We start from the raw sequence: 115,866 nt of genomic DNA on the forward strand, positions 1-115,866 counted from the left end.
ACACCATGCTGCGGCAGCTCCAGCAGCTACAGCCTCACGTTGCAGGAGCACCAGGTGAGGCCACACTGGGGGCAGTGAACCCCAAGAAGACCACTGGACCAGATGAAGTGACCGGCGGGGTCCTCAGGGAATGGGCAGACCAACTGGCCGGGGTCTTCATCAATTTAATCCTCAATTTATCACCATCCCAGTCCTTCATCCTACAGTGCCTGAAGACATCCACAATCATCCTGCTGCCCAAAACGACCACCATCAGCAGCCTCAAAGACTACTGACCAGTTGCTCAGACACTTGTCATAATAAAGAAACTGGTCCGAAGTCAAATTATATCCTTCCTCCAACCTAAACTTGGCCCTCAGCAGTTGTCAAACAGAGATAATAGATGAACTGAAGATGCCGTTGTCACAGAGCTGCAATCCACCCAATCACTCCTGGAATACTAGGGATACAATGCAATTTTGTTCTTTGTTGATTTTAAATCAGCTTTAATGCCACACTTCCAGACAGACTGACAGCAAAGCTATTGAACATTTGTCTTTCTTCCACCTCCTGTGGCTGGATCAGACTTTCTGACCGGGTTCAGAAAGTCAGAGTGGGCCACCATCTTTCAACAGCCCTCTGCTTTAACACCTCCACAGGGTGGTGTACTTAGCCACCTACTATACACTCTGTGCCCTTATGACTGTGTCAACAACCACCCTGACAATGGCTTCATCAAGTTTGCTGAAGATACTAACGTAGTTGGGCTTATCTCTAGTGGTGACGAGACAGTATCCAGGGATGAGGTCAGCAGGCTGGTTAGGTGGTGTGCTGACAAAAACTTGGGCATTAATACTTCAAAACCAGTGAGGCGATTGTTGACTTCAGGAGAAGGAAGTCTGACCCTATCACGATCAATGGGTTTAGGGTTAGTTTTCACTTAGAGTTGGTGATAAATAGATTTTTAATAAAAGTTCCTCCATCAGTGACTCATAAGCTGACAGGACTGAGAAAACATAAATTAATGCAACAAAAACACATAAAAAGGCAAAGAAAAGAACTTATAGTAGTGTTTATCATGGAGAATAACATCTTGTTATAGCTCCACCGTACTATATATGCCTGTCACAGTAGACATGATTTAAGGACAAAAAAGGTTTTTAAATTTCATAACTGAGTTTTTTTTTTTTTTTTTACCTCTCTAGGTGTGCTGCACTAATAAGCCAAAAAATAAACTAATCAAACAATCATCTGATGTGTTCTTAGGAACATTAACCACCAGTTTGTGTCTGTTAATGTTTGTGCGTGCCCACCAGATGTGCATGTAGAAATGTTTTATATCCTGCAGGTATATCAGCCTCATCAGAGCTCTGACAACTCATGACTTCACACCCCAGATGACCTTCACTGTCACCAGGAGCGGTCAGATCAGATCAGATGGAGCTCTCAGCGGTTGTTGTCTGTTTGGGGTCATCTCTATTGACTAGTGCCGATTGAAGCAGCTGTTATCAGCAGCAGCATCAGAACCACCAACCTTTGTTCTGCTCAGGGTGGCTGTAGGGAGTGGTGTGTAACTTCTAAAGGCTCCTGGGTGGACATTTTATACAACAGCGTGTATTGTTTGCAGTATTATAATAGTTGGCGGTGTTAGTTTTGTCATCAGTTGTCGTTTTGTTTTGGTTTTTCTACTTTTAGTATCCAAAATATTTTAGAACATTGGGTTAAGACTGGTATAATTTATTAAATGTTTTTATGTCAGCATGTTATTTTTTATTTTTTATTTTTATTTAAAACTGGCAAAATAACTGCTGATTATATTTTTATTGCCCTAGATTTTCCAATATAGAGGCGTGGATTTTTAAAAGGTAAAAGAAACATTAAATAAATAAATAAAATACAAATAAAAATTCAAAAATGCAAATATCCCATTCTGGGTAATATTTGTGTGCCCTACAATAGCTTGGGTGACGAAACTATGAAAAAATATATTAATTCCGATTTTGCTGGGATATTGATTCATTGACACATTAGTGCAATGTCAGGAATCAGCGAGGAGGACCTCTAAAGCCGCAGCTGTAGCTTCTTTGCATCACCTCCTCATAAATTAATAGGCTTTTATTTTTTCCACCAGGGGCCTCCTAGACCGCTAACAGGGCCAATTACAGGCACGGGCCCAAACACGTGCCAGGAGAGGCTCGCCTCGCTTAGATCGCATCACCAAACATTTGGAGCTGAAGCATGGAGACTTCTGTATTTGTCTATAAATATAAGTAAGCTGGACTCTTTATTGGTTGAATCAATCAGGCTGGAAAATGATCAGTTTCATGCAACGCATCCAGCCCTCCCTTCCTGTTTCTGGGAGGATTGTTGAGCACTGGGAGAAGGATGGGAGTGAGCAGAAGGAGAGGGGAGGTATCTCCCTGTAGGAAGATGCTGTGTAGTAGAAAGGGAAGGGGGCGGAAGAGGGAGGAGTGAGCAGCTCCCCTGTCACCACGTCAGTACCCATCACAGAAGCGCACAGGAGCCTCTTTCTGCTGAAGGATCCGGGTGAGTCCCTGCGCCTATATAATCCCTGTCACCCTAAAATGCGCTGACCTTCTCACTCCCAACGGTAGGTTCATTTAATTCCCTGTTTGACTCTTTCCCCAGACCCCAACCACCTCCGTTTTTATTGCACTGCATCCGTTTATTCTCGCTACTGTGACCATTTCATAGCCAAAAATGCGAGCGTTCATGACAGTCTCTTATTAAAAATGGGCCTGGATCGGTGCTTTGCAACGCCGTGACACTTAAATCGGATAAATGATAATACCTAATAATAAAGGATGCATGATCACATGTACTGCTTATTGGTTGAAATTTGATGAAATAGTGCAGGAGGTGTTTCTGGGTGCATTTTCAAGCCAGATGCGCTCTCTGTTCTGGTTCCTGCAGAGTTTATTTGCGCTAAGAACAAACCCATCTTTCACCCCGGCGCAGAGGAAGATGGCTGGGAGGTTACATTATGTTCTGTTTAGTACCAGAAACAGAGCAAACCGTCAGCCACAGATTAATAAGTCCATGTTTGCTAATTAGCGCTGGTTTTGTCACCGATGCCCTTGCCCTTCCTCGTATCCTCCGCTCAATGCACGGTTTTCAATTCCGCCTCAGGTTCACCTTCCTTTGAGAACAAATATCTATAATGTCCCTGATTATCTGTTGTATTATTTGCTGGGTAAGAGGTTAGTTTTAAATGTGCATCCTTGGAGGTGTCCTGCGTCGTGCGCCGAAATGACCTTGTGGAAACCCAGCGGGGAGGATAAGATGGAGAACGAGTGATGAGCAGGTTTTCGGTTCGCTGTTGCTGGACCCTGTGGTAGTAGTTGGACTTTGCTGGTGAAGGTGTTGTTTATCTTCCGATGATGTGGTGTAGAGGCAGAGTACAGCCTCAGAGCTGCTGGATGATTAATTCATGATCCATCCTCAGCATGTGATGCATTTTACAACTTTGCATGTCTGATGTCTGCTCCCTGTGTGGCAGCCATCACTGCTGCTCCGTCAGCCTCTGGGAGATGATGCTGCAGTATCCAGTCACCATGGAGGATTTGTGATTGAAAATGTTGTTTATTTTGCAGACTGTCTTTTTCATAGAATACCTCTTCTTACTGGAACCAAAACGCTCTTGAAGAACGCCAGTCCAACCTGCGTACATTTTTCCTGTTGTAGGTGCAGTATATGTGTTCATTGTTGTCTTCACTTGATCTTTTGGGTGTTGCTTTAGGTGTTTCCTCTTATGCACTAACAGGATGCTCAATGCATTAACCCTCCAATATGTTTTTAATTGGTATCTTTTGCTGAGGTTTCATTGAAGACTAAAGTGTTGCTGCAAATTTTCTTCAAGCTGAAAAACTGAACCCTAAAGTAGGCTGTAAAATTTCAACTGTCATGCCTTCACACTCTGCTTGACCATTATACATGTGCCTATTTGGATGGACTTTGATTCTCTCTTATTCCCACACACAATCTAGATCTTAAGAAATGTTGCATACAGACTTAAAGCCTGAGATTTAGATCATAATTCATAATCTCTTTGCAGATATTGCAACATTGCAGCCCTGTTCAAAAATGTATTTGCAGAAGAATCTATAAATGAATATGGGTGGACTGAACTTAAAGCACTCTTCTAGTTATACTGAAAACTTAAAGTCCAGCTACACTCACAAAGCTAACCGATTTATACATCAATATGACTGATGAGCAACTTGGGGGTAAACACATGGCAGGGACGAAGGCTTGAAATGAACTTACAACGTTCCAAATGCAAGACAACAACTGTTCCCTTTGAACCACAGTGATCATATACATGTCTGGTTCTCCATTTGCATATCAGCCTCACCCCAACGTCTTCATCACATCAATGAAGAAACAGGGCCTCTCTCATCCCTCTTTAATGCTCCCAATAACAAACTGTAAAGCAGTTCTTGATCTCTTTTTTGACAAAACATGTTAGGATTCTGGGTGTGATGATTGTTGACTTAGTGTTGTTTTTTTTAACCCATTCATGTAGTTTTGTGACTGTAATAAAAAGGAAATCAGAAGACAGGTGTTGATTCAAAGATGCACATAAACTGTTTTATAGAGCCAGCACTGGGCCAATACAGGAACAATTCAGGTCCATTGCCCATACCCTCTGCACCATGGACAGGTTGCCTTGTGTATGCATGGTGCTATCTAAACAAACTGGCCTTGCCTGAATGGAAACATGAAGACTGGAATACTGGCTGGAAATGTGGGAGAAAAGCTGGACATTTGGTTTGTTATATTTAGGGCTGCGCAGTGAAGCTAGTGTTGGCACTGTTGCCCTGCATTACGAAGGTCCAATCCCGTCCTGGGATCTTTCTTGCTTGGAGTTTGCATGTTCTCCTGGTGCATTCGTGGGTTCTCTCCGGGTACTCCAGCTTCCTCCCACAGCTCAGAAACATGACTGTTAGGTTAACTGGTTTATCTAAATTGCTTTTAGGTGTGAGTGTGGCATGCACGGTTGTTTGTCCTGTGTGCCTTTGTGTTACTCTGAGATGGACTCTTGATGACCCTGCAAGGACAAGCATGTACAGGTGATGGATGGATGGATGGATGGATGGATGGATGGATGGATGGATGGATGGATGGATGTTGTATACCTGTGATGATGTGTGGAATAGAACCATTACTGACTTTATTGATCTGTTTGATAGCATGTTGGGCCTGTTTCCAGATAACTCAGACTAACTAGAAGATAGAGGTTCTGGTCCGTTTGGTGGCTCCTACAGCTTGCAGGATAATCTTGAGATCCAGACACTGGAAGTTTATGTTAAATTAGGGAATGGAACCCAAGAATGACACAAACTGCCAGATATACATGACATTTCATGTAGCCATGTGTTCTATGTTGTTTGAATAGTTGTTTTCATGTTCTTATCTAGAGAGAACAGTAAACATTTATGTCTTACCTGATGGAAGTTCAGCTGTGATGTGATCTTTACCTATAAAACAAAGGGGAAATGATATCTACATGCTAACTGGTTGTTCAGGAGGCATAGCAGGAACATACCTCTCTGTCCTACCATTTAAACGTGGAGTTTGCAAAACTCAACTGGAACTTCATCTGGATCTCTGTGCTTTGGACAGATGGGACTGAGATTAAGCTTTTCAGCAACAAGCAAAGTGGGCCTGGTGTAAAACAAAGGATGAACACGCAACTAAGGCCGTCTGTAAAATATGGTGGAGGATATGTGATGCTGTGGGCCAAGTTCTCTTCCAGAACACCTGAGAACCTTGTTAGAGTGGATGGCATCATGAACTGTTTAAAGCGCTCTTAGAAATTGTAACGAGTAATAATCCAAAACAAACGGCCAAAATTCACACAGAACAGGATCAACAGACACAAAATCAACTTTCTTCCATGGCCACCTCATTCCCCAGATATTATTCCTATTTTTTTATGGTGAGGTGAAGAGAAGAGAGCATAGGAGAAGAACCAGAACTCTGAATCATCTAGAGATATTAAGTAAAGAGGAGTGACCCACTGTAAGCTCTAACCTTGTGAAATCTTATAGAAGACTAAGTGCTGCTCTTCTGGTAGAAGGCACAAAAATGTGGGGCCAATAATTATCTGGATTTAAAGATTGGATTTGTCTAAAATTGTCAGTGTGAGGTTATGCTACGGTAATAAAATGATTTATGTTAAGGCTTTTCATCTATCTTTACCAGAACTGGCAGTTTGGAGGGTGCTGTTAATGTCTACTGACCAATAAAGGTTTTGATTCTTTTTTATAATGCTTGCTCATAAAAACAGATAATGGATTTAAACCCAATAGTCTGCAGTCTTAGATTTTAAAATGTGTAAAAAAGGCAGAAATATTAAGATTTTAAATACCATGCAGTTTATTTTTTATGTAAATTTTAACAGGATTTCCTTTCAGTTTGTTTCAAGTAAAATGTTTCTGTCCCATTACCCTAATCTGTCTTTGGAATCCATCAAGGACCTTCTCTAACCTGAATAATACGTAGAATAAAATCAAAATTGGCCAAGACCGAATCCTCAACTGGATATCCGAAGTGGCTTGGAGAGCTACAACCAGTCCACAAACATGCAGAAAGAAAACAAACATTAGTTCACACCATATATTTGGTGAAAGGTTTCTGTTTATTGGGGTGAAGAGAGCAGGTGTATTTTCCTGTTGAATGTTGAATTTCCAAGAGTTGTTTTAATTGATGTGTTTTCATGGTACAGTAGAACTACTACTAATATTTAAACTTGATTATATTTATCACATTATTTGAAGTTACGGTGCTGGATGAAACTCATTCGATTCTGGTTCGGTTTTGATGGAGATAGAGTCTGGCGTACTTCCTTCAGGATTAGAAAAATCCATCACATTCCAGCTTCATTCATGATAACGAATCCTGATTTTTTTCATGGTTTTCCACATTATCATCTCTTATTTCCAAGTAGGCCGTTTGCTTAAAGAAAGCTCTGAATTTCTTTTCTCATCAGGTCTCATCGTCCTGTTCTGTGTCGACTCCTGTTTTCTCAGGTCTTTGTTTCTAAGTAAAATCTTCAGTCTTTAGTTGCATTCGTTTTGTTAACGTGAAAAACCCAGATATGGTTTTAGTGAGTTTTTTTGTGGTTGCACTTGTATCTACATTAAGGTTCTCTCTTGAGTCATGGTTCTGTAGCACTCTGTTCTTACACTATTTAAATTAACTTATAAATGGTCTTATTGAAATATTTTTCTTTGTTCTTTTGCACATTAAAAACAAGTTTTAAGCTCATTTACTGATGAGTTATAACTCGGTGGGTCCTGGCTCATGTCCAGGCCTGAAGCACAGTATTTTCATTGAAAACGAGCAGCTGCGGCAGCAGGAGCAGCTCTGTTTGGTGTTCCTATTTTCTGCCTGCTGCCCTGCTGATTGGGCCGTGCTCCTGTCTGTCCTCAGAGATCAGCCCTGTCACACGTTCCAGCTCGCCTCTCACCGGGTGCTGGGAGCAACAGCGTCGGATACAGTAGCAGAACATCATGAAACAAGCTGTAGTGCCTTGGAGGGCAGCTACGCACCTCAACAGCTCCATCTGGGGATGGTCGAGAGCAGCCATTAGCACAGCTGTGTGAACGTTTAGGTGGCTTTTACGGACTGAACCGCTTCATTTGTGATTCTGGAGACATCTGTTTGGACCTCATGCCAGCCATGTCTCTGCTCTGCCATGTTGATGCTGCAAGAGAATTAATCAATGTCCTTTTCTTCAACTGCAGATGAAAGAGGGTTGAAGCTGCAATTAGCGTTGAGCGCACCATGAATAACTCACTGTGCATCTTATCGCTGCCAGAGGAGCTGTCTTGATACTGTCCTCTGGTATAAAAATGTTCAAGACTGATGTCAGGAGGATGTTTGATACATTACTGGACCACATATTGAAACATGTCCTGTATTTTGGAAGAGAAATACAAATTGTAATAATCCTCTCTTCTCTTAGATGAAAAATGTATCTTTCCCAAACATCTAAACACTTTTTGCCTTCTACATAGCTTAGACGCAAACAGAATCATGAGCAGAGCTCGTACTGGCAATGATCGAATTCACACGACCATGAAAAAAACATTGCACTTATTGTTCTCAGAGAGATGTGCTACAGCAGAGTGTCTGCGGAGTGCATGCTGATATATGCATCATAAATCAGGCTTTCACAGGTTTTATGATCATCTCCTTTTAATCCCTGCAGGAGATTTCTGGGTGTCAAGAAGATTTTAGTCGGTTTATTGAAGCAGCAGAAGCCCACATTTGATTGCTCTGTTTCTTTGGGCTAGACTACAAACAGGGATGTTAAACTCAGTGAGGTTTGTGGAGGCAGATAGGACTGTTATCTCTCCAAGCTATACACAGTGTTCTGCAGTAGAATCCATAAACCTTTAACTTTTCTACATTGTCTTAATTCACAACCACAAACTTCAATACATTTTACTTGGATTTTATCGACACCGGGTAATTGTGAAGTAGAATAAAAAGGATGTTTTTTAAGCAGGTAAAGTTGTTGAGTGTGTTTAACTGAGGTTAGTTTAAAGGTGTAACTCAAGCGACAGAACGAGTATGAAACAACTGCAAACCTACAGAGATGTGGATGTCCACCTAAACTAACAGGCCCGGAAAATCATCCATTAATTAGAGAAGCAGCCAAGAGGCCAATGGTTACTGTAGAGGAGCTTCAGGGATCTGCAGCTCAGGTGGGAGAAACCATTGATAGGACAACTATTAGTCATGCACTCCTCAAATCTGACCTTCATGGCCACAGTCGAAACAAAGTCATAAGAAACCCTGCTATCAGTTTCTAATGTCATGCTTGGAACAACGCAAACATGTGGAAGAAGATGCTCTGCTCAGAGTAAACCAACATGTACCTTACTGGTATGCAAACTGGTGCATGTAGAAGAAGATTAACACAGCACATAATCCCAAACACACTGTGTTTCTCCACTGTGAAACACGGTGTTAGCAGCATCAGGCTGTGGGAATGTTTTTTCGTTAGCAGGGACAGGGACGCTGGTCAGAGTTGATAAGAAGATAGAAAGAGCTAAATAAAGGGTCAATCTTAAAAAAAGGATGTTAGAGGCTGCAAAAGATTTGAGGGTGGGGTGGAGGCTCCCCTTCCAACAGGACAATGACCCTAAGGTGGTTATATCAAACCCTATTAATGGATTTGAATGGCCCAGTCAAAGTCCAGACATAAATCCAATTAAAAACCTTTGGTAGGACTTACTTTTAAGCCATTTTGCAAAGAAAAGGGAACATTTTCTGTCTTTAGAGTGTTAAAAGACATGAAAAGACATATTCTGTGAAATATGTCTTTACAGTGTTCAAGGGCTATAAATCCTTTCCCAAGGCACTGTAGACTCATCACAGATGCCCAAGGAAGATACTTAAGCCCACTCAGAAAAGGTATGACCATCTGCAAGAGGAGGTGTTCTAAAATGTGTAAAACATCTCATTAAATTGCTAAGCAAATTCAGATCATCCCTTCTACCATGTATGGCAGTCCTGTTAACGAAGCACATATCTGCTAACACTTATTTGAATTGTGTATTGTTCATATTGTTTTAAGCAGCCTGTGAAGTCTCATGTAAATGTACACATTAGCCAAATGGCTAACTTTCATTAAAAGTTTCTCTGCCTGATTTAAATTGGTGTAAAAAAGCTTTATTATAGAACTGTATCTGTTTCATTTATGATGTCTTGGTTCTCAGCAGTATGATCAACAAACGAAAGCAATTAGCTTGTGGAGTCATTACTTTGTTAGTGAAAGCTAATAGACCTAAATGAGAAAATTATAAACTGCTTTTTCTGCAGCTGTTATCAGAGGTCCAGCAGAATGTTTAAATTCTTCCCTCAGCTGGCCTCTGTATGACTCTTAGTCAGTCTGTTTAGCAGAGACCAAAGCCAAAATGGATGCAGGGGCCTGACGTCACAGTGCTTGACATGGTGTTGCTAGCCGACTTGTTGCCACTGTGGATAAACAGCAGGAGAGCGGCTATGTGACTCATGTTAGGCTGCAGAGACTCCCAGAGGAGACCTGGGTGCTGAGGTGTAGGTCTGACCTCATTGAGCTGAAAACAACCAATCATCATAGATGCCTTTCTGGTTGCCTGTATGTCTGCAGCTCTGAATTGGATTGAGGACATGCAGGAATGTGATGCAGCTGGAAGAGCTGTCATTCGCTGTGTGACTTTGTGCAGATGTCACAGTGCAGTCGGTGCAGATGAGGGAGCATGAGCGAGGCTGGTTTATTGCAACAGTACATCACTGCTGGGGGGTCGAGTCAGGGCTCACACCTCTGTCCCTGGGGCCAGAAAAGAGCCCATAAATAATAGAAGGAACGGAAGAAATTACTCACACAACATCAGGAGAAGCTTGCTGGGTGCTGAGAGCTGACAGAAAAAATGTTGGATAAGATAGATAAGTTGAAGGGAAAATTAATGAAGGGAGGATGAGGAGGCATAGCCAGTGAATGTAAGAGTGTGTCTGTAACCTTGAATTACTTTATCAGTGGTATTTTTCCAAGCCTTTGTAATTTGAAGTGCTGTGAAAATGTATTTGCACCCTACTGCCAGACCTTAAACAACTTAACAATACCTGTTGGACGACATGAAGTAGGCTAAAAGATCTCCAAATGCAACACATCATGCCCCAATCTAAATTCAAGAACAGATAAGAAACAAAGTGACTGACATCAGTCAGTCTTGACAGAATTACAAAAAACTGCAGTGAGAGACATTATCTACAGATGTAGAAAAGATGTAACTGGTGAACGTTCCCAGGAATGGCCGAACTACCAACATTATTCCAAGAGAGTATCAACGACTCCAGGAGGTCACAAAAGAACTGACAACATCTAAAGCTCTGCAGGCCTCACTTGCATCATCTAAGGTCAGAGTTCATGATTGAACTGTCAGAAAGATGTTGGGATTGGCCTAATCAAAACCTGGACTTAAATCTGATTGAGAAGCAGTGGCATACGCTTAAACAGGCTTTTGTTGCTCTATAACCTGAATTAATTGTGAATAATTCTGAACAGTTCTGCAAAGAAGATTTAGTCAAAACAGTCATTGCCAAATATCACAAATGCTACATGGCAGTTGGTCCTGCCAAGAGTTGCACAGTTATTAGGTTTATAGGGAAAATTATGTTTTCACATGGGGTAGGTTTGAATCGATTTTTTCCCATTTACAACTAAAATTATTTAAAAACTGGATTTGTATTTACTAGGGTTGTCTTTGTCTGATATTGAAAACTGTTTGATGATTTCAAATGGTGGTAAAAAAGCTAAAAAAGAAGAAATCTGTGAGGGGGCAGGCAGACTTTCACAGCACCTTACTGGAATACCTGTTTTTGGTCCAATCGGGTTTCAGGTGAATTTGCTGCTTTAATCCTGCACATTCTGAACCTAAAATGACCAAGATAATAACCTAAAGCTTTAAACCTACTGAGAAAAGCTGTACCCTCCTAAGTATATTCTGCAGGATTTGTTTCAGATATAGAACAGTTTGATAAGCAGCTGCCTGCCTCTCTTTTAAGATCTGATATGAAATTAATATACAGCTGCAAATAATTTCCTTTCATGGACTTTATTGGTGGCATTGGTGTTTGGTTAATGAGTCTGCTGGAGTGGTGGTGGTAGTGTGATTTTCAAACAGAGCAGAAATTTTATGTAACATTTGTGATGCGCTTAAGAGAGCAGAAATGTCTCAGTTACGGAGCTCAGAGAGCGAGCAGGCAGATTGGACTGATGTTCTGGGAGGATTCTCACACATCACTGAGCTGTCAGGGGTAATTAGATACATATATTATCACTGCTCTCATCAAGAGTTAAAATCTTTTATAAAGAAAAAGCCTCAAATTTAAAGACATTTGTAATGAGGTCTTCATCACTGAAGTAACTCCTAATCCAAAGCAGTAGCCTGAGATACAGTCTATTCATTATGAATGTCTGCATTTTTTTCTTTCTAAAGATAGTTTCTGAAACATAACTTTTCAGTTATTTTTACCCAGCAGGATGTGAAGCTGATCAGGACTCTGTCGGGCATCGGATATGTCATATTTAAGAGGAAAAAAAAACAAACATCTCTGCATGTGAGAAATGAATCCTGCACTGCATGACATTACCAGCCATCTGCAGCTCGAAAAGAATCACCACTTCCCCACCTCTCTGTTCGGCTCCCGCACACACATGCTGCTGACGGATGACATGAGAGGCAGGTGTGGACAAACAGAAGGCTGGGATGAAAACTCTCTGAAGCAGGACAACTGAAAAAAGTGACAGTTACAGGAAATCCAAATGTGAATGGAGAGAGTATGTAAATAACCAAGGCACATGGGAATACAACAAGCTAAATGAGCAGGTGGAAGAAAGGGGGAAACAATACATTCAGCCGAGGCTGATAGGACAAAGTGAAAATAAAAATAAAAACAGGAAAAACATTTTTCAAAACAGACCAGGATCTAAGATCTCCCCGTTACTCTAGTGAATACTTGTCTTGTGTTTTCAGAGCTTTCAAAGACACAAAGCAACGCCTTTCTCAGATGCATCTGCTACTGTAGCATATAGAATATTCCAGCTAAACCAGGAAGCACAAATGTTTGTGGACATCTTTTGGCTGATGAGCACAGAAGCCTAATTAATTGTTAATAACATAGATGAATAAGTCAGGGCAAAAAGAGAACACCATACAGGCACAATGATTTCTGATGTATATTCATATTGCAATATTGATATTTTACTGAGGTGTGTCTTGTTATGTTAGCATCCAACACGTATTCTGTTTATTTTTCCAGTTTTGCATTTGTTGTGGATCTATAGGCTGCATGATGGAACAGTTTTTAGCAAGAAAGTCCAGGGTTTTAATCTCTCTATGTGGAGCTTACCTGTTCTCCCGAGAATTTGCGAATTTTCTACGGGTTCCTTTTCCCACCATCCAAAAATGTGGATGTGAGCTTAATTGATGATTGTCTGTCCTCTGTGCTGCTTTGTGATGAACATCCAGTTCAGGTTGTGCCATGCCTCTCGCCAGCTGACCTAAAGGCACCAACTCCAGACTGATGTGTGTTTATGTCCTGAAGAGCATTGCTTGTTTGTATGGTTTACTGGATTAGGTTTATATTTTCTAAAGACATAACGTGTGCTGCAGAAAGTTTTTCTTACAATCTGAAACGTTTTCTTTAGCTACTCTACCAAAACAGGTAACAGCATCAACCCAGGAATTAGCACTTCAAATTATTGTCATTTTGTACGTCAGGCTCAAGGGCTCTCTAGAAGAGAGGAACCCGACTGACACCAGAACTTATGAAGGGAAGCAGTTAAACAAACTGATAATTTACAGTGACTCAACAGAACCCAGATCTCAGTGGAAATAAGTATTTTATGTTCTTCTAGTACCTAAAACTTGGGGTTATTTTATTTATTTAATGAATTCCCTTCTTGCAATTTTAAGGTGGTCTGCTATGCCTTAGTGTAATAACTTATAACACTATAAAACATATTTTGTTGTAGCATCTCAGCTTATTCTGTTGCTCCTCTACATGACAAGCTGAGTGAGGCTACACTCTCCTCATAGCATTCATAAGGAGGTCAATCTGAGATCAACCAAACATGCAGCAGCACATTTTCTTAGAATATTAATGTGTCAAAGCCTTCTTTGAAGAGAAAAACAGCAAAAAAAATGTCTCTTTTTGCATCATTTGTTTACATTGCTTAAATAAATTGAGCTGTGAGTATAATTTATTGAGTGGATATGTAAAGTGTACATAGCAATTTACAACTAATGTTAATGGTGTTGTATTTGTTTGCTCTTTTATTAGTTTCTTCTCCGTCATCCATCTTCTCTGGGTGCCTGTCCATTTCCCCACTAAAAGCTGCCTGCTGCTAAATGGATCGTTTATATCCCTGAAGTAAAACATCCTGCTCCTGTCAGAGTGCCAACACCTAATAAAGAGGAAGAAATCTGTTCTGAGGGACTCAATGTGGGAGATTCAAAAGCAGTCCAGTACAATGTAGCCCTTACTGCTGAAGGAACAAAAAGCGATATGAAACGCAGGTTTTTACTTGTGTTGAATGGGCTGAAAGTTCTGTCTTTGGTTATGACGTCTTTAGAAGCAGATGGGAATCTCCACTGCTTCTTTTATATAGTTTAAGGCATCAGAGTAAATTATTTATAGACACGATGTGATCTCAACTGCAAATTAGTATTACACCGGAGGTTTCTGACTCAGTGCTGTCACAAAATAAAAAAATCTACACAATGATTTTCGTCATATTTTCATCCAGTCAGTGACCTTAAACTCGTGGTCTATATTGTCATATTGTGCTGAAGTTGTGCAGAATGAAAGTGCAAGCAGGAGCGTCGGAGCCGCATGGTGAGTTGAAGTTATTTAAGTTATTTAATAAGAACAAAATGTCTCACTTACGCAGAGACGCTGGGCGCAGAACACGGAGTTACAGGCAGGCAAACCGTGACATGGAGCAGGTAAACCAACAGTGGATCCAGTGGCAAGCAATGGAAACCAGAAGGCTTAAATACAAAGGCAGAGAGGAGAAATCTAATCAGATGCAATGTGGAGCAGCTGAAGGAGTGAGGCTAATTGACACAGAAGAGAGCGAACACAGAGAAGTCCAGGGAAGTAACAGAAATATCGAAACACAAGAATGAACTATGAACCTGATCTACAGTGAACTGAAATAACAGCAACTAGAGAACAAAAACATAGAAGAAATAGATCCATAAAGAAACTTAAACACCTTATTCAGTCTAGATTGTCTTTTACAAACCTTTATTTCCTTACTTCATCTTGAATCATCCTTTTTAGTTTATGAAAGTTATTGGAAAATGACCCAGCAGTAAGAGCTTCCTTTACTGTTCCCTTTAGTGCAACATTCACAACAATTAAATTGAGTTATTGCCACTCAGTCATGCTAACAGGGATAGACAGATAGATGCAGTCTAAATGACTGGGGGTCTGGGTAAGTCTATATGTTTGTTTTTATGTCATTTAGAATACTATTAATTTCATGTAAAAATAGAATTAGGATGTATTCTGTCTTGTGGTAATTCGTACCTAAGTGCTTTGTGTTGTATTGTACCGTATGTATCCTACATGTCTTACCACACTGTCTGGTATGGCATCATACCTACAGGGGGGGGGGTTTGTTTTTTTATGGGATTGAACAGCAGGGATCCATATGGTAAATGAAATGCTGCACCGGAAGGTGTTTGACCAGGTTCAAACCACTAATCTGAAACTAATACGAATAGTATGTTTAGGCCTAACAGTCATTGGCAACTATTCCAGTCACTGCTGTAAGGTTTTTTTTGTGGTGTTGCATTATAATGATACTTAGCAATTTCAACCTTAACTTAATGAAAACTGGAATGTTGGAGCTTTGTTTGCATCCTGTAGCTCATCCATCCACACAGGTCCAGATGCAGTTACATTTAAAACGTCTTACTGCAGGTCACTCAGCTGCTTTATTCACCACACTCTTCTAGATCAGGCAACTATGTTGGAAAAAAGAAAGAACGGGCTACTGTTAACTGCACAGCAATAATGTAGTTATTACCTAGAAAACAAATGTTATACAAACCTCATTCAGTGATTATTGGTTAGTTTTAGCAGGGTTGTGTTGGTTGTAGGTAAAATACACCCCCTTTGTGGTAACTTTCATAAAACCTCACTATCATGTACTCTATGTTGTACCAACACCTTAAAGAAAAAGTTATATCCATTTCCACACATTTACTTACCTGTTAGTCCATTAGATAATATGCAATTTGAGTTTTAAACAGTCAGACACAAGTAATTGTATCTGGTTGACAAAGAATGGGTCGGTATCATGTGTAGATTGTGAAATACCATCTGCTGAGTGAGATCAGGGACTGTGAAGTTTCTCAACTGAATCAACCTCTGCCGGTCAGTTAGCAGCCGGACCGGGTCACCTCTAGCTGAACGGATTGAAATCTACATCAAAAGGAATGTAGTTTCTCAGTACAATCAGCAAAGACACTATGCTCCATTAATTCTTAAAGTTATTTGTCTAAAATTGTTAAAAAAATTACATTTGAATTCAGTTAAACCAAGGAACTTTTTTTAAACCAGTGCTGTAATCAGGTTGTGGATAATAAACTTTGTATGTGACTTAATGAAGTTGCTGACGATTAGCCACGGTGGCTAGTGATATTGTGCACTTCGTTTGGCAAATAAACATCCTGCATGTGTTCAGATCTAAAACAACCCTGTATTTGTTTGATGCATGTGCGTACCGAACCGACAGGGCTATTTTCGGCACAAATATGTGGACCCTTACAACCCCCTCCTTTTAAATAGTACCCTAACTAACATCGTACTGTATCAGACCATATTGTATCAGACTGTATTATACTATCAACTATTGCAAGGTATCATACCAAGTTGTACACATCATACCATTAAAGCTCATACCATCTAATTGTATATTGTATTATACTGAGTTGTACCATATGGTATCTTTTTGGTTCAATCCCGTATTGTACTATGACATGCCATATTGCATCATACTGAATCGTACTCTACAGTTTTATGGTACTATATTGTGTTGTGTGGCACATTTGAATGCAGTGCTGGCCTTTAATGACAGAACTGATAAAAAAAGGCTCGTCTGTCAGCAGCTTATTCATTTCTTGGTTTTGAGAGGCTTAAAGGGCATGTTTTCTGCTGGAACAGTGGAAACTCACAAATGAGCTCTCTAGAAAACAACATCCATTGTTTTCCCACATGTTTATCATGCTGTCTTTTGTTAGCACACTGTTGCATGTGTGTACATGTGTGTAGTTGTGTCCTGAGATCGTGCTTCCCATCTCTTCGGCCTCATCTTTGCTTTGTAGAAGAAAATAAAATTACATAATGAAATCTTTCATCAGCTGCCAGTAACAGCTTTTACTTGGTCCCTCTGCCTCACTACTATTAAATTATCAACTCACACTTCATTAAAGATGTCAGAAGCATTTAGAAAAACCACTCTGGGTGTTATTCATCCCTCCTGAGAAGGCATCTCCACTATTCCAGAGTCCAGTGGTGGTGTGATTTACACTACTGCATTCAGCCCTTTGCATTACACTTGGTGATGTAAGGCTTGGAGCTTGCAGCTGCTAAGCCATGAAAACCCATTTCATAAAGCTATCTAAGCGTTGTATTTGACTACATGAAGTTTGGAGGTGTGTGGCTTTGACTCAGCACCTCAGTGTCCACTGACCTTTCTCTGTGATTTTATGAGGGCTACCACTTCGTCGCTAACTTGCTGCCATTCCCAATACCTTCCACTTTGTTGTAATTCCACTAACTGGACCTATTGCACAGGTGGCATTCTATCATGTCACCTGGAACTCACTGAGCTCCTGAGAGTGACCCATTCTTTCATAAATGTTTGTAGAAACAGTCTTCATGCCTTGATGTTGGATTTATACCCCTGTTGCCGTTGAAGTGATTGGAGCAACTAAATTCAATTATTAGGAAAGGTGACCTTTGGCAATATAGTGTATCTCAAGAGTCTGGCTGTAAATGTCATGACCAAACTTACAAAGGTGGATGAGTTACCTGATTGAACCCTGAAAGAGATGGTAAAAATGCCCACGTCACTAGATAGGGGTGGTCAGGTTACAGCTTTGCTGTAGCTACAAGAAATAGTCAGCCTCAGCATCAGGCTCGTGGGTTTTATACGAGAGGGTACTGAGGCTTGAACCTGGAACATAATGATCAGGTCAGTTCCCATTTATGTATTGTAATATGTTTAATATTATTAGTAATCCTTTAATACAGAGCTCTGTGTACATTTTAGCAGTTTTCTGGTGAGGATAAAAACTTCTCCTCCTTTATAGTTTAGTTTATGTGTGAAGTAAACAACAAACAATTGAGATCAACCACAGGTTGTGTCCTGTAGCAGTGATGCATCTGTTGTAGCTAATATATGTAGCAACATATGGATGGATGGATGGATGGATGGATGGATGGAAGCACAGATGGGCATAAGGCTTGCCAGGGGTACTTTGAGCTCCTCTGTTCTGTTCATCTGATAAATGGCAAACCACTGCCTACTACTTGTGCCCAGAGGTTTTGGTGCCACCATTTTGGGGCCAGAGTTGACCACTGTGGCAATCAATGAGTGGGGCCAGCTTGTCCAGCAGGTTTTGGCCAATGAGGAGAGATTCTGTGTCTAATGGATAGACATAGATGGGGTGCACCAGGGTCATGTCCTGGAACCTGATGTCCACCCACACCCAACTAGTGATGCAATATTGGTCTTGGTTGTAGCTGCTGATGTTTACATCGTAAGCCTCAACATGAACCGGTTTACCGAGGGAGAGGATAGGCTTACTCACATCCTCAAATAGGGTTGACCGCGTCAAGCTAATCTCTGAACTTACATCCAGGAGAGCGCTAGCCTTGACACATCCTCCTCTAATGGTTGGGCAGTATGGGTGACATACCTGTTTGTTGAGACTTAATTTACCTAAAAAAGTTTAAAAGAGGTTTGTGGCATTTCTACTGGAAAGGTCCTAAGGAGTTCTTGGTGCGTCCCCTGGTGGTCGTTTGGACCGGAACCATGCCTGGTCATGTAGATGGGGGTTTAAGTGCTTCTAATGGGCGAGGTGGACTCATTGCTTTTGATAAACACCTGCAGATGGCATCTTCCATTTCTAGGAGCTAATCATGCGCCAGTGAGATGGTACCCAGGTGCATGCTGGGAGATGTATTTTTACCAGTCTCATTCTTTGTGCAGTTCAGTTGTTTGTTCTCAAAGTGAAAGGACAGAAAAATGAAGGGTACACACAGCTGTCTGTTTCAGGGGGTTATATCTTAATGTGACACACACACACACACACACACACACACACACACACACAGAAACACACAGAAACACACACTCAAGCTAAATGACAACCCCAAGTCGTTGTGTAAAACATAAATAAAAAATATTATACAATGATTTGCAAATCTTATTCTATCTATATGCTATTAAATGAAGACAATAAATGCAATGTTCAAACTGATAAACTTTATAGATTTTTAGCAAATATTTTTTTTAACATGTCCTGTCCAGCAGAGTATCTCAGATTTGTTGTCCGAGTGCCAAGAAGAAGCCCAACAGATTTACTTTCACAAGTGGAGCATTACAGCTAACGTTTTAAAGCTTTGCTTGATGTTTATAAAAATAACTTTACTAAAAACTGCTTTGGGATTATTTCAGTTGCATTGGGCACGGAGACGGAAACAAAAAGGAAAAAAAAAAGCAAGCAATAGAGAGAGGTGGGGCTAAAAGGAAAGAGGGGAGAAGGAGAAAAGAATGGAGGAGAGAAAGAAGTGTGAAGAGAATAAAAGATAACAGCAGAAAAATTTATACTAACAACAGCAATGTTACAGAAAACTGCATGGTACTCATTTTGAATTTGATGCCTGCAACTTGTTCCAAAAAAGACAGCAAGACTGCAGAAGTTAAGGAATGCTCAAAAAACACTTGTTTGGATTATTCCACATCCATCCATCCATCCATCCATCCATCCATCCATCCATCCATCCATCAGCATCCATCCATCAGATTGGGTTGCTGAGATATCAAGTCCAGGAGGTACAGACCCGACATCCCTCTTCCTAGCTCATTCATAGGGACCCCAAGGTCTTCCCAGGCTAGAAGGGATATATATCGTTCCTCCGTTATCTTCTGGATCTGCCCTAGGCTCTCCTCCAAGTGGGACCCATTCTCTCTGACATAGTAAAGCAATTCTCTTTGAAACTTCTTTCTGGAGTTGTTTTCAGAGTGCTTACATTGGATTTTGGGATCTTTCTGAAATAGATTCTACTCACACTCCACTGACTGCTGCTAACCTGCCCTCTTTCTTTACTTTTCCACAGGGCTTGGTGTGTCAGTGGTGACCAGCTGCAGTGCAAGGAACAGTCCACTGACCTGCCTGGATCAGTCCACAGAAATCTCCAGCACACACTCATGTGCTGATCTCTCCTGTTCTCTGCAGTATCTCTCCACAATCTTCAAGCATCCAAGATGGACGATGATGGGCGTTACCGAGATGGCCGCTCAGACTTCATCCGCGGTGCCAAAGACATTGCCAAAGTTGCCAAGAAGCAGGTTGGCAAGAAGGTAGGACGCGGCGTGGACAAGATGGCGGATGAGTATGTCAAGCGCTCTTACAAGCGCTTTGAAGAGGAAGATGATGACGATGATAATGCAGGTGTGCCGGGCAACGATGGGGGATATTATCGGAATGACAGCCGAGCCAATGATGATGAAGGCCACAGTGACTCCACTGAAGGGCATGATGAGGATGATGAGATTTATGAGGGTGAATACCAAGGCATTCCGAGGGCCGACTCTGGAAAAACTGGTGGCATGGACGGCATGGCAGTCGCTGAGGCGCAGTTCAGGGACCTGTCGGCCTTTGAGGGTGAGGTGAGGAAGGATCGGGAGGAGCTGGCCCAGCAGTACGAGACCATCCTGCAGGAGTGCGGGCACGGGAAGTTCCAGTGGACCCTCTACTTTGTTCTGGGACTGGCCCTGATGGCGGACGGTGTCGAGATCTTCGTGGTTGGCTTCGTGCTGCCCAGCGCCGAGAAGGACATGTGTCTTTCTGAGCCAAACAAAGGCATGCTGGGTAAGCTGACCAGGTTTTGCTTCCAGTTAGACTAAATTATGCACTTCTAGAAGTATTCCTTGGAGAACACTTATATCTCTCTGATCTATTGAGTCTTCTCTGATCTATTGAGCCATCCTGCTCCTTGCACTTCACAATTATCCCCTTGTTAGCTAAGATTAACTTCTCCTCTCCCAGCGGTTGTTCAGCCTGAGGCTGCAACTATTTAGGACCCAACTGCTCGTTCCTGAGCCAAACAGCCAGCTCGTTCTAAATTGAACTCACATGCACACAGTATTATCAACTTCAGTTCACCTGTTTTATTGTGTGTTTGTTTGAATTCTGGATCTGAAAAGGGAGTGTTGGCTTTGTTATTCCTTTGTGTGTGTTGTTTGTCTTTCCCACACTATGTACAGCATGGCTGGTGCTCTGTTTGCATTGAGTGGAAGCTGAAGACTCCAGGATTGTTTTTCCTACCCTGCGGGTTTATGTTTAATCAGAGTCCAGAACCACATCATCTGTCATTAGCTGCACAGGAGGACCCTGAGAACAGGAACCAGATGTATATCTAGCATGATAATTTTAATTCCATCCATCAGTTTAGAAAATTCAATTATTTATATCATTATATCATTTGATAACTTACTTATTTTACTTACTTTAATTTGATGTAACCCTTCTTGTTTTACATTATTGCCTTATTTAGAATTTTGCATCACTTTGGACTTCAGTATGTCTGTTCAAACTAAATAGAGCAATCTATGTCCTTTGTTAATTTTTTTTACCATTGACTCCCATTCAAAATACATTTTTTGAATACATTACTATTACAATTTGATTTTAATTTTTTAGGCTCGAGCAGGAAGCCTGCAAGGCCCTATTGTAATCGTAATATTACTTTCTTTCTTTCCTATGCCGTTCCGTCTTTGTGGGGCAATTTGGGGATTTCGCCAAGCCCCTAGATGCACACGTGAAATGTTTGTTCTTTAATGTCGTCGTCAGGGGGCGTGGCCAAACATCTTAGCCACGCCCCCAAACAGGAGATAGGCTATGGAGATCTGAAATTCGGCACACTGGTAGAGCTCCTCAAACCAAGAATAAACGTCTCTTGGGGGTATGCCCTAAAACGCACAGGAAGTTGGCCATTTTGGATTAAAGGCTAATTTTTGGCCGTTTTTCACTTTTACTCACCTCGAACTTTAATGAACTCCTCCTAGGAATTTTGAGCTATTGGCTTCATATTTCGTCAATATGCAGTTAAGGCATGGGGGATTAAAAAAAAAAATTTGTCAAAATTGTGAGTTTTTGGCCATGTTTAGGGGTTGTGGCCAGGGCCCAAAAATGGCGTTCATGCCCAAAGTGAAAAAATGCAATAACTTTCCCAAAGAAATGCCAAATCACACCAAAGTTGGCATGAAGGAGGACCTTCGGGTTCCCGACGATTCTATGGGGTTGTATGCTGACATCATCTAAGCCCCGCCCCCTCAGACCAGGAAGTCACTTTTTTACTGGGAAAGGTCACTATCTGGCTGTCTACACTCAATCTGCTTCAAACTGTGTCAGGTGACTGATAACTAGTGGGTGTAACTTCGTTTGAAGCACAGTGACTTTTCATAAAAGGGCGTGGCCGTGGTGGCGCGGCGAAGTTTGACGTCATGCCATGGCAATACGTTTGGCTCTAATTTCCACATAGATCGTCTGATCGGCACCAAATTCAATACAATTGATCAGTGGCGTGCACAGAAATTTTGGGGGGCAGGTGCTCAAGTGGGAAAAAAAGGGCACCTTGTGCGGCACATGGAGCTGTCGGCTGCCTTTGTAGTGTGAGATTTATTACAGGCACAGCATGAACATAATTTATATGTATTACTAAGCACCCACAAAACAAGCTGCGTCCTGTGGAATCTAGGGAAATGACCACGCAGGAAAAAAAACTCAAAACAAGAATGCATTTTACAAAATTCTTAAGATTACTAAGGAAATAAATTAGATTGATTAAAAGTTAGATTACTGACTCATAACCAGCCTTTAACCTGAACTTCCTGAGTCAAATTTCTTTCTTCTTACACACTGAGTACATGTTTCTCTTGACTATATCATTCTGTACTTTTATCACAAAATATCTTCTGCACCAAGTAACCTTATGTTGTAGCAAAGCAGGTTACACTGCCAACTTTACCAGGTAGGTCACACTAAAGGAGTTATCTTCAGAAAGGTGAGTAACCAGTGACCATTCTACAGTGTAAAACAACTATACCCAGAAAATGAGTTATAAAATCTTTATAGTCAAAGTGAAGACTGAGAATGATCATAAGAGGAATCATCTATACTTCTGCATGTAGCCAGTGTGATATGACAGAAATTATTCTAGAGAATTAAAATTAATGAGATTACAAGTCCTGAGAAGTGATGTCTGCTATTTAGAAATTAAAATACTCTGATTACATCATAGTTTTTACACACACAGAAGTAGAAAATAACTTAGCCTACATGCCCCACTTTTACTGAAGTTTATTACAGGTATTTTTAGTAGCCCAGTGTATGAATTGGAATGGTAACCAGCTCATTTGGCCGTAATTGCAATTAAAAAAAAACATGAGTCAAACAGAAGTCAGCAGGGACCATTATAGCAAATGTAATACATACATCTATGAGATAGATTAAATTAGAATAAATAAATAAATTCAAATCTAAGAGTTAAATCGTAGACATTCTCCTGGCGCTTGGTGGTGACCATAGAAGACATAGCGGGTAAAGGTATGCCATTGATTGGCCTTTTCTGTTAAGATAAAATGGAGGCAAGTGAAGTTTTAGCTTTTTCATCTGAAGTTTAGGAAGCAAGTATATTCGTTTTGTTTGTTACCTGGATGGTTAGCAGGGCGGGGTGGTAGTTGTCGCTCAAAATTTCAAAAACATGGGGCACTGGTATTATATGCCTTTAAATTCAGAAATGGTACCTTGGGCCCCACACTATACACTGTAAAAAAAAAAAAAAGATTTCAGGAGGGCACTTTTTTGTCCATTGAATAAGAGGGCAGAGGCTCAAGCACCACCTAGTGTCTATCTGTGCATGTTCCTGCGATTGATCGTGGTCCAGTCCCCAACAGAGATCTGATGAGATATTTGGTGAGCGTGGCCTAATTCGTCCACAGCGCCCTCTAGAAAATAAAAAAAAATCAGCCCCAGACCATGCTTTGACCGAGGATTGTTAAATTTGGTACACATATGTATCTTCTCAGGACCTACAAAAAAGTCTCTTGGAGCATTGGTCCAAACCCAACAGGAAGTCGGCCATTTTGGATTGAAGTTGTCATTTTGACCCTGGTTTTGCTGTTTCTAGCCCACATATCTGAGTGTACTCCTCCTACAGCTTTTAACTTAGAGACTTGAAAATTGCTCAGTTTACTGTTAAGGCATTGAGGATCAAAAGTTATCAAAAGCTTTTTGATACGTGAAAGTATGTGGGCGTGGCCATGCCTCAAAATATGACTTCTCGCCATTAAAGATGAAATTGATATAGCTCCTACAAGGAAAGTCACAGACACATAAAACCTTCTGGGATTGATCTGCCTCTAGGCCTGAACTATATTCACTTGTCAGATGCTGACATCATCGAAGCCCCGCCCCCTGAGAACAGGAAGTGCCGTGTTTTAGATGGTACATTTTTGATGTCCTTCACCTAATCAATGTGAAACTCTCCCAAGTGACAGATAACATGATGGTCTAAGACAGTCTCCAGTACTGACTGGTTTGGCTGGAGAGTGTGGCTATGGTGGCGTGGCAAATTCTGATGTCGCACCACGGCCATACGTTTGCCTCTAAATTACACATGCATGGTCCGATTCACTCCAAAATAAATATGGTTAATCTTTGTCAGCGCCCAAACAGCTCTATTGGATTACATTGGAATTTGGATCAACAGCGCCCCCTAGGACATTTCAAGTGCTCTATCTCCCTCATACATCATCGGATCCACTTCAAATGTAGTATACATCATCAGGGATCAATGCTGAACATGTAGCCACAGTCAATTGATGACATCATTTTAGCCCCGCCCACTAACAAACAAGTGAGTGCATCCTCCATCTGGAAGGTCCGATTTGCTCCAAAGTGAATATTGTTGATCTTTGTCAACCTCCAAACACCTCTATTGGATTACATTGGAATTTGGATCAACAGCGCCCTCTAGGACAGTTCAAGTGTTCTGTCTCCCTCATACATCCTCAGATCCACTTCAAATGTAGTATACATCATTATGGGTCAATGCAGAACATGTTGTCACAGTCAATTGATGACATCATTTTAGCCCTGCCCACTAATAAACAAGTGAATGCAGCTTCCATCTGGAACATTGGATTTTCCCCAAATTTTGAATGCTTCTCGCCACAGCAGACCCCTGCATGACAGAACATCGTATGACATGTCGCTCACAGTGCCATCTAGTGGCGAAGTGCGGAATAGCATGGCTGCCCCGTCGGCGGCGTGCAGGCGGCGATGAAATGCTCCCGCGGTCGCTGCACAGGCCGAGTTGCGCTGAGCTGCGAGGGCCTACAATGCTGCTTGCAGCTTTAATTTATATTGTTTTTATGCTTAGATATTGATGTCTTTAAGATTAGTATATTACATCAGACCAATGAAAAAATAACATGGGCTTAATAAGTCAGTCAGTCAGTCATTTTCTACCGCTTATTCCATAGTGGGTCGCAGGGAAGCTGGTGCCTATCTCCAGCAGTCTATGGGCGAGAGGCAGGGTACACCCTGGACAGGTCGCCAGCCCATCACAAGGCAACACACAAACAACCATGCACACACTCATTCATACACCTAAGGGCAATTTAGAGAGACCAATTAACCTAACAGGCATGTCTTTGGACTGTGGGAGGAAGCCAGAGTACCCAGAGAGAACCCATGCATGCACAGGGAGAACATGCAAATTCCATGCAGAAAGACCACCGGCCGGGAATCAAACCCAGGACCTTCTTGCTGCAAGGCAACAGTGCTACCAACTGCGCCACCGTGCAGCCCTGGGCTTAATAAGGAATATGTTTAATGCATGTTTGATGGTTGTTATTTTCTAAAGATGCTTTTAATCTGACAAACAAGCCTTGTCTGAACCCACATCTAAATGTTGAAACTCATGGTGAAACTCCCTAATCAGGTAAGTAAATCAAAGCACCTACAAAGGTTTCTGGAGCCTCTTTATGGTCTCTCAGACTGGGTCAGCGGGAGACACAATCATGTGGACAGATGTCCAGAAGACAGTCGTTACTAAAGAAGCTATTTTTTCACAGACTGCTGTATTCAAGCAGATTCATAGAGAGTTCAGTGGAAGGAAAATATATGGTAGGAAAACCTTGCACCAGCAACAGGGAGAACCGCATCCTTGAGGGGATTGTCAAGCAAAATCCATTCAAGAATTTTGGGGAGCTTCAAAAGAAGTGGACTGAGGCTGGAAACAGAGAATCAAGAGCCACTACACACAGATGTCTCATATCCTGAACCAGAGATAACATTAGAAGCGTCTTACCTGGGCTGAGGTGAAAAAGAACTATATTCTTCCTTAGTGGCCCTGGATTCCGATGAAAAGTACAGTTTCCATTTCATTTAGAAATCAAGGTCCCAGAGTCTGGAGGAAGAGTGGAGAGGCACAGAATCCACGTTGTTTGAAGTCCAGTGTGGAGTTTCCACAGTCAGTGATGATTTAAAGAGCCATGTCATCTGTTGGTTCTGGTCCACTGGGTTTTCTGAAGTCCGCAGTCAACGCAGCCATTTACCAGGACATTCTAAAGAACATAATGCTTCCTTTTGTTAACAAGCTTTGCGGAGATGGTGATTTCATTTTCCAGGAGGACTTAGTACTGTCCCATACTGCCAAAGGTACTGGAAGCTGGTTCAGTGACCATGGTGTTACTGTGCTTGATTGGTCAGTAAACCGTGCTGACCAGAACCCCATAGAGAATCTATGGAGTATTAGAACTAACAATGCAGATGACATGAAGGCAGCTATCAAAACAACCTGGACTTTCATTATACCTCAGGAGAACCACAGGCTGATCTCCTCTATGCCATGCCACGTTGATGCAGTAATTCATGCAAAAGGAGCCCCAGCCAAGTATTGAGTGCATAAATACTTTCAATTCTGGGCTTTCATTATCTGTAGTATCCTTAAATTATGACAATATAAAAAGAGTTCAAATGCCTGAATTGACAATACACAATTTTAGCTGAACTAAGCATCCTACCTTGTCGCTGCACACAAAGAGAAAAAGCTATAAATGCAATAATTTGAAAGCTTAATACCAATATAGACAAGACATATAAGTGTTTTGAGGATTATTGTACAAGCGATGCATGGTGTCACACACTGTTGCCCAGCAACATGAAGGTCCCAGGTTTCCTGACTGTGGATCTTTCTACATGGAGTTGACATGTTCTCCCTGTGCATGTGTGGGCTCTCTCTGCCTCTCGCCCAGTTACTGCTGGAGATAGGCACCAGTCCCTCTGCGATCCTGCAAGGACAAGTGGGTATAGATAATGGACAAATGGATTATTGTACATGATGGATACATAGTTAAACGTTAAATTATGATGATTAATTTTCTAAATCTTTGTTGGATTAAATCAAAGAAACTTAAACCCTTTTACTTCAACAATAGCTGAGGCGCTGACTCGGGTGGAGCCTTCCTGTTTTTTCTGGTTGAGAACATGACCTCAGATTTAGAGGAGTTGATTCTTATCACAGCTGCATCACAATTACTTTGAATCCCTTCAGTGTATGTTGAAGGTCAAAGCTGCAGGATCCCACAGAGCTGCATTATCTGAAAAAAGTAAAGCTCCGAAACTCAGGTGCAATATGGAGGTGTGCAGTGCTTTCCCCTGCAGTACAGCCAATTTTATGTGCAAGAAGCCTGAGCATGGCACAGTATTTATTAGCATAAATGGGATGGATTATTCTGCAGAGTTGCATGGTGAGATTCTGTTAGTGAAAGCCAGAGCAAAGCCAGGTATAATGCATATAGCAACTACAGTGCAAAAAGGATTACAGTAACTTGCTTCCACATGTTTGAAAAATTTTTTGAAGTCCTAGATAATAGATGGACACACCACATGTTGTATGGAGAGGAGAGCACACACAATGATATTTTTTTCAGTTAATTAGACTTTATTTATAGAGCACATTTAGTACAAGCTGAGAGTAACTCAAAGTGCTTTACTGACAAAGAAAAGCCACAAACAGAAAAGAATGATACTTACCAACCTCTGCTAAAAGGATTTTACTCTGGGCAAAGAAAACTAATAAAATAATTATGATTCATATCAAAAAAGGGACAGAAAAAAACAATCAGATGTAAAGAAGGGAATCATAAAACATTACATTCAGAACATCCCAAAGAGATGTGTCACTATAAACATCACTAAATAAAAATAAACTAGAAATATTGTGAGCTTGACTTGAGATTCATTAATTCTCTGTGCTTGTTTCTGGTCCTTTATAGGGCGGTGTCCCAGGGAGAGGTATATCAAGATGTATCATCAGCAATTGTTTTCCAGGATGACTTCCAGATCTGCTGAGGGGGATCTGACAGCATTGATGGGGAAAAGCAAATTTGATAAATAGATAGGACTAAGATAAGACGATAAGATTTTATAAGCTTTCCTAATGCACAGAGACTTCTGAATGCTTTTTTTTTGGCTTTTAATGGCAGTGTTGCAGCTGACATCACCATGATTTTTAGAATTAATGTTAGTTCCTGCAGCATGCTGCAGGGGCAACGAATTGATATAGTTGATAAAAGAGTAACACAAAATCTGAAAATTTCACCTTTAAAAGAAACAGGGGAAAAGAACAAGTATTACTTGGGTATTTATGGGTGAATGTTTCAGTTAGGAGACACAATGGGCCTCATTCCTCTCCTGCGCTTGTTATGCAGCACATCTGACTCATTGCCGAAAAGGCTTTTTTTGCTCCAACTTCTCTGCTGTTCTCTCCCCACACTCCCTCCCTTCTGTGTGCTTTATCAGCACACAGTCTAAACATGGTCTTTAACCTGAAGCACTGTGCTGTATGCAGCACGGCGTACACGTAGTGGAGGAGCCTCTGCACATGTGTGAGCTGGATCAGCGTTTGCAGAATGTTAACACCATTCACAGCATCAGACTTTCAGATGTTCCCAGAGAAAAGAGACTCCCAGGCGAAGAAACAACTCCTTTAAAACCCAGCCGTCTCTTTTTATTGACAGGGATTCCAGAGACATGTTTCCAAGGAACATACAGGGATATTTAATTAAGTAGGAAAACTAACAGCTGGGAATGCAGTGACACCCAAATGAAATCGTGATGCAGCGTTGATGCTCAGTGAGCCAGAGGAACGCACATTGGTTGTCATTGATTTGCCCTTCTCATGAAGCTGCTGGTTGCAGCTGCTGTAGCCAGTTTATTAGAAATAGATGAATGAGGAGTTCTGCTCCAAAGAGGGCGATGTCTGAAACAAAGCTTAAATGTTTTTGATGTCAGGGAAATTTCATGGCGTATATCTGTCCTTCTAGAGGCCCTCTAGCTATGCTGTGTTATGCAGTGCCTGGGTGTAGTCACTGCAGTGAAGATTAGTCTGTTTTTCAAGAAGAAGCTTCAGCTGTACCGTTTTGTTGCAGCATTCAGGAGCCTTGGTGTGTTATAATGTCTATTTTGCCTTTTCATGGATTTAGTAAGTGAAATCATGGATGAAGGGAAACAGATGGGACGAAGACAACATGGCAGATCTAACTAGGCCTGTCTGATTTACTGGTTCCTCTGGGACAAGCTGGCACGAGGAAATTAGATTGCATACTTTTGCTACCTTGCTATAATTAGCAACAAATTTTGATGCACATCAATGCAAGTGAAAATGAGGGTATGAGTCAAAATGATCAGGGAACATAAAATGCAAGCTTGCATCAGATTCAGCTGCATGCTTGCATTTTATCTTTATGTTTAAGTATTTTATTTGTACAAGTGTTTGTTAAAAAAAAATAAAAAAAGGCTCAGTAGGCGATTAGTTTTTGTATTTACCTGAGCTAAAATCTGATTTTCGTATACTTGTATTTTAACTGTCTCACTTGAAGTCATAGAAACTGTATTTTCCACCAGCTATTAATAGTGACCCCTGTCCCCCCACCCCCACTCATCCACACAGACTCAACAATCCTGGAGTGGTGCACAGTTTTTTTCTTTCATTTTCATCCACACACACATCCACATGAATCCACTATCCCTGTGCCTCCGGGAGCTCTGTCATATCGTTGACTCGCCGCTGTCCGCCCCTCCCCTCTCGATTCTTTTACTCCTCTTTTCAAGCTCTTCATCTCCTCCGACTGAGATGCTCAACTTTGCGTAGATCTTTGCTACCTCTCTTTATCACTTTTTTCAACTTCCTTCTCCTCTTTTCTGCGTCACTACTGTTTAGTAAAAGCTTAGTTTATAAAATATAATCCTTTATGTTTATACGCAGATTTCTGCCCTTTTTCGGCGATCTAAATGTTTCACATCATCAGATTTTAACTATTATACAAAGATAGCCTGAGTCAATATAAAAAGTAGTTTTCAAATAATAATTTAATTTAGAAAAGAGCTATCCAAACCAAGGTGGCACTATGTGACAAGCTGTGTTCAATTCCACAGCTGCCTGACCTGCAGAATCAATAAATCTTTTAAATAGGATCTGTCTGGCAACATGAAGTAGGCTAAAAGGTCTCAGGAATCCTTGCATCATGCCTTGATTTAAAGATATTCAAGAACAGATGAGAAACAAAGTCACTGACTTCTATTAGTCTGGAAAGGGTAACAAAGCCAAAGGAACCCCAGCAAAAACCAGTATCCACAAAAAGAAAAAAACCATTGACAAATAGGTCTACCAAAATTACTCCAAGAGCTCATCAACGACTCATCCAGGAGGTCATAGAAGAATCAAGAACATCTAAAGCTCTACAGGCCTTACTTTCCTTGGTTAAGGTCACAATTCAACAGTTAGAAAGAGAGTGAGCAAAAATGGCCTTCATGGAAGAGTTCCAAGGTCCAAACCACTGCTGACCCGAAAGAACACAAGGGCTCATCTCACATTTACCTAAAAACATCTTGATGATCCTCAAGGATTGTAGGAGGATATTCTGTGGAATGGCAAGAGAAAAGATGACCTTTTTGGAAGGTGTGCATCCTGTTACATTTAGTGTAAACTAACTCAGAGTTTTCAGAAAAAGAACTTTATATCGACATTCAAACACGGTGGTGGTAGTGTGATGGTCTGGAGCTGCTTTGCTGCTTCAGGACCTGCATGATTTGCCAGGATTGAACTATATAAATCATAGATGAATCATAAAATCTGCTCTCTACTAGAAAATCCTGAAGGAGAAAGTTAAGCCATGAGTTTGTGGTCTTAAGCTCAAGTGCATTGAGTAATGCAACAGAACATTAACCCATAGCAATCTTAAACAGACCTTTGAAAACCGTCCAATGTGGCAAAATTATACCAATTCTGCACAGAAGAGTGGGTCCAAACTCCCCCACTGTGATAAGTTATGGAGGCGATGGTTTTTTCAGGCTGGGCCAGGTTGGTTTAGATCGATTTTTCTATTAATAAATGAAATAAATGGCTTTGTAAATCTTTCCAGACTGATAGATGTCAATCACTTTGTTTCTCATCTACTCTTGAATTTCTTTAGATTCATATTGTGATAATTTTGAGACCTACAGCCTATTTCAGGGATTTCTTAATTCTACAGATCAGGACGGGTGTTACTTTGGAAATAAAACCAAAGAGAAATATAATTTATCAAAAACAGTAAAATTTGAAATGTGTTTATTTTTCTCTGATTGTCATCAGTCACACTCAAGCCTTACAGCCTGAAGCTGGTTTTTCAGAGTTGCACTGTGACTGAAACTAAATTGCAACCCTATGAGCTGCTGCTCCAGCTTCTTTTCCCCTTCCTTCCTGCTCAGCGCTAATAATATATAAATGTTAGGCCTATTTTTGATTACCTGTCTGGTATATTTTGCATTTAAATCGCAGCCTGACACACCCAAAGCTTCATTTAGTCTCTCAGCAAAAAGATGAGCCTGGCTGCAATTTGGAGGAGTGTGTGCCTCTCTCAACATCACTGGGGGTCATTAAGACAGTGACTGGCCAACCTGAAATATCCATAAGAATAATGTCTATAATCTTCCTTTGTTACATAGCGATGAAGCTGGAAATAGATCCCAGACTTGTTTTAGTGGTGTGTTACGTTGCTGTTTTAATCACATATATATAAATCTCAACTTTGTAAGCACTTTAATGATTCATTTTTGCTTCAGCAATGTCAGATATTTCATGACAAGAGATAACTTTACAATAATATGTCTTCATGTTTACAGGCCTTTCATCACATTTAACCCCTTGGTGCCTGGATTTTATAATCAACTGTGAAGGTGGTTAGCAGATTAAACTACTAAATGATCTTGATGGCAGCAAGTTTCTGAATTCAAACAAACTTTGAACTTAAGTCAGACTCCAATCAAAGATAAACCAAAGCATGTTTTATCTCTGCTGATGGATTCTAATTACACCCAAGGACAACCTCACTCTGGCTAACAGTGACAACAGCAGGACAGATAGTGATCTGGTTCCACTGGCAGGTGAAAGGTTGACGGGTCAGAACTGCAGTGAGTTGCAGCCCACAGCGAGATCCAAACACATTTTATTTTGTGATTGTTGGCTGTTTGGATGCTATCTGGTGTTTCTTTAATTATAGAAAACACAAGCGTGATTCTACAGATCTATTTAAATTTTGTCTGTGTTGATTTATAAATAATGTATGTATGTAATAGTTTTTACTCAAAAATATAAAAAAGCCTTTAAAATGACTCATTTTGTTTATGAAGGCAGGAAGCCTACAATTGATCAAACAAAGAAATTAAAAGCCACCTACTTTGTGAGTTAAGAACTGCAGTTTTCCGCACAGATGCACTGAATGAGTCACACTCGAAAAAATGAGTAATTTAATAAATGCCTTCAAAAGGCTTTTTGTTCTGAAAAGCAAGGGCATCCCTCTTGATATCATTCAGTTCAACAGCTTCTATTCTTGGTGCTCAGCTAAGCTAATCTACCTCAAAGTTGTCAGGCTGACATCTGAATTGCAGCTTGAATGGTGGATAACTGTGTGTGGATGATCTTCCCTGATCCAGTACATACCTTTTACAGGGGCCAGCAGAACTATTCACACCTCTTCCACTTTTCCACACTTGGTTGTGTTTGTCACAGATTTCCAGGTTTGCATTTAAAAGTATAAATGAGTTGTACCTTTAGAATATTTTTTGCTGGAATTACAGTTGCAGGTTGTCTTTAGCAGCTTTAAAATCTAGAGAGTGAAATATTTGGTCCATTCTTCTATCCAGAATTGTTCAAGCTCAGTTAGATTGGATGGAAATCATCTGTGTTTTAAAAAAATGTAAGTTTCTGGTTGTAACAATCTGGAAAAGGTTTCAATCCTTCCCTGCTTATATAGTTGGAAGCTGACATTATTCCAATTAAAATTAAAACTGTGTCTCCTCTTAATTGCCTAATGAAAGACATAGTGAGTAGTTACCTACTGGAGAACTATCTTTTCAACTTTATTGACTCGGTTGTTGATTTTAGGGTGTTTTTTAGTGAAACACAAAGCCTGGTTTAGATACTACAACAAAAAATACTAATGATACTTTAGCTCTCACAATTTCGATAGATAAAGGTTACCTGGTTAGACTGGTGTACTTCATTTAACATCCCTTCTTCCTGCAAACTACAAATAATCAATTGCAGATTATATTCCAGCTGAATGGAAGCTTGTCCTAATGTCTTAGGACAAGCGTAGGGGTGGGTTCCTTTAACATTAAATAGGAGGCATATCCTGCTGTTTCAATTGTCTTGGACTAAAAATAGATATTAGCTCACGGTTTAGTAAACAAAAAAATTCTGAAAGGTTGAGGACAAAAATGAGCTATTTAGTCTTTCCTCATTAGAGGATGGTTGACCTACAAAAGGAGGATAAAAAATGATGTAGACCGATTTACTGGTCTGTCTACGTTCCTACCCTCACCTATGGCCATGAACTTTGGGTCATGACCGAAAGAACGAGATCCCGGATACAAGCGGCTGAAATGAGCTTCCTCCGTAGGGTGGCCAGGCACTCCCTTAGAGATAGGGTGAGGAGCTCGGCCATCCGGGAGGGGCTCGGAGTAGAGCCGCTGCTCCTCCACATCGAGAGGAACCAGTTGAGGTGGCTCGGGCATCTATACCGGATGCCTCCTGGACGCCTTCCTCGGGAGGTGTTCCAGGCACGTCCCACCGGGAGGAGGCCCAGGGGACGGCCCAGGACACGCTGAAGGGCCTATGTCTCTCGGCTGGCCTGGGAACGCCTTGGGCTCCCCCTGGAGGAACTGGAGGAGGTGTCTGGAGAGAGGGACGTCTGGGCGTCTCTGCTGAGTCTGCTGCCCCTGCGGATGACGACAAGTACTAGTACGAGAAAAAATGATGCCTCACCTTGAATTTGACTTTCTTGTCAAATTCAATTGAGTAAAGGACAAATATGTAATAACACTTAATAATTAAATATGTTTGTCCATTGATTTATATTTAAATGACATGCTTTTGTTTTAATTTGCCCTATCACAACTTTATCAGAAGCCAGTGTTGCTTGTAGAATCTGCAGATAAGACTACGATTCAAGCTGTTCAAGGTAAATAATTTTTACAGAAATCTTCAGATTGGTGGAAACAAGGAAAATAAGGAATTTCTTGCACTTCCTACTAGGTTCTACCTTTACAGACAGAATATTTTACATCAACATTACCCAAAGTGTAAATTCTTAAACTAAACACCAGGTTTTCACATTTTGCCCAGGATACCTCTAAATGGCAAGAAAATGCCCAGCTACCCTGCTGATTGTGAAAATTTATTTGGAATAGCATAGATGGAAATTCATATGGAACAGATAAACCCACTGGAACCAATACAGTACCACTAAAACTGATCAAATAAAATAAAATAACCGCAAGTTAAACAAAACGACTCAAAGATCTCGAGTAATTTTTTCAGACTTGGACATTGGATGAAAGCACAGCACTGTGGATTGGTGGAAAGTCACAGTCAAAAAAGAGCTTTTGTTACATGCACTGCTCTTAGAAAACATTATGTAAAATTATAAACTAACCTTTTGTAACATATCACACAAAACCATACTCTGTTCCAAAGTTGGGAGTTGAAAACTAGAGAAAATCTTCTCCTGATTCATATAAAAAGCCTAATTTAACCACGAACGGACCATCCGATCTTCTCATCTCTGATAACACTGGATCTTAAATTGAGATTTAAATATCAGCTGAGAAGAGACAGGCCGTTGTCACCATGTTTTCTCAACAACTGATGCTCCCTTTATTGCAGGAAACATTTCAGAGGATTATGTTGCATAATGATTCATCATCTATGCAAATCTTTTTAGAAGTCCAGTAAGGTTTCCCATGGAGGTCATTTACAGCACATTAGAAATCTAATGAGAATGGATGTAAACTCTTGAAGTAATAGACATGGGTTTATTGAAGAATAATAACTCATCATCATGCCCTCTGCTTATCTTCTCCTCTTCATTATCTCTTCCAGTCATTTCACACTCTCTGTCCTCTTGCTCTTGATCAACTGACTCTCCCCTTTTCCTTCCTCCTTCTCTAAGGTTTGATCGTGTACCTGGGGATGATGGTTGGAGCCTTCGTCTGGGGCGGCCTGGCTGATCGGATCGGTCGGAGACAGACCCTCCTCATTTCGCTCTCTATAAACAGTGTGTTCGCCTTCTTCTCATCCTTCGTCCAGGGCTACAGCTCCTTCCTTTTCTGCCGTTTGGCCTCTGGCGTTGGGTAAGCAGGCAGATGAATCATACGGGGAGTCAAAGCCACTGTGATGCATGAACAGCAGCTGATTTGATGAGCAGCAAAGTGATAAAACTCACCAAATCAAGAAAACACACATAAAATGGTGCTGAAAGAGCATCTCTCATGATGAGATGTACTCGATATGCAGAAAATGTCTGACATATTTTTCACTGACTCTGCCTAAAGTGATCAGTTTACTTCTTCAATATATCAAGCTGTATAACTGAAGTTCAAAGTAAAGAGACCGTCAAATCTAAGAGCATTTCTTTCTAAAATTCTCTGAACTTGTTAAGATGAATGTTAACATTTTCATTAAGAAACTTTTTTCATTGTGTACATTGCTGTAAAACAGGCTATATTTATTAAAAAAATATCCAAAGCAACCTGGCCCTAAAAGAAAAAGTAATCACAGCCCTGTCCACACAGGCCTGATTACTGCCCAACCTGTAGAATAAAATAAAAATCACTTAAATAGGAGCCACTGACAGCATGAAGTAGGATAAAAGATCTAAGAACGCAAGACATAATGACCTAATGTAAAGAAATTCTACAACAGATGAGGAACAAAGTTACTGACATTTTTCAGTTACAAAGCCATTTCTAGTGCTTAAACAGGTCATTCATGCTTGAAAAACCTTCTATGTGGCTGAATAAAAACAATTCTGCAAAGAAGAGTGGGTGAAAATGACTTTAGAGGGATGCAAAAGATTCACTTCAAAGAATTGTAAATGCTAAATGGCAGTTCTGAAATTGCACAACCAGTTATTGGGTTTAGGGGTCAGTTACTTTTCACACAGAGCCAGGTAGGTTTGGAAACATTTATTTCCCTTAAAAATGAAATCATTATTTGAAAACTGGTTTTTGCATAAACTCAGGTTATTTTTGTTTGATATCAATTTTTTTTGGGTGATCTGAAACATTTTAATGAGAGAAAAAAAGCAAAGAAAAAAAAAGTCTGGTGTGAAGTACTTTTTTACAGTAATAGATTTAAAATTACAACAATGATATTTTCCAATTATCAATCAGGTGTTTAAATCCTAACCCTCACTTTTAAACCATAGCAATGTAGAGAATCCAAAAGCTGGATTTAAAACCAACCCCCTAAAGTTTTCAACTGAAAAATCCCCATTTCAAAAACGTTCTCTGTATTACTTCCTGATCCTGGTGTTCCTTTTTTCTTATCTTACCTACAGGAGCATAATTCATCTTTTAATTGCCTCCTTCTCTGCATTTCTGCCTCTCTCTGTAACTCCTCAGTATTGGTGGCTCCATCCCGATTGTGTTTTCTTATTACTCTGAGTTCCTCGCCCAGGAGAAGCGTGGAGAGCACCTGAGCTGGCTCTGCATGTTCTGGATGATCGGTGGTATCTATGCCTCTGCCATGGCCTGGGCCATTATCCCACACTATGGTGAGAAAAAACAGGTCTCTGAGTCAGGTTCTGTTTGGGGTGAATCATGTTATTGACGTCATTTCAGAAAAGTCACTCATTTGGGCGATTATCAAACCATGGTCCTCTGAATATCAAAATCAGGTCAAATCTGTTCTAACATCGTCCTCTACTCCATGAGGTTTGGTTTTCCTTGGTTGCAAGTATTACATGACACAGACACCAATTTCTCTTGGCCATGCTGCAAAATGGGAATGACAAGAGAACATACCATTAAAGTGAACTTGCCCCTATCTAATAATTAAAACGTTTAAGCAACTAGAACTGTGACAAACAACACTGGACGAACACCTATTTTCCTCTTGCCACTATCCACTATGAGTAGGATGGTAAAATATCTCCAAAGCTTACTGATAGAGAGCAGATGGTAGCATATTGTGGTCCCCATAGCAACCATTAGATCAATCTTCATGCCGACTGAGTATTTGGGAGACATGAGATGAGAATCCCTCTTCTGTTTGACCATCACAAACAGAATGATATTGTTTCAGCACTAGTGGCCTTTATTTTTGACAGTAGGTAGACAGGAAAGAGGGGTATAGAGACATTTGGCAAATGTCGCCGGGTCTGGGACTCGAACCCGGGACGGCCGCTTCGAAGACTGTAGCCTCCGTATATGGTTGCATGCTTAACCCCTACACCATCAGCGCCACGCCCATTAAGACTGAGCTGTTCAGCAACAACCACTACAAGTGGGTCTGGCATGAAATAAGTGATGGGTATCTGGAAAAGCTCCTCACATCCATTCTTAAGCATGGAGGAGGATCTGTGATGCCATGGGCCTGTTTCTGTCCCCGTCGTGAACATTTTAGAATGCCAAAACAACTAAGAATGGGTTGTGAGTGGGTCGCCACGCAAGTTAAAAGATCCAAAACATGTGGCCAAATAAACACAGAAACAGTTCATCAGACAGAAAATGAACCATCTTCATTGACCCTCTCAATCCCAGATCTAAGTCCTAGGTCTGTGGGATGAGCTGACGAGAAGAAAGCATAAGAGAGGACCTAGGGCTCTGGATGATCTAGAGACATTGAGTACAGATGAATGGTCTAAGATCCGTCTCTCTGTATGCTCCAAAACTGCAAAATGTAACAGGGGGAAGACTAAGTGCTGTCCTATTAGCAGCAGGGGTTCCAATTATGATTTTATTAAGATATTCTTTAAATAGGATTTTTGTTTCTAAAATTATGTTACAGGAATAAAAGCAGAATTTATTTTAAGGTGTTTTACACATTTTACCAGACTAAGTCTGGAGGGATCGGTATGTAAATTTTGGTTTCGGTTTAACCTGCTTGTCTCTCATTTTAGGCTGGAGTTTTCAGATGGGCTCGGCCTATCAGTTCCACAGCTGGAGAGTCTTTGTGCTGGTGTGTGCCTTCCCATCTGTGGCCGCCATCTCTGCCCTCACGACCATGCCTGAGAGCCCACGCTTCTACCTGGAGGTGAGCTGCCAGCTCGCTCCGTCAAAGCTTAAACCTAATGGAATAATATAGAAATAAATCACAACCCATCATACAGAATAAACAGAAATAATGATTTACACAGCCTACTGTGGACGTTCAGTTTCCATACAGTCTATTATGCCGAGCACAGAACAAAGCCGAGATTGACAGAAACGAAGTTGGTTTTCAATGTTCAGTACATTTGAGTCTATATTTTTCAACTATGTAGAGAAAGATTTGCTCAGTAATGTTGATTTTAAACCGCCTTGGCACTGGGATATCCTAGTGGACACTAATAATATAAACTCCTGATGAAACTGAGCAAAATTAGCTTTTAATTAACTATTTAACTTACAGTAGAGACATTATGCAAAGTCTAGCGAGGTCTCAAAAGGTTTCATTAGATCATTTATATTTTAATGTTTTTTTCAACAATCTTAGTTTACATTGTATGACCAACAGCATTTCCATAAAACTTTTAACTGTAGATTAGGATTTCTTTTCTTTTTAACCACTTTTGTATCCATACTTTTCGGGTTTTTTGTACCATACTTAAAAATGAAGACATTTCTGTCCTATTTCAGTCAATCTTGCTATCAGTATGAAGGGTCTTATCGTTGTCCAGGGTTATGGGTCCCACCAACCCTGTTCACTCCTGCTAGTTCTGATTCTGATCTGGTAAGAAGGAATCTTTGTAACCCAGGGGTCTGCAATTCAATTCAATTCAATTCAAAGATACTTTATTGATCCCCGAGGGGAAATTAGAAGCCTTTGCAGTCTCAACTGATTTTACAATCAAATGAGGATTTTTAGTCCATATGTCACTGGCGGGTCTGCTTGTGCAGACGTTGGCTGTTGACGTTAGATTTTAGTTTTTTCACCTCAGGCAACTGGCCAAATCAAAAAGCATCTTGTTCAAAGATAACTTCAAAACATTAATCCATGCCTTTGTTACAATTTGGCTGGATTACTGTAACTCTGTGTACCCTGGAGTTGGTAGGTCATCCTTAGCGGGCCTTCAGTTGGTGTAAAACGTTGCTGCACAGCGTTTAACTGGAACATGGAGGAGAAGCATTTCACTCCCGTTTTATCCTCTCTGTACATGCTGAGCTACTGCACCTGCACTGCCCTTTTCAGTCACTCAGATCAGGTGTCCAGTTGTAGTGGCTGAAGATGCCAAGGACACACTGCTCAGAGGAGATTAGGCTTTCACAACTGCAGCTCCCAAATTATGGAAGGCTTTGCCGCTGCAAATTAGAAACACATCTCCACCAGCCAGTTTTTCATCTGCTCTTAAGACCCACCTCTTCTCTTTCACTTTTGACCCAGTATATGTTGTTCATTTTAATTTTATTTCTATCATTTTATTTTTTTGAAATTCTAATGTTTTGTTCATTTATCTTAATAATTTATTTTGTCCTGAGCCGCAGGTTGCAGACCACTCCCCTAACCTGTTAGATTTGTATTTGTATAAAAACATCCACGCTTCAGACCACCCTAAGATTTTCCACTTCTGCTTCAAGAATTGTTCTGATTGGACCTTTAGAACTGCTTGTTCCCCACCCCCTGCTTTCTAAAAATAATGCTAGAATCACCACATCCAGCTGAGATCCAGTAGGTTTCTGTTTCTTTTTACATCATGATGGAAGTTGGTGTATGTTTGATCCCCAGGCAGCAGCAACATTTGCTCCATTCAGAGTGTTCTTCGGTAATATTCTAGTTAGTTGTTTTGTTTACCTCCTGCAGAACGGGAAGCATGACGAAGCGTGGATGATTCTGAAGCAGGTCCATGACACCAACATGAGGGCCAAAGGTTACCCAGAAAGGGTCTTCTCTGTAAGTTGTACAAAGCACAAGTAAAACCGAACATCAATTAAAATGAAGTATTAAAGGTCTCATCTCTTGCTGCCAGGTGACCACCATTAAAACAGTGAAGCAGATGGATGAGCTGGTGAACATGAGTGAGAGTGCTGCCTGGCATGAGAAATGGAGGCTAAAGATCTCCTCAGTTTTCCATCAGGTGAAAAAGCCTCATGATTGTTGTTCCATTTCAACAAGTTCTTATTTGAACTCATTACATATTTTGATGAAGAGAAAAAAGGCAATCAAATCTATTTCCCTCTTTCCTTTCCTTTTGCACGCTGGGTATTTATGAGGTTTTTCTGTTGATTGTTTTATTCTCAGCTCTCTTGATTTCTGCTGGAATTTGGATGCTTATTTATTTCAATCGACTGATATTTGTTTTCAGAGATGTATTGTGATTGTTTGCTCTTTTTCTGGCAGCACACCATTATTTCCTCCATTTCATGAGAGTCTCTGTGGGTCTGTGGTCTTTTAGGTGTGGAAGAATTTCCTAACTGTTTTCTCCCCCGAGTACCGCCGCACCACCTACATGATGATGGCTGTGTGGTTCTCCATGTCCTTCAGGTAAGACCAGGTTGAATAACCAGGCTGTTGTAGTCAGTTATCAACATTTAGTCAAAAACTCTTAGCTTGGTGCATTTTGTTGATCTTAACCAAAAGCGATCCTTAGTTAATTATTACATTTAGTTTATTTATATAGAGCCAATTATGCATTTAAATGCATAACTATAGAGATAAATAAGGATAATCTAAGCCAGTCTAACAATAAACTTCATCAAACAGGGGCGTTTCAAGCTTGGTCTTCAAAGTGGACAGGGTGTCTTCCTCATGGACTGAAACTAGGATCTGGAGCCTGATAGCTTGTTGCATTCTGTTGTTGCTTTGTGATAATAGAAATTACAATAATCCAGCCTCAAATAAATAAATTTATGGACTATTTTTTTGTGCCACTCGCACAAATTTTGGCAATAATGCACAGAGAAAAGAAGCTGTTCAAAGAATCCAATTTAACATGTGATTTAAAGGACATATCCTGCTCAAAGATGACATGAAGGTTCCTTAAATAATTACTGGATGCTATAAAGAGAAAATGACTAAGCAGTTTGTTTCTCAGATGCTCAGTTCTAAAGATGACAAATTCACTCTTATTTGAGTTTAAAATCAGTAAAATAAAAGTCATTCAGCTGTTTATGTCTTTAAGAAATGCCTGTAGTCTAATTAATCACTCTTTTACCTGTTCTGAGGTGTGTCTGAGAGCAAGTCGTTTTGGTGCTGTCTCTTTAAATGCTACTGAGGCCCTTCACACCACGCCCCGCCATCAGGTCACAGAGCTTTCCACTCCACCGTGTTCAGCTATTTTTGTAGTTTGATAACAGAGATACAATTATCCAGCTGCAAAGAAACAAGACAAAAATGGCAAAACCAATGCTAAACTGTTAATGTAATAATACTATTCCAATCATGTAGAACGGTTCTGTTCTCAGGAGCTAAAAGCAGCAAACAGCACTGACATAAGCAGAAGGCACGATGCTACTGCTATCAGAACAATGACCAGGAGGTCATATCAACACATAATAAATTCATGTCTAAAATAATGAATTATGTAGGTTAATACACCCAACATCTAAACATTTAGATTTTCCACTTACAGCTTCGACATACTTGAGCTAGGATTAAAATCGCAGTGAGAAATAACAATGGTGGATACGCAAAATTGGTTAGTTGGAAGTCCATAACGTTGTTTAGCTGTTCCGCAGCAAATACTGTGACATAACAGTTAAAAAATCATAATTGTCAATAGAGTAAACTGAACAGCTAAAAATGTGGATTTTGCATGGTATGTCTCCTTTAACCTACTTAAAATTAAAAGTGCACAATAATTTCCCAACCAACATATGATGTTTTTTTTGTCAAAAAGAACAGTAACTTGCAAAGCCATTCAGGTGCATTCAGAAAGCTAACAGTCGTGAGTGTTTTCTACAGCTTGGCTTTTTGTTACTAATTTACTTTCTTTCTTCCAGCTACTACGGCCTGACAGTGTGGTTTCCTGACATGATTAAGTACCTGCAAAAACAGGAGTACGCCTCGCGCACCAAGGTTTTTGTCAAGGAGAAAGTAGAACATGTCACCTTTAACTTCACTCTGGAGAACCAGGTCCACCGTCAGGGGCAGTACTTCAATGACAAGTGAGTCAGCCACACTCTTATTACAGGTTGCAAGTTGAAACTGCAAGGGAGAAGGGTTGTTTGTTTTTTACTGTCAGTAATGATTATATATGAAGGATCCCTGCAGACTAGACTTAATAATCAGAATTTAAAAACACTGCTTGCTTTTTATAACCATTTTCTTACTCCTTATTTGCTCATGTTCTTGCTTGCAGGTTTATGAATATGAAAATGAGATCTATGGTGTTTGAAGATTCGTGGTTTGAAGAGTGTTACTTTGAGGATATCACCTCCAGCAACACTTTTTTCAAGAACTGCACATTTATTGCCACCCTCTTTTACAACACCGGTGAGGAGATTTACTGGTGCTAAATAACCATTAGAAAGAGTTGGAAACTGGTCTTACATTCAATAAGAGTTCGATATATCTAGCGTATTATTATTATTTTATCAATCAATAATGACTATGGAATCTGTTGTGTGTTTTTGCTGTTAGATTTAAATAGTTGTAGATAAAGACCTGATCATTTGTATTATGTTCTGATATGTGAAATTGAATATTTTGTTACCATCAACGTGTTGCTCTTTACTGACAACCCCCCTCCAGCTCTCCTCCTGCTCATCCCCTTCTATCCTTACAGATCTTTTTAAATACCGGCTGATCAACTGTAAGCTCATAAACAGCACTTTCCTGCACAACAAAGAAGGCTGCCTGCTTAGTGACATCAGTGATGAAAATAATGCCTACATGGTCTACTTCGTCAGTTTCCTGGGCACCTTGGCAGTGTTGCCAGGTAACATTGTGTCTGCGCTCCTCATGGACAAGATTGGACGTTTGAGGATGCTTGGTAAGACAGAGAATGGGGCAACAATACGCAACGTTCGGTTAGGTGAATGTGTTGAAAAAGGAGAGCGAGTTGGTGTAAATAAACCTGCTTTTACATAATACATTTTAAATTACGAATACTAATATTTCAAAAAAATACATTTACATTTGTCTTGTGTTTTGCTAAATTAATTAATTAATGTATGGATCCCAATCCTCTGAATCTGCAGAGTGATGTGTTGGTCCTGTTGCTTGATAATGTGAGCAAATCAGAACTTTTCAATTCAACTGCTAACTCAAGCTAAGCAGCCAATCAAATAGCTTGACAGCACAGCAGCTGTTTGCTCACACTAAAATATTGTTTCATTCATGCATTTAGAGGTAAAGTAGCCCTTAAATAACAAATCAAGCAGCAATGCAGTAGTCATCTATAGCCAGTAAATGGCTAAACTTATAGGCCGTAAATATAACATGCAAATGCATTTCAGCTCTCTTAACAAGCAGAAGAAACGGTGAAATTGGAGAAATTGGGGAGCTCCACCAAATTCTTTGGGGGTGAAGGCTTGGAAAAAGTATTGGTTTATTGGTGGATCCCATCAAAGCTGTATGTAAAACATCCAGTTTTATGACTAAATGTTGATGTTGAGACCATGTCATGCTCACAACTTTTCATAGAAATGGTTCCATTACACAGATTTTAGAATTATTTTGACCGAACTTATATGTATATACTTGCAATGTGTTAGAAGAGTTTGTGGACAAGAAGATGTGTCATTTCCAAAAATATTCTGTTCAATGCAATACTGTAGGAGTGGGACTGTGGATCCAAGAGCCACGCTTATAAGTGTTGCTCTGTGTGTGGACCAATTATCAAATCCCTCAACGAAAGCAGGGGTGAGGCTGGGGCCTTAGTATGGGGCCTGTAATTTGGTATCTTATCACCAAAGTGCCGAACCCTTCTTAGCTCACAGACAATTAAATATTTAATTGTGCTCAAAGAGAAAAATGAATCACCCTCTACCCCTTTCCTTTGCAACAAAAAGAAAAGCATATCATGAAAATGCGTCTTTGTAATGCCGCACAAGATGTAGTAACTCCTGGGTGTTGTTAACGGTACATTTGTTCCCCTCTAGTTCATCTCGCTGACTACACAGTGACACAACATAAGCAGAATGCCTTGTTTAGAGAACCTTGGCTGAAACTTCTCTGTTGAGCTCCAAACAGACATAATGCATATCTTTGCAGGATTGTTCTTTCCATATATCACCAGTCAGTCCAATGTCAGTGTCATGCTGTCATTTCAGAATTGTCTGAAATTTTGGTAATAAGAAACAATTATATTTCTTTGCTAGCTCTTCAGGCTCTTCTTCATTTCCCATTTTCTGTCTTTTTATCATTTCATGACTCAATCATTCAAAATAATTGACAGTTTGTTATGGATTATTTTCTGCTTTTTAACTCTGCATTAAATATAATCACAATCAGACAAAATGAGAAAGAAAATAATCCATTTTATTGGAGGTGATATGAGGATGCAGCACCCCCTACTGCCCACTAAATATATAAGGTAAAATTTCACTAAAGTCACATTCGGTACTATCAGGTCACAAAGTTTGGTTCTAGAACATCTGTTAGTTTCTTAAAACTTAGCTGCTTTGCTAGCAAAAACAACTTTAGTCCTAGAGGAAATGTCCCTTTCCATTCCACCCCTAACTCCTTCCATTTTGTACCGATACACCATTAATTTCAAATCCATATAACCGCTAGGTATCAGTTTACTGCTCTTTGTAGTTGTTAATGGAGATAAAGTCATAAAAATACTCTAATTTCACATTTAGTTTAACTGTAAATTACTTTCTTAAAACATTTTATTAAACCCCGTCTTCATGCATTTTTTTTCCCAGCTCCTTTTGGGTTTATTGACCCGTTTATATGTCAAAATAAAACGGTGATAAACCTCGTGCTGGTAGATATTGTTTAATGGAGTTTAGACGAAAATTCAGATGGAAAGATTCACTTTCACCGCCTCCACCTTCCAATGACTTTTCCGTGCGTCGCCCGGCCTTCCAATCAGCATCCTGTCCGCCTGATTCTTCATCCAATCACCTTCCAACGGCTTGCTTTTAAAGGATCTTCAGCTGTGTTCATCCTTGCTTGTCAGCGTAGCTCATCCCTCCTCCACCCCACTTCCACCATCTTCCTTCCCATCTACTCCTGGCTTCCTTGCTCCCTGGCCGCCAATCCACCACCAGTGTCGGATCAGGGGGAAGAAATCTCTAAATCTAAGCCTTACAAATGTTCATCTTAGCTCACATCATTCACAGCATTCATGTCTTCCTCCCAGGTCCGAGCGCCAAAGAAATAACCATGTAATTTCACATCATTAAAACCTTTCTAGTTGCCATCCCTTTTTCCTTGTGAGTCTTTTCAGATTGAATTGAGTTACATAATCACATTTCCTTACAGTAGAACATGAGAAGAATAAATAAAATTACATCAGATCATTTGGCTGTCAAAGCAGGTACAAAACTCACACATCCAGCCCTCAAGGATCTGGATATGACACAAAAAAACTTATAAAAATACTTTAAAGTGAAAGTTGTCAAAATTTATTTTCAATAAAACAAAATACATTTTCAAAGCAAATGAACTCAGTTTCAAACCATTAAATTCTGTTATAATTTAGTGATTAATTTTCAAACCAATGCATTTAATTTCAAATTTTACAAATACAGATTCAATCTGAGCAATTTAAATTGAGTTTCTGCCCATACAAACTGCCCCTCCACTGGTTTAGACACTGATGCATGGCTAGTACAAAACGTTCTGCAGCACATGGCTGCAATAGTAACATGACCATCACCCATTCAGCTCCAACCACTTAAAAACATCAGTTATTTTAAACCCCTTAAAACCGGCTCCCATCTAATTTGTTACCACACAGTAAAGAATGAACACCATTAACAGCTGCATGTGTTTATTTATAAGATGGAAAGAGAAACTAAATATGAAAACAGTTCTTGTTAAGAAATTCAAATAACGGACTTATATCTAAAAGACAAAAAATATGTGTCTGTTAGTAGAGCAACACTCCCTCCCACAATGACTTGTCTACAGTAATCACACAGCGTCTGTCTGTTTGCCTCCTTTCTTAACAGCTGGTTCCAGCGTCATCTCTTGCGTCAGCTGTTTCTTCCTGTCTTTCGGCAACAGTGAGTCAGCCATGATCGCTCTGCTCTGCCTGTTTGGTGGAATCAGCATCGCTTCCTGGAACTCCCTGGATGTGCTGACCGTTGAGCTCTATCCTTCTCACAAGAGGTGGGTGATTTAGGCATGCTCTGAATTCTCTTTGACACCCTGAAGACAGTATTTCTGCTGTTGAATCATGTGCTGAATGATGTCAGAGGAGTTGCCCTTTAGGTGACTGGTTGGCTTTCAGGAATGGATGACATTGTGGGGTGAAATCATTGCTGTTGTTTGGGCTGTAAAGCTCATTTAGCCACTTTTAGAAAATATATTTAATTATTACCTATATAAATCTATAATTGATAGAAAATAAGATGAACCATGAGAGTGGAGCACAGCAAATTTTCTTGCGAAGCAAAATTCTATTTTTGTTATCAGAGATTAACTTCCAGATTTCAAAACAGGAGACATCGTCTGGTTCTAGCTATTCCCTATAGCACCTCCAGAAATGATCAGATGTTCATTAGTTTATTGGATTCAGTTGTTCTCTCCTTAAAAACTGATTAAGTTACCTACACACAACTGACTGCATGTTTGTGCTCTCCTCCTTCTTTAGAACCACAGCGTTTGGTTTCCTCAACGCTCTCTGTAAGTTAGCAGCCGTGCTGGGCATCAGCATCTTCACCTCCTTCGTTGGTATAACCAAGGCCGTGCCCATCCTGTTCGCCTCGGGGGCGCTGGCGGCGGGAAGCTTCCTGGCGCTCAAGCTACCAGAGACGCGGGGTCAGGTGCTGCAATAGCGTGGCACGAGCATCTCTGCAGAGGGCAGCAGAGTTTTAGCCACACTGTGGAGGAAACAGCTCAAATGTCCATCAGATCCTGCCCTCTGACCCCACCCCACACTCACCTACATCCACAGTAAAACGGTAAACTACAACATGAATTTGCTGAGGTGCAACATTTGGCCATGAGAGTGATCCTCCCTTAGTGCTGTTGCTGCATCCTCGTAATTCCAGAAAAGATTTATTTATGTTTGTTGATGTTTACTAAAATCTGGTGAAGATGAAAAAACACAAAACCAACATAGATGTAACTTCATTAAGTTTTGTCCCACGTGGTTTAAAACATCCAGGGTTGGTCAGTGACTTCGATAGTTAGCAACGCAGAGAGACTCATAGAAACGACCACTAGCCATCATTGCAGAGTTGTCTGTATTCACCTTCATTCTTTTGAGCAACATCAACTCACCTTTGAAGTTGTGAGTTTGTCATCCTTGTTGGACATCTGCTCAAAAATGCAACAATTCCTGCCTTGATTGGAAGCATTTTTGACTCTGCGGGGTAACACCAAGACATTCCCGTCTTGGCCTTCCTTACTCTGTCTCTCCTGAGGTCTTGTGTTGGTGTCTAGACTTACTGCCATTTTGTAGATAATAGAACATTCCGGGTTTTCTTTAGTTATTGTTACGAATGGGAGGTTAATCTCCCTCCCTTTATGGCATCACTTTTGATCACACTAGAACAGGGATAAGATCGAGACGAGTTTTCTGTGTCTGTCCATGTAAAGCACAACCATTTGTCATGAAACATTTTCACCAGGCAAATGTTTCAGATCCTCCCAGTTAGACATTATTTCTGTCAAACTGTTTATCCCTGTTTGAGAATTGCCTTCTCCCCTCTCCTTTAAAAATATACAGGATGTTTGTCTTTAAGATGTTTCAGAGGGTGTTATGCATGTCACAAAGTATGAAATGTATGTAAACTTGAAAATCCAAACTATAACATGTAAACAGAATTTTACTACAAATATCGTTCTCTATCAAATGTCTGTAGTATTTTGACAGAACATTGGTTCTTTATTTCCTGATACCTTTAACAAACCTTCCCAGGTGTTTTAGAGAACTCTGCACAAAACTTTGGTAAACTTGAAATGTCTGGAAGAAAATATTGGAAGATGTGGAGGAGTTACAAGAAGACTCATTTTTAGGTTATTTTGGTTTAGTCTTCTCTGAGAACTTGATATTCATATTTATTTCTTCTTCATTGGAATTGGAATATTGAACATTGATGCAATATTGAGAAACTGTTGTTTTTTTTTTAAGGGTGGAACATTTTGCTAATCCATGATTCGGTTCAGTTTGGTTTGGTTCGCTCTCCATAAATACCATACACCAGCTTAAAGAAACTGTTTCCTTCATCTTAAAAGACAGTGCTTGTGCCATATGTAAGACCTTTGGTAGATGTTCACTTCACCAACATTTATATTCTGTTTGGTGTTTTCACCAACTCCTTCACAATTCCTTATATATTTTTTTCATAAACTTCATATATTATCAGGCTTCTGAAATGTAAGATGGAGTGAAGCCAGTTTATACTTTAGTCATGTCTTTGAATCCCACATCCTCCATATTGGCATAAGCCGCCTATCTTTAGCTTAACTCCTAATGATTTATCCAACATTTTTACCTAGAGGCTGTTTAAAAGCTGCATACATGCTATGCATCAATTTATCATGACAACCTACCATATGGGATACGGTAGCTCGAATAGGATAACTGAGATGTCATTTCCTGAAATGATCTAAATCCACCCAGCATACCAAACAATGTTTCTGCTGGTACCATCTAACTCTGAGTATGGCTGCTGCTCTCTGCAGCTTCAAGATGTTGATGCTCCTTTTTGTTGCTAATACGCAGAATCGAACAGTACTCACATGTCCTGAACTGTAACTTGTTTTCAAAGATTTCCTTCAAAACCGTTAACCAATGCAGGATAACATGCTTAGTCTGCATTTTATGAAAGATAATATATCATATTCATATTGCAACACCAATAGGGTTATATCTTTAAACAGTTTTTAATAATTTAGGGTTTACAGGCAGAATTTTTAACAACTCTAAGGATTTATTCTGCTAATTGGGATATTAATTTAATGTGGCTTTATCAATGGCTTTAGCATATGAAGGTAGCAAAATATTCAATTACACTTATCAGAAAAAACTTGCTGCCCAGCAGCAATTATTATAAACCATGTACAAGAAACAGCTCTCTGCATTCCCACATACCCTCTGATCATAAAAAACTTAGATTATTATGTTCACAGTTGCTTGGAAATAAAAGAAAAGCAATCATGCTTGACATGATTGCTTTTCTTTTATTTTCAAGCAACCATTTCCTCTTGTCCAAACTGCCATTTTGTAGGATAGTAGCCATATGTAGTTTCAAGACCATTGAATATATAGCCAAACCACTGCACTAAATGTGCAATGTGCACAAGTTTGAGAGCCTTGACTTGTTTGACACCCACCCTGATGCCCGTTTTGTTGAAAAATAAATGAAGAACCAGGGGAACATTTACTGAAAGCACAACCATAATCTACCAAATTATGATTTTGTGAACGTGAGTACAGTAGTGAACATGCTGAGGGTTTACACAGTCCTGCACAAGTAAAATGACCCCTCGTTTTTTTATTTTATTGTCTGCTGATGTTGATTTATCACCTGATCCATTGTCTATTCGTGTGCCATTAGTACCACCTCTCATGAATTATTGCCAAATATTTTCAGTGGCCTGAGTTTACATGTTATAACATAAGATCTGCTATAGATCTAAATATATATGTAAATAAATTTAACTATAATAGAACTAATAGGATTTTCAAGTGATTTGCCCCCATGATCTTCACATTACTGAAGTCATTTTTCTCTGTTGAGCATGTAGAGCAGGAACACTTACTTTCTCTCTGAAACTGATCCAAAATGTGCAGTTTGACAGTTCAGGTACCCCAGTGATTAAGCTCCGACTTGCAAAAACCTCAGCAGCCAAAACAGTTAGCTGTTACATTGCAAAATGTCCAGCATACCATCTCAGAAGCATACTGATAGAAACTAAATAAACACAAAAACTATACAAGCAAGAAACAAATTCTCTGCAAACTGCCCTATGTCACACATGAATTCAGGAACATCAAAGACAAGATAACTCTATTTAGTAGAGAATGCTGTTAAAATGCTAATATGACAGTTCAAGCTCCAAATCAAAGGCGTCTCTCATACATATCTACGCCTATGTTACAGGGTGTTTTTGTATAATTACCTTGTTGGCTGGGCAACAGTCAATTATGAGTGCAAAAAGTTAACAAAGCAATAAGTGTTTGGGTGTTTGTCTCTTACATGGTTGTTGGAAATTGAAGCGCACTACTACATGCCTGTCATTTCCACTGAAGGGATTGTTCAGCCTAACTGAAGTGAGGCTGTGTAGTGCATGGCCGAGCTATTAGTATCTTACCTGTAGTAGACAACTGTCAGAGGGATCTCAACTTAAGTATTGGGTACTTTGAGCAGGAATGATTAAAGAGACAATTTACACCATCTAAAATAAATGTAATATAAAATATAAACTTTGGCTTTTTTAGATGGAGACAATTAACTCTTCAACAGTTCCGCTTTTTTGAAGTTCTTAGCTTAACCTCGAGAGATTTCCTCCCTGATCCTTTAATCTGAGATCACTCTGACTGCTGTCTTTTTCATGTAAGAAACTGACTGCTCAGAACTACTCTGCACACCTTCACATCAAAAATTAATTAATGAAGACATGAAATATAAAACCTAACATTTTTGTGTGACTCTCTAAAACCACTCTTGGTCTTGAAGCTTCTGTCAATAAAACTGCATCACCATAAATTAAATGTAACAAAGACTTATCACCTTTGTCACTGTACTGTGCTGTAGAAAATGTAGTTGATTGTTTGTAAGTATAGAAACTGTGGAATCAAATATGAAAAACTGATAAAAAAAAAGTGTAAATGAACAATGCTGTATGTTGTCTTTGATTTTGTGTATTTTGTAAATGAGGATGAGATAATACACTAAGTAAAATCATCAATGTCAAACAGCAGTTATGGATCTTAGTTAGATTAAAAGTGGCAGATGCAGTTTTGTTTATTTGTTTAGAGGTGTGTGAGATTTCTCCATGTTGATTTGTGATCAGGATTGCATTTGCTGCGACCTTTTGGAACTATGACAAAAATTTATGAAAACAATGAATAATAAACAAGTGGAAAAGATTGATGGAAAGTCAATATGTTTAATTTGTCAAATATATAGATATATAAATATATCTATATATGTATATATATAGATACAGGGGTTGGACAATGAAACTGAAACACCTGGTTTTAGACTACAATAATTTATTAGTATGGTGTAGGGCCTCCTTTTGCGGCCAATACAGCATCAATTCGTCTTGGGAATGACATATACAAGTCCTGCACAGTGGTCAGAGGGATTTTAAGCCATTCTTCTTGCAGGATAGTGGCCAGGTCACTACGTGATACTGGTGGAGGAAAACGTTTCCTGACTCGCTCCTCCAAAACACCCCAAAGTGGCTCAATAATATTTAGATCTGGTGACTGTGCAGGCCATGGGAGATGTTCATCTTCACTTTCATGTTCATCAAACCAATCTTTCACCAGTCTTGCTGTGTGTATTGGTGCATTGTCATCCTGATACACGACACCTCCTTCAGGATACAATGTTTGAACCATAGGATGCACATGGTCCTCAAGAATGGTTTGGTAGTCCTTGGCAGTGATGCGCCCATCTAGCACAAGTATTGGGCCAAGGGAATGCCATGATATGACAGCCCAAACCATCACTGATCCACCCCCATGCTTCACTCTGGGCATGCAACAGTCTGGGTGGTACGCTTCTTTGGGGCTTCTCCACACCGTAACTCTCCTGGATATGGGGAAAACAGTAAAGGTGGACTCATCAGAGAACAATACATGTTTCACATTGTCCACAGCCCAAGATTTGCGCTCCTTGCACCATTGAAACCGACATTTGGCATTGGCATGATTGACCAAAGGTTTGACTATAGCAGCCTGGCCGTGTATATTGACCCTGTGGAGCTCCTGATGGACAGTTCTGGTGGAAACAGGAGAGTTGAGGTGCACATTTAATTCTGCCGTGATTTGGGCAGCCGTGGTTTTATGTTTTTTGGATACAATCCGGGTTAGCACCTGAACATCCCTTTCAGACAGCTTCCTCTTGCGTCCACAGTTAATCCTGTTGGATGTGGTTCGTCCTTCTTGGTGGTATGCTGACATTACCCTGGATATCGTGGCTCTTAATACATCACAAAGACTTGCTGTCTTGGTCACAGATGCGCCAGCAAGACGTGCACCAACAATTTGTCCTCTTTTGAACTCTGGTATGTCACCCATAATGTTGTGTGCATTTCAATATTTTGAGCAAAACTGTGCTCTTACCCTGCTAATTGAACCTTCACACTCTGCTCTTACTGGTGCAATGTGCAATCAATGAAGACTGGCTACCAGGCTGGTCCAATTTAGCCATGAAACCTCCCACACTAAAATGACAGGTGTTTCAGTTTCATGTTCCAACCCCTGTGTGTGTGTGTGTGTGTGTGTGTGTGTATCTCAGCACTCCACTGCTGAAGAAAAGCATGTTAAAGCTTGTTTAAGACTTGCTGCTGAAGATTTGAACGAGTCAATTAAATACTGGGAGAATATGTTCTGATGAGGACGTAGACCAAACACACCATGTTTGGAGAAGGAATGGTTCTGCACATCACCCCAAAAACACTATAGCAGAAGTGAGGCTTGCAGATGGAAACATTCTGCTGTGGGATTTTTACAGCACATGGTACTAGTAGACTGAATTTAACAGAAGTAAAGATGAATGGAGAATTGTACCGGGACATTCTTCTTAAAATTCTGAACATGAAACAAGTTTGGATTTCAAAACACACAGCCAAGGAAGCTCTTAACTGGATTTAAAGAAAGAAACAAAAAATTATAGAATGAACCTATTATTTACATGAATTCTATCCAATAAATTTAGGCATTAATAATATATTTTTATTGGATTATATAAATAATAAATTATATATCTTTACTGAAAGAAAAAGATGAGTGTGACTTGAAGGAGTTAAGTGTATTGGTGTTCATGTATTATGGTGAGATGAGCAATCTAAGGGTGCTGGTCTGTGCTGTCATGGTGAAGAAAGCATTGAGCCAAAAGCAAAGCTCTTGGTTTATTTGTCCATCAATGATGCAAACATCACCTATGGTCATAAGATATCTATCTTGACAAAATGAGCAGAATCCTGGATACAAGTGGCTAAATTGAGCTTCCTCTGTGGGGTGTCTGTGCTGACCCTTACAGATAACATACAGAGCGCCATCATCTGGGGAGAGCTCTGGACAGAATTGCTGGTCATCTGCATCAAAAGGAATCAGCTAAGAGTGTCCAGACAATTACTTTTTGCAAAAGGCAACTTGGTATGGATAGCTTTATCCCCTTAATAAATTAAATAATCACTTGAAAACTTCATTTTGTATTTACTTGGCTTATCTTTGTCTGATAATAAGATTTGTTGATGAAATATTAAAGTGTGACTAAAAGGCAAAAAAGAAGAAATTAGTAAATATATTTTTCATGACTGTATATTTCTTCTTGGCATAGAACACCTTTGGAATATGGTGAAGAGGTGTCACTAAAGAGAGGAATGTGTGGGTTTTCTATATGGCTCTTGCGATAATGGTCAACAGTGAGAGACAGTCATAATTTGTAGGAGATATGTGGCCTAGGACTGTGGTGAAAAAGGACAAAGATGTGACACCTTGTTGTTTTCAATAAAAGAATGGAAGAATAAGTGGTTCAGCACCATTAGTTAGCCAGTGAGACTAATAGTGATGCTTTGCCCTCTATTTCAAACGAGGCATCAGCCAGAGTTGACGCTGGATGACCCATTTATTTCCAATGAACACCCATTTCAGCTATCAGACTGCAAGAATATCACAAGGTTGTTTGGATGCCAAGCATAAAAAATATCGTCGCCAGTTAATAATAGAAGTTAAAGCGTCTGCTAAATGAATTCCTAGATGTGTATTAATCAGCAGGCGATCTCTAGTAGTTAATCTTTGAACGAATATTCCTTTTTTTAAATTATGTTGCAAAACGCCAGCCTCCAGGTCTCCTTTTTCTTCTCTTCTTCTGCGCGGCTCACCTGCCGGTTGACTGTAAAGGAGTGCACCCAGGGGAATCCAGCAGGTGGCAGCACTGCAGCTAAAAGGGGTTTTATCCGCCATGAAACGGTAAAAGAGGAAGTCCCACGCAGTCTTTCCATGAAAGGTGAGTTTTTAAATAAATGTAGCATTTTCTCTAACTCATATTCTGGTAAATATGATTTGTTCCCTGATGTCAGCGGTTTATATTTTTTATATTCTGTTGCGTGTAGCATACAAGCTAGGTAGCAGCGACTGGCACCAAATAAGCAGCTAAACAAGCTAGGCTAATTTTAGAAAACAAACGAAATTTAGTTAAATAAGAAAATACAAAAACCTGTGGGATTAGATGCTGTCAGCTGCCTACGGTCATAAATACACACAAAGAAACAGTTTATGGTTGTAAATCAGCTGTAAAAGCCTTTACCTTGTATATGAATACAGTTGACTGAGAATGGGATCCGCTGTGTTGTTTTTGTATATTTAAGGCTTTATGTAGTTACTTTTATGTGTTTTTACGGACTATTGCTTTGTTTTAGGATGTCTTTTGTCATAAAGCCCTAAATTCGTATGAGAATATCATTTTAACAAGATCACAACCATCCGAACCTCATGGCTCCCCTGATTTGAGCTCATTAGAGCCAAACTGGGCTTCAGTGGGGCAGGGATGTGAACTGCTGACCACCGCTTAAGGCCATCCTTAAGGTTTTCTATATCCGCTGAATCCCTGGAGGGTAGGATGGCGGCTGGTGCCATCTCCGGCTTTCAATGGGCGAGACACAAGGTGCACTCTGGACAGGTCAGCAGTCCATCACAGGGCAAAGCAGAAACATGAAAGACAACCATGCACACACACACACACACACACACACACACTCTTGCACCTAATTAAGGAGATCAGTTAACCTAAGATGCATGTTTTATGAAGGTAGGAGAAGCCACAAAAATGCAAACTCTACGCACAGAGGCTGTAGCTAGGACCTACTTGGTGAATGGCAAAAATGCTGAGAGCTGCACCACTGTGCAGCACATAGATACTGGAATGCTGCTAATGAAAATAAAACATGCCACATGTTCAGGATCTGTTAATTAAGGTGTTTGTTTGCCTGTGGTTCTCCTAGGTGGTCCCCTCCGAAGTCTCTGATGCTTCCCAGTGTCTCCCGCTGTACTCGGCACATCACCGTCAGTCTTTCTGTAACCCGGTCTTTGGCTCACTTCAGACCACACATGGACCCGGACCCTAACCGGCCTATTGAAAGAACCATCAGAACCAAACTTACTGATAAGTTCAAGCCTGATCACTTGGAGGTCCACAATGAAAGCTACATGCACGCTGTTCCCCCTGGATCTGAGACCCATTTCCGTGTCCTGGTGGTCAGCTCCCAGTTTGCGGGTCTGCCACTGATTCAGCGCCACCGTCTGGTCAATGAGGTATTGAAGGAAGAACTGAGTAGCTGTGTTCATGCGTTGGCTATCCAGGCAAAGGCTCCTGAGCAGTGGGCCATGGACCCCACTCTGGGAAAGAGTCCCCCCTGCATGGGAGGTTCAAAAGGCGATCCCACTGTGGAGGAGAAGTTTAAGGCTGGACGGGATTAACTGTTGGACACTCAGTGTTTGACATTTTCTTTTCATTCTGTCACATCGTTTGTTGGTTCCCATAATTGGTTCATGACTGTCCGTCATGAAATGCATAGTAAAGTTCTCCGAACAATCGGGATCCAGTGAAACTTGTAGGAAATAAAAACAGGATGAATGTAGTGTCATGATTGTCAGGGCTGCCCGGTGTTTATCCTGCTTATTGGAGACGTTTGAATCCTTCAATGAGAATCCATCCAGTTCACAACGTTCTACCGCTAGTTGGTTTTATTTTTTGCGTTGGGACCTTGCAGGTAAAATTGTTTGGAACCTCTTATAAATAAATCACAGTTTGGTTGCAAGAATGAGTCTCTTCACATTAACATTCTTCTACTTAGAACTGTATGATTGCTCTTATGTTGCCATAAAACTGTTAAATACAAATTAAAAATGAATAAATATTGTACCGTGTTTAGTGTTCTGTGCATTTCTGCTGCTGAATGAAAATAAGTGATTCTTCCATTTTAGCATTTGCAAAATATCAGTTTATTATGGGCAAGTTTCTCTGATTTATTTGTAGTTGAGTTAAAAAAACTGTTCCCCAGTGCAAACATAATACTGTCTGTAGTGATGTTAGATGTGCTTTATATAAATTCAACAAACATTTTTTTCATAATGAAACAAGTCTGTCGGATTATTTGGTTTAATGTAATCTGGAATATATTACTATTAAGAAATGTGGAGCCTTTAAAAATCAGCTGGTTTAGCTCCAGTCAGGCACCCCTAATTGATTTCATGACAGCACAACTTCACGCAATGCCTGCAGCGGAAGGATGATTCATTGTTTTTATGGGTCAAACCGAGAATGAAGTGGTACCAGGATTCTGATTCAGATGGGTCACTGTTGGTTGTTCTGGGTAAAAATATGGTCTGAAGGTTATATCATATAGGCTTTAACATTGAAAGTGTTGCATAAGTACTAATAATACTTAATACTGTACAGACGGTATATCTGACATGGCTTATTGTCCATTCTTGGGATGGTATTGTCATGCCACTGGCTCAACACAAGGGGGCAATATGTGCACATCAAATGACCAACTGGGCAGACAAAAAGCTCATCTAATTAAAGACAAACGTTAACAATCACTGCGAGTGCCCTTTTTTATTAGATATGAACAAATCTGTAATAAAATTAAAACCTGGATGTGAGAGGTCAAACCTCAGGTCAACAGGTTCTTTCAAATTCTGTGCCTGAGAGTTCATTTAAGGCACACAAGGAAATGACTGTTTATTTAGGGTGATACGATTAAATACTATTAAAATTGATCATAATGTCCTAACATGTTTTAATGTTGCTTGTATGAGTTTTGAAATAAGTAAACATTTTATTTAAGAAAAGCACAAACAGTCCATGAGTTTGTGCTGGTCTGTTTAATCCAGTCTGACCTGTGGGTGGGCATTTATTTCTGTCTTGTCACTGTGAAGTTCTTCTTGTCCTAACGTTCAAACCACCTTCTCAGCAGACAAGGAGGATAAGACAACAGCCGTGCATCAAAGTATGAGCTTGAATTAATCGGAGAGAGAAATGGACCACAGAGGTTTAAAACAACACAGCTTTTGTGTCAATAAAGCAAATTTTTGTTTCACCACAACAAGCTGCAGGGAGTTAGCTCATAATGTCAGACCTTCAGAGGAATGTGGTGTCACCTCAAGGCAGAGAGTATCTTCTACAATCATCCTGGGCCTGGAACTGACAGCCTGTCAGTCCACACAAAAGGTTCCGGTGAAGAGGGCGAACAACTGGTGTCACTGGTTTAGAAAAAGGCAAACAGTAACACAACCACTTTATGACCCCTGCCATTCATTAGAGCCAGGCCTTTAGGGACCAAGGAGTGATCACAGAGCGATCCCGGGGCTGTGGGAGAACACAGCAAGCCGGGTTGAATCGCCTCCAGACCTGCAGTCTGCCTCTGCCGAGGAGATTTATGTGTTGCGATTCCAGGTGGTGTTATGATCCAACCAGGGAGGGAAAGTCATCAGGCATGATGAGGTGGAGTGCTGGGACTTGTCTTTGCTTTTAACAGGTTGGACTGTTTTGCTTGCGAGCGGTACATCACCCATTCATTAGTAGCAGTTCTACAGTGAAATGACAGGGTCTGTCAGGTCAACCCAATAGATCGTGACCCAGAGGTGCTTTCACTTTGCAGCCAAGCTGTCTAGAAAAACTCAAACTTACATTTGAATTGAGGTAAATATTTTAAACTACAGTCTGAGAAATATTCAGGCCCAAGCTCTGTTTGGACTTCTTTTGTCTTTATTAGTAATTTTTTATTAACTTCTTAAATATTTCATGCCATTCTTATTCTGTTCTATTTGCTCTTTTCCACAAAGATTTTGACTCAAAATAAAATTTGTCATGAGCCACATTATAAACAAAATTTCAAATTAAAAATAGAGGCCATTCATCTATATTTGTCATTAAATAAATTGTAGTTAAATCCAAATAAAGTAAACATTTTTCAATGAGCAAACTCTGAATGTCCAAGTTGAAGTTTATGATACAGATGAATGGCAATCTTTTTACAAATGAAAGAAAATTCTATTAAATTCTAAAATGAGGTTGGGAAGATTCTATTGTTTGTATGTATAACATTTAATGCAGCAGACAAAAAAAGCTAATTATTGCTAATTCATTACATTTATTTTTGATGAATTAATTTCAAACTATTTTTTGCTTTCAATTTGATGCAAAAACATTTCTAAGTTGGACTCTGATTTTTGATCTTTTGAACTACAAGGATTGTGACTTTGTTCATTTTTTTTCTCTGTATCAGCTCATTCTCACAAGCATTCAGACCTGAACCACCGTGCACCATGGCTCCTTTTCCTCCAGAGTCCGGCTCCAGCAGTGATGGATCTGTGTCTGGACCTGGCTCTGGCCCGTGAGGCCTGTGTGGGTGCTGCGGGTCAGTGGGTACCCACCTAGGCAGTACTAGATCTGCGTCACAGGCCCAGGACAGATGGTGCCAGGCTGGTGCTGGGATCCCGAGTGGGACAGGGTTCCCGCTAACGAGAGCAGCCGCTGATTTATGCGGCAGCTCTGAAGCTGACGGCCGGAGTGGGGGCGTAGGAGGAGCGTTCCCTCTGCACAGTTGACCTCTGCTGGTTGAGGGGTCATCCACCAGTAGGGGTAGCTGAAGGGAGTTAGGGTGGTGTGGGGTTTTAGGCACAACAAATGGGTGTCTGAGAAGGGGAGGTTTGGACGTCCCAGGGGACTGGCTTCGTCTTGCGGCCCCTGGGAGCAGCTGCGTGATCTGTGGATCATGTGTGCAAAGGTGCAAAGAAAGCAGCCTGTTAAACACATTTCATTTAAACCCACCTTCAGTTAACTTTATAAACTAAACCTAGTGGACAAAAGTGACAATTTGCAATTCAGAAAACTGATAAAAATATTCCAGTTTGATTAAAGGGCACACAGCTCAAATTCATATTTATCATCAGAGATTCTCCCACACAGCTCTGATAATTAATTTTCAGCTGGTTTCATGTTTTAAAAACAGTTGAGTTAAACCTAAGGTGATGGTAATAGGCTATTAAAGCCCTTTAATTGGAAAGCCTCTATCCCTCCACACAGCCCAGCCCACCACACAGCTGACTAATGAAATCAGTGAATAGCAGCCTTGAAAGAGAGGGACAAAAGCAGAGATAGAGAAAAGACAATATCCTTGTGTGGGAGAATTAGTTACACTCAGTAGTCTAAGTATTCAAAGCATGGAGCAAAATAAAAGGAAAATGAGGTTGGGGGTAAAAGACGGGATTAAGGGAAAAGTCCACACAGGTGGGAGTTAGATGGGGGGTCACATGACAGGACGTTACCTCGTTTGATAAACAGCAGCCATGGCTCACAGGAAGGAGGAAGCGAGGAATTTTATAGGTGGAATTAACTGCTTCAACACATCAGGTATTCATTAGGGTAAATCTCCCAGGTGTGCTGTATGTGTGAAAAAACGGCAAACCAGTCCGAAGCCTGGATCTGATGCACAACAGCGGCATGGTAGCAAGGTGCAGGACAGTTAAATAGGAAGCTGCTTTTTATTATTACTCACAAAAAGGATTAAAGCTCAGCTGGAAACACCAAGATCAGGACTTCCAGATGATGATTTTTTTGTCCTAAAATAGTAATCAGAGGTCCAGAACCCTTAGGAAAAACTTTTGAAGGATCTCTGGGACCAAATGCAACAACTGTGACTTATTCACTCATCAAATTAGCCCTAAAAATGAAAAATAAAGAAATTAAAAGGAAAAGATTTTTCATGCATTCCATCAGTAAGGAAAAACCAACCTCAGTGGATTAAAATATAAACAAGCATAGTTAATTAGCTAAAATTATACCATATTTAAGCTTTATATATGGTCTTAAATGAGAATATTTAATAGAATAATAAGCTGGATATTTGAATCTGGGTGGATACTCTTGGCAGTTTACTAGACTTGAAGGAGGGGTTTGGGAATGCCATTCTAGAAGCTTATTTTCATCCTGCTTTATCCAGTTCAAAACCAGTTTGGATATGTGTTTGGAATCAGTGTCCCAATGTTTTAACCATCTGCTGTTAATTTCTGGTGAGGTTAAAGAATTTGAAGATAAAAAAACATGATTATTTCTTTGTTTTTTCACCATTAATGGTCAGATGTACCCACAGCAGATTCATTTATGCTTATATTTTCCTTGAAATCAGGTGAAACAAATAAGATAGAAAGTGAATTTTACCAGAAATTGACAGCTACTTCTTCACGGACATAAACGTTTTTGTTATTGACTTTATTTTCTTCCTTCAGGAACCAAACCTTTCAACACAACTTAATAAGGCAACAATTTAAAAAAAATGGTCACACTTTTTAGTGATGTAACTTTCTTTATGAAAAATAGTGAAATCAGAGTCATTAGTGTAAACAAACTTCTGCAATGTCAATAGAATCACCAGATTTAGTTTTGGTAATGACATTTTCTTTCTGCAAATTCAATTACCCATTTATTTTCATCAAAGCTGGTATCCCACCTATTTTTTTCACCACCAAACAAGAAAACAACAAACATCTTCAAAAAGTATAAATATATCTAACATTTCTATGAGTATGGGCAGGGAAAGTTATTAAAAAGGTTATTATCTTCATCACACTATTCACAAGTGCCAGACGGTGGTCAGCATGCAGCACAGAAGGTGAGCACTTCTCAGAAACAACAGAATATTAGTTTACTGATTCACGTGAAAGCTGAAGCTTCTATTATTTGTCAGTTTTAACAGTAAATGTTTGAGTTTCTTAAAACGATGCAAACACTGCACCTTTTTCTGTAGTTTCTTCGCTTTCTATGGTGGCATAACAAATTTGATAAATGTTTCCTCAGTGACATCTTTTTTGATGTGACTGACTATTGTTGCTGTGATTATTTTCTACAATCACTTGATCACAGCTGGAAGTCATGGAGTTTTTCCCCAGGGTGTTCTGGCACTGGGCTGGATCAACTGGTTTTTGGGCCAGAGTGCACAGGCTAAGGCCTCAGCCCTGAGCCCTGCACACTTGTCATGCAGCTCCTGTTCCCTCCCCTCCAGGGCTCTAAGCAGAGGAGTGTGCATGTCAAGACAGATAGGTCACAGATAAGTCTCTTTCAAGGCTTCTTCTTTCAACCTTTTTGCTCTGCTGTGTTTGTGATTATGAGCTTTGAACCAGTGCCTCACTCCTGTGACATGTCCTTCATCCTCCCTCACTCTCAATCACAGCATTTTCTGTGCAACTCTCGGTTCAGTTTGCATACCTTGGTCAGCTTCCCTTAACTTCAAGTAGCTTTCTGGTATCTTCTAGTAACATCTAAGTTTAACCAGCAGATTCATGTGGCCTTTCTCTGCAATTGTTCCAAACCTTCTCTCAGTCTTTCAGTGTTATCCATGACTGAACCCTAACAGAGAGTTTTCACTGCCTGATTTCTTTCTATAGCCCTCGCTCTTCAGGAGGATTAGATCCACTTAACCCCCCAGATGTGCTTAAACGCCCTTCTGATCATGTTTATATTTTGTGCACAGCCTGAAGCTATTATCATATCACCATTTCATGTTATCACTTCTCCTCCTGAGCATTGCTCAGTCCTAATGTTTTTAGTTCAGAGGTTGTAAGTTATTCAAACATTAGTGTTTAGAATATTTTAGAGGGTTTGATGGACCTGCAAAGCACATAACATCCACAGAGACACAGCAGTACTCATAAACTTCCACACTATGTTTATCGTTCCAAAAGCAAGATTATAAAAACCTAGATTGGTCAAATTTAATGGATGTGCCTTGAACATAACAAAACAACTGATTACCATCTGGCATCCATTGGAGCCTGTTTTAATCCAGTTTTATTTACACTTTATTAATCAAGAAAGCACTCTTGAAATGTAAAATCTAATTTACAGTATCCTGGCCAAGGTGAGCTCAAAGCAGCTCTAGAAATACAAAACACAGACATAAGAAGTCCTTTTAAATAAATTAGAAAATTAGTTCAAACTTGTGTGGCTTCAAATGGATTACCACAAATGTGAGAAAATCTGTAGAAATTAAAAAAAATCTTCTGAAATCTAAAGTCCAGATCCTGACATTTAACTTAACTTTTAGAATCTTTTGCTTTGAAATGAACAAAAAGTAAATTCTTCGGTTCTGACTGAAATACCTCCAAGCTGTTGGTGTGGGTGCTGCGGACGTGAGGTGTCTCTGGGCTTAGCAGTTGCATCAGGCTTCTCAGCCTTGTACTGGGATGGGGTTTGCTTGTCTGCTGGGTGGTTCCTGGTGGGTGGTGTGTGCTTGGGGTTGGTGGTTTTCACCATGTCTCTACGGACGTATGGAAGGATGTGTAGTGTCCCTGTTGCTGTGGCGTTTGCTCGGGGGGAGCTGTGGCTTGGCTCTATCATGTTGCTGCTGAATTGAATACTGTTGCTCTATTGGGGGGGTGGGTGGCTTGCTGGGCCTGCGTTTTCCCTTGGGTGGGCGGGGTGGTGTGGTGTGTCGTGGTGTCTGGTTGACTGCCTGGCTGGCACTGGTGGTTTCGGTTCATTTGTCTATGGGGGGATGCATGTGCCTATTCTGGCTTGGGGCTTGCATTTGGGTGATCCTGCTGTTTTGGGTCAGGTGTGGCTTATTGGCTGCCTCAGTGTTGGCATGGGGCATGTTTTGTTGCTCTGCTGGCCTGTTTGTGGCTGCGGTCCGATGCCAGGCATTGGGGACTGGGCGCTCTTTTGGCTCTGCCCTGTGGGTTCAGGGGTGGTTGGGCATGTTGGACATGTGCCCTCCTTCTGTGGTGTATTCTTGTTGTGTTGAGCCAGCTGGTCTTTTTTTGGAGTGAGGCCATACTTTTGGTCGTTGCTGCGGGGGGCACTGGGCTCCGGTGGGGGGGGGGGTGGGGGGTGGGGGGGGTCTTGGCCGGGCAGAGTGTGGCAGTGATTGGGATGTGGCTTCGCTTTGGTGGAGGGGCTGGCTGGCCGGCCTGCTTGGTGCGGCGGAGTATGCCGTTCGGGAGTGTGTGTGGCGAGTATGCTGCAGCGCCTCCGGGGTTGAGGTGTGGGGTTGGCAGGCTTTGGCGTGCTGTGGTGCCCTTTCTCCGATGCTGCCTTCTGTGACTCTGGCCCCCGGCCGAGGCTGGGGTGGTTTTGCGCGAGCCCTTGCCTTGCCCTTGTGACACTATGTGTGGTGGAGGGTAGGATGTGTCGGTGGTGCTTGGAGTGGGGGTGTGAGTGAAGCTAGCACTGTGTGGATGTGTCTTCATTGGCTTTTTGTGGGTGGAGCTCATCTGTGGGGGTGTGCCCCTGTGGGGAGGGGAATCATGGTGATTGGGTTCAGGGCCATGTGTTCGATATACGTGCCTGGTTGGGGGTGGCCCCTTGGGAGATTCATGTTGGGGTTCATGGGGGGGGGGTGGGGGGTTTGGGTCTCTGGGTCCATGGCTGGATCTGCTCCAGGGCCAGCGGGCTCGTCGCTGCAGCTTCCTGGTGCTTCTGCGTTGTGGCTGCTGGGTGGTTCCCCTGGGGATCTTCTCTGGCGGTAGTCTGTAGTCCTGGCGGTGGTCCTCCTGGTGTTCCCGCACTCTGGATGTCCGCCTTTGGATGTCTGCGGCTCAGATTTCTGCTGTGTCTGTCTTAGGTCCAGGGGGGCAGGTCTGTGGCTCCTCACACTCATTATTGCATATTTTTATGGAGAAACCTTGAATACACAAGCGTGCTCACACTTAAACCCACAGGTGTTTAGATTCAGGTGTTAACAGATACACAGATATTCAATATCGAACATCAGTTATACATCTTGCATTTATTAGTACCGTGCACCTTTTGGTAAAAATGCTGTTATTCTATGCATGTTACTGCAGGTGTAGAAGCAGTCTTCCAGGGTTATCTTGCATTCTCTTCATCTTTTTTTCTCTCCTCCATTCTTTCTTCTTCTCTCCCTTTTTCCGTTTTGCCCCACCTTTCTCTTGTTCTGGCTTCTTTTTTTTTCTTTTCGTTTCTGTGTCCATGTCCATTGCAATTAAAATGATCCCAAAGCAGTTTCTAATAAAGTTTCTTTTATATATATGAAGCGGAGCATTATAGTGTTACCCATAATCCTCCACTTGTGAAATTAAATCTGTTGGGCTTCTTCTTGGCACTCCGACAACAATTCTTAGTGCTACTCTGCTGGACAGGACACGTAAAAAAAAAAAAAACCCAAAGAACCCAAACAAACTGTTGGGCACTTAGATGATATGCCAGAGGGTTTATCTATATGAGAGATATTTTAGTTACTTATGTGACATTTTCTTTTCTTTGCTGTAATTCTCTGGACAATTTATTGTCATGCTCTATTTTTTTTGATAGGGTTCAATCATGGCACAGAAGCTGTAATAAAAGGGATTTTGAAGTAGGGCTGTGAATTAATCAAATTTAGATTTTGACTCCATACCTTAATGCTGTTGAAAAATGTGTACATTTAGATCAAGTTCTGGTTCAGCTCACCTCCACATATGCACACTGAACTGACAGGGCTGTACCAGATATTTTCGGTATGAATACCACCCCTTCTCCATGGGCTCTACTTTGGGTCCACTCCACTCAACTCAGCTTGTTTTATGACTGTTTCCATTGTTGGCTTTTTTGGTACCTGTATGGCAGAGGATCCCATTGGGGCTGAGCAGGGCCGAAATGTGACGTTATCAGACTGCCGTTCACTGATTGGCTATTTGCATGGTTAGTCGTATGAGTCAGCTCGATGGAGTATGGAAAAATGAGAAGGTGTTCATTAAGGTAGCGGAGAGAATGACTACCTACAGATTGTACAGCACAATGTGGCAGTGTGGGGAAAAGCTAAAAAAACCCCTCAAGAACCACTACAAAAATATTAGGGACCACAATGGCTGGAGTGGGTCAAACTGAAAGCTGTGGTTCAAATTCATGGATGCCATTTATTTCCATCGTCCCACGAGTTGTGGACAGAAGGTGGTCTGGCCTCTGCAGCCTCATTGTTTTAAGAGGACATGCCATGCAACAGTGAGTGTTTATTTTATTTGCACAGCACACAACGCTGACGGCTGGAGGTGTGGCAAGATAGAGCAGAATGGAGCTGTGTGTTGCTGGAACCGTGAATAGAAAAGAGGCACATGTGGACCGTTACACCCTTACGCCCACCCCTTTCTAAAACTGAACCCAAGTGATTAGATTAGTCATATTTAAGAAGGCAAGGAGCAGCAGCAGCATCTCCCTTACAGGTATGAACTGATACATGATTGGTTTGAGACACTGCGCAGAAGGCAACATGTTGTAAAAATACAGCAAGGAAACTACAAAAGCAACCATGGTGGCAGAAGCAGCAGCTTTAGTTCATTTGTACTGAACCACTTTGGGCTCAAAGGCACAGATTAACATAATATGGAAGAGTTGCCACTCGTTGGGACCTGCAAATGGTACCTGAAATTAAAACACAGATGGACTCCACCTGTGATTTATGAGCAACACAGAGGGTTGAAAATTTATTGCATATATTTTAACAAAATTTCAAGGTGTGATTCTCGAAGTGGACACCAAATGCCGACAGCCAAGCAGTAGAAAAAGGTAAAATAAAAAAACGAAAATGAAAACTTACAGCCAGGGAGGAGGTAGCAGAAGCAGGCTTGAACATAGGGAGACATAGCATGAGAGAAACAGTATTCAACAGCCACAAGTTAATAGAACTGAGCAGAATAACTAGTGCAGCACACAGGTAAAAACCGGAAGACCGACTGGCATGAAGCAGGTTTAATGGAGCTGATTATTACGGTGGCCGGGGGGTGCAAAACACTTTTACAAGTACCGAAACAAATTTACATTTCAGAAAACAAATTTACGTTTCAGAAAACACTTTTACATTTCAGAAAATCAACAGGAAAGGGAATGTACCAACGCTGAGGCTGACCCGGAAGTCAGCCTCAGGGGCTGCATCCTTCGAAGGCCGTATTTGTAGGCATTATTATATAATTATCTAAGAACAGCCAGAGGGGATCAAATACTTTATAATTCCCATCTATCTTAAAATTTAAAGTTGTTGTTTATATATATATATATATATATATATATATATATATATATATATATATATATAAAATATGTCGACATACATTAGCCATAAAGTTGCTATCTCTTTGTTTATTGGCTAGTTAAATCAAACATCTTTTTTACCTGAACATGATTGTCTCTGGATTGTACCTGGAATCAGAAATTATAATGCTAACTGAATTATAAATAAACTTTTAAAACATATAGCACATTTCTTCATTAAAAATTCATATTGAAAAGCTTATTTATTCTCAATCACACTCTCCAGCAATACAGTTAGATTACATAAAACTGACCATTTATTCTGATTAACCTTAATATCACCTGAAATGTTAAATCGATTTTCAGTAACAATTAAAATAATAACATAATTATTAATTTATTTATTTGTGTTTATTTATTTTTAATTTTAGATTAATTGCACACTAACTGAAATATTTCAGGTCTTTTATTGTCTTAATACGGATGATTTTGGCATACAGCTCATGAAAACCCAAAATTCCTATATCACAAAATTAGCATATCATTAAAAGGGTCTCTAAACGAGCTATGAACCTAATCATCTGAATCAACGAGTTAACTCTAAACACCTGCAAAAGATTCCTGAGGCCTTTAAAACTCCCAGCCTGGTTCATCACTCAAAACCCCAATCATGGGTAAGACTGCCGACCTGACTGCTGTCCAGAAGGCCACTATTGACACCCTCAAGCAAGAGGGTAAGACACAGAAAGACATTTCTGAACGAATAGGCTGTTCCCAGAGTGCTGTATCAAGGCACCTCAGTGGGAAGTCTGTGGGAAGGAAAAGGTGTGGCAGAAAACGCTGCACAACGAGAAGAGGTGACCGGACCCTGAGGAAGATTGTGGAGAAGGGCCAATTCCAGACCTTGGGGGACCTGCGGAAGCAGTGGACTGAGTCTGGAGTAGAAACATCCAGAGCCACCGTGCACAGGCGTGTGCAGGAAATGGGCTACAGGTGCCGCATTCCCCAGGTCAAGCCACTTTTGAACCAGAAACAGCGGCAGAAGCGCCTGACCTGGGCTACAGAGAAGCAGCACTGGACTGTTGCTCAGTGGTCCAAAGTACTTTTTCAGATGAAAGCAAATTCTGCATGTCATTCAGAAATCAAGGTGCCAGAGTCTGGAGGAAGACTGGGGAGAAGGAAATGACAAAATGCCAGAAGTCCAGTGTCAAGTACCCACAGTCAGTGATGGTCTGGGGTGCTGTGTCAGCTGCTGGTGTTGGTCCACTGTGTTTTATCAAGGGCAGGGTCAATGCAGCTAGCTATCAGGAGATTTTGGAGCACTTCATGCTTCCATCTGCTGAAAAGCTTTAAGGAGATGAAGATTTCATTTTTCAGCACGACCTGGCACCTGCTCACAGTGCCAAAACCACTGGTAAATGGTTTACTGACCATGGTATCACTGTGCTCAATTGGCCTGCCAACTCTCCTGACCTGAACCCCATAGAGAATCTGTGGGATATTGTGAAGAGAACGTTGAGAGACTCAAGACCCAACACTCTGGATGAGCTAAAGGCCGCTATCGAAGCATCCTGGGCCTCCATAAGACCTCAGCAGTGCCACAGACTGATTGCCTCCATGCCACGCCGCATTGAAGCAGTCATTTCTGCAAAAGGATTCCCGACCAAGTATTGAATGCATAACTGTACATGATTATTTGAAGGTTGACGTTTTTTGTATTAAAAACACTTTTCTTTTATTGATCGGATGAAATATGCTAATTTTGTGAGATAGGAATTTTGGGTTTTCATGAGCTGTATGCCACAATCATCCGTATTAAGACAATAAAAGACCTGAAATATTTCAGTTAGTGTGCAATGAATCTAAAATATATGAATGTTAAATTTTCATCATGACATTATGGAAAATAATGAACTTTATCACAATATGCTAATATTTTGAGAAGGACCTGTAGTGCCGATGGCTGAGAGTGGAAACAAAACATGATTGGAACTAAACAGAGACACAAAGAAGTGACAGAATTAAAATGCACCATAAACAGAATATTGTGATAAAAACACAATTCTATTAATACTTATGAACTATTTGTCACTAATTTAGTTTGTCACTATCATTCTGCTACAAAATTATTTTTCCTATCCTAATTTCTCAATTTTTCAGTTTTAAATCCATATGATCTCAATATTTACCAAAATAATTGCGATTATATTTTTTTACAGAATTGAGCAGCCCAAAATTGAAGAAGTTAAAAAAAGTTATATTTTGTTTTGTTTTCAGGAACACAGTTTGTGTATTTTCTAGATGAATTTGCATAAAGCATATCCCATCAATTCACGCAAACTAATGCATTCAGTTGTGCATTTTTATACTGTTGTCTTTGAGTGCACATGTGAAAGAGTCATTAATAAGAATGACAAAGAAAAAAATCCTTGTTTATTTTCTGAGACATCTTCTGAATAGATTTGCAGCATAATATTTTTAGTATTTTCATGTTAATTTAAACAAAAAGCCCTCAGTATTTTCAGTACCTTTCTTTATTTTTTTTTACTGATTTCCCGATGCTCTTCTAAGAGGATGATCCACTGAGACTCCCTCTGTCGGGTATCTCAGTATCCTTCATTAAACCCATAAATTATATTGTTGGGGTTCTGTTTAACCCAGGAAGGTCAGCCATGAGCGAGGACAGTAAACGCTGGGTTAATCTCGTCTCTTCCAGATGTACTCACCAAGTCAAAGGATGTACGAAGGCTCCGCTCGGACTTCCACAGAGTGTGATCTATTGTTCATCTGTCAGCAGCAGCGTGATATATTTTATCCTACCCTCGTGGACAAAACGTACCCCTGCGATTATACAAGTGGGGCCATTCGTCCACAGCAACGGCAGTCTGGTGACTCTGACACCAGGCAGCTTGACCTAGTGGTCTCATGCTTCTTTGTTTCCGTTGACCTCTGTTTCTTTTACCCCCCCCCGAACCTTAAACCTCTGTCCTTCCCCCCTTCCTCTATTCCTAGCCTTCTTCTCCCACACGCTTTTCACACTCATGTGAATAAAGAAATGGGGCCCCCTTCAGTTTATTTTACTAGCAGTTTGAAGGCCAGGCCTTTAACAGATGAGAGGAGGGAAAAATAATAGGAAGGAGCTTTAACTAGGGGAGTTATTTGGACTCAAATAAAACAACAGGGTCAACTGGGAGTGTTTGGTCTTTGATATGAGAACTTACTCATCTTTAGGTTTGACCCTGATATCCATGTAATAGAGGATGAAGAGCTCAGAGTGCTGTTAAGAAATGGAGTTTGTAGAAGTGATGCTTTTATCAATAATCACATGGTTGAATGAGATCTGCTCTTTTCGAAGGGGAATGTCTGAGCAGCAGCTCCAGTTCCAGCTGTGTGTCTGCGCATACACATGTGTTTGTTCAGTGCCAGGTGTGCCCCCCTCTTCCTCTGTGATCAGCCCATCTGTGGATTGTGACATGGAACCCCCTGCAATTTCTCTCTCCTTCACTTCCTCTCTTCCTCTCATCTGGCGAGGGCTGCTCCCTTCGGCTTTCACACTGTTTACCAAACATACCCTCACCCTTTCTCCTCCCTCCCTTTATTTTTGCTTCTGCACATGCATGTCTTTGTTTGCACTCATGAGTACAAAAGGGTTCCCAGCAATCAACAACACTGCAGTGTGAGACAGGAGGCCTTTAGTGGTGCTCGCTGGGGGGGAGAAAAGGAGTCCTGGATCCTGGATGGACCAACGCTCCAGCATGATCCTCTTGAGGTCTACTGGGTTAAAATCTTCCAGAGCAGCCAACTCCAGTTTGCAATTACCTTGAAAACATTCACACTCTTACAGTACTTTAGTGTGTAGAGTGCTATGCAAAAGTATTTGCCCCTTTACCAATTTATTCAGTTTTTGTCTCACTTCAATGTTTTAGATCATCGAACAAATTTCAGTATCAGACAAAGATAACCTGAGGAAATACAAGAAGCAGTTTTTAAGTGATGATTTCACTTATTAAGGGAATAACTGTGTGGCTCTGTTGATGACGCTCAGCAGTTTAAGTTTGGTCACGTCAGACTATAAAATGTTTTCCACAAGGCTGTTGAAGATTTTAGTCATACCTGATGTTTTCTTTGGAGGAAATGCTCCTGCCTCCTTGGTCCTTGTTCCGAACCTATTGAGAATACAGCAGATTGTGATGACATGCAAAACACAACCAGTACTTGCCAGAAATCCCTGCAGCTTCGTCAGCAGTGCTGTCTGCCTCTTGGCAACTTTCTGATCAGTTTCCTTTATTTTATTCAGTTACTGATGACTGTCCTCAGTTTGCCATGGTGTACACTAATATTCAATAAATAAGAGTATGCATGGCTGCACGGTAGCCCAGTTGGTAGCCCAGTTGCCTTCAGCAAATAGGTCTTGGGTTTGAATTCCAGCCTGTGGTCTTTCTGCCTGGAGTTTGCATGTTTTCCCTGTGCATTCATGGGTTTTCTCCAGGTACTCCAACTTCCTTCCACAGTCCAAAAACATGACTGTTCGGTCAATTGGTCTATCTAATTTGCCTTTAGATATGAATGTCTGGGTGGTTGTCTGTCCTGTTTGTCCTACAAGCCGTTCGCAGAAAATCTTCATACTTAACAGAAATAAAGGCTTGAAAACATAAGTCTGGGTGATATTAATCTATATAATGTGTTTCATTTAGTGATCTGAGTTACTGAATTTAATTAATTTGTCAATAATATTCTGTTTTATTGAATGGGTATGTATATATAATATAAAGCAGTGGATTAATATAAACTAATACTAACCAATATTAGTACTATTTTATATTAATAGATATATAAACTAATACATCTATTAGTTTATTAGCAGATTAACTAATAGATGCATTTGTTTATCTGCTGAATTGAACAGGATATACGTCACAAAATGTTATCAAGGGTGTGGACACTTCATCGGTCCACTGTTGGTCTGGGCCTCATTTGGCCTAATGAGTTTAGACTGGATAGAGTAATGGAAATATTTAGTTGAACAGTTTTTGCACTGATAATAAGATGCATCCTGGATAACAGGAGGGACGGAGTTGAATTTGTGTTTCTAAAGTAAAATATGGCAACAGCTGAACCATCATTTGCTCTGCTACACTCAGCTGTTAATGCACTTATACCTTTATAGCCCCTAGGAACACTGAATTTTCAAATGCCGTTTTGTACAAACTGAACCGAACTTTGGACTAGTTCTTATTAAGACATCAAACTATTCATCAATAGCCCAATGTTTTTCTACTGTTTCTACAGAGCTTCAGAGGAGGTCATCTTTATGAGCTGACATGAGCTTTGCAGCCCTTCTGTCCTGTAAAATCATGCAACAGACTCAAAGACAGAGTAAAAAGGATTGACAAGCTGGGCAGATGTACTTTGTAGAATTCTGTGAGGGGTCAATACGAATTTTAGACACAAAGGGATTAAATCTTTATCCCTAAACATTTGCAGAAGTCACAGTCAAAGGCTGCCGCCGAGGAGCCCTGCAGATGTGGTGTTGGGCGTGCTGCTGGCTGAGATGTAGGTATTATAAGTGGCTTGCTCCGGGATGACCAAGTAGGTCAAGAGAATCAAGGAAGGAGTGAAGGGGCTCCCAAAGCTGTGAGGGGAAGGTCAAGCGTGAAATCCCTGCCCCCCTTGCTGCACTGACCCCCCAGGGAGGATCTCTGGACAGGCATTGTGGTTGTCAGTTTTTGATGCACTGCTGGCAGCCATGTGTGGTGCTGGAAAGTTCATGATTAAGATGTAATAGCATCTGAACGGCAAATTTTGGGTTTAAAACATAGGCGAGTAAGGCAACAGTATGCCTATTTGGTGCATTTATAAAGTAAAACAACAACTTTCAGATGGAGGATAACACCTAAGCTTGTGGAACACCCACATTTTAGCTGATCACATTTGAATGTGCATGTTTTTTTGTGTATTCTCTAGATAAATAATCACAATAAAACTCAAATCTCACATATAATTTCATATAATTATATATTATTATCAGAGGATTTTATATTCCCCGATTGAGATTTTGATTGGGACAGTTAACTCTTATTAAATATGAGAGTTCATAACTCTGATTTTATTGTTATGCACTTTGGTCTCCTTATTTGGATGTTTTAAAGCACTTATAAATCATTATATGAGATGAAATTAATAACATAAATAACACATAACACACAGGTGAGTGCAGATTGTTGTGCTAAGTAGTTACGCAAAGAGAAATTACAGCAGCTGCCATAAAAATATATTTTGTTTTCAAAATAAAAGGATTCAGATATGCATTCAAATTGATACATTTTTAGCTTTGTATTTTCCATTGACCATGCTGGACCAGTATCTGAGATTTCAAGGCCAGATATGCCATGGGGGTCCTAAAATCAAATGCAAAGTTATTTATCTAGAGAACTCACCAAAATACCGGCAGAAAATGGTAGGAGGTTAGGAGGAAATGGCATCATGAGGATAAAAAAAGGCAGATTAACCAAGAGATCAATATGCTATGATATCAGTAAGAGTGTGTGCATTTATAATGCTGCTAAGGACTGTTTAAAATCCAGTGTTTGTTGGGTGTAATTTTTAATTGCATGTCATTAAGATATTCAGCCGGCTGGATGGTGTCTTACTGCAGTCGATGCCCAAATCTGACACCAATGATATGACCCTTGATGCTAAAGATCACAGTTAATGTTGAAAGCAATATAATAGCAATCCATGTTTTTTATTATGATGCAGCCCTACTCATAAGTGTTTATTTATTGAAGTCAAAGCTGAAGATGATCTGTTTGTGGAGAACAAACTGCTTGAATTAACACCATCAGGCTAAACATACAGTAACATATAAGAAATAAAATAATATGACGTTTCGAGCGTCAGTATGGATGTTGCATTTATTGTTTAGTTGAGAATACTATTGTTACCAGCAGCCAAATTAAATGTTTAGAGTTTATGAACAAATATTCAGGTTTGGCGAGACGGAGGACCGCAGAACGCAGCCGTCTAGACATCTTGTAAGTAAATGTTTAATTTAAAGCAAAATAAAACTCACTCACAGGTGGAGGCAGAAGCACACAAACAGACTAAACATGAACGGGTGACAGAGAGAAGTGATTCATAATGTTTCCGTGAGGAATAAACAGAACAGCAGTCGGTGTATATATGGAGCATGATGCAGGTGAAACAGGGAAACTGATGCATGGTGCAGGTGGACCGAATGAAGCTGATTACTGGCTGACAAAAACTTGGCTAGAACAAAACAGAAAATCTTGATAAAACGTATGAAACATAACTGTAACAGAACATAAACCAAAAGGCACTATGAACTGAAAACAACCACAAGAAAACAAACCTATAGAACTATGGAAACAATAAACAGAAACAAGATCCCAAAACACAATAACTTAGAAAACATAATGATGAGAAAACCCCAAAACCAAAAACCAAACACCCCAAATCATGACACAGATATTTAATTTCTTCCTCTGTCAGCACATATTTACTGTGGGCTAAAATGTTCCTGACAAAGACACCTCTCCTAAACTAATACTGCAGCTTTTTAGATGTTCCAAGAAATTTCTTAGAAGCCCAGACCTTTGAGATTAAATCTAAATTAAGACCTAAAGGTATCGGTTTAATGAAAACAGACAGCGACTGCACAAAGGTCAGTAATAATTAAACCTCTCCAGTGTCACCAAGTTTGAATTTTTCTCCATTTTGATATAAATGAGATGGTAAGTGAACGTTTAGGAAAAAACAACTTTTGAATATTTCATCATTTTAAACAACATGAACTGATGTATAAAAATCAACCAAGATGCAGGACCTTCTGTAAATTAATGTAATTTTTCTGATCTTTGTTAAGAATCTGGCAAATCACCGACACAAATCTCATCAAAATTCTTTGACTGGTATTCTTTGTGCACATTGTGTCCGGTCTCTGTGGGAGAAAGTGAAAGATTCCTCCATTCGTTCCCGGTAGGCTGAAGGCTTGTGCTGTCACACCCTGTCGCCTTCATGTCATTGCTGCACGGTGGCTGCTTTTCTCACCCTCCCTCCACCTCAGCGCCTGGCAGCGTCCCTCCCACATCCACTAACCACTGCATCTCCAGAGGCTCAGATTGTGTCACCAATTCAAGCACTGCCGCAATAGTGTCAGTTATTACTGCTATTAGAGTGTGTGACCTGTTCACATATGCTGCAACTTAACATTAAGCACTGGAATATCACAACATTAAATTAGGAAGTTAGAAAATCTGAAAAAATACAGGCAATAACAAAAGCAATGAAATAGTTTATACATTTCTATTGATTTCTTGTTGCAAATTTCACTTTAATTTAATTGTTTAATAATGTTATTTAATCTATGTCTATTATTGCATGGTATCAGTATATGATTAAGATTTGTTACATAAAGTTTTATTTTGAGCAAAGAGGCAGAATTGATCTACTTTCTATTCATCTATCTATTATCTAAACCCCCTCGTCCCTGCAGGGTCGGAATACACCCTGGACAAAGTCGCCGGTCCATCACAGGACAACACAGGACAGACCACACCTGAGAGCTATTTTTGAGTTGCCAATCAACTTAACATCTATAGTTTTGATCTGTGTGAGGAAGCCAGAATAACAAGAGAGAAGCAAGAATTTATAGATAATCATTGTTTCTTCAGAGAAAAATTGGAAAAGATTTGCATGTTTCCTTCTCTGCAGAGCAGACGATCATAAAACAATATAAGGACCGCACTTGATAGACCGATAGACCTGATAGAACCACAACGGATAAATTTGGGTTCCTTTGGTCAAGCTTTACAGTAGAATAACAGTACATTCACAAATGCCACTTTAAACTTTAATGTGAAAAAAAGAAGCCTTGTGTTAAACTTGTTCAAAGAGGATGTCCCCTTATCTGGGGGCATCTGGGAAGGACCATCAGACAGGAATGTGGATTGTGTCCATATGGATCAGTATTTAAAATATTTGTAGGAGGAAAAGGAGCATCAGCAGTGTTGTCAACAACCAGACTCTGCAGAGGCCCTGTGATAGCATAGGGTTGAATCTTGGTATCGGGCTGCATTAATGCCATTTTCACAGCTCATTCCCACTTCTGCATTAATTCAAAAATGTTGCAGCAAAGATTTTAGAGCAGAGCCATGACTGAGGAGGAAGAGGGTACAGATGCTGAACAGGATGCATGCAGTTCTGAACTGTCCCCAAAAGAAAATGGCCAAGTTAGAGCCCAAACATGTGGGGATGACAGCTACCTGGTACTGTTGGACACCTGAAGACAGATTTGCAGGAATGTGAAAAAATTAGACCAGAAACTCTTCATTGCTTGATGTCCTCAATGAAGAAAAAGCAAAAATATTAGAAAGTGGACATAATTTTACTGTAAAGTAATTTTTTGAACGTGCTCTTAGGAACGGAAGCATAACAAGAATAGGCTGAACCTTAATAATAATAATATTGACAGTTTTATATTTTTCTGCAAAACAACCACACTACCTGCAAATACACAGTTTTTTAACTTTTGGAATCATGGTGTCAGAATTTAAAGATCTCCACTAAATAATATTAATTGCATATTGATAACAGGTGAAATAAAACAATTTGCAGTGTAACTGTCTGTGGCGTGTCATTCTGACACTTTTATAATTCTGCATAAATGAAACAGTTTTGAATTTAAAGCAAATTAAAAACTTTTACATACATTTTATGCACATATTGTTTAATTTTGCAAACAATATTTGTGTCATTGCATAACCAATGATTTCAGGTATTTTAAACATATGGGAGATTTTGGCTTCTAAAGAAGGTTTCTATCTGACCAGACTAATAGACTGAAGAGAAAATAGTTGGGGAAGGGTTCTTTGGTTCTTGTCCAATTAAATAAATGGATATGTTTACTAGCAAGTCTTTAGAAGTAAGTCCATTCTCACAGTAGGTAGTAGTTTTTTTGGTATTGGTGATGTATGATGTATGTTGTTGCATGTACCTGCAGAATTTCTGTCCTTGTTTGGGTTCTGGTGCGCTAACTAAAACCTAAACATATCTATATTCTATATTTTGAGACCTGGCAGACTTTTATGTTTAGTATATAGTATATAGTGTTTAATAAAAACCTGCTAAAATTTGATTCAGCAGGTCTGAGCAATATTAAAGAAACTGCAGAAGCAGTATCCCAAACATTTTTACCTGAATGTGGCTTTTTAAGTTATGTAGGACTGATTCAGTTTTATTGCTTGATACTCATTTTAAATTGGCATCTGTGGTTTAGCATGATCCCATGGTGTGCTGTAAATTTAGACCTTCCTAAGTTCACAGGATAAGATCTGTGCAACACTCAACAAAGGAAATAATTACTCAGGATTAGAATAGGATCATGACTTCAAGTCATGGGACCAGGATGAATTAGGAAGCGAACGCTGGAGCTGTGAATAGAGGGAAGGAAGTTTCTACTTTTGTGTCTTTACAGATCAGCAGAGTGAAAATTACCAACTTTTATTTTCAATGATTAATAAGACACTCATCACCACTGATAAACTGAATCTTATGTACATAAATTGATGTCATGACTGAGAAAGACATATAACTGCAGACAAAGTGGTTCACACTGTGAGGCTGGGCTGCAGTGCTAAATAATGAACGACCAGCAACCTCTTTGAACCTGTCAGTGACCGCTTTTAAGTGGTCACTGATAGGGTTTCTTTAACTTGTTGTCTGAGTATAATGCAGCTGTCACAGAGGAATGTCCAGCCTATTTTTGGTGTTTCTTTGCCTGAGTTTAGAGTTTGCTGGACTGGTTGTGTTGTGAGCACATCTCATGACCTACTGGATATTGGGAAGGCAAAGAATCAAACTAAAATCAACTAAAGTTCATGGGGTGGGTTTCATCTGTCAACTGCCAAAATACACTTTGAGCTTCGAGTTTGAATAAGGTGAAACTGGTACCATTTTCCTGTGTTTCCCCTTTTTAAACAAATTGTCAGGATGTAGAAAAGAAACAGCAGGTAAGACGTCACTTTAACAATAGTTTCATGTTTAGTGCTTGATTCAGAGAAAGCAGGATGTGACAGTGGGTGTCAATATAATCAATCTTTTGTTTGACCTTAATATAACATCTAAGTAGCTGCTGAAATTAAATTAACATAATTTCTCAAACAAATCTAAGATACAGAAAGTACAGGCTGCATGATGGTGCACTTGTTGTTGGCCATGTTCCCTTTCAGTAAGAAGGTTCTGGATTTGAATTCCGGCCAATGGCTTTCTACATGGAGTTTGCATATGCTCTCTGTAATTTCCTTTTGCCAAAAGATGAACACTAAATCAATTTAGTTGAGTTCATTTCAGTTTATTTATTTTTTCTTTACTTAGTTTTTTTAATTCACTGACTTGGCAGCAGTCACTCCTCCAGAATGAGCACAGTCAAATGCATGGTATTATTAACTTTGCAGCAATCCCTAATAACCCCTTCAGTTGCTTTGTCTAGAAGAGAGAGAGGGTTAAACACAGAAAATCAGAGACATTATGTATGGAAAGAGAATATTAAGGTATTAACATTAATACCTCAGCCAAAGAGTTACTCGGAGCAGTGTGTCACATATACAACTGTGCGATGTGAAGAGTTCTTCCTGCCTGGCAGTTTAATGTGTGACACTGCATATGTAGTCACAAAAATTGAGCTTTGCATGAAAGTCCGCTTTTAGTTGCATTGAGTCCACCTCAAGTATTGGGGGGGGGTTATGTCTATAGCAGCAAAACTACAGAGATAGCTCAGGATCACCTAAGCCTGTCTAACTCTAAGCTTTATCTTTAAGGAAAGTTTTAAGCCTAGTCTTAAAAGTAGACAGGGTGTCTGTCTCACAAACTAAAACTAGGAGTTGATTCCACAGGAGAGGAGCCTGATAACTAAATAATCTGCCTCTGTCACGGTGTGACATTTTGGACTTTGTTTTATGGTTTCTTGTGATGGTTTATTTTGTCTAGATGTTTCTATTAAGTTTATTAGTTTGTTTTGCTCCCTCTACTGCCTCCTGGTGTTTTGATGTTCTCCTCCCTCATTAAGTTCTTTTATGGTTGTTTTCTTATTACTTGGTATGGTTTATTATTATTATTATTATTGTAATTATTATAGTTCTTGGTCTTCCCTGGATTTTCTAGATTTATTTCTCTTTAGTATCTTTGTGTTTAATTGTGTTTTATTATTTGTTCCTTTGCACTCTTCTTGTTTACTGGTTTATTTTCTGTTTCCTTTCCAGTTAATCCAGTCAGTGTGGTTAGGTTTGTTTACTTTTGTATTCAGGTTTTCTTTATGGGTTCTTTGTTTGTTCTCAGGTTGTTATTGTTGTTTCTACTGTCATTCTACTTTACGAAACTCTAGGAACCACCAGTAAACCTGCAGCCTGAGACTGAAAGGTTCTGTTGGGAACATATTGAACGATAAGATCTCTGACACTGGAAGGAGCTTTATTATAAAGGGCTTTATATGAAAGAAAGAAGACTAAATGGGAGCCAGAAGTTTCTTTCAAATTTTTATTTTAAATGTTCATCAGAACCCTTGCCGCAGCATTTTGGAACAGCTAAATGCTTTTCACTGCATTTTTGGATTTCCTGATAGTAAGGAATTACAAGTACAGCTTTAAAGTATCAAATGCAAATCATGTTTTTCTGCATTACTCTGGGAGGATATTTCTACTTTTAGAAATAATGCAGAAGCAAAAGAAGAAAGTCCTGAGAACATGTTTACTATGGAATTTAAATGCCTGGACAAAGATAATGCCAAGGTTCTTTGCTGTATTTCCGGAGAAAACTAATTAGGCAGTTTGTTTCTTCTTCTGAGGCTCTGGTCCAAAGATGACAACTTACATCATCTCTGAAATTAAAAGCAGGAAATTAAAAGTCATCCAGGTACATCTGTCTTCCTGACAAGCCTGTTGTGTACCATAATGGTTAGATTCATCAAGATTTATGGATAAAAATAGCTGAGTATCATCAGTATAACTGTGAAAATGTATTCCATGCTGAATGATAGTTTTACATACAGTCACTGGCGGAGCCAGGAATTTTGGGTCCCATGACAAAAAAATCAAATTCGGGCCCCTAGCGCAGCAGCTGTCACCATATTTCTAGGATCTAAGTGACCCATAAAAAGCTTTACATAACTAACTTTACATAACTAACTTGGAACTGTCTTTACTTCCTGTAGTTCAATGCTAGTGGAAGAACATTTCTCGTAACATTCTAGAAAGAATAAAAAAACAAAGAAACAAACATTTTAAACTGTTTTAACTTTATAAATTATAACATATAACATGTATAACTTTGTATAACTTTCAATCAAAATAAATACAAATTTTTTAACATCATTATCTTAAAATACTGAAAACATTTGACAGCAATTACTGCCCCTGAGGCATGTCAATTAGGGGCCCTTGGAGTTGTCCAATCTTTTCCCCCCTATACAGCGCCACAGCATACAGTAAATAGAATTGGTCCCTGTGAGGAAACCCTGTGTTACTCCACAAGTCACCCTGAAGATATGTCATTAACATGAATAAACAGGATTCTGTTTAAAAATATGAAGTTTTTCAAGGGGGCTACATTGTCTAAAGCAACATGCAATAAGGTAGTAACAAGAACATCAGCTGGTAAGGGGGTAGAAATTAGGTTGTTGCCCTCTGCTGTGCTGGTGTGATACTGAGTAATTCACAATGTAACAATCTTTAAAGATTGTTACAGCATTGTCTGATAAAGAACTACAATAATTCAATTTTCTCTCAGGCGCTGTGTACTCGGTTAGATTAAACTTATTGTTTATTACAAAATGGTTGGACCGAACAGGGTTATGAGGAAATACTGTTATTTGTTCAAACTCGATGCCGTATGTCAGCACAAGGTCCAGAGTATGAAGACAGGAGTGAGTAGGTCTGGCAGTACATATAGGCCGCCATTTAAATTAACATAATCCAACAGATATGTTGAGTTCAATAAAACACATTTAATTCCATTTTTTTGTTGAGTAGAAGTAGTATTTAGAAGTTGTTGGTTTTTTCTTGATAAATCTGTGTATGGTTTTCAAAGCTACCATAGCTCCTATATCTACTGCATATTGCCTCTTTTATTAGACTGTCTGATATTACAGCATTCCTTCAGTTTCAGATTGCCTTTCCCTTCAACTAACGATGCGTTTTGTTTTCTTACACACAGCTCATCTATTTTGGCTTCATCTTTTTTTTAATAATGACAATGAAGAATATGTTCTGTCTTTTGTGTAGACTTAAGAATAGATTGAAATAATTAGAGAACCTCGTAAACACCATCCTCCCATCTATCCATAGTCTATAACTGGTTAGTTCTTGCAGGTTAGCGGAGGGGATGGAGCTGATCTCCAGTAGTCAGTCAATGAGAGGCAGGGTTCACCATGGACAGGTTTTCAAACTTTAGGCTGTTTTTTATGTGCTCTGATATGTAGAACCCCAAAACTAAAAGAGGATGTACTTTTTACTGTGAATGTAATTTAATTGAGATATCAACAAAATGAAAAAATGAGAATAAATGCAAAAATACCATATTTAGCATTTTGTCAAATTTCTAGAAATGTTTAGAATCTGAGTTGACATCTATTGGCTAATGCATGTACACTTGGTACTTTAAAGTGTTTCACACCGTTAAAAATACTGAGTTTTTTTCTTACTTGAAGCCAATTAAATTTAGAGGAATGGAATCCATACTTCACATGACAGCTTCCTACACACATCCAGTCGTTGTAGGAGAGCGAAAGTGTGTTTATTAGTGAGTAGGAGGTCAGTCTGTTGGTAAAGAGGGTTGGCAGACAGAAAGGCAGTGGGCCGAGCTGGGAGCCGCAGCCGCTCCTGGGGGTTTAGGCAAAGAGGATGAAACCTGTCATTAGGGAGGTGAGAGGAAGAAAGCTCTTGGTGTGTGTGTGTGTGTGGGGGGGGGGGGGGGGGGGGGGGCATTGTCCTGGGGGCAGGAGGGTGGGATGGCTCTTTAGTGCATCAAATAACATGGCCCCTGGCAGCCTTTGTTGCAGAGTGAAAGGGTCCAGTGGTGGTGATGGGGGTCAAAGGGGTGAGGGGCTATCCTGAACATTGGTCAGTGGGAGAAAGGACTGTGGTTGAGGAGGGTAGAAGGATGGGGAGTGAATGGGGGTAGAGGGCTTTTATACAGTTGTTTTCCTCTTCTTTGTTGATAGGTCATCCAGAAAAAGCTTGTTTCAGTGTTTGGAAAGTGTTTTCCAAAACGACTAAACATCAACATGCATATTTCTCCCCTTTTGTGCTTTTAAACATATCAGCATCAGTATTTCATTTTTATGTCTTTGTAGATTAATTTGTGCTTCCTCCTGCAGTGGGGGTGTATGGGTGTGCAGGTTAAATGGAAAAGGTTGACATCTATGCTGAAGCTTAGCGCAGAGTCAGGACTTTTCACTCATTCAGAGTATTTTAAGGGGATGGGTCACACAGATAATGGGAAACTGACAAAAAGGACCAAACGTTTTCCTCTTTACTGGAGGTTGTGCATGGCGACTAGATGACAAATACGCCACAATATATTTGGATGACAGCTTCAGTTGTGAACTCGCCACCCATCTCTTTTTTGGCTCCAGGAACAGTTACAAGGAGCATGCGGAAATAAATTAACATATCACTGTTGCTTCTGCAGGAATTGTTACAGATGACAATTTTTTATTAACTAAGGTTTGTTGGACTTTCAGTCATTGAAATCCTAAAAAGACAGGTAGGAAGTTAAAGATGGTGCTTGGATTCAGAGTTCTAACATATAAAGGCCTGCAAATTCTCACCATCCTAAGTATCATTCAGCCACTTCTTTGCTAATAGTGTATGTTTGACTTAATATGTCAAAGCTGTTCTCACAGCCAGAGCAGCTAATAAACTGATAAACCGGACCAATTACTGACTTCATTAGCAGCCTTTCATCCGATCCTAAAGCACTGATGACTTTAAAGCACCAATAAAACAGCCAGGTTGTGACCTTAACGTTATGGGACCTCAGCAAAACAAGAGGGGACAGACGAGGGTCAACAACATCTCACACTTGTCACACCCTAGTGTCAAAGTGTGTTTAAATCTCTGCTTGATGATAAGCCAACAACCAGCCAACGTAAACAGCCTAGAAATTAAAAGTAGACAGAAGTATTAGAAGCACTTCACATTCTATGGGAGATTTGTGTGATGATGCTTCATTTAGAGTAATAAAAATGTACTGGTGGCATAGGTGTACATAGTTCCAGGGTTTCAATCCCAGACAGATTTCTTACATCACAAAAACCTTTTTTTGCCCACTATACTGTCTTTTGCCTTTGGTGTGAAATTGCAATGAACAATTATACCTGTTGCAAGTATAGTTAAACCTGACTGAAACAATTTTTTTACTTATTTTTGTATGGCAAATTCCCAATGACCGGAGTTCCAAAAGGGAATTAACTCTATTTTTGTCACGTTCTGGGTTAGGATCGGACCAATACGCATACAAGAGCTTGGGAGCCGCATGATTACATGAATTAAGAGGTTTATTAAGTGATTTCCAGGTGAAGCAAAAAGTCACTTCAGGTATCACAAGAGTCCAGACAAAAACTCACATGAGAGTTCACTGCTGCAGGCAAGTAGAAAAACACAAGACTAAACCAGGGTGTGACAAGGAATAGTGACGGAGGAACCAGCGGGGAACAAAGAACACAGACCAACTAATATACAGGGAGAAAACAAAGGCAGGTAATCACAGGAACTAAGAACAGGTGTGGCAAGGAGACATGGAGGCATAAGGGACAGGTGGAACTAATTAACAATAAAGGAAAACATAGACCTAAGCACAGTTAACACAAAAACACAAACCAAGTCCAAGGATGTCATACCATGACAGAACACCCCCCCCCCTCAAGGTCGGATTCCAGATGACCACTAGAAAACACAAAGTCCAAAACACAAAAATACTCCAACCAGGGTGGGTGGCGGGGGGTCTCAGAAGGAGGGCCAGAAACAAAAAACAGAGTTCAGGTGGGTGACCGGACCTGCACCACAGAGTTCTGGGCAGTTGGTGGCGAAGCCATGGAGACCTGCGACGAAGTAACCAGCGAAGAGGCCGACGATACGGAGGTCTGCAGCGAAGTAGCCAGCGAAGAGGCCGACGATCCGGAGGACCCCTCAGGAAACTCAGGAACTAGGATGAGAGGCCGTCCGTCCTCGGACCCCTCAGGAAACTCAGGAACTAGGATGAGAGGCCGTCCGTCCTCGGACCCCTCAGGAAACTCAGGAACTAGGATGAGAGGCGGTCCGTCCTCGGACCCCTCAGGAAACTCAGGAACTAGGATGAGAGGCGGTCCGTCCTCGGACCCCTCAGGAAACTCAGGAACTAGGATGAGAGGCGGTCCGTCCTCGGACCCCTCAGGAAACTCAGGAACTAGGATGAGAGGTGGCTCTCCATTGAACCCCTCTCTGGACTCTGGGATCTGTGGCTTGGCTGCGTGCTGAGGGTCTTGTAGCTTGGCAGCGTGCTGAGGCTCTTGTAGCTTGGCTGAAGCTTGACGGCGGTCGGCTGTGGCTCAGAATCCTTGGAGCTCTCTGCTGCTCTAACGGCCACAAGAAGAGGGTCGAAAGGACCTCCAGCAGAAAGAGGAGCGGGAGCGTCGAGCCATCCCTCCGCAATGAATTCGGCCTGTAGAACAGAGTGCACCAGATTCAGATCCTCTGGATGATCCATTAAGTGAAGTACAAAATCACAGCAACGTCCCTTCATGAAATCCTCTTTCATTTTCTCCAGCCTGGCTTGAACCCAATTCAGGGCTGGAGGCTGCACCGGCGGCTGGGGAACTGCAGAGGGCGCTGGACGACCCCCCACCAACTCCGGGGAAGATAGCCGCGAGGAGGCCATGGCGGATGGACCCTCCGTAGAAGGGTTGGAGGCGCCCATCCAAACCTCCCCAATGGCGACTGTTCCGCGGCGACGACGTCGTCTAGGGCGGGAGCCAAAACCAGCGGGGAATTCGGCCGCAGCAGGAGCTGCTGCAGACGTGGATGGCTACGGCGAAGTAGCTGTGGGCAGGTTGAGCTCGGCAGGAGCTGCTGCAGCTGGGGTGGAGCGCTTGCGGCGAGGGCGACGTCGCCTGGAGGAGGAACAAGCTGGAGAGGTATGATTCCGATCCGGTAATACATCCATGGGGACCCGGTCAGATACACCGAAACACTCCATCTCCTCCAGCAACAAAGGCGAAGGTAAAATCTCAACACACTCTCCATACATAGCTTGTAACGTCTCCTCTTGCTGCTTTATCCACATTTTAAATTATTTAGCTCTGTCTGCTTGGTCCTGTTTATGGCTGGTTCCTATTGTCACATTCTGAGTTAGAATCGGACCAATACGCATACAACAGCTTGGGAGCCGCATGATTACATGAATTAAGAGGTTTATTAAGTGATTTCCAGGTGAAGCAAAAAGTCACTTCAGGTATCACAAGAGTTCAGACAAAAACTCACATGAGAGTTCACTGCTGCAGGCAAGTAGAAAAACACAAGACTAAACCAGGGTGTGACAAGGAATAGCGACGGAGGAACCAGCGGGGAACAAAGAACACAGACCAACTAATATACAGGGAGAAAACAAAGGCAGGTAATCACAGGAAGTAAGAACAGGTGTGGCAAGGAGACATGGAGGCATAAGGGACAGGTGGAACTAATTAACAATAAATCTATCTATCTATCTATCTATCTATCTATCTATCTATCTATCTATCTATCTATCTATCTATCTATCTATCTATCTATCTATCTATCTATCTATCTATCTATCTATCTATCTATCTATCTATCTATCTATCTATCTATCTATCTATCTATCTATCTATCTATCTATCTATCTATCTATCTATCTATCTATCTATCTATCTATCTATCTATCTATCTATCTATCTATCTATCTATCTATCTATCTATCTATCTATCTATCTATCTATCTATCTATCTATCTATCTATCTATCTATCTATCTATCTATCTATCTATCTATCTATCTATCTATCTATCTATCTATCTATCTATCTATCTATCTATCTATCTATCTATCTATGTCTAGAACTTTCTATGTCTAGAACTTTCTATGTCTAGAACTTTCTATGTCTAGAACTTTCTATGTCTAGAACTTTCTGCAGTCCATTTAACCAAATTGCTGGTTGTGCCACTGTTTTGTTACAGGTCAGTATGAATAAAAGGTACCAAAGTACTTCCAGCAACCGGTTATTAATTAAGCAGATGGCTGTAAGTCACAAATGCATAATTTTAATTAACTTAAGTTGTGTTTCTGAGATAAAACATGGCATTTTTTTACCATGGCAAAACCATAATTAGCAGCCGCTGGTGGGAAACAAATCAATTAGCTTTTTTAGCCGGTTTGGATGGAGCTGTAAAAAACTGGACATATACATGACTTTTAAGTGTAAAGGGGCATTACTGAGGTGGGCAAATTAGCCTGAGGTCTCAGTGAGAGGCCAAAAAATGGTTACAAGCAGCTTTTAAGGGAAAATGGAGGTAAATATGAAGGAGGGAGGAGAGAGGCAGGGCAAATCACTTTTCCTGCTGACTTCTCAGGAGGGAGGGAGGTAAAGATCACAGCTCCAGCAGAACATTGCAGCCTCCTCTCCTCCCTCCTCTCCTTTTGAAAGGGGACCTAGGGTGCCTGGTTCTCTCCTTTAACCCACTGGCTATTGAAGGTAGTGATGGATGGCTTCATAAGACTAAATGCATCCTTCATTCACTTCACTTTTCACTTGTAGAAAGAGTTTCGTTTATCTGTGAGTTTGATATAACGATGCCAATTTGATATTTTTTCCTTCTCTTTCTTTCTGTCTGTGGATGAAGGAATGTCTCTGTGTCTGTTTGGGGACAGATGTGGCGGTCTTCCTTTCCCAGGATTCCCCAGGGAGGGCGTGGACAGGTTTTAACACCCTGCAGCAGAAGGGAAGAGGCCGAGGGAAGGGCAGCTTTCTGTCCGAAGGGTCACGTATTGGGAGTCAAGTGATGCATAAGTAATGCTTTGTTTGGACGGATCTGAGGGAAGGAAATTTACTTCATTTGTCTGTAATTAAGTTTTTTTTTTTCTTTGAATGGAATTACAAAATGAAGATAAAAGGGTGAAAAAGGCCAGTGACTTCATGGGAAATGTTGTGAAAGTCATAAATGTGTCAAAGACAAAGCATTCCACATCAAAGTCAATTAATCAGCAGATTAATGTAAAATGTTCTAATGACTGAAATTGAGTGTGTGAGAACATCTTAAGCGGAGTGTTTTACACAGACTACTCCAGGACAGGAAGAACAACAAGGTCAGACAAAAAACAGCAGATATGAGGTTGATGTTATTAATCAAACGTCTCTTTGACTGCAACCTTATTTTTATGGAGTGGGAAGAGAAGCCATCTCTTTATTTTCTTCAGCATTTTTGTCCCAGCCTCCATGTTTTGAATGTGTGGTTTAAAAAACAACAACATTCTGCTGAAAGCAGGATTGCCATGTTCTATACTGCCACTTTCTGATGAGCTCTCCTTAGTTTCCAGACTTCACAACCTCTTGTCACAAGAGAATTATGTTGCATAAAGTCAAAAGAGATCTCAGTTTGTCAATAGAAAGCAAAGATTGGCGCTAGGTTCCTTTTTATTAGATTCACACTACAAATAAAGGGTGATGTGATTTTAAATAGGGAACTTTGCTTCTTCAGTCCAAACTGGGTGAAAAAACACCTGGTACAAATATTCTTTGGAGCAAGATTTCCTAAGAGTTTCAAATTTGCATGTACTAATTAGATTTGGAAAGATAAAAATTACAATCTTATGTTACTATGATAAAAAGTCTCACTAAATGCTTGTCTACTGTGAGTGAACGTCTTCACTAAATTTCAGAGCTAAATATTAGGACTTATAAAACATTGCTCACCAGGTGTCTTTTTCTTTTTTGGACAGAAGTTGCCGTGCCTAAATAAGGAGTTCAAAACATTTACTTCCCTGCTGCTAAACTGAGAGAAACCTGCTGGTCATTAACTCTTTTCCTTGTCAGACTGCCGGAGTGGCAGCTCTCTGTGGTCGTGCTCAGAGAGGCCTTTCAGACCTTGTGGCTTTCATAGCATAGGCGTGAAAATCGCCTACATTTAATCAGCCATGGTGGAGAATTTAAAGAAAAGGATCAAGAGAGCTTTGTCCTAATGGATTGGCTACAGTTTGGGGGTCCAGCACACCAAGTTATACCTAGTTAAAGGCATAACACTCTCATAGTATAACTCAAAACACATGCGGTTGCCTTTAAACATCCTCTTTCATTTGGATAAAGGAAGAAAGGTTGATTCTGATATGATTTTGTGGTTCTTTTTGACATTTGAGGGCCAAATTTGTGCAACAGTAATTTCAAATGACTGTCAAGGAAATCGTTTCATCCATGATCCAAAAAAACAGAAAATTAAAGAATAAGCCTGCTTTTGTGTTTTAGAAGTACATCAAGTGACTCACATATACAGTGGGTCAATTCTTTCAGTCTGTCTGTACATTAAAATTTCAAGCTTACGGCCATGGCAATTCTTACCAATACAGTAAGGCCATAGAAGACGTAGGCGACATTCAGAAAAGGGCCTGCGAAGTCAAACAAAGCAGTAAATCAAGTGCCTTGACACATGCTCAGCAGACAGTTTGCCGTTTGTCACAGAGCCTGAAAGGAACTAAAAGCAAAGTTGTGGACGCATCGGGGTGATCGGCATTGCTCACATGCTGCACAAGAGGTCTTTTCAGACAGCTGCAACACTGATTACATTGTGCGAGGTCCAATCAAAGGGGAACATGACGAGAGCGGCCACGCCGGACACACACAATGCACAAATGGCAGCGGTCAGATGGTGGCAGAGAGAGGAGGTGCTCCGGAGGTTTTAAAGGCGTTTTTTGGGATGCAGAAGCTCACAAATAGGAAACTCGCATAAAGAGACATGTAAGCAGCTTTGTAAAGTTGAAATTAAGTAACTTTATGAAAAAGATGAAAAATAACAACCTCTAATTTGTGTACAGCCCTTACAACTGATGAATGGGTTTATGCAAGAGAGAAATGCTAAATAAAAACATAAAATAAGAAAACAGGATTCCTGTAAGAACCACTTAAAACCTATATTACCAAATTCTCTTATTTCTGTTGGGATCTATACTTCATTTTTATCAGCAACAATGTAATTTACTGGTTCATAAAAAACTGTACAGTCTTTTGTGAGGTTCCCATTACATTTAATGGTCTTCATCTTGATTAGTCAGCTGTTCTGCAAAAGAAAGGAAAACTTGGAAATTAGTATTTTAAAACCTCTTAAGTCCCAAGGGATTTTTGTGAAATTTGTGCTCGAAATAACATGCCCAAATTGAATTGAGTTTTTCTCAGAAATTACATACTCTATTTAAAAAATAATTTCTGCGGATACCACATATGTTTTTGTTTAACTAAGGTAACCTACAGTAATTGAAGTAGAAAAACAAGAAAAGTTCAATTCTTCCTCCAATACTGGGGGTTGGAACAAATTATGAGCATTGAAATTTACCAAAAAGAAATAGTGATAATGGTATTTTTAAAAATAAAAAGAATTCAATATATTTTGACTAAGCAAAATCTAAGGAATCAAATAAAAAAAAAAAACACCTATGCTGGTACAGTAAATGGCAATGTTATTGACATGAATGCAATTGAAAACATAAAGGAAGAACCTTCTGGGGAATTTGAATAAGATAGTTACATGTGCTAAATGTGTGCAAACCAGAGGTTGCCAATCTGCTTAATTTTCAACATGCAAACTAAGGAAAGTCTGCTACCAAAACAGTGCTACCATGCAATAGTGGTTTCTGCACTGATGAAGATTGTCCACATTGAATTGAAGGATTACGCATGCATTAAGACGAAAACCTGCCCATATTTATGTATGTTTATGTAAATTACGGCAAGACAATATATCTTTACATTGTGAAAGACAAGACCTGACTGCCTGAAATAAATGTCATATTCTGAAACCTGGAGATATTAACACTAAAGAAAAAATGTACAAAAACAACCTGCCACGCTCCTGACTTAACAGGGAAGGGATGTCTCAGAAGGTGGATTTCATGTTCTTTTCCAGTGTCTGGAGGATATTGTTGCAAAGTACCTGAAGTCTGTTGAGTGGAATTAATTTCCCTCGATACATAGAGATAATTAATGTGATGTGAAGAAAATGTGCAGACTGCTGGTATTGATAGATGTGTTTGTGTTCAAATTATTTAAGTGATCTGTCTTGTGAATCCAATTTAGAGATAAAGTAGAGTGTACACAAGTATGTGCAAAACATGGAGGAAAAAGCTAAGATTTGTATATCTCCCCCAATACGTATTAAATTGTTATGGTTGTAGGCCCCTGGTGTCTGTTACCTCTTATTGACACAGACCTTCGTGCACCATGTACTAGCTAATGTCTTCTTTAGAAATTGTTGGTCAGGTTTCTAGTATCAAGCCCATCTAGAAACGCATTTTAAAAGCAGTAGCTCTGGATATAAATGTTGTCAAACACATTTTTGGAGAGACAATTTCTATTTCACAAGCCACACCAAGGCCCTAATGACGTCCAGGCTTGTAGAATCCATACGTCACCTAAACAGAACACCTCTGACAACATAAAGTCGACTTAAACATCTCAAAACGCCACACATCAAGTTCCTGACATCTATCAGCATAGGAAGGGCTACAGAGCTATTTGTAAAGGTTTGGGATTCCACTGAACCACAGTTAAATTATCCACAACCATCTAAAACCACCGCTAACCAAAAAGAATGCAAAGTACCATCTCACATTTTTTTTAAAAACATCTTGATGATCCCCAAGGCTTCTGGGAAAATATTTTGTGGACTGATGAAACTAACATGGAACATTTTAGAAGGTCACATATACTATAAAACTAATGCAGTATTTCAAAATAAGAACATACCAACAACCAACCATGGTGATAACAGTGCAATGGTCTGGAGCTGATTTCCTGGTTCAGAGCTTGGATTAGCTGGAACCACTGACACCACTGAATTCTGCTTTTCAGCAATATTCCAGTCATTAATTTATGGCCTTAAGCTCAATTGCACTTGGGTTATGCAGTAGGGGAATAATCCAAGGCACTTATGTAGCGCTGTACACTAGAGCCACATTTACCCAATTGCACTCACAAACACCCTCGACTCTATTATCAGGAAGCATGGTGAACACTTCCCCTGCAGATGATATACAGATTTACCTGCCTCTCAGTAGAAAGGGTCCAACACATACAGGATTGCCTTGACGAGGTTTGGGCTTGGATGTCCTTAAGTTTTTCAGTTTCAATGATAAGAAAACTGAAATGATGGTTTTCGGTAGCACCTCTACCTCTATCTCGATCTTGGTGTGTTGCTCACTTTGTAAAGCCAACAAGTAGAAATTCAGGAGTCAAAATTGACAGTGACCTTAAATTAATAGCCAGATAAAGGCAGTGATGAAATCAGAAAAGCCTCTTCAGTAGCTGTTTTTAAACCTTCTCTCAAGACCCATTTATACACTATGACTTCTGCTACCTTTTTATTTGTTGACTTCATGGTTGTTTTTTTCATTTCATCTTAAATTTGTGTTTTACAATAAATGTGTGTTTTAGTTTTTAAAGTTTTTCCCAACACTAGTGGCTTTTCAGACAGCAAGGAAAGGGGTGGAGAGAGGGTGAAGACACACAGGAATCGATCCAGTGACGTATGCGTCGAGGACTGAACATGGGCCGCACACTCTAACCCTGGCACCACTGCCGCGCCCTATCAAATGTGTGCTTTGTATTAAATGCATGTTTTATTATATTTTGTTCTTAGCTCCTATTTTTTTAGTAAACTGTTTTTACTATTATAATAATTTGTGTTGTCTGCTGATTGTTTTGTACTCTCCAGCAATTTGCTCCATTTGAGAAATTTTAAAAGGGCTTTATAGATGAAACTGGGTTGGACTACTTCTTATATAAGGCCAGGCTGATTTCAATAGATCTTTTTCAATTAATATGTAAAATCATTTTAAAACTGCATTTTGTCTTTTGTCTGATCATAAAAATAGTTTCATGTTCTGAAACATTTAGGAGTTACAAAAAAGCAAAACCAAAAAAAACATTATGTCAAGTTTATCAGAGCTCTGTATAAAATTGATCTTTATTGAAAAATCTGGATAAGGCTACCTCAGAGAAAGAAAGGATTATTTTCAAAGAAAAGACCCTGATGATGTATACTACATTTGAAGTGGATCTGATGACGTATGAGGGAAATATAGCCCTTGAAGTGTCCTAGGGGGCGCTATTGATCCAAATTCCAATGTAATCCAATAGGGCTGTTTGGGGGCTGACAAAGATCAACCATAATCAGTTTGGAGTAAATCGGACATTCCTAATGAAAGCTGCACTCACTTGTTTGTATGCGGGTGGGGCTAAAATTATGTCATCAGTTCACTGTGTCAACATATTCATCATGAACTCATGATCATGTATACTACATTTGAAGTGGATCCGATGATGTATGAGGGAGATATAGCCCTTGAAGTGTCCTAGGGGGCTCTACTGATCCAAATTTCAATGTAATCCAATAGAGCTGTTTGGGGGCTGACAAAGATCAACCATATTCAGTTTGGAGTGAATCGGACCATGCATGTGTAATTTAGAACCAAATGTATGGCCGTGGCGTGACATCAGAATTTGCCATGCCGTCATAGCCACACCCTCCAGCCAAACCAGTCAGTACTAGGCACAAATTTAGACGATCATGTTATCTGTTACTTGGGACAGCTTCATGTTGATTAGGAGAAGGACATCAAAACATTACTCCCTAAAGGAAAACATGACACTTCCTGTTCTCAGGGGGGCGGGGCTTCGATGATGTCAGCATCTGATCAGTGAATATTGTTCAGGCCTAGAGGCAGATCAATCTCAGAAGGTTTCATGTCTCTGTGACTTTCCTTGTAGAAACTATAACAGTTTCGTGTTTCATGGCGAGAAGTGAGATTTTGAGGCTTAGCCACACCCACATACTTTCATGTAGCAAAAAGCTTTTGATAACTTTCAATCTCCAATGCCTTAAGACTATACTCATTGATTTTGAAGTCTGTAAGTCAAACGTTGTAGGAGGAGTTCGCTCAGATACGTGGGCTAGAAACAACAAAAATTGGGTCAAAATGGCAACTTCAATCCAAAATGGCTGACTTCCTGTGAGGTTTGAACCAATGCTCCAAGAGACTTTTTTGTAGGTCTTTGACAAGTTACATATGTGTACCAAATTTAACAATCCTCGGTCAAAGCATGGCTTGGGTCTGATTTGTTTTATTTTCTAGGGGGCCCTGTGGACGAATTAGGCCACGCCCACCAAATATGTCATCAGATCTCTGTTGGGTACTGAACTAGGTTCAATCACATTGAATTTGGTGCAGATCAGATGATGTATGTGGAAATTAAAGCCAAACGTATGGCCATGGCGTGACTTTCAACTTCGCCGCACCACCACGGCCACGCCCTTTTATGAAAAGTCACTGTGCTTCAAATGAAGTTAGACCCACTAGTTATCTGTCTTCTGACACAGTTTCAAGTTGATTGGGTCAAGAGGGTCAGAGAGGCACCTTCCCAGGGGGCGTGGCTTTGATGATGTCAGCATATGACCCCATAGGATCGTAGGGAACCAGAAGGTCCTCCTTCCTGCCAACTTTGGTGTGATTTGACGAACGCCGTTTTCGTGCCCCGGCCACGCCAGGAAAATGCAACTGGGTCAACTGGGAATCCGGGTACTGCTGGTCGGTGCACTCAGGAAGAGAGATAAGGGAGTACAGGCGGCTGGAGGTAATGTGTGACTAGAAATGTTTGAGGACAAATCTTACTGTTAGGAAGAAGTGGAGTTTCCAGGGGAAGGTGAGTAATGCCATGAGACGGGGTTTGACAGGTGAGGTGGTGATTGTTCCTTTGGGTTTCCTTCCAGGTGGTGTATGTGAAGTTGGAGGGGGGACAGGAAGGGTCTTGCAGGCAGGTGATCCAGAGGAAAGGTTAGTGCCTTCTTTGGGTTCGCAGGTTCCAGGAAGCTGAAGGAGACTCTTGATTGGGGAAGCACAGTGAAGTGCCTTCAGCCAAATGAAGGAAGAGGTGAGTGAGGAAGCACACACACACACACACACACACACACACACATCCGTGTTTTACTATCTTTATGAGGACTTTTCGATTACTTCCATTGACTTCCATTCATTTTCCTTGATTTTTAGTGCCTAACCCTGACCCTAACACTAACCCAAATCCTAACAATAACTCAATTCATACCCTAGTCCTAAACCTAACCCCTGTCCCAAGAACGGAATTTGAAAAAGTGAGGACCAGAAAAATGTCCTCACTTTGTCAAAATGTCCTCACTTTGCAATACAAATACGAAAAATGGTTCTCTATGGGGTAAGAACGATGTCAAAAACAATGTGTATTTAAAGACGAAATGTGTGCATATTAGTGCATAAGTAAAATCCAAAAGATGTATTGTATATTTTCTCTATAAGAATACAAAATAAAATGTTACAGCTTCAAGAAATTACAAACACAAAGTTCAAGTTTACAGTTGTGATTTATTCTTTATGAATACAATATGCTATAACAGTTTGTGAATACGATTTATTTTCTTTGAGAATACAAATTTACATCAGCGACTTAGTGTCACGTGATCTCAGACTCAGAATATAGTGGCTGGAGTTATACAATGATGTACAGTAGGTGGCAGTATGCACCTCTGAATTTGTTGCGAACCGCCAGCAGAAGAAGAGAAGAAGCAGCAGCACTAGCGCCAAATAAACGGACCAAGGGCATATATTAACGACATTAAGACATATATAAACTTTTTAACATTACCTGGCTTTGTACTGTAGTTTCTTGGCCTGTCATCTTAGCGCTAGTGCTGCTGCTGCTTCTTCTCTTCTTCTGCTGGCGGTTCGCAACAAATTCAGAGGTGCATACTGCCACCTACTGTACATCATTGTATAACTCCACCCATTATAGTCTGAGCCTGAGATCACGTGACACCAAGTCACTGATGTAAATTCGTATTCTCAAAGAAAATAAATTGTATTCACAAACTGTTATAGTATATTGTAGTCAAAAAGAATAAACCACAACTGTAAACTTGAACTTTGTGTTTGTAATTTTTTGAAGATGTAACATTTTATTTTGTATTCTTATAGAGAAAATATACAATACATCTTTTGGATTTTACTTATGCACAACTATTGACTAATATGCACACATTTCCGTCTTTACATACACATTGTTTTTGACAGTGTTCTTACCCCATAGTTCTCACTCAGCAACAAGTACAAGAACACACACACACGCATACAAACCTGCACTCAGCTCCATGGCATGACATCTTCAGCATGTGTTTTAAAGACTCTACACTGGTATTTCATGATTTTCAGATTACATTGTGTGCAGATGACGCAATCATGTATAAAATTATACATATACAAATTTCTGTTTGCCTAAGGATGCCATGAATAGTATTTGTAAATTTGTTCTCAGATGAGATGATATCATCCAGCCAGTCAACTCCTCAGACTATAGAGGCCCTTGAGAGTCCTTCAGCTTTTGGTCAACCTCTTCAGCAGTTCAGGAATATAACATACTTACTGTTCCTGTTCTTGCCATTGTCTAATTTTCTATTTTCAGGTGTATTTTTCTGTGAATTTGTCTTGTAAACTGCACTGACTTTAGTCTCTTTTAACATGTTGTTTTGTAAATCTATTTAAAACAAGTCACTCTTGAAAATGAGACCTGGTGTTTACGTGTAGAAATAGAGGTGAAAAAAAAAAATGTTGCATAAGGAAATAGTCAGAAATAAATCAGGATTCAGAAATGTAATTGATTAATTTTTGGTTGTTAACTGATTGAGCGTTCAGTGCTTTTTATCTCTGCATTATACATTTTTCTTTAAATCTGTGTTTAATTGAGGTTTGTGATTTACCCTCCTTGAGGACTTTACGGAAATTAGCCAGTGGCTAAATCTGCCGCAGTGCATATCTTTTCCTATGTTCCTGTGCATGCTGATGAAAATAAACTTTGATCATATAAATTTTGTTGGAACCATTTTTGTTAACAGCTGTTATTACAAACAGTCAGTCAGTCAGTCATTTTCTACCGCTTATTCCATAGTGGGTCACGGGGGAGCTGGTGCCTATCTCCAGCAGTCTATGGGCGAAAGGCAGAGTACACCCTGGACAGGTCGCCAGTCCATCACAGGGCAACACACATACAACCATACACACACTCATTCATACATATTACAAACATTTTTCTTAAAATGCAAAACAAACCAAACCTCAGGGAGTGATAAAGTGTGCACAACAATGAGAAGATGACCAAACCTGTACAAAAAGAAAGATCCCTAAAAGTCGGTAATGAGGACCAGACATCAGACTGCCGCTGACACATTTGAGCCACTTTTCAATAGTGCAGATTTAAAGTGAGTGTTATTTACAGAGATGCAAAACACATGCTGACACCACAGAAAACAGAGTCAAGGGGCAAACGACAGAAACACATGGCACTGACAATCTGTCACTGTCGAACTCCTCTGTCTCTTCTCTGCTGCTGACGATGTTGATGATGATTACGATGACAACGCAGCTTACTTTGCCTAAACTGAGGCTTTTAAACTTTACCAGCTGGGACAGCCATGTGGAGTCTTTGCCGTGCGAGCGTCCAGCGAAGGGGTTTTAAAAGTCAAAATTCCTCTGGGGAACTCTCCGTCTCTTGTTATAGGTCTCCCGGTAATACAGAAACATGCACGTTTATCTGGTACCTACGTATCAAGAATCAGCTTGATCATGTGCCCCACGGGAACCAGAGAGAGTGTTTGGCCTCAAGGCGTCCGAAATGGGAAGCGGTGTGTGTGTGCGTGCTTTGTGTGTGCCCGTCCATGTGTGGGAGGGCTGCTGGAACAGGGGATTTTTTGTGTTGGGGAAAAGAGAGGCTCGGGCACTTCATCTTCTCTTCTGTGCACTGCCAAAAAGGCCAAAGGTCAAAAGTCAGGGCGATTGGAGAATTCCGCGCTGCATGCCGACAGATCGGGTTTCAGCGCTGGGGGAGGGTCGCGGGTCGCCCTGGAGGGATAGGTGCTTGTGTGTGCATGTGTACATAAATGCATTTGTGCATGCTTGGCCTGCATGCACATGTAAGTGTGTTTATGTGCAAGCTTGTTTGGGCAAACTTTTTTAAAACATCTCATTTCATCTTCAACCCTCAGAGCATTGATGTGTGGAGAATTTGTAGGCAACACCTAACTTCCCTGACCTAAAAGATTTGTTGTCTACAGCTTTAGGACTTCTATTTGGAAAGTTTTAGATCCAGGTTTGGTTCATTGCCTTTAGAGGATCTAAAGCCTTTTTTGAGGGTTGAAAAATAAAAATGTCCACTTAAAAAAAAAAAAAAGTAAAAATAGGTCAGGATGAAATATCTTTTGTTTCTTAGACAATCCTGTATTGTTTGTAACTAAATAGAAGTCTATGCGATGCAGATTAAACCTCCCTTTTAAATTTGCACAATGATTATTTTCTACATCAAAGTTGGTAGAAAAAAGCCCCAAAGCTCCTCAGTCAATAGAAAGCAACAAAGAACCTTTGGAGGAATCCCTGACAGTAGACATTTCTTTATAACTAACTGGGACCTTTAAAGCCTCGCTCAATAAAGGTTTAAACTGTCGACTCCACTGCAATCAATCCACAGCTCGAGCTTAAACATTTAGCGGAAGGTGAAGTGGTTCCAGTAGAGACCTCAGCAAGCAGCAGCTCCCATTGTAGCCTTTTGTAAGTGATCATTAACGAACATGTGCTCCGGGGGCCTCCGGTGGCTCCCGGGCAGCCTGGACTGATCACCACAGCTGTATATCCTTTGTACTCGCCCACAGTGACAAAAAATAACACAGGACCTGGCTATGTGCTGGAATTTATTGTATTTGTTTTCCAGGGCTTAAACATGCAAAGGTTGAAATAAACAGCTGTGATCAGAAAATATAAAGAGGAAGATGAGAGACTTTTTCAATGTGAAAAACAGGTTGCTGACACGTTCAAGCTCTAGCTTCCTGTAGGTCTTGCTTTTCCACGAGAAAAATGAATCAGATCAGAGGGAGAATCTGGACTTTATCAGTTTCCAAAATGATTGAAACACATGACAGATTGCACACTGTCAATTATTTACCAATCAAAGATGAAACCAGAATATAAACGTTTGTGAAAAACTTAAAAACAACCCAAAAATCCCAGATATGTCCACATACTGAAAAATCAAAATTTGCATTTTTTTGGTCTGTAAACACATCAATAAGCAGAATATTTTTTGATGCACTTTTTAGTGAGTTTTCTAATAATTAGATAAAATTTAGGGACATATTCTTCGATGAATAAAGGAGGATGGGTTCTGTCGGGTTCAAACTATTACTATCAAGGAACCTCTTGTTTGTCACATCTAATTGTTGCATTAAAACAAATGAGTGTTATATATATGTGTTATATAACTTAGAAAGAAAACCAGAGTGTGCAAAAATCAGAACTGGCTCACTGCAGCTGATAAAACTTTTTTATATTTTTTATGGTTTGCAAATCTTATGAAGATGAATTTTAAACTCACAATATTCCAGTTTTTAATGCATAAATTTGATCAATTTGTACTTTTTCCATTGAGGGCATAATAGCATGTTTTGTAGTCAGAGGACAGTGTTCAGCAGCATCAAGCGCAACAATCTCTCTTTGTGGATTTAAGAAAGAAATTCATGCTCAAACAATCAAATCATGCACTAAAAACCAACACAAAAATGCAATTTGAATATCATCTAAAGATCTGTAAAAACTGATTCAAGAGATCAGTTTAGACTTTGATTTTCAGTACAGTGAAGAGGGTAACAAGTTTCAACACCAGACAAAGATAACCAAACTGTTTTGAATCAGTCCTAATACCATCGCCTTACTGGGCTGGCATTCACTGGACAACCCTTAACAGACCGAAATATTATTTGATAAAATATTAAAATATTAATATTAAATATTAAATAATAATCTCAGATTCATAATCCCAACAATTTTATTTATTATGGGAAAAAAGCTATCCTAGTCTTGTTTGAAAAAGTAATCACCTAACAATTGATTGTCCCACCCTTGGCACCAACAACTACCATCAAGAATTAGTACCTGACAATGAGTCTTTTCGATCACTATGGAGGAAATCTGGCTCGCTCCTCTAGGCTGAGTTATTTTAACCTCACTCGAGGCTTTTCGAACATGAAAAACATGTTTAAGATTGGGTCAGCTCAACATCTCAATCTGAATTAAGTCTGGACTTTGACTAGGCCACTCCTACTACTTATTTTTTTACAGCTATTCAGAGGCGGACTTGGACTTGCTGTTGTGTTTCAGATAGTTATCGAAGTCAGCTTTATTTTAAGGTCACAAACTGATGGATTGACCTCCTTCGGAATTATTTGCTGTTAGCAAAATGGATGATTTCATTAATTATAGCAAGTCATCTAGGTACTGCAGTAGCAAAGCCGTCCCAGACCATCACACTATCAACACCATGTCTGTCAATTTCTTTATTGAACAGGTAAATCTGTAACCAGGCCAGAGTGTAACTAATAAAATAAAAACGGTATTATTCACGGTTAATTCATGATCTAACAAAGGATGGCAATTATACTTCCACAGAGGTCTGTTTGGACAGCTTGTGTATTAAATTAGGTCCTGGGTGACTTTCAGCAGGAACTTAAAAATCTATTTTAATGGTCAAACATTTTTTTAAAGCCTCCTTGCTTCTGGGAATAAGGGAGGTAATTTACAGATTAAACATTATTTTAAATGTTACAATCATTTAATATAACAAAAATATTTGTAAAAAGTTGGATGTATCACATTGAGAAAACAACAAATAATTCATGTAAGATTAAAAGTTTGAAATATTCTTTGAGTGATGAATGAAACAGCTCAGCACAGCCTGACAGAGAAAGACATGTATGAACTCTGAACAGAAACACTTGGCAGGTCATCTCATGTGGATAGAAACATGTTAGACAAGAAGTCCACATTTCAGCTTCTTCTGGAAATAATGGACATCTTTGATTCCATGAGGCATTTAACTCAACCAGTGTATTCAATAGTGCCTTGAAACAGCTCTTAGTCTGGTAGTACTTGGCTAAGAGCGTGTTTAGAGGCGTATCATGTTTTTGTGTTTCCAAATCTCTGACTGCTTGGTGCTGAGCTAGCTTTTGTATTTTGTAAACTCTTGGAAGACATTTTGTGCTTTCTGCTACAAAATAAATCTGTGTAAACAGAGGAGCTCTGAACCTCAACAAGAATCCTGACAACACCAAGCAAAACTGTATTTTAAAAGAAGGGCTCGTAACATAATTCTCTCTTCCACTTTATTTGGTTGAGATTTATTTCAATCTTAATATCAGTACTGTTTTATAGTGATAAAACGTAAAATCAAATGTTTTGCTTCTGGCTCTATTGGTTTATTTACAGAGGTCTGCAGTGCTCAAGGGCCATTGTACTGAACATTTAGATGTGCTGTTGGTCCAATACACCTGAATTAAATGGCTGAGTTGCCTCCTCATGAAGTTCTATAGAGGGCTGATAACATATTTATTGAATTAATTTTGTTGGACACAAAAAACATCTAAAAGTTACAGGACACTGTCTACAGATGACTGAGGTTTAAGACCCATGACAAATAAAGTGAAAGATAAACTGTCTTTTTGATGCACATTTACCAAATCTGTTAGGAGTTTTTGGTTATAATTCAGAACTTGTACCACTAAATAGGTTTCTGATCTTGTAAAATAGAAAACCTGGGAATTTGCATGAGTAACAAAATAATTTTTGTGTCTCAAACATTCTTAATGTTAAAACGTAAAAGAAAGGAAACTCTGTTTTTCTGGTGATGGTGGTAATCGGGGGGTTCTCTAGTGCTTTTATCTTGTCTCTGTGAAGCTCTGCCTTTCTGCACAGTTAGCAAGATTAGATTCCCTCCAGGTTTAAGTTAAAACCCTGGGAACTTTTGCTCTTTGCATACTTAGTTTGTCAGCATTTGTGGATGTTTTTAACATCTGGGTTCTTTTGCCAGTTTTCTCCCACCTCTTCTTCACTAACCTTAAGTTTCTCTGTTCCGCCAGTCTTCATGCAGTCAAGGGAAAAACAAAGTTTTCATGTCCACGTAGGCATGGTGAAATATAAGTACTACCCCAAGGACCATATAGGTTGTAGAATCACCTTTGATAGAAATAACACCCAGTTGTTGTTTTCTGTCTCACATTATGGTTTGCAACAATTTGTTTCTGCAAAGCTCACTTACAGTCCCACCACAGCCTTTCAATCAGGTTAAGGCCTGAACTTTGACTGGACCACTGCAACACCTTGATTCGATTGTAGTCCACTGTGTTTGGGATCATTTTCCTGTTGATTACCCTGTTTGGACCAAGCTTCAGCTGTCAGACAGATGCATTCACTTTTAACTCTGTAATACTTTGGTATACAGAGGAGATCATGGTCCACTCATTGATTGCAAGTTGCCCGGGTCATGTGGCTGCAGAACAAGCCCAAATCATCAGCCTTCCACCACTATGGTTAACAGGTGGAATGAGGTGTTTGTGTGAATATGCAGTGATTTTCTCCAGCTATGGTGCTGTGCATTACAGCCCAGTTTCTTCACTTTAATCTCACCTGTCCAAATAACATTTTTCCAGAAGTCTTGTGCTTTGTTTAGATGTGATTTTCTTAAACCCCAAGTTAGAAAGAGTCCCATTTTTAGGCATTGTTAATTCTTAAACCTATGCACATCATTTACTAAACCAGATTTGAACTGGAGGAACAGATTTACCTTCATTTTATGATATTTTTCTAGTATTGGCACTATTGACTCCATACAACATCCAGATAAACTAAATCAGACACCATTAATTAAAAGCTCTGTGTGTATGTGAACATGAAATGTAGTTTGCAGCTAGTTCTACGGTTTTCTGCTTCACAGTTGTTGCTGTTGTTGAACTCCACCTAACTCTGTGTGCAGGACCGCTATCATCCTTTCATGCTTCGCTGCAGTCTTTTTTTTCTTTCACATGCCAAGGGATCATGAAGAAGTGCAAACAAGTCATTGATGGATCGGATGGAGCACACCAAACGTGAGGGTTGACCTCCCTGCCGCTCCCCTTTTTAACTCCCCAGGCTGTTTGAGCAGAGTGTTTGGATCAGGACCGGTGTTCGGCTGCTAATGGAGGCAACTAATTTGAAGGGGTCTTGTATCTTTGATGCCGGACCCGTTAACAATGTGTTCTTTATGTGGCTGTGTGAGAATTGGACAGCAGGGTTCCAGCAAGAAGGGAAAATGTAAACGGGGGATTAGCTGGACTAATGGCCTGAACTTGTCATTGATGTTAATTAGTGTTAATTAGGACCTCCTTCATTTCGCAGATGGGACCCAAAAGTTGGGGGCAAATCTCTGGCACTTTTCTACAAATGTTCTACCACATGGTCAGATTCTCATGCACACTTTTTCACACCAAACACAAGTCAGAACTCTTTCTGATTAATTTCAGCCTCTCAACAGTGTGGCACTCAAGCCCTGACGGCTTTGCTTGTTGTCAGAGGCCATTTGCTCTCTCCACAAGGATTCGTTTTTACTGGGTTTGACCTTCACAGCGAACCATCCTCCTTTCCAGTGATCAAGAAAAGAAAGAGAAAAACCTCTTTGCACAGCCTAAAAGCCCTTCCCCCTATTGACCATGTGTTTGTTGGTCTGTCTACTGTTCCAGGGACACAACAGTAGGAGGATCTGAGATCTTTTTGGCTCCTGAGGTTCCTGAACTGAGGCATAATCGGCCACATTATTGGGTCGGTTAACACTGCATTGTTCCAGTGGCCCCTTAGCTTGTTTGGATGGCAGCTTTGTGCAACAAGTACATCTTCTCACACATACCAGGGCATTGACTGACATTTGCAAAGTACTTCCTACCTGCAGCTTGTTTTTACTTTTACATGCACAATCACTCTTGCAACAGCCTTCCCTCTCAGGCTTAAGGTCCCAGCAGGATTCAGTGGTGTGAAATAGGGGGCGCTCAATTTGGTGCTGGTGGGAGGTAAGAGAGAAAAAGTTTGAGGGCAGGATGATGTTTCTGTGGTCAACACCTGGTATCACTTTATTAACCCTCGACTGTCTTGACCCTTAACAGCCAAGAAATACTGGGGCCAAATGGCGCCTCAAGGGAGTTTGATGTAGGAGGGGGTAAAGGAGAAATGGTGCATGGGGTGTAGGACATCGCCACCTTTGAAGGGCTCTTCCATTCAATGCCCAGCGATGACTTTACCAGTACTGTGACCCCCCTTGACCCTGACACCCCAAACCAAATCCTTCCCTCCTTGCAGCTGCTGATTACCATTGGTCTGCTGTGAGCTGCTGTGGCAGACGCAAGAAAGTATGGATGGAAGGAAAGAAGGGAGCGAAGCAAGGAATGGCCAGAAGGAGCTAAGCGAGAGGTCAACTGGTGGTCAAAGGTTTTTATTGGGAGTCCAGAAAGGAGGGAGCTGGAGTGGGAAAATGTGTTAAAGACCACCGTCTGAGATTTTAACTACAGGGAGGGGAATTTAGCTTTTTTTTCCCACCCCTTAGCATTCAGAGGACAGTCTCTGCCTTTGACACGTGAGCAAAGAAGCAAAGTAAAGTAACGATTCAAACTTTAGCTTCTGTAATAGATGGTTTTAAGAACTACAGTCTTGACTTAGCCCTTAATTTCTTTATATTATACCTTACTCGAGCTATTCCTGTGTTTTTCTGTCTGACCATGGTAGCATTCATTAGTCAAAATGTGTTAAACAAAAACGTTGGGTCACCTTCAATTTCTTTATATTTTACCTCCAAGCAGCTGGACTCTCCTGTAATTTGTTAATGAGGTACTGATCAATTGTTCTGCCTTTCTGCCTTTTTTATTTTTACAAATTTTCAGTCCAGGTCAGGATTTTCAGAGGATAGCTTTTTGTTTGTGCTTTAAGCCACTGAACTCTGACCTATGAATCATTCAGGCATAAAAAGACTTCCAAGAGATGAATCCTGTTCTCTCAACACATAACAATCTTATCAAGGATCAATTTTAAAAAGACACATTTTAAAATTGATCTATTTTCTTATTTGATTACAATGTTTGATAGGCAGTACTCAAAATAGCACATGTTGATTGGATTGTGCAGCAAACACACAGCAATTTTCATGGTTCTGAAGATCTCCTGGCCTAGGCCAGTGTAATTCCTACATGGTTCACCTGACTTGGATGTAAATACCCTCAAATTAAAGCTGAAAGTCTGCAGAGGCACACCCTGGTTGTTTAATTTAAAATCTATTGTGGTGGTTTACAGAACCAAAAAGATAAGAACTGAGTTGATGGCTCAAATACAGTGCCTTGCGAAAGTATTCAGCCCCCTTGGAACTTTTCAACCTCTTGCCACATTTCAGGCTTCAAACAAAAAGATATAAAATTCAAATTTTTTGTGAAGAATCAACAACAAGTGGGACACAATCATGAAGTGGAATGAAATTTATTGGATATTTCAAACCTTTTAACAAATAAAAAACTGAAACGTGGGGCGTCCAATATTATTCAGCCCCTTTCCTTTCAGTGCAGCAAACTCTCTCCAGATGTTCAGTGAGGATCTCTGAATGATCCAATGTTGACCTAAATGACTAATGATGATAAATAGAATCCACCTGTGTGTAATCAAGTCTCCGTATAAATGCACCTGCTCTGTGATAGTGTCAGAGGTCCGTTTAAAGCGCAGAGAGCATCATGAAGACCAAGGAACACACCAGGCAGGTCCGAGATACTGTTGTAGAGACGTTTAAAGCTGGATTTGGATACAAAAAGATTTTCCAGGCTTCAAACATCCCAAGGAGCACTGTGCAAGCAATCATATTGAAATGGAAGGAGTATCAGACCACTGCAAATCTACCAAGACCCGGCCGTCCCTCTAAACTTTCATCTCAAACAAGGAGAAGACTGATCAGAGATGCAGCCAAGAGGCCCATGATCACTCTGGATGAACTGCAGAGATCTACAGCTGAGGTGGGAGGGTCTGTCCATAGGACAACAATCAGTTGTACACTGTGCAAATCTGGCCTTTATGGAAGAATGGCAAGAAGAAAGCCATTTCTCAAAGATATCCATAAAAAGTCTTGTTTAAAGTTTGCTACAAGCCACCTGGGAGACACACCAAACATGTGGAAGAAGGTGCTCTGGTCAGATGAAACCAAAATCGAACTGTTTGGCCACAATGCAAAACGATATGTTTGGTGTAAAAGCAACACAGCTCATCACCCTGAACACACCATCCCCACTGTCAAACATGGTGGTGGCACCATCATGGTTTGGACCTGCTTTTCATCAGCAGGGACAGGGAAGATGGTCAAAATTGATGGGAAGATGGATGGGGCCAACTACAGGACCATTCTGGAAGAAAACCTGTTGGAGTCTGCAAGAGACCTGAGACTGGGACGGAGATTTATCTTCCAACAAGACAATGATCCAAAACATAAAGCCAAATCTACAATGGAATGGTTCACAAATCAACGTATCCAGGTGTTGGAATAGCGTCCAGACCTGAATCCAATCGAGAATCTGTGGAAAGAGCTGAAGACTGCTGTTCATGAATGCTCTCCATCCAACCTCACTGAGCTCCAGCTGTTTTACAAGGAAGAATGGGCAAGAATTTCAGTCGATGTGCAAAACTGATAGAGACAAACCCCAAGCGACTTGCAGCTGTAATTGAAGCAAAGGGTGGTGCTACAAAGTATTAATGCAAGGGCGCCAAATAATATTGCATGCCCCACTTTTCAGTTTTTTATTTGTTAAAAACGTTTGACACATCCAATGAATTTCATTCCATTTCACGATTGTGCCCCACTTGTTGTTGATTCTTCACAAAAAATTTGAATTTTATATCTTTATGTTTGAAGCCTGAAATGTGGCAAGAGGTTGAAAAGTTCAAGGGGGCCGAGTACTTTCGCAAGGCACTGTATATGGACCGGACTGTACATTTGTTGGTAAAGAGAAACTTCCCTTTAACTTTTAAAATGCTTTGAATGACTCACTTTGTCACAGTATGTTATGGTGTAACTTTTTTTTTTTTACGTTTTGGAGTAAGAATAAAATAATCACTTTCTTGTTTTCATGACTCTGGAGCACCCAGAGAGACATGCAAGAGGAGAACAAACACCATGCAGGTAGACCAAGGAACCAAGGACCATCTTGCTGCAAGGCAACAGTACTACCAATGAGCTAATCGCTAATTTCTGTCCTTTTTTTAGTCAATCTGGATTTCAATAATTGCTACATTTTATTTGTACTGAAATGTTCTCAGAATGTCCAAGCTCTTTATTGGAAAAAATGGTTGGAAAAAATGTTTCATTTGCACTCTCAACAGTTTGCATCAAAATATCTCAGGGGTATGCATACCACTGCACACCATCTATATGGTGAACATGCCCATTTAGTGTTGGAGCACATAAAATACAAATAAATACTATTATAAAAAGAATATTTTAGCTTTTGTTGCTAACAGTAGTTTGTACTGAACACTAGAATAGAATAGAATAGAATAGAATAGAATAAAATAGACCTTATTTGTCCTTCAGTGGAGAAATTCATGTATATCAGCAGCAAAACGACAGATACACATAAAAATAAGCATTAAAAACAACAAATCAGAAAATGGATCAATGAACACAGCGAGTAAATCAGAAAGGAATGAGGAGCAGCTGGTGGAAGAGGGACTGATGGAAAGTGTCTGATGGGGGGGGGGGGGGGGGGGTTAGTGCAGAAAGTTGTTTAGTTCACAGAGCGAAGTCCATCAAATGCATAGGATACCCCATAAATTAATTATACAACAGCACCAGCACATGGAGTTTGATGCAGGTCACATTTGGATTTGCATGAGGCCAGGATTTGTATCATGCATTTGATGAGTTTGATGGATGCTACAGAAACTGCCTTATAGCAAATGCTCTTTTGTACGTGCAGTCAGGTTTTCTTGTAGTCTTTTAAAGACACCTGATTCTATCCCTTCTCCGGGCTTTCTGTAGGTCTTTCAAGGTTCTCCTGACTTTGGCGGCTTGGTTTTAAATTAATATGTTTTTCATTTATTAAGCCATGTAGTACTGACCTATGTATCACTCTGTGACCAAGTATTGCACATTACAGGCAACTTTAAAAACAACTAATATTAAATGTGGTCTTTAGGCACTCTGCTACCAGTTACCAAATAACAACACATTTTTCTGATTTCTTTTGTTAAATTTATGAAAGTCTCAAAGATGGCACATTTTGACTGACAAAACCTAGAATTTTAGGTCCAACAAAAATAATTCCAAAGCAGTTCGAACTCACTTAAATCGAACCTGTCTGACAACATGTGTCATATTGAGTTTAAAGGATTTGACCCACATGCAGAAAACAATTCAAGAGACGGTATTGTTCGGTAAAGTGTTTATTTGCAACTGGGTGAATAATGCAGGGAACTGGAACCAAGATGCAAACTGTAGAAATAAACAAGAAGGTAAGCAGGGATAACTCTGGGGCTGAACTCATGAAAATAATAAATCTGTCTTACAAAGAATGGTGGAGGGATCCGCCAGAGGGGTAGTGGAGAAACCCAGAGGTTGTTTGCCGGTGAGACTGAAGTTGGTAGCCAGGAGAGTTTGTAATCCACGAGGTGCGATGGAGGGAGGAGGGTGGACAGGGTTCATAGATGGAGGTCCGAGGTACACAGGAATCAGGAGGCTGCCAGCCGGCATGATCCAACGAGGTCATGAGAGACTTGAGTCTTTGTTCATGGAACTGGATTGCTTACTTCCAGAAGACAGTTAATCCTAGGCAGGATTCAATGCAAGAAGATGTGGAAGGACGAGAAGAATTAAAGTCCGAGATCATTGAAGGATCGCAGATAAATGACCGGGGCACCCAAGAACGATCCTCCGGACCATACCCCTCCCAGTCGACGAGATACTGCCATCCGCGACCTCGTCGACGGGAGTCGATGATCCTTTGGACCGTCCAAACAGGGTGCCCTGACCGGTCCAGGGTGGGTGGTGGGGGTTCGACCGGAGAGCAGGATGTGCTGGAGACAAAAGGTTTGACTTGAGAGACATGAAATACAGGGTGGATGTGTAGACTGGAAGGCAGGCGTAGGCGAAGAGCCAATGGACCGATGACAGAGTCAATGGTGTAGGGGCTAATGAAACGAAGAGACAGTTTTTTAGACATAGCCTTCAAGGGTATATCTCGAGAGGACAACCAAACCTTTTGGCCAGGCTGGTACGTAGGAGCTGGCCACTGCTTGTGGTCAGCGTACTCCTTGTTCTGGTCAGCTGTTCGAAGGAGAGCTCTGGTAGCATTTGCCCAGATCCGTTTACAACGGTGTATGTGGTGCCGCACGGATGCTACGCCTATGTCCTTCTCGTCAGCTGAAAACCAAGGAGGTTGAAAACCGAGGGAAATCTCAAATGGTGAGAGGCCAGTAGCAGATGAGGTTTGTGAATTGATAGCATACTCAACCCAGGGGAGATAAACACTCCAGACGAGCAGTTGAGTTGCGTTCATGCATCTGGGGATGGACTCCATCTGTTGGTTCATACGTTCAGTTTGTCCATTAGATTGGGGATGGTAGCCAGAAGTCAAGGAGGCTTTGGCTCCAAGAGCCAAACAAAACTGTTTCCAAACACGAGAGATAAATTGGGAACCACGATCTGACAAGATGTCCTGGGGAATGCCATGAGGGTGAAACACGTGTTGAACCAACAGCTGGGCAGTCTGAACAGCAGAAGGGAGTCTTTTTAGTGACACAAGATGACAGGACTTAGAAAAACGGTCTACTGTAGTGAGGATGACTGTTTTCCCTTTGGATATACAGGTCCTTCTCAAAATATTAGCATATTGTGATAAAGTTCATTATTTTCCATAATGTCATGATGAAAATTTAACATTCATATATTTTAGATTCATGGCACACTAACTGAAATATTTCAGGTCTTTTATTGTCTTAATACAGATGATTTTGGTATACAGCTCATGAAAACCCAAAATTCCTATCTCACAAAATTAGCATATCATTAAAAGGGTCTCTAAACGAGCTATGAACCTAATCATCTGAATCAACGAGTTAACTCTAAACACCTGCAAAAGATTCCTGAGGCCTTTAAAACTCCCAGCCTGGTTCATCACTCAAAACCCCAATCATGGGTAAGACTGCCGACCTGACTGCTGTCCAGAAGGCCACTATTGACACCCTCAAGCAAGAGGGTAAGACACAGAAAGAAATATCTGAACGAATAGGCTGTTCCCAGAGTGCTGTATCAAGGCACCTCAGTGGGAAGTCTGTGGGAAGGAAAAAGTGTGGCAGAAAACGCTGCACAACGAGAAGAGGTGACCGGACCCTGAGGAAGATTGTGGAGAAGGGCCGATTCCAGACCTTGGGGGACCTGCGGAAGCAGTGGACTGAATCTGGAGTAGAAACATCCAGAGCCACCGTGCACAGGCGTGTGCAGGAAATGGGCTACAGGTGCCGCATTCCCCAGGTCAAGCCACTTTTGAACCAGAAACAGCGGCAGATGCGCCTGATCTGGGCTACAGAGAAGCAGCACTGGACTGTTGCTCAGTGGTCCAAAGTACTTTTTTCGAATGAAAGCAAATTCTGCATGTCATTCGGAAATCAAGGTGCCAGAGTCTGTAGGAAGACTGGGGAGAAGGAAATGCCAAAATGCCAGAAGTCCAGTGTAAAGTACCCACAGTCAGTGATGGTCTGGGGTGCTGTGTCAGCTGCTGGTGTTGGTCCACTGTGTTTTATCAAGGGCAGGGTCAATGCAGCTAGCTATCAGGAGATTTTGGAGCACTTCATGCTTCCATCTGCTGAAAAGCTTTATGGAGATGAAGATTTCATTTTTCAGCACAACCTGGCACCTGCTCACAGTGCCAAAACCACTGGTAAATGGTTTACTGACCATGGTATCACTGTGCTCAATTGGCCTGCCAACTCTCCTGACCTGAACCCCATAGAGAATCTGTGGGATATTGTGAAGAGAACGTTGAGAGACTCAAGACCCAACACTCTGGATGAGCTAAAGGCTGCTATCGAAGCATCCTGGGCCTCCATAAGACCTCAGCAGTGCCACAGGCTGATTGCCTCCATGCCACGCCGCATTGAAGCAGTCATTTCTCCAAAGGATTCCCGACCAAGTATTGAGTGCATAACTGTACATGATTATTTGAAGGTTGACGTTTTTTGTATTAAAAACACTTTTCTTTTATTGGTCGGATGAAATATGCTAATTTTGTGAGATAGGAATTTTGGGTTTTCATGAACTGTATGCCAAAATCATCCATATTAAGACAATAAAAGACCTGAAATATTTCAGTTAGTGTGCAATGAATCTAAAATATATGAAAGTTAAATTTTCATCATGACATTATAGAAAATAATGAACTTTATCACAATATGCTAATATTTTGAGAAGGACCTGTAGGTAAACCTGTTACAAAGTCCAGAGCGATATGAGACCAAGGGCGTTTAGGCGCACTGAGCGGCTGGAGTAACCCATAGGGAGGCCGATTGCTCGACTTTTGTCTGGCACAAACCGAACAAGCCTGAACATACTCAGTGACGTCCTAGTGGAGGGACGGCCACCAAAATCTTATAGAGATGAGTGAGATGGTTCTACTGACCCCTGGGTTACCTGAGAATTTAGCTGTGTGAAACCAGAGGATGAGCCTGAACCTCACAGAAGTGGGAACATACTTCTTGTTGGGGGGACCCGTACCTGGGTCCGGTTTGTTTCGTAGGGCATTATTTACAAGGTTCTCCACCTCCTAAACTAGGGCCCCAAAAGTCCAATGTGACGGCACAATGGGTTCTGCCTCCTTCTCAGTGGAGTCCGACGAGTAAAGTTGGGAAAGAGCGTCCGGCTTGCCGTTCTTAGAGCCAGGCCTGTAAGAAATAGAAAGATCAAAACGCGAGAAAAACAGTGACCAACGTGATTGGCGTGGGTTCAGTCTCTTGGCTGATCGTAAGTAGGCCAGATTCCTATGATCGTTCCATACTAAAATAGGATGCTTAGCACCCTCCAGCCAATGTCTCCACTCTTCGAGAGCTAACTTTATAGCTAAGAGCTCTCTGTCCCCCACATCGTAGTTCTGTTCAGTGCTTGTGAGACGACGAGAGAAAAAGGCACATGGGTGGAGTTTTCCATCGGTGGTAGACTGCTGAGAAAGCACCGATCCAACACCTGTATCTTTCTCACAGGAGAAAACCTGACAAAACTCCTCCTCAAACTCACAAAATGTGCAGCCAAAATCTAAACAGTTTGAAAAACGGGCCTCTGCCCACCTCAGGGTTTTTCCTGTTAGCAGCCCAAGTACAAAATAAATTTTTACTGCATCATGAGGAAAAGATTGTGGGGAGCGATTAAATACTAAAGTGCATTGGAGAGGGAAACCCTTACAATCTCCCTTCTCACCGGATAAGTTTTCTGGATTCGGGGAAGTGACCTCACGTGAGTGCGGAAGTTGCTGAGAAACTGGAGAGGCAGCAGTGCCCTCTATTGCCGGGGCAGTGAAACTGCTCAAGGTGTGCTGAAACAAGGAAGTGAGTTGTTCGATCTGCTGATTGGTCTGTTTCTGTTGTTCAAAAAGAGAACGGAGAGAGGAATCATGAGTAGTGATCTGGTGGTGTTGTTCAGATAAAGTTCTCCTGAATGCTTCTGCTGGGTCAGGTTGGCCAGAGCGTTCTGTCATATTGAGTTTAAAGGATTTGACCCACATGCAGAAAGCAATTCAAGAGACGGTATTGTTCGGTAAAGTGTTTATTTACAATTGGGTGAATAATGTAGGGAACTGGAACCAGGATGCAAACTGTAGAAATAAACAAGAAGGTAAGCAGGGATAACTCTGGGGCTGAACTCATGAAAATAATAAATCTGTCTTACAAAGAATGGTGGAGGGATCCTCCAGAGGGGGAATGGAGAAACCAAGTGGGCAACACTCTGGCAGTGAGTTGCTGGCAGCTTCCTCCTTAAATAGTCCTCTGCAGAATAATCAGGGGAATAATGAACACCTGTCACCTCTCCTCCAGATTCCACACCATCTAGGGGCTGAGCACAGTAAAAGCACCAACAGACACACAAAGCACAGATCCTGACAACATGAAGTAGGCTAAAAGATGGCAAAAAGCAATACATCAAGAAATTCAAGAACAGATGGGAAACACAGACATTTCTGAGTCTCTTTGTTATTCAACAATAGTATAGAATGAGAAAGACTCTGGGCAAAAATGGCATCCATGGGAGATTTCCACAGCCAAAACCAAAGCTGAGGAAATGGAACACAAAGGCCTGTCCAACATTTGCAAAAAAAAAAGAAAACCTTTTGTTGTTTTTCAAGACGTTTAGAATGTATACTTTAGAGAAAAAAATAGAACTATCTGGGATAGATAGACTGACTGCAGAAAGTTCTAGAGATAGATAGATAGGTAGATAGGTAGATAGATAGATAGATAGATAGATAGATAGATAGATAGATAGATAGATAGATAGATAGATAGATAGATAGATAGATAGATAGATAGATAGATAGATAGATAGATAGATAGATAGATAGATAGATAGATAGATAGATAGATAGATAGATAGATAGATAGATAGATAGATAGATAGATAGATAGATAGATAGATAGATAGATAGATAGATAGATAGATAGATAGATAGATAGATAGATAGATAGATAGATAGATAGATAGATAGATAGATAGATAGATAGATAGATAGATAGATAGATAGATAGATAGATAGTAGAGGACTATCTATCCATGTTTCATCTGTGTTTCTTTTTCTCTCTGTGTGCATCTTTTTATGGAAATGACATTCCTGGAGTGGTCGAAACAGAAGCCCTTGTTTAGAGGCAAAACCGTCCCGTCCTGTCCCCTTTTTTCATCTTCTTAGTTTTGGAGCCATGGGTCAAAGTTCAAGACCCCCTCCAGCTTCAGAGACATGTCAGGTCATGAAAGCCACATAGCATTCCCTGTATAGCCCCCCACAAACCCACCACATTGCCCTCCTCCCACCCCCACTAAAACGGCCTGTTGCCTCTTAACTCCGACAAGCCCGCTTACAGAAGACATGAGAGTGTGTGCATGTGTGACTTTTTTAAAGATAGTAATTAAGGATATGGCATTATTGAAAGTTGCTTCAGTGATCTTGTCTGATTTGACAAAAGAAATGTGTTTAAAGATGGAATGAGGGGAAAGGAGCAAATTTCATTAGATGAAGAAACATTTCTCTCCTGTGATGAATCTCAACACTAAAATAAATAAACATACAGATGTCCTGTTTGAAAATAAATTAGTAATGTGAATGGATTATGTTTTTTAAAAATATTTTCCTGTGTGAAATGAGCATCTCATTTTTTTTATCTTCTCTTTCCTTCAAGAAAACTACGCAAGCGCTTCATTGAAATCAGACAAAAATAGGAAATAAGATGCAATAAATTCAACCGAGGCTGAATCAAAACTGTCAGGAAGCAATTAGGAAAACACCATAATTCCTCCAAATGGGGCCAAAGTTGAACTGATAGCAAAATGTGTTAAGTGAAAATAACCAATTTTGGGAGTGTATCGCTGCTCGGATGCAAAAGGTCGCGAGACTCGTTGGGGCCTTCGCTTGTGTCCTCTTCGCTTAGTCAGCAAACAGAGCCAGCGTCACTGTCCCACCAAGAAACATGATGAAAAATGGGTTTGAGACACACAAACAAGCCTGGGATGTAGTGCAGAGAAAAAGGTTGACCTCTTCCAACAGATAAACAAATAACTAAATAAATCCTGGGGACACTGGGGGTGAGGGAAGCTACCCCCAAGGGGTCAGAACAGGAACAGATAAATCTCCCTTAAAGACGCCATGCCTCTCCATGGCTAACCTCTTAATCAACCCCAATCGGCCAAAGGAAACAGTGCTGACTCTCAGAAACTCAGCTCTCTCATCTAATCCACACTTTCTGCTTGGTTTATAGGAAAGATTTTGTTTTTGTTTAAATTTGGTTTCAAGAAATAGTTACCTGTAATTATATTTTGTTGGCTCAGTTTGTACTAGAGCTGGTAGTTTATCACCAAATCTCTTCAGTGCTTTATGCTCACTTTTTGAACCCCACCACAGCAAAGGGACTGTGTTGGTAAAGGTTTAAATGATGTTGGTCTTAACAGGGATGAATATAATGTACATGTACAATGACCAATGAAGATGATTATATAAAATATCTGTATTAGTGTTACTGTCTCAATGCTGTAGTTGATACAGTTGATCAAAATGATTATAACTGACAGATAAGAAAAGGTTGGACTGTGTGGTACTGTGCCATTCTGTTTCAGGTCTTATTTGGCTTACTAGGACTATTTTGTGTCATTTTGCAATTGTAAACCTGAGGGAACAAAAAATCACATGTGAGGATCCTCTAGGCTCCATCCTAAGACTACTCTTATTCAATATCTATATGCTCCCCCTAGCTCAGATTCTAGAGTACTACAGCATTTCTTACCATACATATGCTTTTGACACACAACTTAAAATTTATTTCACGCAGTTTGCAGTTACTGTATCAGTGTGTCCATAAGAACAAAAGGGGGTGGGTCGGCCTACTACTGCCTTAAAAGCGTCACCAGAATAAAGGTTTTCTTGTCCAAACAGGACACAGAAAGACTTCTACATCCTTTTATGTCAATAGGTTAGAATATTAATAATGATGTTTTACTGGTCTTTGTAAAAAAAAAAAAAAAAAAAAATGAATAGAAATAGAAAAGATGAATCAGGCAGCTGAAGACCAGCCCCAACACTGTAGCTGTTAGACTCCTAACAAACCCCAGTGAAATAAATCACAGCAGTTAGAAATCACTGCATTGACAAAATCTTTTGTAAAATGAATGACTGAATCTTATTTGTCTATAATGCTATGAATGGCATTGAGCCTAAATAGATTTCAGAGTTGTTTGTAAGATGTGAACCATCTGGACCCCCTAGGTCATCAGAAGCCTCTTCACTCCCCAGGTCAAGAACAAACAAGGACAAGCAGCATTTAGTTTTTATGCTCCTCAGCTCTGGAACAAACTGCCTGAAAACCTCGAATTTTAGAAACAGATTCTTTAATTAAGACCTGAAGACTTTTCTGCGCTGCACTGCTTTTCTGTAAAGGTCAAAGATTATTTTATCAGCGATTTGTGCACAATTTCTTAGCTTCTTATTTATTTTATTTCATTGTATATGATTCATAAATTCTATTATTACTGTTTTAATATATTTATTTTTTATGTAATTTTCTTTAAATCTATTATTGCATTTTCCTGTAAAGCGCTTTGAATTACCTTGTCTGTGAGTGGCTCTAGACAGATGGACCTGCCTTGCCTTTTTGTTCACAACTAATAAAGATCTTATTGACTGAGATCCTAGAGCTCAGGGGGAGTGGAAGGGACATGGTGATAATGGTTAAGGAGAGTAGTGATAAAAACCTGGGTCAGTCACAATCCATGTTGCTGTTAAGATATTTAACACAATTATTTTTGCAATGTCATGTTTTCTGAAAAGTGTGCAGCCCTAGTTTGTACTAATATTTATTAAAAATATGTTTTTCTTAAATAAGGCACATGGCAGGGCTGCTCCCTTAGTCCAGTGTTGTTTGATCTACTTGTCACACCCCTGAAAATATGCCTCAACCCCTGTAAGCACATCCAGGGAATTCAGAGATGTCACATTGAACTTAATGTATCCCTTTATGCTGATGATTAATTACTGTTGTCCGGATCCTCATATTTCTTTAATGTCTTCGCTGTCACAATTTGTCAGTTTTGTTACCTTTTCCACGTATAAACTAAATTTGCACCAAAGTCCTGGGTCTTTGCTGTGAGGAAAAACACCTTGCACATTTCACACCTCTGCTGCATTTGCACACAGATTCTCTATTTGTTTACAATGATATTTCAGAGTACATTAAAACATGATAAAACCGCTTAATGCTTGTCTTCTGTGTCTCTTGGAAAGCTCAGAGGATAAACT

At 40.3% G+C, this 115,866-nt stretch overlaps 2 protein-coding genes across 3 annotated transcripts; both read left to right on the plus strand.

The window, feature by feature from the left end:
* The first annotated feature begins 2,451 nt into the window (after window positions 1-2,451).
* Window positions 2,452-51,563, plus strand: sv2a (synaptic vesicle glycoprotein 2A). The gene is made up of 13 exons (XM_047361102.1): window positions 2,452-2,526; window positions 20,040-20,675; window positions 35,369-35,549; window positions 36,822-36,973; window positions 38,321-38,454; window positions 40,201-40,290; window positions 40,367-40,474; window positions 40,793-40,881; window positions 42,339-42,503; window positions 42,698-42,831; window positions 43,124-43,330; window positions 46,467-46,626; window positions 47,111-51,563. Exons 2-13 carry the CDS (start codon window positions 20,069-20,071, stop codon window positions 47,292-47,294), a joined length of 2,211 nt encoding a protein of 736 aa, XP_047217058.1. The 5' UTR covers window positions 2,452-2,526; window positions 20,040-20,068; the 3' UTR covers window positions 47,295-51,563.
* Window positions 51,564-54,512: 2,949 nt separating this feature from the next.
* bola1 (bolA family member 1) lies at window positions 54,513-56,572 on the plus strand. Of its 2 annotated transcripts, none has more exons than XM_047361337.1 (2): window positions 54,513-54,653; window positions 55,648-56,572. In XM_047361337.1, the coding sequence occupies exon 2, from the start codon at window positions 55,670-55,672 to the stop codon at window positions 56,120-56,122; it is 453 nt and encodes a 150-aa protein (XP_047217293.1). In that variant the 5' UTR covers window positions 54,513-54,653; window positions 55,648-55,669; the 3' UTR covers window positions 56,123-56,572. The 2 variants fall into 2 exon arrangements, with proteins under 2 accessions (XP_047217293.1, XP_047217294.1); XM_047361338.1 differs by lacking the exon at window positions 54,513-54,653 and adding an exon at window positions 55,037-55,325.
* The last annotated feature ends 59,294 nt before the right edge of the window (window positions 56,573-115,866 follow it).

This window comes from Girardinichthys multiradiatus, chromosome 3 (genome assembly GCF_021462225.1).
Source record: "Girardinichthys multiradiatus isolate DD_20200921_A chromosome 3, DD_fGirMul_XY1, whole genome shotgun sequence".
Classification (NCBI taxonomy): domain Eukaryota; kingdom Metazoa; phylum Chordata; class Actinopteri; order Cyprinodontiformes; family Goodeidae; genus Girardinichthys; species Girardinichthys multiradiatus.

Coding starts and splice junctions, on each gene's coding strand:
- sv2a (XM_047361102.1), top strand. CDS start 20,069: ATGGACGATGATGGGCGTTACCGAGATGGCCGCTCAGACTTCATCCGC. Junction 38,455..40,200: donor GCCCACGCTTCTACCTGGAG/GTGAGCTGCCAG, acceptor TACCTCCTGCAG/AACGGGAAGCATGACGAAGC. Junction 40,475..40,792: donor TCTCCTCAGTTTTCCATCAG/GTGAAAAAGCCT, acceptor GTGGTCTTTTAG/GTGTGGAAGAATTTCCTAAC.
- bola1 (XM_047361337.1), top strand. CDS start 55,670: ATGCTTCCCAGTGTCTCCCGCTGTACTCGGCACATCACCGTCAGTCTT.